Source organism: Festucalex cinctus, chromosome 18 (genome assembly GCF_051991245.1).
Source record: "Festucalex cinctus isolate MCC-2025b chromosome 18, RoL_Fcin_1.0, whole genome shotgun sequence".
Taxonomy (NCBI): Eukaryota; Metazoa; Chordata; class Actinopteri; order Syngnathiformes; family Syngnathidae; genus Festucalex; species Festucalex cinctus.
This window is the reverse complement of record NC_135428.1, coordinates 13,339,497-13,483,675: the sequence shown is the minus strand read 5'-3', so window position 1 is coordinate 13,483,675 and position 144,179 is coordinate 13,339,497. Positions and strand designations below refer to the sequence as shown.

Here is a 144,179-nt window from a genome sequence, read left to right as displayed (position 1 = left end):
AAACTAAACAAAAAAAAAATGCCTTACTATACATGTCCATTTGAAAAAATAAAAATAAAAATGCTGACTATACATGGTCGTTTAAAAAAATGCCTTACTATACATGGCCGTTAAAAAAAATGCCTTACTATACATGGTTGTTTAAAAAAAAAAATGCCTTACTATACATGGCCGTTTAAAAAAAATAAATAAATAAATGCCTGACTATACATGGTTGTTTAAAAAAATGCCTTACTATACATGGCTGTTTAAAAAAAATGCCTTACTATACATGGCCGTTAAAAAAAAATAATAATAAAAAAACGCCTTACTATACATGGTCTTTTAAAAAAAATAAATAAATAAAAAAAAATGCCTTACTATACATGGCCATTTAAAAAAGAAAAAAAACAAAAAAACAGAAACGCCTTTCTATACATGGTCGTTTAAAAAAAATGCCTTACTATACATGGCCATTGGAAAAAAAAAATGCCCTACTATACATGGCCATTTGAAAAAAAATAAATAAATAAATGCCTGACTATACATGGTTGTTTAAAAAAATGCCTTACTATACATGGCCGTTAAAAAATAAATAAAATAAAAAAACGCCTTACTATACATGGTCGTCTAAAAAAAAAATGCCTTACTTTACATGGCCATTTAAAAAAGAAAAAACTAAACAAAAAAAAAAGCCTTACTATACATGGTCGTTTAAAAAAATTGCCTTACTATACATGGTCGTTTAAAAAAAAAAAAAAAAACGCCTTACTATACATGGTCGTTTAAAAAAATTGCCTTACTATACATGGTCGTCTAAAAAAAAAATGCCTTACTATACATGGCCATTTAAAAAAGAAAAAAAACAAAAAAACAGAAACGCCTTACTATACATGGTCGTTTAAAAAAATGCCTTACTATACATGGCCATTGGAAAAAAAAAATGCCTTACTATACATGGCCATTTGAAAATAAATAAATAAATAAATGCCTGACTATACATGGTTGTTTAAAAAAATGCCTTACTATACATGGCCGTTAAAAAATAAATAAAATAAAAAAACGCCTTACTATACATGGTCTTTTAAAAAATAAAAAATAAAAAAATAAAAATAAAAACGCCTTACTATACATGGTCGTCTAAAAAAAAAATGCCTTACTTTACATGGCCATTTAAAAAAGAAAAAACTAAACAAAAAAAAAAGCCTTACTATACATGGCCATTGGAAAAAAAAATGCCTTACTATACATGGCCATTTGAAAAAATAAAAATAAAAATGCCTGACTATACATGGTTGTTTAAAAAAATGCCTTACTATACATGGCCGTTTAAAAAAAAAAAATGCCTTACTATACATGGCCGTTAAAAAAAAACAAAAAAAAAAAACGCCTTACTATACATGGTTGTTTAAAAAAAAAACGCCTTACTATACATGGTCGTTTAAAAAAAAATAAAAAAAAACGCCTCACTATACATGGTCTTTTTAAAAAAAAAAAAACGCCTTACTATACATGGTCGTTTAAAAAAAAAAAAAAAAAAACGCCTTACTATACATGGTCGTTTAAAAAAATGCCTTACTATACATGGTCGTTTTAAAAAAAAAAAAAAAACGCCTTACTATACATGGTCGTTTAAAAAAATTGCCTTACTATACATGGTCGTCTAAAAAAAAATGCCTTACTATACATGGCCATTTAAAAAAGAAAAAAAACAAAAAAACAAAAACGCCTTACTATACATGGTCGTTTAAAAAAAATGCCTTACTATACATGGCCATTTGAAAAAAAATAAATAAATAAATGCCTGACTATACATGGTTGTTTAAAAAAATGCCTTACTATAAATGGCTGTTTAAAAAAAATGCCTTACTATACATGGCCGTTAAAAAAAATAAATAAATAAAAAAACGCCTTACTATACATGGTCTTTAAAAAAAAAAAAAAAAAAAAAAAAAACGCCTTACTATACATGGTCGTTTAAAAAAAGTGCCTTACTATAGATGGTTGTCTAAAAAAAAAATGCCTTACTTTACATGGCCATTTAAAAAAGAAAAAACTAAACAAAAAAAAAATGCCTTACTATACATGTCCATTTGAAAAAATAAAAATAAAAATGCTGACTATACATGGTCGTTTAAAAAAATGCCTTACTATACATGGCCGTTAAAAAAAATGCCTTACTATACATGGTTGTTTAAAAAAAAAAATGCCTTACTATACATGGCCGTTTAAAAAAACAAACAAAAAAAAACGCCTTACTATACATGGTCATTTAAAAAAAAATGCCTTACTATACATGGTCGTTTAAAAAAATGCCTTACTATACATGGTCGTTTAAAAAAAAAACGCCTTACTATACATGGTCGTTTAGAAAAAAAAATGCCTTACTATACATGGTCGTTTAAAAAAATGCCTTACTATACATGGCCGTTAAAAAAAATGCCTCACTATACATGGTTGTTTAAAAAAAAAAATGCCTTACTATACATGGCCGTTTAAAAAAACAAACAAAAAAAAACGCCTTACTATACATGGTCATTTAAAAAAAAAAATGCCTTACTATACATGGTCGTTTAAAAAAATGCCTTACTATACATGGTCGTTTAAAAAAAAAACGCCTTACTATACATGGTCGTTTAAAAAAAAAAAAAAAACGCCTTACTATACATGGCCGTTAAAAAAAATGCCTTACTATACATGGTCGTTTAAAAAAAAAAAAAAAAAGCCTTATTATACATGGCCGTTTAAAAAAAAAAAAAAAAACACGCCTTACTATACATGGTCTTTTTTTAAAAAAAACGCCTTACTATACATGGTCGTTTAAAAAAACAAAACAAAAAGGCCTTACTATACATGGTCGTTTAAAAAAATGCCTTACTATACATGGTCATTTAAAAAAAAATTAAAAAAAACGCCTCACTATACATGGTCTTTTTTTAAAAAAAAACCGCCTTACTATACATGGTCGTTTAAAAAAAAAAAAAAAAAAACGCCTTACTATACATGGTTGTTTAAAAAAAACGCCTTACTATACATGGTTGTTTAAAAAAAAACAAAAAAAAAACGCCTTACTATACATGGTCTTTTAAAAAAAAAATGCCTTACTATACATGGTCGTTAAAAAAAACAAAAAAAACGGCTTACTATACATGGTCGTTTAAAAAAAAAAACGCCTTACTATACATGGCTGTTAAAAAAAATGCCTTACTATACATGCCCGTTTAAAAAAAAAAAAACGCCTTACTATACATGGTCGTTTAAAAAAAAAAAAAAAAAAAAAAAAAAGATGCCTTACTATACATGGCCGTTTAAAAAAAAAAAAAAAAAAACACGCCTTACTATACATGGTCTTTTTTTTTAAAAAACGCCTTACTAAACATGGTCGTTTAAAAAACAAAACAAAACGCCTTACTATACATGGTCGTTTAAAAAAATGCCTTACTATACAGGGTCGTTTAAAAAAAAAACAACAAAAAACGCCTCACTATACATGGTCGTTTAAAAAAAAAAAAAAAGCCTTACTATACATGGTTGTTTAAAAAAAAAACGCCTTACTATACATGGTCGTTTAAAAAAAATGCCTTACTATACATGGCCGTTAAAAAAAAAAAAAAAAAAAAAAAAAAATGCCTTACTATACATGGTCATTTTAAAAAAAAAACACAAAAAAAACACGCCTTACTATACATGGTCGTTTAAAAAAAATGCATTACTATACATGGACGTTTAAAAAAATGCCTTACTATACATGGTCGTTTAAAAAAAAAAAATGGCTTACTATACATAGTTGTTTAAAAAAAAACGCCTTACTTTACATGGTCGTTTAAAAAACAAAACAAAAAAAAACCGCCTTACTATACATGGTCGTTAAAAAAATAAAAAATAAAAAAATAAAACGCCTTACTATACATGGTCATTTAAAAAAAAAAAGTGCCTTACTATACATGGGCGTTTAAAAAAAAACAAAAAAAAACGCCTTACTATACATGGTCGTTTAAAAAAATGCCTTACTATACATGGTCGTTTAAAAAAAAAAAAAAAAACGCCTTACTATACATGGTCGTTTAAAAAAATTGCCTTACTATACATGGTCGTCTAAAAAAAAATGCCTTACTATACATGGCCATTTAAAAAAGAAAAAAAACAAAAAAACAAAAACGCCTTACTATACATGGTCGTTTAAAAAAAATGCCTTACTATACATGGCCATTTGAAAAAAAAAAAATAAATAAATGCCTGACTATACATGGTTGTTTAAAAAAATGCCTTACTATAAATGGCTGTTTAAAAAAAATGCCTTACTATACATGGCCGTTAAAAAAATAAATAAATAAAAAAACGCCTTACTATACATGGTCTTTAAAAAAAAAAAAACGCCTTACTATACATGGTCGTTTAAAAAAAGTGCCTTACTATAGATGGTTGTCTAAAAAAAAAATGCCTTACTTTACATGGCCATTTAAAAAAGAAAAAACTAAACAAAAAAAAAATGCCTTACTATACATGTCCATTTGAAAAAATAAAAATAAAAATGCTGACTATACATGGTCGTTTAAAAAAATGCCTTACTATACATGGCCGTTAAAAAAAATGCCTTACTATACATGGTTGTTTAAAAAAAAAAATGCCTTACTATACATGGCCGTTTAAAAAAACAAACAAAAAAAAACGCCTTACTATACATGGTCATTTAAAAAAAAATGCCTTACTAAACATGGTCGTTTAAAAAAATGCCTTACTATACATGGTCGTTTAAAAAAAAAACGCCTTACTATACATGGTCGTTTAGAAAAAAAAATGCCTTACTATACATGGTCGTTTAAAAAAATGCCTTACTATACATGGCCGTTAAAAAAAATGCCTCACTATACATGGTTGTTTAAAAAAAAAAATGCCTTACTATACATGGCCGTTTAAAAAAACAAACAAAAAAAAACGCCTTACTATACATGGTCATTTAAAAAAAAAATGCCTTACTATACATGGTCGTTTAAAAAAATGCCTTACTATACATGGTCGTTTAAAAAAAAAACGCCTTACTATACATGGTCGTTTAAAAAAAAAAAAAAAACGCCTTACTATACATGGTCGTTTAAAAAAAAAACGCCTTACTATACATGGCCGTTAAAAAAAATGCCTTACTATACATGGTCGTTTAAAAAAAAAAAAAAAAAGCCTTATTATACATGGCCGTTTAAAAAAAAAAAAAAAAAACACGCCTTACTATACATGGTCTTTTTTAAAAAAAAACGCCTTACTATACATGGTCGTTTAAAAAAACAAAACAAAAAGGCCTTACTATACATGGTCGTTTAAAAAAATGCCTTACTATACATGGTCATTTAAAAAAAAATAAAAAAAAACGCCTCACTATACATGGTCTTTTTTAAAAAAAAAACCGCCTTACTATACATGGTCGTTTAAAAAAAAAAAAAAAAAAACGCCTTACTATACATGGTTGTTTAAAAAAAACGCCTTACTATACATGGTTGTTTAAAAAAAAACAAAAAAAAAACGCCTTACTATACATGGTCTTTTAAAAAAAAAATGCCTTACTATACATGGCCATTTAAAAAAAAAAAAAAAAAGCCTTATTATACATGGCCATTTAAAAAAAAACAAAAAAAAAACGCCTTACTATACATGGTCGTTAAAAAAAACAAAAAAAACGGCTTACTATACATGGTCGTTTAAAAAAAAAAACGCCTTACTATACATGGCTGTTAAAAAAAATGCCTTACTATACATGCCCGTTTAAAAAAAAAAAAACGCCTTACTATACATGGTCGTTTAAAAAAAAAAAAAAAAAAAAAAAAAGATGCCTTACTATAGTAAGGCCGTTTAAAAAAAAAAAAAAAAAGATGCCTTACTATACATGGCCGTTTAAAAAAACAAAAAAAAAACACGCCTTACTATACATGGTCTTTTTTTTTAAAAAACGCCTTACTAAACATGGTCGTTTAAAAAACAAAACAAAACGCCTTACTATACATGGTCGTTTAAAAAAATGCCTTACTATACAGGGTCGTTTAAAAAAAAAACAACAAAAAACGCCTCACTATACATGGTCGTTTAAAAAAAAAAAAAAAAAGCCTTACTATACATGGTTGTTTAAAAAAAAAACGCCTTACTATACATGGTCGTTTAAAAAAAATGCCTTACTATACATGGCCGTTAAAAAAAAAAAAAAAAAAAAAAAAATGCCTTACTATACATGGTCATTTTAAAAAAAAAACACAAAAAAAACACGCCTTACTATACATGGTCGTTTAAAAAAAATGCATTACTATACATGGACGTTTAAAAAAATGCCTTACTATACATGGTCGTTTAAAAAAAAAAAATGGCTTACTATACATAGTTGTTTAAAAAAAAACGCCTTACTTTACATGGTCGTTTAAAAAACAAAACAAAAAAAAACCGCCTTACTATACATGGTCGTTAAAAAAATAAAAAATAAAAAAATAAAACGCCTTACTATACATGGTCATTTAAAAAAAAAAAGTGCCTTACTATACATGGCCGTTTAAAAAAAAAAAAAAAAACACGTCTTACTATACATGGTCGTTTAAAAAAATGCATTACTATACATGGTCGTTTAAAAAAATGCCTTACTATACATGGTCGTTTAAAAAAAAACAAAAAAAAACGCCTTACTATACATGGTCGTTTAAAAAAAATGCATTACTATACATGGTTGTTTAAAAAAATGCCTTACTATACATGGCCGTTTAAAAAAAAACGCCTTAATATACATGGTCGTTTAAAAAAAAAAAACGCCTTACTATACATGGTCGTTTAAAAAAACAAAACAAAAAGCCTTGCTATGCATGGTCGTTTAAAAAAGAAAAAAAGCCTTATTATACATGGTTGTTTAAAAAAAAAACAAAAAAAAACCGCCTTACTATACATGGTCATTTAAAAAAGAAAAAAAAGCCTTACTATACATGGTTGTTTAAAAAAAAACGCCTTACTATACATGGTCGTTTAAAAAAAAAAAAAACACCTTACTATACTTGGTCGTAAAAATGCCTTACTATACATGGTCGTTTAAAAAATTGCCTTACTATACATGGTCGTTTAAAAAAAAAAAAAAAAAAAAACGCCTCACTATACATGGTCTTTTAAAAAAAAAAAAAAAACCTTACTATACATGGTCGTTTAAAAAAAAAAAAAAAAACGCCTTACTATACATGGTCGTTTAAAAAAAACAAAAAACAAAAACGCCTTACTATACATGGTCGTTTAAAAAAAACAAAAAACAAAAACGCCTCACTATACATGGTCTTTTTAAAAAAAAAAAAAAAACCTTACTATACATGGTCGTATAAAATAAAAATAAAAAACGCCTTACTATACAGGGTCGTTTGAAAAAATGCCTTACTATACATGGTCGTTTAAAAAAAAAACAAAAAACGCCTTAATATACATGGTCGTTTAAAAAAAAAAACGCCTTACTATACATGGCCGTTAAAAAAAATGCCTTACTATACATGGCCGTTTAAAAAAAAACGCCTTACTATACATGGTCGTTAAACAAAAAAAAAAAAGCCTTATTATACATGGCCGATTAAAAAAACAAAAAAAAAAAAAAAAAAAAAAAACGCCTGACTATACATGGTCATTTAAAAAAAAAAATGCCTTACTATACATGGTCGTTTAAAAAAACGCCTTACTATACATGGTCGTTTAAAAAAAACAAAAAACAAAAACGCCTCACTATACATGGTCTTTTTAAAAAAAAAAAAAAAACCTTACTATACATGGTCGTTTAAAATAAAAATAAAAAACGCCTTACTATACAGGGTCGTTTAAAAAAATGCCTTACTATACATGGTCGTTTAAAAAAAAAAAAAAAAACGCCTTAATATACATGGTCGTTTAAAAAAAAAACGCCTTATTATACATGGCCGATTAAAAAAAAAAAAAAAAAAAAAAAAAAAAAAAACGCCTGACTATACATGGTCATTTAAAAAAAAAAATGCCTTACTATACATGGTCGTTTAAAAAAATGCCTTACTATACATGGTCGTTTAAAAAAAAAAAAAACACCTTACTATACTTGGTCGTTTAAAAAAATGCCTTACTATACATGGTCGTTTAAAAAAATGCCTTACTATACATGGTCGTTTAAAAAAAACAAAAAAAAAAAACGCCTCACTATACATGGTCTTTTTAAAAAAAAAAAAAAACCTTACTATACATGGTCGTTTAAAAAAAAACAAAAAAAACGCCTTACTATACATGGTCGTTTAAAAAAATGCCTCACTATACATGGTCTTTTTAAAAAAATGCATTACTATACATGGTCATTTAAAAAAAAAAATGCCTTACTATACATGGCCGTTTAAAAAAAAAAAAAAAAAAAACACGCCTCACTATACATGGTCTTTTTTAAAAAAAAAATGCCTTACTATACATGGCCGTTAAAAAAAAACAAAAAAAAAAACGCCTTACTATACATGGTCGTTTTAAAAAAATGCATTACTATACATGGTCATTTAAAAAAAAAAATGCCTTACTATACATGGCCGTTTAAAAAAAAAAAAAAAAAAAACACGCCTCACTATACATGGTCTTTTTTAAAAAAAAAAATGCCTTACTATACATGGCCGTTAAAAAAAAACAAAAAAAAAAACGCCTTACTATACATGGTTGTTTAAAAAAACAAAAACAAAAAACTCCTTACTATACATGGTCGTTTAAAAAAATGCCTTACTATACATGGTCGTTTTAAAAAAAAACAAAAAATGCCTTACTATACATGGTCGTTTTAAAAAAAAACAAAAAACGCCTTACTATACATGGTCGTCTAAAAAAAACAATGCCTTACTATACATGGCCATTTAAAAAAGAAAAAAAACAAAAAAACAAAAACGCCTTACTATACATGGTCGTTTAAAAAAAAAATGCCTTACTTTACATGGCCGTTTAAAAAAAAAAAAAAAAACACGCCTTACTATACATGATCTTTTTAAAAAAAAAAAAAAAACGCCTTACTATACATGGTCGTTTAAAAAAATGCCTTACTATACGTGGTCGTTTAAAAAAAAAAAAAAAAAAACGCCTCACTATACATGGTCTTTTTAAAAAAAAAAAAAACGCCTTACTATACATGGCCGTTTAAAAAAAAACACACAAAAAACACGCCTTACTATACATGGTCGTTTAAAAAAAAAAAAAAACGCCTTACTATACATGGTCGTTTAAAAAAAAAACGCCTTACTATACATGGTCGTTTAAAAAAAAAAAAAAGCCTTATTATACATGGCCGTTTAAAAAAAAAAAAAAAACACGCCTTACTATACATGGTCTTTTTTTTTAAAAACCGCCTTACTATACATGGTCGTTTAAAAAAAAACAAAAAACGCCTTACTATACATGGTCGTTTAAAAAAATCCCTTACTATACATGGTCGTTTAAAAAAAAACAAAAAATAACGCCTCACTATACATGGTCTTTTTAAAAAAAAAAAACGCCTTACTATACATGGTTGTTTAAAAAAAAACGCCTTACTATACATGGTCGTTTAAAAAACAAACAAAAAAAACGCCTTACTATACATGGTCATTTAAAAAAATGCCTTACTATACATGGCCGTTTAAAAAAAAAAAAAATGCCTTACTATACATGGCCGTTTAAAAAAAAACACAAAAAAAACACGCCTTACTATACATGGTCGTTTAAAAAAAAAAAAACGCCTTACTATACATGGTCGTTTAAAAAAAAAACGCCTTACTATACATGGTCGTTTAAAAAAAAAAAAAAGCCTTATTATACATGGCCGTTTAAAAAAAAAAAAAAACACGCCTTACTATACATGGTCTTTTTTTTAAAAAACCGCCTTACTATACATGGTCGTTTAAAAAAAAACAAAAAACGCCTTACTATACATGGTCGTTTAAAAAAATCCCTTACTATACATGGTCGTTTAAAAAAAAACAAAAAATAACGCCTCACTATACATGGTCTTTTTAAAAAAAAAAAACGCCTTACTATACATGGTTGATTAAAAAAAAACGCCTTACTATACATGGTCGTTTAAAAAACAAACAAAAAAACCGCCTTACTATACATGGTCATTTAAAAAAATGCCTTACTATACATGGCCGTTTAAAAAAAAAAAAAATGCCTTACTATACATGGCCGTTTAAAAAAAATGCATTACTATACATGGTCGTTTAAAAAAAAAAACGCCTTACTATACATGGTCGTTTAAAAAAAAAAAAAAACGCCTTACTATACATGGCCGTAAAAAAAAAAAAATGCCTTACTATACATGGTCGTTTAAAAAAAAAATGCCTTACTATACATGGCCGTTTAAAAAAAAAACGCCTTACTATACATGGTCATTTAAAAAAAAAAAGTGCCTTACTATACATGGCCGTTTAAAAAAAAACACAAAAAAAACACGCCTTACTATACATGGTCGTTTAAAAAAAATGCATTACTATACATGGTCGTTTAAAAAAAAACAAAAAAAAACGCCTTACTATACATGGTCGTTAAAAAAAAAAAACGCCTTACTATACATGGCCGTTTAAAAAAAAAAAAATGCCTTACTATACATGGCCGTTTAAAAAAAAAAAAAAAAACACGCCTTACTATACATGATCTTTTTTTTAAAAAAAAAAACGCCTTACTATACATGGTCGTTTAAAAAAATGCCTTACTATACGTGGTCGTTTAAAAAAAAAAAAAAAAAAAACGCCTCACTATACATGGTCTTTTTAAAAAAAAAAAAAACGCCTTACTATACATGGTCGTTTAAAAAAAAAAAAAAAAAAACGCCTTACTATACATGGTCGTTTAAAAAAAAACAAAAAATAACGCCTCACTATACATGGTCTTTTTAAAAAAAAAAAAAACGCCTTACTATACATGGTTGTTTAAAAAAAAACGCCTTACTATACATGGTCGTTTAAAAAACAAACAAAAAAAACGCCTTACTATACATGGTCATTTAAAAAAATGCCTTACTATACATGGCCGTTTAAAAAAAATAAAAATGCCTTACTATACATGGCCGTTTAAAAAAAATGCATTACTATACATGGTCGTTTAAAAAAAAAACGCCTTACTATACATGGTCGTTTAAAAAAAAAAAAAAAAACGCCTTACTATACATGGTCGTTTAAAAAAAAAAAAAAAACGCCTTACTATACATGGCCGTTAAAAAAAAAAAATGCCTTACTATACATGGTCGTTTAAAAAAAAAAATGCCTTACTATACATGGCCGTTTAAAAAAAAAAAAAAACGGCTTACTATATATGGTCGTTTAAAAAAAAAACGCCTTACTATACATGGCCGTTAAAAAAAATGCCTTACTATACATGGTCGTTTAAAAAAAAACACGCCTTACTATACATGGTCTTTTTTTTTCTTTTAAACGGCTTACTATACATGGTCGTTTAAAAAAAAAACAAAAAAAAACGCCTTACTATACATGGTCATTTAAAAAAAAAATGCCTTACTATACATGGCCGTTTAAAAAAAAAAAAAAAACACGCCTTACTATACATGGTCTTTTTTAAAAAAAACGCTGTCGTTTAAAAAAAAACAAAAAAACGCCTTACTATACATGGTCATTTAAAAAAAAAATGCCTTACTATACATGGCCGTTTAAAAAAAAAAAAAAAAACACGCCTTACTATACATGGTCTTTTTTAAAAAAACGCTGTCGTTTAAAAAAAAACAAAAAAACGCCTTACTATACATGGTCGTTTAAAAAAATGCCTTACTATACGTGGTCGTTTAAAAAAATGCCTTACTATGCATATTCGTTTAAAAAAAAAAAAAACGCCTCACTATACATGGTCTTTTTTTAAAAAAAAAACGTCTTACTATACATGGTCGTTTAAAAAAAAAAAACGTCTTACTATACATGGTTGTTTAAAAAAATGCCTTACTATACATGGCCGTTAAAAACAAAAAAACAAAAAAAAAACGCCTTACTATACATGGCTGTTAAAAAAAATGCCTTCCTATACATGGTCGTTTAAAAAAAAAAAAAAAAACGCCTTACTATACATGGTCGTTTAAAAAAAAAACGCCTTATTATACATGGCCGTTAAAAAAAAAGCCTTACTATACATGGTCTTTTTAAAATAAAAAAAAAAACGCCTTACTATACCTGGTTGTTTAAAGAAAAACGCCTTACTATACATGGTCGTTTTAAAAAAAAACAAAAAAACCCTTACTATACATGGTTGTTTAAAAAAATGCCTTACTATACATGGTCGTTTAAAAAAATGCCTTACTATACATGGCCGTTAAAAAAAAAAAAAAAAAAAAAAAAAAAAAAAAAAAACGCCTTACTATACATGGTCATTTAAAAAAAAAATGCATTACTATACATGGTCGTTTAAAAAAAAACAAAAAAAAACGCCTTACTATACATGGTCATTTAAAAAAAAAAACCCGCCTTACTATACATGGCCGTTTAAAAAAAAAAAAAAAAAAAACACGCCTTACTATACATGGTCGTTTAAAAAAAAAAACCGTCTTACTATACATGGTTGTTTAAAAAAATGCCTTACTATACATGGCCGTTAAAAACAAAAAAACAAAAAAAAAACGCCTTACTATACATGGCTGTTAAAAAAAATGCCTTCCTATACATGGTCGTTTAAAAAAAAAAAAAAAAACGCCTTACTATACATGGTCGTTTAAAAAAAAAAATGCATTACTATACATGGTCGTTTAAAAAAAAACAAAAAAAAACGCCTTACTATACATGGTCATTTAAAAAAAAAAACCCGCCTTACTATACATGGCCGTTTAAAAAAAAAAAAAAAAAAAACACGCCTTACTATACATGGTCGTTTAAAAAAAAAAACCGTCTTACTATACATGGTTGTTTAAAAAAATGCCTTACTATACATGGCCGTTAAAAACAAAAAAACAAAAAAAAAACGCCTTACTATACATGGCTGTTAAAAAAAATGCCTTCCTATACATGGTCGTTTAAAAAAAAAAAAAAAAACGCCTTACTATACATGGTCGTTTAAAAAAAAAAAACGCCTTACTATACATGGTCGTTTAAAAAAAAAAAAAACGCCTTACTACACATGGTCGTTTTAAAAAAAAACAAAAAAAACCCTTACTATACATGGTTGTTTAAAAAAATGCCTTACTATACATGGTCGTTTAAAAAAATGCCTTACTATACATGGCCGTTAAAAAAAAAAAAAAAAAAAAAAAAAAAAAAAAAAAAAAAACGCCTTACTATACATGGTCATTTAAAAAAAAAAGTGCCTTACGATACATGGCCGTTTAAAAAAAAAAAAAAAAAAAAACACGCCTTACTATACATGGTCGTTTAAAAAAAATGCATTACTATACATGGTCGTTTAAAAAAAAACAAAAAAAAACGCCTTACTATACATGGTCGTTTAAAAAAAAAAAAACGCCTTACTATACATGGTCATTTAAAAAAATGCCTTTCTATACATGGCCGTTAAAAAAAAAACAAAAAAAAAACGCCTTACTATACATTGTCATTTAAAAAAGAAAGTGCCTTACTGGCCGTTTAAAAAAAAACAAAAAAAAAACGCCTTACTATACATGGTCGTTTAAAAAAAATGCATTACTATACATGGTCGTTTAAAAAAAAACAAAAATAAACGCCTTACTATACATGGTCGTTAAAAAAAAAAAAAAAAAAAAAAAAAAGATGCCTTACTATACATGGCCGTTTAAAAAAAAAAAAAAAAAGATGCCTTACTATACATGGCCGTTTAAAAAAAACAAAAAAAAAACACGCCTTACTATACATGGTCTTTTTTTTTTAAAAACGCCTTACTAAACATGGTCGTTTAAAAAACAAAACAAAACGCCTTACTATACATGGTCGTTTAAAAAAATGCCTTACTATACAGGGTCGTTTAAAAAAAAAACAACAAAAAACGCCTCACTATACATGGTCGTTTAAAAAAAAAAAAAAAAGCCTTACTATACATGGTTGTTTAAAAAAAAACGCCTTACTATACATGGTCGTTTAAAAAAAAACAAAAAAAAAAACGCCTTACTATACATGGTCGTTTAAAAAAAAAAAAAAAGCCTTCCTATACATGGTTGTTTAAAAAAAAACGCCTTACTATACATGGTCGTTTAAAAAAAAACAAAAAAAAAAAACGCCTTACTATACATGGCCGTTAAAAAAAAAAAAAAAAAAAAAAAAAAAAAAAAAATGCCTTACTATACATGGTCATTTAAAAAAAAAACACAAAAAAAACACGCCTTACTATACATGGTCGTTTAAAAAAATGCATTACTATACATGGACGTTTAAAAAAATGCCTTACTATACATGGTCGTTTAAAAAAAAAAAAATGGCTTACTATACATAGTTGTTTAAAAAAAAACGCCTTACTTTACATGGTCGTTTAAAAAACAAAACAAAAAAAAACCGCCTTACTATACATGGTCGTTAAAAAAATAAAAAAAAAAAAAAAAAAGTGCCTTACTATACATGGCCGTTAAAAAAAAAAAAAAAAACACGTCTTACTATACATGGTCGTTTAAAAAAATGCATTACTATACATGGTCGTTTAAAAAAATGCCTTACTATACATGGTCGTTTAAAAAACCCCCAAAAAAAACGCCTTACTATACATGGTCGTTTAAAAAAAATGCATTACTATACATGGTTGTTTAAAAAAATGCCTTACTATACATGGTCGTTTAAAAAAAAACGCCTTAATATACATGGTCGTTTAAAAAAAAAAAAACGCCTTACTATACATGGTCGTTTAAAAAAACAAAACAAAAAGCCTTGCTATGCATGGTCGTTTAAAAAAGAAAAAAAGCCTTATTATACATGGTTGTTTAAAAAAAAATGCCTTACTATACATGGTCGTTTAAAAAAAAACAAAAAAAAAACGCCTAACTATACATGGTCATTTAAAAAAGAAAAAAAAGCCTTACTATACATGGTTGTTTAAAAAAAAACGCCTTACTATACATGGTCGTTTAAAAAAGAAAAAAAAAAAAAAACGCCTTACTATACATGGCTGTTTAAAAAAAAATGCCTTACTATACATGGCCGTTTAAAAAAAAACAAAAAAAAACGCCTTACTATACATGGTCGTTTAAAAAAACAAAAAAACACCTTACTATACTTGGTCGTAAAAATGCCTTACTATACATGGTCGTTTAAAAAATTGCCTTACTATACATGGTCGTTAAAAAAAAAAAAAAAAAAAAACGCCTCACTATACATGGTCTTTTAAAAAAAAAAAAAAAAACCTTACTATACATGGTCGTTTAAAAAAAAACAAAAACAAAAACGCCTTACTATACATGGTCGTTTAAAAAAAACAATAAACAAAAACGCCTCACTATACATGGTCTTTTTAAAAAAAAAAAAAAAACCTTACTATACATGGTCGTTTAAAATAAAAATAAATAACGCCTTACTATACATGGTCGTTTAAAAAAATGCCTTACTATACATGGTCGTTTAAAAAAAAAAAAAAAAACGCCTTAATATACATGGTCGTTTAAAAAAAAAAACGCCTTACTATACATGGCCGTTAAAAAAAATGCCTTACTATACATGGCCGTTTAAAAAAAAACGCCTTACTATACATGGTCGTTAAACAAAAAAAAAAAAGCCTTATTATACATGGCCGATTAAAAAAAAACAAAAAAAAAACAAAACCAAAAAAACGCCTGACTATACATGGCCGTTAAAAAAAATGCCTTACTATACATGGTCGTTTAAAAAAATGCCTTACTATACATGGTCGTTTAAAAAAAAAAAAAAACACCTTACTATACTTGGTCGTTTAAAAAAATGCCTTACTATACATGGCCGTTTAAAAAAAACAAAAAAAAAACACGCCTCACTATACATGGTCTTTTTAAAAAAAAAAACGCCTTACTATACATGGCCGTTTTAAAAAAAAAAAAATGCCTTACTATACATGGCCGTTAAAAAACAAAACAAAAAAAAACGCCTTACTATACATGGTTGTTTAAAAAAACAAAAACAAAAAACTCCTTACTATACATGGTCGTTTAAAAAAATGCCTTACTATACATGGTCGTTTTAAAAAAAAACAAAAAACGCCTTACTATACATGGTCGTTTAAAAAAATTGCCTTACTATACATGGTCGTCTAAGAAAAACAATGCCTTACTATACATGGCCATTTAAAAAAGAAAAAAAACAAAAAAACAAAAACGCCTTACTATACATGGTCGTTTAAAAAAAAAAAAAACGCCTTACTATACATGGTCGTTTAAAAAAAAAAACGCCTTACTATACATGGTCGTTTAAAAAAAAAAAAAAAGCCTTATTATACATGGCCGTTTAAAAAAAAAAAAAACACGCCTTACTATACATGGTCTTTTTTTTTAAAAACCGCCTTACTATACATGGTCGTTTAAAAAAAAACAAAAAACGCCTTACTATACATGGTCGTTTAAAAAAATCCCTTACTATACATGGTCGTTTAAAAAAAAACAAAAAATAACGCCTCACTATACATGGTCTTTTTAAAAAAAAAAACGCCTTACTATACATGGTTGTTTAAAAAAAAACGCCTTACTATACATGGTCGTTTAAAAAACAAACAAAAAATAACGCCTCACTATACATGGTCTTTTTAAAAAAAAAAACGCCTTACTATACATGGTTGTTTAAAAAAAAACGCCTTACTATACATGGTCATTTAAAAAAATGCCTTACTATACATGGCCGTTTAAAAAAAAATAAAAATGCCTTACTATACATGGCCGTTTAAAAAAAATGCATTACTATACATGGTCGTTTAAAAAAAAAAACGCCTTACTATACATGGTCGTTTAAAAAAAAAAAAAAAACGCCTTACTATACATGGTCGTTTAAAAAAAAAAAAAAAAACGCCTTACTATACATGGCCGTTAAAAAAAAAAAAAGCCTTACTATACATGGTCGTTTAAAAAAAAAAATGCCTTACTATACATGGCCGTTTAAAAAAAAAAACGCCTTACTATACATGGTCATTTAAAAAAAAAAAGTGCCTTACTATACATGGCCGTTTAAAAAAAAACACAAAAAAAACACGCCTTACTATACATGGTCGTTTAAAAAAAATGCATTACTATACATGGTCGTTTAAAAAAAAACAAAAAAAAACGCCTTACTATACATGGTCGTTAAAAAAAAAAAAAAAAAAAAAAAAAAAGAAAGATGCCTTACTATACATGGTCGTTTAAAAAAAATGCATTACTATACATGGTCGTTTAAAAAAAAAACAAAAAAAAACGCCTTACTATACATGGTTGTTTAAAAAAAAACGCCTTACTATACATGGTCGTTTAAAAAACAAACAAAAAAAAACGCCTTACTATACATGGTTGTTTAAAAAAAAAAAAAATGCCTTACTATACATGGCCGTTTAAAAAAATGCATTACTATACATGGTCGTTTAAAAAAAAAAACGCCTTACTATACATGGTCGTTTAAAAAAAAAAAAAAAACGCCTTACTATACATGGTCGTTTAAAAAAAACAAAAAAAACGCCTTACTATACATGGGCGTTAAAAAAAAAATGCCTTACTATACATGGTCGTTTAAAAAAAAAAATGCCTTACTATACATGGTCGTTTAAAAAAAAAACGCCTTACTATACATGGCCGTTAAAAAAAACTAAAAAAAACGGCTTACTATACATGGCCGTTAAAAAAAAAAAAAAAACGGCTTACTATATATGGTCGTTTAAAAAAAAAAAAACGCCTTACTATACATGGCCGTTAAAAAAAATGCCTTACTATACATGGTCGTTTAAAAAAAAATGCCTTACTATACATGGCCGTTTAAAAAAAAAAAAAAAAACACGCCTTACTATACATGGTCTTTTTTTTTTTTTTAAACGGCTTACTATACATGGTCGTTTAAAAAAAAAACAAAAAAAAACGCCTTACTATACATGGTCATTTAAAAAAAAAATGCCTTACTATACATGGCCGTTTAAAAAAAAAAAAAAAACACGCCTTACTATACATGGTCTTTTTTAAAAAAAACGCTGTCGTTTAAAAAAAAACAAAAAAACGCCTTACTATACATGGTCATTTTAAAAAAAAATGCCTTACTATACATGGCAGTTTAAAAAAAAAAAAAAAAACACGCCTTACTATACATGGTCTTTTTTAAAAAAACGCTGTCGTTTAAAAAAAAACAAAAAAACGCCTTACTATACATGGTCGTTTAAAAAAATGCCTTACTATACGTGGTCGTTTAAAAAAATGCCTTACTATGCATATTCGTTTAAAAAAAAAAAAAAACGCCTCACTATACATGGTCTTTTTTAAAAAAAAAAACGCCTTACTATACATGGTCGTTTAAAAAAAAAAAACGTCTTACTATACATGGTTGTTTAAAAAAATGCCTTACTATACATGGCCGTTAAAAACAAAAAAACAAAAAAAAAACGCCTTACTATACATGGCTGTTAAAAAAAATGCCTTCCTATACATGGTCGTTTAAAAAAAAAAAAAAAAACGCCTTACTATACATGGTCGTTTAAAAAAAAAAAAACGCCTTACTATACATGGTCGTTTAAAAAAAAAACGCCTTATTATACATGGCCGTTAAAAAAAAAGCCTTACTATACATGGTCTTTTTAAAAAAAAAAAAAAAAACGCCTTACTATACCTGGTTGTTTAAAGAAAAACGCCTTACTATACATGGTCGTTTAAAAAAAAAAAAAAAACGCCTTACTACACATGGTCGTTTAAAAAAAAAAAAAAAAAACCCTTACTATACATGGTTGTTTAAAAAAATGCCTTACTATACATGGTCGTTTAAAAAAATGCCTTACTATACATGGCCGTTAAAAAAAAAAAAAAAAAAAAAAAAAAAAAAAAAAAAAACGCCTTACTATACATGGTCATTTAAAAAAAAAAGTGCCTTACTATACATGGCCGTTTAAAAAAAAAAAAAAAAAAAAACACGCCTTACTATACATGGTCGTTTAAAAAAAATGCATTACTATACATGGTCGTTTAAAAAAAAACAAAAAAAAACGCCTTACTATACATGGTCGTTTAAAAAAAAAAACCCGCCTTACTATACATGGCCGTTTAAAAAAAAAAAAAAAAAAAACACGCCTTACTATACATGGTCGTTTAAAAAAAAAAAACGTCTTACTATACATGGTTGTTTAAAAAAATGCCTTATTATACATGGCCGTTAAAAACAAAAAAACAAAAAAAAAACGCCTTACTATACATGGCTGTTAAAAAAAATGCCTTCCTATACATGGTCGTTTAAAAAAAAAAAAAAAAACGCCTTACTATACATGGTCGTTTAAAAAAAAAAAAACGCCTTACTATACATGGTCGTTTAAAAAAAAAAAAAAAACGCCTTACTACACATGGTCGTTTTAAAAAAAAACAAAAAAAAACCTTACTATACATGGTTGTTTAAAAAAATGCCTTACTATACATGGTCGTTTAAAAAAATGCCTTACTATACATGGCCGTTAAAAAAAAAAAAAAAAAAAAAAAAAAAACGCCTTACTATACATGGTCATTTAAAAAAAAAAGTGCCTTACTATACATGGCCGTTTAAAAAAACAAACAAAAAAAAACACGCCTTACTATACATGGTCGTTTAAAAAAAATGCATTACTATACATGGTCGTTTAAAAAAAAACAAAAAAAAACGCCTTACTATACATGGTCGTTTAAAAAAAAAAACCCGCCTTACTATACATGGTCATTTAAAAAAATGCCTTTCTATACATGGCCGTTAAAAAAAAACAAAAAAAAAAAACGCCTTACTATACATTGTCATTTAAAAAAGAAAGTGCCTTACTGGCCGTTTAAAAAAAAACAAAAAAAAAAACGCCTTACTATACATGGTCGTTTAAAAAAAATGCATTACTATACATGGTCGTTTAAAAAAAAAAAAAAAAAACGCCTTCCTATACATGGTCGTTAAAACAAAAAAAAACAAAAAAAAAAAAGATGCCTTACTATACATGGCCGTTTAAAAAAAAAAAAAAAAAAGATGCCTTACTATACATGGCCGTTTAAAAAAAACAAAAAAAAAACACGCCTTACTATACATGGTCTTTTTTTTTTAAAAACGCCTTACTAAACATGGTCGTTTAAAAAACAAAACAAAACGCCTTACTATACATGGTCGTTTAAAAAAATGCCTTACTATACAGGGTCGTTTAAAAAAAAAAAAAAAAAAACGCCTCACTATACATGGTCGTTTAAAAAAAAAAAAAAAAGCCTTACTATACATGGTTGTTTAAAAAAAAACGCCTTACTATACATGGTCGTTTAAAAAAAAACAAAAAAAAAAACGCCTTACTATACATGGTCGTTTAAAAAAAATGCCTTACTATACATGGCCGTTAAAAAAAAAAAAAAAAAAAAAAAAAAAAAAAAATGCCTTACTATACATGGTCATTTAAAAAAAAAACACAAAAAAAACACGCCTTACTATACATGGTCGTTTAAAAAAAATGCATTACTATACATGGACGTTTAAAAAAATGCTTTACTATACATGGTCGTTTAAAAAAAAAAAAATGGCTTACTATACATAGTTGTTTAAAAAAAAACGCCTTACTTTACATGGTCGTTTAAAAAACAAAACAAAAAAAAACCGCCTTACTATACATGGTCGTTAAAAAAATAAAAAATAAAAAAATAAAACGCCTTACTATACATGGTCATTTAAAAAAAAAAAGTGCCTTACTATACATGGCCGTTTAAAAAAAAAAAAAAAAAACACGTCTTACTATACATGGTCGTTTAAAAAAATGCATTACTATACATGGTCGTTTAAAAAAATGCCTTACTATACATGGTCGTTTAAAAAAACCCAAAAAAAAACGCCTTACTATACATGGTCGTTTAAAAAAAATGCATTACTATACATGGTTGTTTAAAAAAATGCCTTACTATACATGGTCGTTTAAAAAAAAACGCCTTAATATACATGGTCGTTTAAAAAAAAAAAACGCCTTACTATACATGGTCGTTTAAAAAAACAAAACAAAAAGCCTTGCTATGCATGGTCGTTTAAAAAAGAAAAAAAGCCTTATTATACATGGTTGTTTAAAAAAAAATGCCTTACTATACATGGTCATTTAAAAAAGAAAAAAAAGCCTTACTATACATGGTTGTTTAAAAAAAACGCCTTACTATACATGGTCGTTTAAAAAAGAAAACAAAAAAAAAACGCCTTACTATACATGGCTGTTTAAAAAAAAATGCCTTACTATACATGGCCGTTTAAAAAAAAACAAAAAAAAACGCCTTACTATACATGGTCGTTTAAAAAAACAAAAAAACACCTTACTATACTTGGTCGTAAAAATGCCTTACTATACATGGTCGTTTAAAAAATTGCCTTACTATACATGGTCGTTTAAAAAAAAAAAAAAAAAACCTTACTATACATGGTCGTTTAAAAAAAAAAAAAAAAACGCCTTACTATACATGGTCGTTTAAAAAAAACAAAAAACAAAAACGCCTTACTATACATGGTCGTTTAAAAAAAACAATAAACAAAAACGCCTCACTATACATGGTCTTTTTAAAAAAAAAAAAAAAACCTTACTATACATGGTCGTTTAAAATAAAAATAAAAAACGCCTTACTATACATGTTCGTTTAAAAAAATGCCTTACTATACATGGTCGTTTAAAAAAAAAAAAAAAAACGCCTTAATATACATGGTCGTTTAAAAAAAAAAACGCCTTACTATACATGGCCGTTAAAAAAAATGCCTTACTATACATGGCCGTTTAAAAAAAAACGCCTTACTATACATGGTCGTTAAACAAAAAAAAAAAAGCCTTATTATACATGGCCGATTAAAAAAAAACAAAAAAAAAACAAAACAAAAAAAACGCCTGACTATACATGGTCGTTTAAAAAAAAAAAAAAACACCTTACTATACTTGGTCGTTTAAAAAAATGCCTTACTATACATGGTCGTTTAAAAAAATGCCTTACTATACATGGTCGTTTAAAAAAAAAAAAAAAAAAAAACGCCTCACTATACATGGTCTTTTTAAAAAAAAAAAAAAACCTTACTATACATGGTCGTTTAAAAAAAAACAAAAAAACGCCTTACTATACATGGTCGTTTAAAAAAATGCCTCACTATACATGGTCTTTTTAAAAAAATGCATTACTATACATGGTCGTTTAAAAAAAAACAAAAAAAAAACAAAAGAAAAACACGCCTTACTATACATGGTCGTTTTAAAAAAATGCATTACTATACATGGTCATTTAAAAAAAAAAAATGCCTTACTATACATGGCCGTTTAAAAAAAAAAAAAAAAAAACACGCCTCACTATACATGGTCTTTTTAAAAAAAAAAAACGCCTTACTATACATGGCCGTTTAAAAAAAAAAAATGCCTTACTATACATGGCCGTTAAAAAAAAAAAAAAAAAAAAACGCCTTACTATACATGGTTGTTTAAAAAAACAAAAACAAAAAACTCCTTACTATACATGGTCGTTTAAAAAAATGCCTTACTATACATGGTCGTTTTAAAAAAAAACAAAAAACGCCTTACTATACATGGTCGTTTAAAAAAATTGCCTTACTATACATGGTCGTCTAAAAAAAACAATGCCTTACTATACATGGCCATTTAAAAAAGAAAAAAAACAAAAAAACAAAAACGCCTTACTATACATGGTCGTTTAAAAAAAAAATGCCTTACTATACATGGCCGTTTAAAAAAAAAAAAAAAAACACGCCTTACTATACATGATCTTTTTTTTTTTTAAAAACGCCTTACTATACATGGTCGTTTAAAAAAATGCCTTACTATACGTGGTCGTTTAAAAAAAAAAAAAAAAAAACGCCTCACTATACATGGTCTTTTTAAAAAAAAAAAAAAAACGCCTTACTATACATGGTCGTTTAAAAAAAAAAAAAAAAAAAACGCCTTACTATACATGGTCATTTAAAAAAAAAAGTGCCTTACTATACATGGCCGTTTAAAAAAAAACACAAAAAAAACACGCCTTACTATACATGGTCGTTTAAAGAAAAAACGCCTTACTATACATGGTCGTTTAAAAAAAAAAAAAAGCCTTATTATACATGGCCGTTTAAAAAAAAAAAAAAAACACGCCTTACTATACATGGTCTTTTTTTTTAAAAAACGCCTTACTATACATGGTCGTTTAAAAAAAAACAAAAAATAACGCCTCACTATACATGGTCTTTATTAAAAAAAAAAAACGCCTTACTATACATGGTTGTTTAAAAAAAAACGCCTTACTATACATGGTCGTTTAAAAAACAAACAAAAAAAACGCCTTACTATACATGGTCATTTAAAAAAATGCCTTACTATACATGGCCGTTTAAAAAAAATGCATTACTATACATGGTCGTTTAAAAAAAAAAACGCCTTACTATACATGGTCGTTTAAAAAAAAAAAAAAACGCCTTACTATACATGGTCGTTTAAAAAAAAAAAAAAAAACGCCTTACTATACATGGCCGTTAAAAAAAAAAAAATGCCTTACTATACATGGTCGTTTAAAAAAAAAAATGCCTTACTATACATGGCCGTTTAAAAAAAAAACGCCTTACTATACATGGTCATTTAAAAAAAAAAAGTGCCTTACTATGCATGGCCGTTTAAAAAAAAACACAAAAAAAACACGCCTTACTATACATGGTCGTTTAAAAAAAATGCATTACTATACATGGTCGTTTAAAAAAAAAAAAAAAAAAAACGCCTTACTATACATGGTTGTTTAAAAAAAAACGCCTTACTATACATGGTCGTTTAAAAAACAAACAAAAAAAACGCCTTACTATACATGGTCATTTAAAAAAAATGCCTTACTATACATGGCCGTTTAAAAAAAAAAAAAATGCCTTACTATACATGGCCGTTTAAAAAAATGCATTACTATACATGGTCGTTTAAAAAAAAAAACGCCTTACTATACATGGTCGTTTAAAAAAAAACAAAAAACGCCTTACTATACATGGTCGTTTAAAAAAAACAAAAAAAACGCCGTACTATACATGGCCGTTAAAAAAAAAAATGCCTTACTATACATGGTCGTTTAAAAAAAAAAAAAACGCCTTACTATACATGGTCGTTTAAAAAAAAACAAAAAAAAAACGCCTTACTATACATGGTCATTTAAAAAAAAAAAGTGCCTTACTATAGATGGCCGTTTAAAAAAAAACACAAAAAAAACACGCCTTACTATACATGGTCGTTTAAAAAAAAAACGCCTTACTATACATGGTCGTTTAAAAAAAAAAAAAAGCCTTATTATACATGGCCGTTTAAAAAAAAAAAAAACACGCCTTACTATACATGGTCTTTTTTTAAAAAAAACGCCTTACTATACATGGTCGTTTAAAAAAAAACAAAAAACGCCTTACTATACATGGTCGTTTAAAAAAAATCCCTTACTATACATGGTCGTTTAAAAAAAAACAAAAAATAACGCCTCACTATACATGGTCTTTTTAAAAAAAAAAACACGCCTTACTATACATGGTTGTTTAAAAAAAAACGCCTTACTATACATGGTCGTTTAAAAAACAAACAAAAAAAACGCCTTACTATACATGGCCGTTAAAAAAAAAAAATGCCTTACTATACATGGTCGTTTAAAAAAAACAAAAAAAACGCCTTACTATACATGGCCGTTAAAAAAAAAAATGCCTTACTATACATGGTCGTTTAAAAAAAAAAATGCCTTACTATACATGGCCGTTTAAAAAAACACACAAAAAAACACGCCTTACTATACATGGTCGTTTAAAAAAAAACAAAAAACGCCTTACTATACATGGTTGTTTAAAAAAAAACGCCTTACTATACATGGTCGTTTAAAAAACAAACAAAAAAAACGCCTTACTATACATGGTCATTTAAAAAAATGCCTTACTATACATGGTCGTTTAAAAAAAAAAACGCCTTACTATACATGGTCGTTTAAAAAAAAAAAAAAAACGCCTTACTATACATGGTCGTTTAAAAAAAAAAAAAAAACGCCTTACTATACATGGCCGTTAAAAAAAAAAAATGCCTTACTATACATGGTCGTTTAAAAAAAAAAATGCCTTACTATACATGGCCGTTTAAAAAAAAAACGCCTTACTATACATGGTCATTTAAAAAAAAAAAGTGCCTTACTATACATGGCCGTTTAAAAAAAAACACAAAAAAAACACGCCTTACTATACATGGTCGTTTAAAAAAAATGCATTACTATACATGGTCGTTTTAAAAAAAAAAAAAAAAAAAAACGCCTTACTATACATGGTCGTTTAAAAAACAAACAAAAAAAACGCCTTACTATACATGGTCATTTAAAAAAATGCCTTACTATACATGGCCGTTTAAAAAAAAAAAAAAATGCCTTACTATACATGGCCGTTTAAAAAAATGCATTACTATACATGGTCGTTTAAAAAAAAAAAAAATGCCTTACTATACATGGCCGTTTAAAAAAATGCCTTACTATACATGGCCGTTTAAAAAAATGCCTTACTATACATGGCCGTTTAAAAAAATGCATTACTATACATGGTCGTTTAAAAAAAAAAAAAAAACGCCTTACTATACATGGTCGTTTAAAAAAAACAAAAAAAACGCCTTACTATACATGGCCGTTAAAAAAAAAAATGCCTTACTATACATGGTCGTTTAAAAAAAAAAAAGCCTTACTATACATGGCCGTTTAAAAAAACACACAAAAAAACACGCCTTACTATACATGGTCGTTTAAAAAAAACAAAAAAAACGCCTTACTATACATGGCCGTTAAAAAAAAAAACGGCTTACTATATATGGTCGTTTAAAAAAAAAACGCCTGACTATACATGGCCATTTAAAAAAAATAAAATAAAAAAATAAAGACCTTACTATACATGGTCGTTTAAAAAAAAATGCCTTACTATACATGGCCGTTTAAAAAAAAAAAAAAAAAACACGCCTTACTATACATGGTCTTTTTTTTTTTTTTTAAACGGCTTACTATACATGGTCGTTTAAAAAAAAAAAAAAAAAAACGCCTTACTATACATGGTCATTTAAAAAAAAAATGCCTTACTATACATGGCCGTTTAAAAAAAAAAAAAAAACACGCCTTACTATACATGGTCTTTTTTAAAAAAAACGCTGTCGTTTAAAAAAAAACAAAAAAACGCCTTACTATACATGGTCATTTAAAAAAAAAATGCCTTACTATACATGGCCGTTTAAAAAAAAAAAAAAAACACGCCTTACTATACATGGTCTTTTTTAAAAAAACGCTGTCGTTTAAAAAAAAACAAAAAAACGCCTTACTATACATGGTCGTTTAAAAAAATGCCTTACTATACGTGGTCGTTTAAAAAAATGCCTTACTATGCATATTCGTTAAAAAAAAAAAAAAAACGCCTCACTATACATGGTCTTTTTTTAAAAAAAAAACGCCTTACTATACATGGTCGTTTAAAAAAAAAAAACGTCTTACTATACATGGTTGTTTAAAAAAAATGCCTTACTATACATGGCCGTTAAAAAAAATGCCTTCCTATACATGGTCGTTTAAAAAAAAAAAAACGCCTTACTATACATGGTCGTTTAAAAAAAAAAAAACGCCTTACTATACATGGTCTTTTTAAAAAAAAAAAAAAAACGCCTTACTATACATGGTTGTTTAAAGAAAAACGCCTTACTATACATGGTCGTTTAAAAAAAAAAAAAAACGCCTTACTACACATGGTCGTTTTAAAAAAAAACAAAAAAAAACCTTACTATACATGGTTGTTTAAAAAAATGCCTTACTATACATGGTCGTTTAAAAAAATGCCTTACTATACATGGCCGTTTCAAAAAAAAAAAAAAAAAAACACGCTACTATACTTGGTCGTAAAAATGCCTTACTATACATGGTCGTTTAAAAAATTGCCTTACTATACATGGTCGTTTAAAAAAAAAACGCCTCACTATACATGGTCTTTTAAAAAAAAAAAAAAAACCTTACTATACATGGTCGTTTAAAATAAAAATAAAAAACGCCTTACTATACATGGTCGTTTAAAAAAATGCCTTACTATACATGGTCGTTTAAAAAAAAAAAAAAAAACGCCTTAATATACATGGTCGTTTAAAAAAAAAAACGCCTTACTATACATGGCCGTTAAAAAAAATGCCTTACTATACATGGCCGTTTAAAAAAAAACGCCTTACTATACATGGTCGTTAAACAAAAAAAAAAAAGCCTTATTATACATGGCCGATTAAAAAAAAACAAAAAAAAAACAAAACAAAAAAAACGCCTGACTATACATGGCCGTTAAAAAAAATGCCTTACTATACATGGTCGTTTAAAAAAATGCCTTACTATACATGGTCGTTTAAAAAAAAAAAAAATGCCTTACTATACATGGTCGTTTAAAAAAAAAAAAAACACCTTACTATACTTGGTCGTTTAAAAAAATGCCTTACTATACATGGTCGTTTAAAAAAATGCCTTACTATACATGGTCGTTTAAAAAAAAACAAAAAAAAAACGCCTCACTATACATGGTCTTTTTAAAAATAAAAAAAAACCTTACTATACATGGTCGTTTAAAAAAAAACAAAAAAACGCCTTACTATACATGGTCGTTTAAAAAAATGCCTCACTATACATGGTCTTTTTAAAAAAATGCATTACTATACATGGTCGTTTAAAAAAAAACAAAAAAAAAACAAAAAAAAAACACGCCTTACTATACATGGTCGTTTTAAAAAAATGCATTACTATACATGGTCATTTAAAAAAAAAAATGCCTTACTATACATGGCCGTTTAAAAAAAACAAAAAAAAAACACGCCTCACTATACATGGTCTTTTTAAAAAAAAAAACGCCTTACTATACATGGCCGTTTTAAAAAAAAAAAAATGCCTTACTATACATGGCCGTTAAAAAAAAAAACAAAAAAAAACGCCTTACTATACATGGTTGTTTAAAAAAACAAAAACAAAAAACTCCTTACTATACATGGTCGTTTAAAAAAATGCCTTACTATACATGGTCGTTTTAAAAAAAAACAAAAAACGCCTTACTATACATGGTCGTTTAAAAAAATTGCCTTACTATACATGGTCGTCTAAGAAAAACAATGCCTTACTATACATGGCCATTTAAAAAAAAAAAAAAACACGCCTTACTATACATGGTCTTTTTTTTTAAAAACCGCCTTACTATACATGGTCGTTTAAAAAAAAACAAAAAACGCCTTACTATACATGGTCGTTTAAAAAAATCCCTTACTATACATGGTCGTTTAAAAAAAAACAAAAAATAACGCCTCACTATACATGGTCTTTTTAAAAAAAAAAAACGCCTTACTATACATGGTTGTTTAAAAAAAAACGCCTTACTATACATGGTCGTTTAAAAAACAAACAAAAAATAACGCCTCACTATACATGGTCTTTTAAAAAAAAAAAAAACGCCTTACTATACATGGTTGTTTAAAAAAAAACGCCTTACTATACATGGTCATTTAAAAAAATGCCTTACTATACATGGCCGTTTAAAAAAAAATAAAAATGCCTTACTATACATGGCCGTTTAAAAAAAATGCATTACTATACATGGTCGTTTAAAAAAAAAAACGCCTTACTATACATGGTCGTTTAAAAAAAAAAAAAAAACGCCTTACTATACATGGTCGTTTAAAAAAAAAAAAAAAAACGCCTTACTATACATGGCCGTTAAAAAAAAAAAAAGCCTTACTATACATGGTCGTTTAAAAACAAAAATGCCTTACTATACATGGCCGTTTAAAGGTACACTCAGTATTATACAGTGGCATCTAGTGGTGAAATAATAAATCATTCGGAAAAAAAAAACAATTGTTTGTGTTAGTAGTATGTAAAAAGATATGTTGTATCGCATAAACGTACTTTTTTAAAATATAACGGTTAGTCTAGAAATCGCAAATTATCTTACATGTCCGCGCCTCGCCTGCTAGTGTCTGCCATGTTTCGCCGCCATCTTTCTGCTACGGGTGCCGTCAAAGACAAATTTCAGCGCTCCATTTCTTAACGCGTTTTTGGAACGCACTTCCGGTTTGTATGGCGACCGCATGTCCACGAAGAAGAAGAGTTTCCGGTCCCCGAAGAGAGCATTATCAAGCATCACACTTACTTTGGGAATTTATTTTATTTCAGCGCGACAAAACAAGAGTTTATATTGTAGCCGCATTTGCCAGATGGAGAGAAATGAGGAACAGACTAGGTTTGGGACGTGCCGGTGCCTTCGACTGCTTTCTACTTGACCGGTAAGTAAGAGTACATTTGTGTTTACGTTTTGAGAGCGAGAGAAAAAGTATACACTGTACTAATTAATACGATGTTCGTACCTTTGTTTTACGATCACTGTAGCTGTTGATTAGCAACTCCGCACCACTCGAACGATTTCGTTATGTAGCTACTTGCTTTGAAAAAAAAAAAAGATTCCCGCTGGCACGTTATATTTAGAGTAAATGCGCAAGTTATTGTGTAATGTAATGTAACTGTGATTTCGGAGGTATATTTGCCCATAACTTCAATAGAGAATCTAAAGCATACTGTATTAGTGGAGGAGTTGAAAATGATTTTCGTTGTGGTTGGTGAAAATAGGGTTCTCGAAATTAATTTTCGGCAGGGAATAACTTTCTGGACTTAAATGCTGGCTGTACCGTAAGCACTGCTAGAGTCTGAACTCTCTCACTCAAGTGTGTACTGGTCCATTGTGTAATTGGGTGCACAAGAATTTACAGGCTGCCACGTTTTCCACGGAAATTCGACAAGCAAGCAGCCTTTGCATATTCTATGCAGTATGCAGTCAAGTTACTTTTATCTAGCTAATACAATGTTTTGGGCCCAAAAACTAAAGATCTTACCTCTATTTTGGGGGCTTTGTTGGAAAGTTGGTGACATATAGTAGTATCATCAATTATTCTATTTTATTTTATAATTGTGTTTTTGTTTGTGTCACACTAGATCAACAGCCAAACTTGAGGGGTTCCAGAACCATATTCTGATGTATACAAGCATTCATGCACCGTTTAAATACATCACCGACCTGCAAGAAAAAAAAATATCAAGGGGAGAGTCAGCAGCCATATTGGAATGCCCCGAATGAGGACACTTGAATGGAGGACCCCAGAAGGCTTCGGTGTTGTACCACCAGTATCTCCACCTACCATATCTGAGCTGCAACAAACTGAAGTCAGCCGACGTCTTGGTATGTCATTTACATATGGACGGCATTGCACACTACATGAACTTTTTGTGTGAAGCAATACGGAATGGTCACATGTACAAGCACCACTTGTTTTACACAGGACCTGCTGACCAGGTGTCTGAAGCCATGGAGTGACTCCTCCCTCACTTTCCTCAGCAAGCCTTTGAAGAATATGATATCATCGTTGGTGGGAACATGCCCTCACTCCATAACATGTACTTGTGCAGTCAAGGAGCATGTCAAACTTAATAAAACCAGCAAACATTGAAGTGACTTCATTTTTACTGCAGTCTGTTCACACAATCAATGGACAAGCCTTCCTTAATTTTGCCCCAATAACATCATAGAGTAGGCGAAAAGTAGTGTTACAGATCATACTGTGTTCGGGAGAGTTTGAGGAATGTTGCAATGTTAATGGGGGGCAATGTCAGCACACACACACACACACACACACAAAAAAAACCATCATGGTATTGAGTTAATCAGATATTTTAGCTGTGTACAACACATACCTGCTCTGTAACACTACTTTTGGCCCAAACCTGTATGTCTATTTTCCATATTTTGAAATGCACAGCGTATTGGTAAAATTCTGGAACAACTGCAATTCATGTAGCTCATTATATTCTAACAGCATTTTTTTTTTTTTTTAGTTAATATGTTCATTTCATGTAGACTTTTATTTTACTTTATTTTATTCATTCATTTTCATGTACTGTACCTTACATTCATTGGCCAATGAAGAATTCCTTGTCATTGCAAGCATTTATAATAATTCTCCAGGCTTTTGATGTTTTACATTTCTGGTCATGTAAAATAGTGTTAGGTTAGGTGTCGAATGAACACTGCATGTTGACGCCAAAGGAAATAGTATTTTTTTAGTTATTCAAAATGTACAAATTAACACACAACAACAATATACAAGTTATACAAACTACAACAACAAGTGTCAGACATGGACTAATTATATGCCAGGTAAAAAACCTTTGTATTGTCCTCAAGGATCTGGGAAAGTGTCACTTATTTGCTACAAGTCCACCAAGGTGCTGCAGTCTGGGATCCAGGTACAGGAAATCATGGTGGTGCTGATGTGGGATCCAGGTACAGGAAATCATGGTGGTGCTGATGTGTCAAAAAGTATTTCTTGGTGTCAGTCTATCAGCTGGACTTGGATATCTTCATGTTCCTCCATGGTCATTTCCTGTACGAGTCTCTGCAAGAAGGTAACAATTGTATGTCAGATGAGGTACCAAACAATGAACTGAAAGTCACTGAGCCAATGAAGTACATTATTACATGAGCAAGACTATTTGTGAAAGCCATGTAAATTCCTGCACATCGAAGTACAAGGAAGCTGTTGTATCTTCAATCAAAACTAATTAAGTTGCTTAGTGATATTTATTAGGTAAAATTGTTCAACATGGTGACAAATCGATATCTGAGTAAAGGGTTTCAAATGTTTTTGTAAGCAGCACTTTTCTGAGTGGTTAGTAGCAACAAGACACGGGGGGGTTACGAGTCTGAGTTGCAGATGTGTCGTTCAGTTAACACCATTATTTTTGCACGATATACTAAACATATCAGCAAACTATGTAATCTAAATACCACATATTCCAAGCAAAGGTATGTTTTGAGCCATTCACATGCATGCTCGAATGGAATTATTTTTCCATGATGACATAATTGTACGTTACGAGGCACCGCGTTCTCTTCCTCGTCGTCTCTCTCGCCCCCTTTGAGATGGTCCACATGTCTATAAAACGTATAACATAACTGTGTGTTCTCTGTTGCATGGTTTAGTTACACTAACAAATATGAACATAGATAGCCATTATCATTAGCTGACGTACAGTATTTCCAAACAATGCCGACAAAAATATTAATTCTGAAATTAAATGACTAAATCACAATTATTAGGGATCTGTACAGTATGTCTAACAAATGCAATTCACTTACGTCATCACTCGAGGGAATACCAGAAGTTGTTTGCGTTCTGTTCCGGTGAAATTGGTGGTAGGCTGTTGAAGTAGGGTCTCTCTGGGACGCCGTAGTTCGTGTGCTTAAAATCATTGCATTATCTTGTTTGACCGATAGATGGCGGTCGTGAGCTACACACTGGGGCTTTAAAAAAAAAAACGCCTTACTATACATGGTCATTTAAAAAAAAAAAGTGCCTTACTATACATGGCCGTTTAAAAAAAAACACAAAAAAAACACGCCTTACTATACATGGTCGTTTAAAAAAAATGCATTACTATACATGGTCGTTTAAAAAAAAACAAAAAAAAACGCCTTACTATACATGGTCGTTAAAAAAAAAAAAAAAAAAAAAAAAAGAAAGATGCCTTACTATACATGGTCGTTTAAAAAAAATGCATTACTATACATGGTCGTTTAAAAAAAAAAAAAAAAAAACGCCTTACTATACATGGTTGTTTAAAAAAAAACGCCTTACTATACATGGTCATTTAAAAAAATGCCTTACTATACATGGCCGTTTAAAAAAAAAAAAAATGCCTTACTATACATGGCCGTTTAAAAAAATGCATTACTATACATGGTCGTTTAAAAAAAAAAACGCCTTACTATACATGGTCGTTTAAAAAAAAAAAAAAAACGCCTTACTATACATGGTCGTTTAAAAAAAAAACGCCTTACTATACATGGCCGTTAAAAAAAACTAAAAAAAACGCCTTACTATACATGGCCGTTAAAAAAAAAAAAAAAACGGCTTACTACATATGGTCGTTTAAAAAAAAAAAAACGCCTTACTATACATGGCCGTTAAAAAAAATGCCTTACTATACATGGCCGTTTAAAAAAAAAAAAAAAACACGCCTTACTATACATGGTCTTTTTTTTTTTTTTAAACGGCTTACTATACATGGTCGTTTAAAAAAAAAACAAAAAAAAACGCCTTACTATACATGGTCATTTAAAAAAAAAATGCCTTACTATACATGGCCGTTTAAAAAAAAAAAAAAAACACGCCTTACTATACATGGTCTTTTTTAAAAAAAACGCTGTCGTTTAAAAAAAAACAAAAAAACGCCTTACTATACATGGTCATTTAAAAAAAAAATGCCTTACTATACATGGCAGTTTAAAAAAAAAAAAAAAAACACGCCTTACTATACATGGTCTTTTTAAAAAAAACGCTGTCGTTTAAAAAAAAACAAAAAAACGCCTTACTATACATGGTCGTTTAAAAAAATGCCTTACTATACGTGGTCGTTTAAAAAAATGCCTTACTATGCATATTCGTTTAAAAAAAAAAAAAAAACGCCTCACTATACATGGTCTTTTTTAAAAAAAAAAACGCCTTACTATACATGGTCGTTTAAAAAAAAAAAACGTCTTACTATACATGGTTGTTTAAAAAAATGCCTTACTATACATGGCCGTTAAAAACAAAAAAACAAAAAAAAAACGCCTTACTATACATGGCTGTTAAAAAAAATGCCTTCCTATACATGGTCGTTTAAAAAAAAAAAAAAAAAACGCCTTACTATACATGGTCGTTTAAAAAAAAAAAAACGCCTTACTATACATGGTCGTTTAAAAAAAAAAACGCCTTATTATACATGGCCGTTAAAAAAAAAGCCTTACTATACATGGTCTTTTTAAAAAAAAAAAAAAAAACGCCTTACTATACCTGGTTGTTTAAAGAAAAACGCCTTACTATACATGGTCGTTTAAAAAAAAAAAAAAAACGCCTTACTACACATGGTCGTTTAAAAAAAAAAAAAAAAAAACCCTTACTATACATGGTTGTTTAAAAAAATGCCTTACTATACATGGTCGTTTAAAAAAATGCCTTACTATACATGGCCGTTAAAAAAAAAAAAAAAAAAAAAAAAAAAAAAAAAAACGCCTTACTATACATGGTCATTTAAAAAAAAAAGTGCCTTACTATACATGGCCGTTTAAAAAAAAAAAAAAAAAAAAACACGCCTTACTATACATGGTCGTTTAAAAAAAATGCATTACTATACATGGTCGTTTAAAAAAAAACAAAAAAAAACGCCTTACTATACATGGTCGTTTAAAAAAAAAAACCCGCCTTACTATACATGGCCGTTTAAAAAAAAAAAACGTCTTACTATACATGGTTGTTTAAAAAAAATGCCTTATTATACATGGCCGTTAAAAACAAAAAAACAAAAAAAAAACGCCTTACTATACATGGCTGTTAAAAAAAATGCCTTCCTATACATGGTCGTTTAAAAAAAAAAAAAAAAACGCCTTACTATACATGGTCGTTTAAAAAAAAAAAAACGCCTTACTATACATGGTCGTTTAAAAAAAAAAAAAAAACGCCTTACTACACATGGTCGTTTTAAAAAAAAACAAAAAAAAACCTTACTATACATGGTTGTTTAAAAAAAAACAAAAAAACGCCTTACTATACATGGTCGTTTAAAAAAATGCCTCACTATACATGGTCTTTTTAAAAAAATGCATTACTATACATGGTCGTTTAAAAAAAAAAAAAAAAAAAAAAAAAAAAAACACGCCTTACTATACATGGTCGTTTTAAAAAAATGCATTACTATACATGGTCATTTAAAAAAAAAAAATGCCTTACTATACATGGCCGTTTAAAAAAAACAAAAAAAAAACACGCCTCACTATACATGGTCTTTTTAAAAAAAAAAACGCCTTACTATACATGGCCGTTTTAAAAAAAAAAAAATGCCTTACTATACATGGCCGTTAAAAAAAAAAAAAAAAAAAAAACGCCTTACTATACATGGTTGTTTAAAAAAACAAAAACAAAAAACTCCTTACTATACATGGTCGTTTAAAAAAATGCCTTACTATACATGGTCGTTTTAAAAAAAAACAAAAAACGCCTTACTATACATGGTCGTTTAAAAAAATTGCCTTACTATACATGGTCGTCTAAGAAAAACAATGCCTTACTATACATGGCCATTTAAAAAAGAAAAAAAACAAAAAAACAAAAACGCCTTACTATACATGGTCGTTTAAAAAAAAAATGCCTTACTATACATGGCCGTTTAAAAAAAACACAAAAAAAACACGCCTTACTATACATGGTCGTTTAAAAAAAAAAAAAACGCCTTACTATACATGGTCGTTTAAAAAAAAAAACGCCTTACTATACATGGTCGTTTAAAAAAAAAAAAAAAGCCTTATTATACATGGCCGTTTAAAAAAAAAAAAAAACACGCCTTACTATACATGGTCTTTTTTTTTAAAAACCGCCTTACTATACATGGTCTTTTTTAAAAAAAACGCTGTCGTTTAAAAAAAAACAAAAAAACGCCTTACTATACATGGTCATTTAAAAAAAAAATGCCTTACTATACATGGCAGTTTAAAAAAAAAAAAAAAACACGCCTTACTATACATGGTCTTTTTTAAAAAAACGCTGTCGTTTAAAAAAAAACAAAAAAACGCCTTACTATACATGGTCGTTTAAAAAAATGCCTTACTATACGTGGTCGTTTAAAAAAATGCCTTACTATGCATATTCGTTTAAAAAAAAAAAAAAAACGCCTCACTATACATGGTCTTTTTTAAAAAAAAAAACGCCTTACTATACATGGTCGTTTAAAAAAAAAAAACGTCTTACTATACATGGTTGTTTAAAAAAATGCCTTACTATACATGGCCGTTAAAAACAAAAAAACAAAAAAAAAACGCCTTACTATACATGGCTGTTAAAAAAAATGCCTTCCTATACATGGTCGTTTAAAAAAAAAAAAAAAAACGCCTTACTATACATGGTCGTTTAAAAAAAAAAAAACGCCTTACTATACATGGTCGTTTAAAAAAAAAACGCCTTATTATACATGGCCGTTAAAAAAAAAGCCTTACTATACATGGTCTTTTTTAAAAAAAAAAAAAAAACGCCTTACTATACCTGGTTGTTTAAAGAAAAACGCCTTACTATACATGGTCGTTTAAAAAAAAAAAAAAAACGCCTTACTACACATGGTCGTTTTAAAAAAAAACAAAAAAAAACCTTACTATACATGGTTGTTTAAAAAAATGCCTTACTATACATGGTCGTTTAAAAAAATGCCTTACTATACATGGCCGTTAAAAAAAAAAAAAAAAAAAAAAAAAAAACCGCCTTACTATACATGGTCATTTAAAAAAAAAAGTGCCTTACTATACATGGCCGTTTAAAAAAAAAAAAAAAAAAAAACACGCCTTACTATACATGGTCGTTTAAAAAAAATGCATTACTATACATGGTCGTTTAAAAAAAAACAAAAAAAAACGCCTTACTATACATGGTCGTTTAAAAAAAAAAACCCGCCTTACTATACATGGTCATTTAAAAAAATGCCTTTCTATACATGGCCGTTAAAAAAAAAAAAAAAAAAAACGCCTTACTATACATGGTCGTTTAAAAAAAATGCATTACTATACATGGTCGTTTAAAAAAAAACAAAAAAAAACGCCTTACTATACATGGTCGTTAAAAAAAAAAAAAAAAAAAAAAAAAAAAGATGCCTTACTATACATGGCCGTTTAAAAAAAAAAAAAAAAAAGATGCCTTACTATACATGGCCGTTTAAAAAAAACAAAAAAAAAACACGCCTTACTATACATGGTCTTTTTTTTTTAAAAACGCCTTACTAAACATGGTCGTTTAAAAAACAAAACAAAACGCCTTACTATACATGGTCGTTTAAAAAAATGCCTTACTATACAGGGTCGTTTAAAAAAAAAAACAAAAAACGCCTCACTATACATGGTCGTTTAAAAAAAAAAAAAAAAGCCTTACTATACATGGTTGTTTAAAAAAAAACGCCTTACTATACATGGTCGTTTAAAAAAAAACAAAAAAAAAACGCCTAACTATACATGGTCGTTTAAAAAAAATGCCTTACTATACATGGCCGTTAAAAAAAAAAAAAAAAAAAAAAAAAAAAAAAAAAATGCCTTACTATACATGGTCATTTAAAAAAAAAAACACAAAAAAAACACGCCTTACTATACATGGTCGTTTAAAAAAAATGCATTACTATACATGGACGTTTAAAAAAATGCTTTACTATACATGGTCGTTTAAAAAAAAAAAAATGGCTTACTATACATAGTTGTTTAAAAAAAAACGCCTTACTTTACATGGTCGTTTAAAAAACAAAACAAAAAAAAACCGCCTTACTATACATGGTCGTTAAAAAAATAAAAAACAAAAAAATAAAACGCCTTACTATACATGGTCATTTAAAAAAAAAAAAGTGCCTTACTATACATGGCCGTTTAAAAAAAAAAAAAAAAAACACGTCTTACTATACATGGTCGTTTAAAAAAATGCATTACTATACATGGTCGTTTAAAAAAATGCCTTACTATACATGGTCGTTTAAAAAAAAACAAAAAAAAACGCCTTACTATACATGGTCGTTTAAAAAAAATGCATTACTATACATGGTTGTTTAAAAAAATGCCTTACTATACATGGTCGTTTAAAAAAAAACGCCTTAATATACATGGTCGTTTAAAAAAAAAAAACGCCTTACTATACATGGTCGTTTAAAAAAACAAAACAAAAAGCCTTGCTATGCATGGTCGTTTAAAAAAGAAAAAAAGCCTTATTATACATGGTTGTTTAAAAAAAAATGCCTTACTATACATGGTCATTTACAAAAGAAAAAAAAGCCTTACTATACATGGTTGTTTAAAAAAAAACGCCTTACTATACATGGTCGTTTAAAAAAGAAAACAAAAAAAAACGCCTTACTATACATGGCTGTTTAAAAAAAAATGCCTTACTATACATGGCCGTTTAAAAAAAAACAAAAAAAAACGCCTTACTATACATGGTCGTTTAAAAAAACAAAAAAACACCTTACTATACTTGGTCGTAAAAATGCCTTACTATACATGGTCGTTTAAAAAATTGCCTTACTATACATGGTCGTTTAAAAAAAAAAAAAAAAAACCTTACTATACATGGTCGTTTAAAAAAAAAAAAAAAAACGCCTTACTATACATGGTCGTTTAAAAAAAACAAAAAACAAAAACGCCTTACTATACATGGTCGTTTAAAAAAAACAATAAACAAAAACGCCTCACTATACATGGTCTTTTTAAAAAAAAAAAAAAAACCTTACTATACATGGTCGTTTAAAATAAAAATAAAAAACGCCTTACTATACATGTTCGTTTAAAAAAATGCCTTACTATACATGGTCGTTTAAAAAAAAAAAAAAAAACGCCTTAATATACATGGTCGTTTAAAAAAAAAAACGCCTTACTATACATGGCCGTTAAAAAAAATGCCTTACTATACATGGCCGTTTAAAAAAAAACGCCTTACTATACATGGTCGTTAAACAAAAAAAAAAAAGCCTTATTATACATGGCCGATTAAAAAAAAACAAAAAAAAAACAAAACAAAAAAAACGCCTGACTATACATGGTCATTTAAAAAAAAAAATGCCTTACTATACATGGTCGTTTAAAAAAAAAAAAAACACCTTACTATACTTGGTCGTTTAAAAAAATGCCTTACTATACATGGTCGTTTAAAAAAATGCCTTACTATACATGGTCGTTTAAAAAAAAAAAAAAAAAAAAACGCCTCACTATACATGGTCTTTTTAAAAAAAAAAAAAAAACCTTACTATACATGGTCGTTTAAAAAAAAACAAAAAAACGCCTTACTATACATGGTCGTTTAAAAAAATGCCTCACTATACATGGTCTTTTTAAAAAAATGCATTACTATACATGGTCGTTTAAAAAAAAACAAAAAAAAACCAAAAGAAAAACACGCCTTACTATACATGGTCGTTTTAAAAAAATGCATTACTATACATGGTCATTTAAAAAAAAAAAATGCCTTACTATACATGGCCGTTTAAAAAAAAAAAAAAAAAAACACGCCTCACTATACATGGTCTTTTTAAAAAAAAAAAACGCCTTACTATACATGGCCGTTTAAAAAAAAAAAATGCCTTACTATACATGGCCGTTAAAAAAAAAAAAAAAAAAAAACGCCTTACTATACATGGTTGTTTAAAAAAACAAAAACAAAAAACTCCTTACTATACATGGTCGTTTAAAAAAATGCCTTACTATACATGGTCGTTTTAAAAAAAAACAAAAAACGCCTTACTATACATGGTCGTTTAAAAAAATTGCCTTACTATACATGGTCGTCTAAAAAAAACAATGCCTTACTATACATGGCCATTTAAAAAAGAAAAAAAACAAAAAAACAAAAACGCCTTACTATACATGGTCGTTTAAAAAAAAAATGCCTTACTATACATGGCCGTTTAAAAAAAAAAAAAAAAACACGCCTTACTATACATGATCTTTTTTTTTTAAAAAAACGCCTTACTATACATGGTCGTTTAAAAAAAAAAAAAAAAAAAACGCCTCACTATACATGGTCTTTTTAAAAAAAAAAAAAAAACGCCTTACTATACATGGTCGTTTAAAAAAAAACAAAAAAAAAACGCCTTACTATACATGGTCATTTAAAAAAAAAAGTGCCTTACTATACATGGCCGTTTAAAAAAAAACACAAAAAAAACACGCCTTACTATACATGGTCGTTTAAAGAAAAAACGCCTTACTATACATGGTCGTTTAAAAAAAAAAAAAAAGCCTTATTATACATGGCCGTTTAAAAAAAAAAAAAAACACGCCTTACTATACATGGTCTTTTTTTTAAAAAAACGCCTTACTATACATGGTCGTTTAAAAAAAAACAAAAAATAACGCCTCACTATACATGGTCTTTATTAAAAAAAAAAAACGCCTTACTATACATGGTTGTTTAAAAAAAAACGCCTTACTATACATGGTCGTTTAAAAAACAAACAAAAAAAACGCCTTACTATACATGGTCATTTAAAAAAATGCCTTACTATACATGGCCGTTTAAAAAAAATGCATTACTATACATGGTCGTTTAAAAAAAAAAAAAAAACGCCTTACTATACATGGTCGTTTAAAAAAAAAAAAAAAAAACGCCTTACTATACATGGCCGTTAAAAAAAAAAAAATGCCTTACTATACATGGTCGTTTAAAAAAAAAAATGCCTTACTATACATGGCCGTTTAAAAAAAAAAACGCCTTACTATACATGGTCATTTAAAAAAAAAAAGTGCCTTACTATACATGGCCGTTTAAAAAAAAACACAAAAAAAACACGCCTTACTATACATGGTCGTTTAAAAAAAATGCATTACTATACATGGTCGTTTAAAAAAAAAAAAAAAAAAAACGCCTTACTATACATGGTTGTTTAAAAAAAAACGCCTTACTATACATGGTCGTTTAAAAAACAAACAAAAAAAACGCCTTACTATACATGGTCATTTAAAAAAATGCCTTACTATACATGGCCGTTTAAAAAAAAAAAAAATGCCTTACTATACATGGCCGTTTAAAAAAATGCATTACTATACATGGTCGTTTAAAAAAAAAAAACGCCTTACTATACATGGTCGTTTAAAAAAAAACAAAAAACGCCTTACTATACATGGTCGTTTAAAAAAAACAAAAAAAACGCCGTACTATACATGGCCGTTAAAAAAAAAAATGCCTTACTATACATGGTCGTTTAAAAAAAAAAAAAACGCCTTACTATACATGGTCGTTTAAAAAAAAACAAAAAAAAAACGCCTTACTATACATGGTCATTTAAAAAAAAAAAGTGCCTTACTATAGATGGCCGTTTAAAAAAAAACACAAAAAAAACACGCCTTACTATACATGGTCGTTTAAAAAAAAAACGCCTTACTATACATGGTCGTTTAAAAAAAAAAAAAAGCCTTATTATACATGGCCGTTTAAAAAAAAAAAAAACACGCCTTACTATACATGGTCTTTTTTTTAAAAAAACGCCTTACTATACATGGTCGTTTAAAAAAAAAAAAAAAACGCCTTACTATACATGGTCGTTTAAAAAAAATCCCTTACTATACATGGTCGTTTAAAAAAAAACAAAAAATAACGCCTCACTATACATGGTCTTTTTAAAAAAAAAAAACGCCTTACTATACATGGTTGTTTAAAAAAAAACGCCTTACTATACATGGTCGTTTAAAAAACAAACAAAAAAAACGCCTTACTATACATGGTCATTTAAAAAAATGCCTTACTATACATGGTCGTTTAAAAAAAAAAACGCCTTACTATACATGGTCGTTTAAAAAAAAAAAAAAACGCCTTACTATACATGGTCGTTTAAAAAAAAAAAAAAAAACGCCTTACTATACATGGCCGTTAAAAAAAAAAAATGCCTTACTATACATGGTCGTTTAAAAAAAAAAATGCCTTACTATACATGGCCGTTTAAAAAAAAAACGCCTTACTATACATGGTCATTTAAAAAAAAAAAGTGCCTTACTATACATGGCCGTTTAAAAAAAAACACAAAAAAAACACGCCTTACTATACATGGTCGTTTAAAAAAAATGCATTACTATACATGGTCGTTTAAAAAAAAAAAAAAAAAAAAAACGCCTTACTATACATGGTTGTTTAAAAAAAAACGCCTTACTATACATGGTCGTTTAAAAAACAAACAAAAAAAACGCCTTACTATACATGGTCATTTAAAAAAATGCCTTACTATACATGGCCGTTTAAAAAAAAAAAAAATGCCTTACTATACATGGCCGTTTAAAAAAATGCATTACTATACATGGTCGTTTAAAAAAAAAAAAAATGCCTTACTATACATGGCCGTTTAAAAAAATGCCTTACTATACATGGCCGTTTAAAAAAATGCATTACTATACATGGTCGTTTAAAAAAAAAAAAAAAACGCCTTACAAAACATGGTCGTTTAAAAAAAACAAAAAAAACGCCTTACTATACATGGCCGTTAAAAAAAAAAATGCCTTACTATACATGGTCGTTTAAAAAAAAAAATGCCTTACTATACATGGCCGTTTAAAAAAACACACAAAAAAACACGCCTTACTATACATGGTCGTTTAAAAAAAACAAAAAAAACGCCTTACTATACATGGCCGTTAAAAAAAAAAACGGCTTACTATATATGGTCGTTTAAAAAAAAAACGCCTGACTATACATGGCCATTTAAAAAAAATAAAATAAAAAAATAAAGACCTTACTATACATGGTCGTTTAAAAAAAAATGCCTTACTATACATGGCCGTTTAAAAAAAAAAAAAAAAAACACGCCTTACTATACATGGTCTTTTTTTTTTTTTTTAAACGGCTTACTATACATGGTCGTTTAAAAAAAAAAAAAAAAAAAACGCCTTACTATACATGGTCATTTAAAAAAAAAATGCCTTACTATACATGGCCGTTTAAAAAAAAAAAAAAAACACGCCTTACTATACATGGTCTTTTTTTAAAAAAACGCTGTCGTTTAAAAAAAAACAAAAAAACGCCTTACTATACATGGTCATTTAAAAAAAAAATGCCTTACTATACATGGCCGTTTAAAAAAAAAAAAAAAACACGCCTTACTATACATGGTCTTTTTTAAAAAAACGCTGTCGTTTAAAAAAAAACAAAAAAACGCCTTACTATACATGGTCGTTTAAAAAAATGCCTTACTATACGTGGTCGTTTAAAAAAATGCCTTACTATGCATATTCGTTTAAAAAAAAAAAAAAACGCCTCACTATACATGGTCTTTTTTTTAAAAAAAAACGCCTTACTATACATGGTCGTTTAAAAAAAAAAAACGTCTTACTATACATGGTTGTTTAAAAAAAATGCCTTACTATACATGGCCGTTAAAAAAAATGCCTTCCTATATATGGTCGTTTAAAAAAAAAAAAACGCCTTACTATACATGGTCGTTTAAAAAAAAAAAAACGCCTTACTATACATGGTCTTTTTTAAAAAAAAAAAAAAAAACGCCTTACTATACATGGTTGTTTAAAGAAAAACGCCTTACTATACATGGTCGTTTAAAAAAAAAAAAAAACGCCTTACTACACATGGTCGTTTTAAAAAAAAACAAAAAAAACCCTTACTATACATGGTTGTTTAAAAAAATGCCTTACTATACATGGTCGTTTAAAAAAATGCCTTACTATACATGGCCGTTTCAAAAAAAAAAAAAAAACACGCCTTACTATACATGGTCGTTTAAAAAAAATGCATTACTATACATGGTCGTTTTAAAAAAAAACAAAAAAAAACGCCTTACTATACATGGTCGTTTAAAAAAAAAAACCCGCCTTACTATACATGGTCATTTAAAAAAATGCCTTTCTATACATGGCCGTTTAAAAAAAATGCCTTACTATACATGGCCGTTAAAAAAAAAAAAAAAAAAAACGCCTTACTATACATTGTCATTTAAAAAAGAAAGTGCCTTACTGGCCGTTTAAAAAAAAACAAAAAAAAAACGCCTTACTATACATGGTCGTTTAAAAAAAATGCATTACTATACATGGTCGTTTAAAAAAAAAAAACGTCTTACTATACATGGTTGTTTAAAAAAATGCCTTACTATACATGGCCGTTAAAAACAAAAAAACAAAAAAAAAACGCCTTACTATACATGGCTGTTAAAAAAAATGCCTTCCTATACATGGTCGTTTAAAAAAAAAAAAAAAAACGCCTTACTATACATGGTCGTTTAAAAAAAAAAAAACGCCTTACTATACATGGTCGTTTAAAAAAAAAACGCCTTATTATACATGGCCGTTAAAAAAAAAGCCTTACTATACATGGTCTTTTTAAAAAAAAAAAAAAAACGCCTTACTATACATGGTTGTTTAAAGAAAAACGCCTTACTATACATGGTCGTTTAAAAAAAAAAAAAAAACGCCTTACTACACATGGTCGTTTTAAAAAAAAACAAAAAAAACCCTTACTATACATGGTTGTTTAAAAAAATGCCTTACTATACATGGTCGTTTAAAAAAACGCCTTACTATACATGGTCGTTTAAAAAAAAAAAAAAAACGCCTTACTACACATGGTCGTTTTAAAAAAAAACAAAAAAAAACCCTTACTATACATGGTTGTTTAAAAAAATGCCTTACTATACATGGTCGTTTAAAAAAATGCCTTACTATACATGGCCGTTAAAAAAAAAAAAAAAAAAAAAAAAAAAAAAAAAAAAAACGCCTTACTATACATGGTCATTTAAAAAAAAAAAGTGCCTTACTATACATGGCCGTTAAAAAAAAACAAAAAAAAACACGCCTTACTATACATGGTCGTTTAAAAAAAATGCATTACTATACATGGTCGTTTAAAAAAAAACAAAAAAAAACGCCTTACTATACATGGTCGTTTAAAAAAAAAAACCCGCCTTACTATACATGGTCATTTAAAAAAATGCCTTTCTATACATGGCCGTTTAAAAAAAATGCCTTACTATACATGGCCGTTAAAAAAAAACAAAAAAAAAACGCCTTACTATACATTGTCATTTAAAAAAGAAAGTGCCTTACTGGCCGTTTAAAAAAAAACAAAAAAAAAACGCCTTACTATACATGGTCGTTTAAAAAAAATGCATTACTATACATGGTCGTTTAAAAAAAAACAAAAAAAAAACGCCTTACTATACATGGTCGTTTAAAAAAATGCCTTACTATACATGGTCGTTTAAAAAAAAAAAAAAAAAAAAATACTACACATGGTCGTTTATAAAAACAAACAAAGAAATAAAAAACGCCTTACTATATATATAGTCGTTTAAAAAAAAAAAAATCCTGACTATACATGGCCGTTTAAAAAAAAACATACTATGCATGGTTGTTTAAAAAAATAAAAATAAACACCTCACTATACATGGTCATTTTAAAAAAATGCCTTACTATACATGGTCGTTTAAAAAAAAAAAAAAAAAAAAATACTACACATGGTCGTTTATAAAAACAAACAAAGAAATAAAAAACGCCTTACTATATATATATAGTCGTTTAAAAAAAAAAAAATCCTGACTATACATGGCCGTTTAAAAAAAAACATACTATGCATGATTGTTTAAAAAAAATGAACACCTTCCTATACATGGTCATTCAAAAGAAATGCCTTACTATACATGGTCGTTTTAAAAAAACAAAAAACAAAAACACACTATACATGGTCGTTTATAAAATAATAATAATAATAATAAACACCTTACTATATATAGTCGTTTAAAAACAACAACAACAAAAAGCTTTATTATACATGGCCGTTTAAAAAACACATATACTATTATCCATGGTCGTTTATAAAAAACAAAAAAACTATAAAAGCCTTACTATATATAGTCATTTAAAAAAGAACACACACATACTATCCATTGTCGCTTAAAAAAAAAAAACAGAAAAAAAACATACACTTAAGGGACAATTTGGAGCACCCAATTAACCTGTCATGCATGTCTTTGGAATGTGGGAGGAGACCAGAGAACCCAGAGAAGACCCACACAGGCAGGGGGAGAACATGCAAACTCCACCCAGAAAGGCCGGAGCCTGGACTCGAACCCAAGTCCTCAGAACTGGGAGGCGAACGTGCTCACTCACCCACCCACTATGGCCCACATGCTAATTAGAAAAATTTTTACTGTCCATGGTCGTTTAAAAAAAATGTATTACTGTACATGGCCGTTAAAAAAAAAATAAAAATGCCTTACTATACTTGATCGTTATTTATTTATTTATTTATTTATTTATTTATTCATTCATTCATTTAAAACAAACAAACAAACAAAAACACCTCACTATACATGGTTGTTTTAAAAAACCAAACAAAAAAAAAACAAAAAAAAACAAAACAAACAAACAAACAAACAAGCCTTACTGTACTGTTTTTTTTTTTAAACACCTTACTATATATGGTCATTTAAAAAAATTTAAACACCTTACTATATATGGTCATTTAAAAAATTGCCTTATCCTTTTTTTAAAAATGCCTTTCTATACATGGCCCTTTAAAAAAAAAAAAGACGCCTTACTATAGTTGGTTACTTAAAAAAATACTTTACTATACATGGCTATCTTTGAATAAATGTTTTAATATACATGGTAACATTTTTTTAAAGAAATAATAAAAGCATTACTATATATGGTCATTTACTTATTTTTTTATAATAAACATCTTAGTATACATGATTTTCTTTTTCTATAAATGCCTTATAACAAGGTCATGCTTTTAAAAATGCTTTACTACATGTGGTCATTAAAAAAGCCATAAAAAACCTTAAATCATTATGTTTTTTTAAACATACTGGTATACATTATTTAAAAAGAAAAAAAAAACACCTAACATGGTCATTTTTTTTTAATAATAATAGCCTTAATATACTTTGTCTTTTTTGTGAGAGAAAAAAAAGCCTTACTATAAATTATTTTTAAATAAATAAATAAGTAAATAAATAAATAAATAAATATATTAATTAAAAATAAATTAGTGCATGGTCGTTATTTATTTTATTATTTTTTTTAATAAAAGCTGTACTACTGTTCATGACCACCTACAAAAAAAAAGAAAAAATAATCAGCCTTACTATATACATGGTTGTTTTTTTGTTTTTGTTTTCAAGAAAAAAACAAAACAAAACACCTGACTCAGGGAATTTGACACTGTCATTGCTGCACTGCTGACGTTGAAGGCTATGCGGTTTGTGTCAAATCTGTTGGCCCTTTGGCAATTGCCTGCCTTGTATCGTGATGGTATAAGCTACGCCTCTGGCATTGACTGGATTACCAAAATTTAATGGAGTGTCCACTTAAATCATTTATGCTGGACCCGAGTGATTAGAAGCGTAAAAGAAGACGCGTTTGATGGTGGTGATGGTTCATCTTGACGCCCTCTGAGTGGTAACAAAACACACGCACACACACAAGTGCCCTCCCGAAAGGTCAAATGTCCACGGGTGCTTTCATCCCGAGATAAATGCACGCTCGTTTGTATACAGCGAGGGACACATAAAAGGTGTGATAGCGTAAACAGCACTCAATCCTCTGCCGAGGCCTTCAGCAACTTTTTGGTGAGGGTCAAAGTCAAAGCAGGACCACCGCCCGGCGTATCTCCATTTCTTTCTTTCTATTTTTTTCTTTTTTTTGGCCTAATTAGCATGCTAATGTTAGCATTCTGTTAAGTTTTGAGTGCAAAAGAAGTTGTACGAAATATATTTGTTTCAAATGATTTTGACTTCAAACAAGCTAATGTGTATCTCCATTTCATTTCTTTTTTTCTCCTAATTAGCATGCTAATGTTAGCATTCTGTTAAGTTTTGAGTGCAAAAGAAGTTGTACTAAATATATTTGTTTCAAATGTTTTTGCCTCAAAACAAGCTAATGCTAATGTGTCATTCATCTCCTTTTTCGGCCTCTCAATGTCAAGCAAGAGTTTCTTCGTTTTCCATCTTTGCGGTTGAGTTGCAGACTAATGATGGTCTCCTCATTTCCAGCGACATTAATAAGCAAAGTCGGACAAGATAAATGACGTCCACGTTGGCATGTTTGACATTTGTCAGCAACCACCTGCTCCTTTCATCCCTCCTTTAGCGTTGCGGATGATCAGATGGGATCTATCGGCAATGATGACCCCCCTCGCAGGGTCACACGAGGGTCTCATCAACATTTGTTGCTGCTCGTCACTTTTGTCGCGTTCAACGTTTATTTGGTCTTCGGCGCCAAACACATCCGAATTTCCTGGTTTGATGAGACAATAAAAAAATACGGTTAAAAAAAAAAAATGATAACAAAAGTTGCAAGAATCGTCAATACAGGCGTGAACCCGAGTAAAATAATAATTTGAAGTGGAAAAAAGTTTCACAAATAGAATTAATTTGTATAAATATGTCATCATGTGTTTGTTGTGTTGCCGTGGCGGCGTAACGCCGGCGTTGGTTAAGGTCGTCACGCTGGCTGCGCTCGGGTTTCCGATTGATTGTCTTTGGGAGGATTAGCGGTAGCAGCCGCTCTGTCTCCACCGCCGACTCGTCTCCAGTTACGCCGCATGCGCCCCGTCGTTCGAGGATGCGCTCGCTCGCTGCGTTCAGGGATGCTAACGGTGCATGCTAACTTTAGTATTTATTTTTTTATTTTTTTAAACTTTTATGGTCACATATTGAAGCACAGTTTTAATGTTTAAACCAAATAATTTTCCGACTGAAAACATTTAATTTGAAATTTAAAAAAAGTTTCAAGGGAAAAAAAAATATAAAAAAGTAAATCATCATGAGAATAAAGTAAAAAAAAAAAAAAAAAAAAAAAAAAGTTGTGATTTGACATCTATTTTTAAAATCTTTTTTATTCAATTTTTCATATAGCACCGATTTAAAAAAACAAAGCAAAACAATGGCGACATCTTGACCCGGTTTTCACGCCTATGTGGGCCACACGTCCATCTTTTGTGCCGTGTGTTTTGGGTGCCTGGCTCTTCAAGAGTTAAGCAGTCGCCCTTGATACATTCAGGAAGACGGGACCTCCAGCCCGGACCTGTCGCTCACACGCACAAACATACAGAGTGAGGGCGTGCGGTGTCATCCGTCCTCCATTTGGAGTTCAAAGTCCATGAGGACAATGCGGTGCAATTAGGAGCTTACAGGAGGATTTTGGGCTTTTCGCTGCCACCTTCTCGCACGTTAACACGCACAATTTGTGTGTGTGCACGTTTGTGTGTGTTTGTCTCTCTTTTGTAGAAATAAATCCCAAGGAAGTTGACATATATATTCATTTCATAAACATGTATGTATCACCAACTGTGTTTTAATTTTACACCAAATTGATGTAATTTCAGTTCGTTGATTTGAAGGAGCAAAAAAATAAAAATAAATTGAGTTGAGAGCTCGGTGCCCGACTTCAACTTGTAAGTCAAGGTACAACCGTCTTTCGGGAGTCCTCGACACTGTTGCCACGGAGACGGCTTCAAAAGCCTCATGTCATGTGACACTAAGCCTGGGAGGAAGTCAGCCGGCGTCAGTCGGGCTCAAAGGCCCCCCCGCCCGACTCACCAAAGCACATCCTTGTGAAAAGTCAAAATAATCGGCGTCAAGGAAGTGTGATTTAATGACATTTTTTGTGAGAAACGCTGATTCAGCAGGTCCACGTTTGCACGTAAGGTGGCCAACAAAAGAAGACGACTTGAAAGACGACTTGAGTCACCAAAGCTCGCCCTTGGGGTGAGCCTTCATCTTGGGTGGGTGCGTTGAGGCTGCTGGGGGGGTCACCTCTGTCTGTGGTGACATCAAAAAGCTTGAAGCTGCGCGCCCCTTTAAGAAGGTTGGGATCCAAAACAGCCGCAGGCCGATTGGGGAGGTGTGGACTGACAGGTGGTCAGCAGCCCCCACCCACTCCAGAAAACAGGAGGGGGCATTTAGTTGAGGTCATTTTTGGTCTATCAATTGATTTGTGATTTTTTTTTTCTTCTAAGAACTCAAATCTAAAAGCTTTGTTTTTCTGAGGGTAAAAAAAAGAAGGAATTTATTTGAGGTGAGGCATTTATTTATCATGAGAAAAATTTAGCTTATACACGTTTATACGGTCAAATATTCATACGCCGTCCTAACCGTTGTTTTTATCTTGAGTCCAATAAAGGTGGTGTCTATTTGAGGTGACGCATTTAATTATGATCAAGTTTGTTTTTGTTTTGTTTTCAACACGTTTAAATAGAGCACAAAAATGGCACCACCTGTTTTTATATTGCGCCCAAAAAAAAGGACGTGCCTATTTGAGGTGAGGCATTTAATTATGCTTAACTGATGTGTTTTTGGTTTCGACAGGACAATAATGGCAACACTTGTTTTTTTTAATTGGGAAAAAAGGGTGTGTCTATTTGAGATTAGGCGTTTAATTGTGATAATTTAATTTCAACCTAGTTGGCGCTTTCCTAAGAGGAAAAAAACGGTATCGATTTGAGATGAGGCATTTATTTGTGGTCTTTTATTTGATTTTTTTTTAACAGTCTGCCATAGATGTCAAATGCTTTCTTGAAGGCAGAAAAGGCTTCTTTTTTTTTTTTATCCTTACACAATTCTATCATAAAAGTTCATTACAATAATCTAAAAGCACCACCTGTTGTTTTTATTATTAAAGACTCGCCTATTTTCTGGGTTTGCTCATGTGACGTTCGCAAGTTGAGCCCGCCCAGCAATGTGATGTCATTTTCAGGTGACAGCAAAGTGACAAAATGGCCGCCCCAAGACGGATAAAAACAGTTGGATGTAGCTGATTAACTTATATCCCATTATTCAAGTGGGGGCTCATACAGCATATTATTGGAAAGAACATTTTTGATTGACTTCCCATGCAGTTGAAAAGAGGCCACCATTCAGTAACTTCCCTGTCATACAGTTTTCCAAAGCAGCTGAGCAAATACACGTTTATCCTTTTTGAATCGTTTTCTTTTTTGACTGTCGTCATGCTTTGATGCTCGTCACTTAAGCGTGTTTTCAAACACTGTCTAGGTTCCAACTCAAGCAGGGACAAGTTCTGTTTTCTTCCCACTTCTGGATTTTGACACACAAAAAAACCTGACGGCGGGTTCGAATGCGTGGGGGAGGATCTTTATGATTTGCATGGAGATCCCCGCCTGTCACCACCGAGGTCTCTTTTATCTTTAGAGGTGCCTTGAGTGGCTCTCCTGAGCTACTACAGAGGGTGGGTGTAGGGGGATCGGGGTGCTTTCCCTCCCGGACGCGGCCCACAATCCTCTGGGGCAAAGCCGCCGTGAATCACCTTGAGCTTAATGATTTGCAGATCCGCCGAGAGGCTTGGAACCTGCAGGGCCGGAGTTTATCTGCCGGGCTTGACCCCGTCGGATCTGGCCCTCAGATTAACCCGCGCGTGTGCAGTGTGTGCGCGGCCTTGGATAACCTCACAATAACCCCCGTTGAGACCGGCCAACACCAATAAAAGGCAATTTACAGCTGCGCCGATGCGTTCAAGGACCGTCAGTTGGCGTGGGTCTTCTCATAAAATGGCCGCCTTGCGCCCACAGGACACTTCATTAGGGACACCGCAAGGCAACAGTTGCTGCTTAAAAGGTTGCGACGCCGCAATTTGGATGCTAGTTTCTTGAGCCCGTCTATGGTGTTTTGCATTGTTTGTTAGCATTAAGCTAACAGTTGTGTGGTTGTTTTTAATGCAAAATCTGCTAAGTCACTAGGGATGTAACGATATATTATCACGATATGAAGCTCACAACACGATAATTATCATGATATTGTGGGGAGGTTGGCGATATTTAAAAAAGGTCACAATATTATTTTTATTTTTTTAAAGAAAGAGCATAATATCGTGCTCTTGTACATAACACCAATGCATAAAAACAACCTACAATATCTAATAACACTTCATATTGAGGCACTTACTTGCTAATGCTAGCACAAATTGAGTTCCTACACATATTGACTCGCTTCACAAACATATTATTCATCTGACCATTAACATGGATTTTAAACATAGAAGGCCAAAACATCCCAAATGAATGAAATGAGTTCTCGCCACCAGAGGGTGCTAGAACTGCACAAATGGAAATCAACCTGACATTTTGAACAGATGTGCTGCTTTTAAATATCGTGAACATGACGACGACGATATTGTGGCAGTTTTAATATCACGATATCACGATATTGCCCTTAAGTCACACCCCAAATTTTGGCTCACAAGTTAAAACGAAACAACAGGTCTTAGCTCTTATCTCAAAACATTAAGTCAGTCACATCTCAAGGCGCCGATGCAGTTGAATCTACGAGTGGCAATCATGAAGCCTTGCGCTTTTGGTGGTGGATCTGACACACGCATCAGCATTCACGTTGGATGGGGGGGGCTCAGCTCAAAGCTCTTCACACCGACAACGCGGGATCAGGACAGAATATTTGACGGCTTGATCCACCCTTTGTTTGATTGACAGTCGCAGCGGCCTTCCATTAGGGGCATATTTGATCAAAATATATACAGCGCCCCCCGAAAGAGGCGGAAGGAAGGAGGGAGGGCAGGGGGGGAAGGAGACAAGCGAGGGACTCAAAAGCTCCCATTCCAGATGAAAATCCTAAATCAGCAGCCGCGGTGCGCTGGGAGGAGAGGATTGCTTTTAATTTATTCTCCTAAGCTGGGGAATCAGGCCATCAAAAGGTGGCCGGCTATCGAGTTGCCGGCGCTAAGTGTGAGGAGGCCGGCCCGGGGGAGGGATTTAACCCTTTTGGGGTGTCACGGAGAGCAGCAGAAGCTGACATGAAGGAGTGTGGGGGAGGAGGGAAGGATAGTGGCTGTCTGTCTGTCCTCATGTTGGAGAGTCCTCCTTCAGTCCACTTTAATGGCCGAGGATCATGGAGGATTATTCAAGGGACGCCGGCCCGGCTCCTTGTTAGCATCGCAGAAAAAAACAAAAACAAAAACTGCCGACTAGGCTGTTTTTGATTAAGTTGCCTAATCAGTACATCATAAATAATAAACAGGAGATGCCCTACAATCGCGCCCTGAGGAACACCAGTGTTGATAGTGGACAGGGAAATAAACCAATTAGCCTATAATCACATGTATCAGGTTGATTTAAGACTCTAATTTGTCCAGTGGTGTGAACGCAAGCTGAAATATTTGTTTGTCCTGCAACTGACTGGCGACCAATCCAGGGTACACCCCATTTTCTCTACAAAATCATCTTACCCAAAACACAGACTTGGACACAGGCACCAGAGAATGGATGAGAGAAAATGAACCGTGCTAAAGTGCCTTGCCACTGCCTTGCAGTTGTAAGGTTCTGGGTTAGAATCTTCTCCCACATTTTCTCCCACATCCTAAAAAGTTGCCTTGAAGGCCAAAAAATGTAGGTCCTCTAGAAATCTAGAAATTGCCATTGGGGGGGGAAAAAAATGCATTGCATATCCTGGTTAATAGAACCACAAACACAAAAAATACATATACATTTTAAACAAATATTTAAAATGAGTTGATGAGTTGAATTTTACTTCCAAACAAATGTCTAAAATTTTTCTAAAAGTTAGTGTGCCAAAAGGCTACCGTGGCTTTTAAAGGGTTAATTTTGTCCACTATCAACACTAGTGTTCCTCAGGGCTCCAATGTAGGGAATCTCCTCATTTTGTTAAAATGCACAATTTAGTCTAAATTGTCCATTATGTGAGGATTACTCCTTCAATTGACTGGCGACCAGTCCAGGGTGGACACTACACATCTTGAGCTGTCAAATGGAGAATTCAGTGTTTTTCCCAGGAAAACGTTATCACTTTATTACCGTCCTGGGAAAATCGTATCTGGAGATCAGAGACACGATCACGCTCATAAGAAACTCCCCCCCCCACAAGCATTGACCCTCTTCTCCTCCTTGATCTTCTCTCCAATGTTTGCTTTATTTTATTCCATGTTTTCCCTCCACCCTCGCTCAATTTTTCGTGCAAAGAATAAAATTTCATCAGGCCGGGCTCTGGGAAACGTAGCCCTCGGATTGGCCCTTGCCCGGGACACATGCTTTGAATTTACGGAGCTTTTTCTTTTTTTGTTTTTTTCTCGGGACAGTTGGATGTTGGGATGGATGTGGGCTGGACGGGAATGGGGGAATAGCGGCTGAAACCTGGCTGTATTTCCTGGGGATTAGGCCTCAGATGGGCTGCCCTCAGAGGGGGTCTCAGGTCCCGGCCTCCCCGGATGGCTGGGAAAATGACCCCCATCTGACTCCGCCGAAACGCCAGCCTGCCCGCCCTTTGGAGTTTTTTTGCGATATGAGCCGCCGATTGAGCAATTTTTACTGTTGACTCATGTTTGGCAAATATTCAAACTATTTGATGCCACTCTCATCTGGAGTTCACTTTAAATCTAAACATAAAACAAAGGCAATTACCCATTGAGCACTTAACCACGTTACTTTGATTTGGGAAAGTCTGCTTAGATTAATGCCAACAAACAAACGTAAAATGACATGCTAAGAGTTAGCATCAATAGTTGGGATTTTAGAAGCAATGGATAATTGAAGGCAAATGTTAAAGCAACACATGGAGGCAGATATTCTTTATCTTCTATGAAAATTTACTAATTTTACCGCATTTTAATCAACTGGATTGAAGAAATAAATATTGATGCACAAAGCGCTCAATTCTTTACGTTCTATTTAAATTAATGACGCTATGTTTTCCAATTTTATAGAATGCAATTTTGTTCATTAAAAAACACTTTTACCACAAGTGTGTTACGTAGCGAGCTACCTCATCAGAAAAATGGATCTTCCGTGGACGCAACAATTTACAAAACAGGTCAGTGTTATTTAAAGTCCCAAGTGGGGAGATGACACCATGGAAGCCTGCTAGCGCTTGAGCGGCTAGCGCCTCTCGGTGGGATAGATTCCAGCCACCGGAGGCTTTAATTGGATATATTTTAGCGGCTTCAACATGTAGAGATGTGTAGCATGCTAAAGATGCAGGCGTGGCGGTATTTGAGTGACAGTTTAGCCGGTGTCGTTCCAGGATTGTGAAGCCTTATCTATCTATGCCAATATATATTTTTTTAATCATTCATGTTTGGGAGGGTTGTGGTGTCAAACTAATGACGTTCATTGTCACTTTACAGGGACTTTAATTTGCTAAAAAACGCTAAATGCAACCCATCAAGCAATTCCATATTGTTTAGATATGACAGTTACTCATGCTGGTTTCTTCCCAAATTGAAAATGTACGGATTTTGCATCTTTAGCACATTTTAAAGAGAAAAAAATGTATTGTATTGTTGGTGAATTCTGTCAGCTACGCACTAACTTCAACGGACGGCTTTAAATCAATAACCTGGCCAATTCCCAGCCACCGAAAGTTCACCAGGGGTGAAGTGAAGTCTGCTGTCATTGATTGACAGGCTTTGCATACACACACTCAAACACACCTTCGCAATTCACAAAAGGCTTCAAAAGACTTCAATATTGTGTCCAGGCGGGAAAAAAAAAATTCTTAGAGAACACTACAATGGAGTGACACTAAAATTAAATTTCAATTGGAAAAAAAAAAAAAAACTTGAAATGAAACATAAAACCCTGTTTTCCTCTTCTTCTTTTTTTTTTAATAGGTAATAACACAATATTTTGTGTGAGTTTTCAAAGATAGTTTATTATCCGAGTGCGTACAATTTGTTTATTTTTTTGCGTAGTCAGCAAATGTACATAGTAATTCTTTAGAAAATTTCCCCTCAATAATCATAAGAAAGTTGAAAATTCTTCTGTTTACATCCATCAAAACCAAATTCCAAGCGAGGAGGACCTGACCATTCCTTATCGCAGTGCGCCACCTAGCGGCCACAGCAGTTACAACACCTCCCACTTCTAAGTTCTTTTGATGCATTTGTTTTGTTTTGTTATTTGTACGGCTAAATGAGGACAAAAGACACACACACACACACACACACACAAAGAACAACGTGCGCCACGGCTAGCTTCCAAATTAAACAGTGCCTTTTTAAGATGTGCAAATTCAATATACAACATAATCAGCTATGTAATTTTCAACAAGAACTTTTCCACAAATACTCCATCTAGAAACATCGATAGAAACACGCCTTGAGAAAACAGCACTGCCCTGCAAAAAAGAAAAAACAAACAAAAAAAACAAAAACAAAACTCACCTCTCTAAATGGCAATAATGTTGATTAGGGCCAGTCAGAGTTTATATTAAATTTGACTCTTTTGGAGTGAAACTAAAAAAAAAAATTATCTACAGGGGTAAAAAGTAAACAAACACGACACGCAGCACACAAAAAAGCAAAATTAGGAATTTCCTCGACAGAAAAAAATGGCGACACGTAAAAACACAATTACGAGTGCTACATAGATGAAAACTAAGGTGAAAAGAGCTTTTTGTTTGTTTTGTTTTTTTAACCATCAATACTGCTGTTAACATGCATATACCCGTTTCAGAAAATTAAACTCTCTTTTCTTATCTACTCGACACTGCTTGCGTTAAAAAGGTCAGCTCAGTGCGAGACAATGTCTGGAAAACAAACTTTTAGGAAAAATTAAGAACCAGATAGGAAAGAATACAAACGTAATGCAAAAAACAAGTTCCCGGCCGTTTAGAAAGATTTGTCTCGTCTCGCTAGGAAACAAAAGGATTTTAGCAAAGCTTCTAACTGGCCTCCAGTTTGGCCATTTCCTGCACGTAGATGCCGATGCTCTCGCTGTCGAAGAGCACAAAGTAAACCGTCTTGATGGTGGACGACATGGTGGCCACAAAGTAGCTGGAGATGGCCTTCAGGATCACCTGGGCCGCCGTCTGCTTCGGAAAGCCGTTCCTGGAAGAACCGGCGTCAAATTAGCGCCAGGTAACTGCAACCATGGCATGGCAAAATGGAAGACATTTTTTTCGTGTGTGTGGGTCTACTCATGATAGACACGCGTACCAAATTCACGTAGAGCGAAATTGGCTTTGGCCGGGGGCAAATTTTCAAGAGCTTTGATCAATTACCCTAAAATGGCCGCTTGGAATCAATATGCCAAACTTCCTGTGTCTTTTCGGACAGAGTTTCTTGAGACTTTTTTGTGAGTCTATTCATGACACACACGCCTACCAAATTTCATGCTCTGCAGTAAAACGAGTGTTGGGGGCTCAATTTTTAGAAACTTGATGGTTGTCAGGCAAAATACAGTACAGTTCATTTTTGAAGGTCCACCGCAGACTTCCTTTAACTTTTGAGGCATGGCTTGATGAGACTTTTTTTGTGGGTCCACTCAAGATAGGCATGTCTACCAAATTTCATTTTGCTCACTGAAACTTCAGGGGCTTCATACCAAAATGGAAGACTTTTTTTTTTTTTGACCATGGCTTCTGGAGACTTTTTGTAGCTCTCCTTGCGATACCAACTGGTTAAGAAAGCGCTGAAAATGCTGATTTATTCAGCAAGGAATGTTTTTTTTTTAATTCTCTTACCTTCCGCTGCCGATAGACGGAAAGGCCACCGACTTGAGTTTCTTCTCGTCGGCCAGCGCCAGGCAGTTCTTCACCGTCTTGTCCAGCATCTCCTCGCACTTGTCGGAGCCCCATGCCGGACTGTTGCAGTGGATGACGTACTTGGCGGGAAGGCCGTAGCCGGCGGTCAACACCGCTGAGGAGCGGAGGAGGGGACAAAAGAAAATAAGACCTCTGCCAAGGTTCATTTGACAACCCTCCTAAGCCCCCAATGAAAGCAGACACTCTTGTCCTTATCTAGGATGTAGGGGAGAGCATGAGCCTTTCCTAGGCTGGACTGGTCGCCAGAGAACATATAGACAGATGACCATTCATACTATCACCCATAGACAATTTAGAATCTTGCATGCCACGATTCTAGGAGCAAGCTCTGTCCACTATCAACAATGGTGTTCCTCAGGGCGCCATTCAAGGGCATCTTTTTTTTTTTTTTTTTTTTTTTTAAACGATATATTCAAACATTTAAAAGGTTAAAATTGTGACTTGACTTACCTCCTGCCACATCCAGAGGCCCGTTCTTTTTCTTCATCTCCAGTACCGCTTCAGCTAACTCCTTGCCACCCTTCTTTTCCAGTGCAGAACCTGCGAAGGAACGCACACACACGCGGGAGTGTCACATACGGGCGGAAAAGACAGAACAAGGAATAGGAGACGACGGCGGCAGCGGCGGAGGCCATGCAAGCGGGCGGGCGTTCAGATTCCCAAGCAGGATGCTGTTAAATCATCTGACATCGTCTCTCTCGAGATCTGTGAGCTCCTGTTTGTTTCTTGCAAGAAGGGCTCTTATTTCGTTAGAGAGGCTCAGGACAAGTTCAACGTGCGACATTGAATTTGGAGCTCATGTGTACGATCAGAGAGAGATGCCACATGGGATGACATCAATATGGAATCAACACAAGATGTCACAATCTGGCGAAGCAGACAAAATGAAGCGACTGGAGCAGTGAGCACTAAAAGAAGCAAGCGGATTGGCATCAAAATTGGCATTAAATTAAAACAGAAGCCTGCACGCTCTAAGGCTGGATTTAAACTTTGCGGTTCAAGTGGCTATGGTGAAATAAATACATAAATAAACAAATAAATAAAGAATAGCCCGCAGGGTCCCTCTTGTGGTATATAAAAGAATCACGACCCAAGTACAGTTCTGTTGTAATTAACTTTTTACTGTGCGACAATATAATTGCAACGAACCATTAAGAATCTTTTGTTTTCAAACTTTTATCAATCATTTCAGATGAATTGTCAAATACGTAGTTTTTCCCCCCCCCATTTTTAGAGCTATTAGCATAGGCAATTAATTATGGTCTAAATATGCAAAATTAGAGATGTTTCAATTCGTAAATAGGCAAAATAATATAATCTGTTTGATTTGATAAAGCGGCAATTGTTTGAAGGTACTGTAACAACTATGCTAGTTATGTTAGACTGTCCCACACTATAGGTCAGCATTAAGCTATCATTAATGTTCGTATGATGCAATAATATGGTTAAAAATGTTGGTGTTGATACAGTGTATCAACAATGTTGAATAATGTTCACTTATTGCCATATATTGACCAATTCTGGAAAGTATCTTCCATGGTAAAACGTCTTCCCTGAATGGACATTAATTAAACTAGAATCGGACACTTGGACCAGCAGTGTAAATTCAGCCTCAGATTCCAATTTCCGTACGCACTTTGTGACCGCTAAGGGTGTTTGAAAGCACGATATAAATAAAGATGACTTGACTTGATCTGAATCCGGATAATTGAATTAGTGTCAAAAGGAGGAGCATTTAGCAGCAGAAGCAGCAGCAGCTTTCTGGAAGACCGCTGGGCAGCCTGGTTTTCCTTTACCTACTTCACCGCCCGTATAGAGGGCCGAGTTGGTCGGGTGAATGACAGCATCGCTCTCCACTATGGAAATGTCGGCTTGGACAACTTGCAACTACGGATGAACCACAAACAACAACACGGCGGTCAAACAACACGGCGAGCACGTCACACCACCTGGCTGATGACATCACAGGGAAACAACATGGTGGATAACCGCCTCGTTTAGTCAGAATGCCAAAATAAAAAAAATAAAAAATTCTATTCAATTTCGATTGTTGAGTGAATATTTATGTCGGTAAATTTGACATTGCAGATTCTGACTAAGCGAGGCATCCGAGTTTCTCGTCGGCAGCAGGCAGTCAACTTCCTGTCAGGCAGGAAGTTCGGATCAAGTGAGAAGATGGCCGCCTGACAGGAAGTCACCCGAAAGGTGGAGGTGCAAACATGGTTGGCGTAAAGTTTCAAAGTCCTGCTGTGGCCGCAGGAAGAAGGTGGGCGGGGTCAGGTGGGGGTGGAAGGGGTGGTGGGGGGAATCTCACCTAGGTCGTCTTTTAGCTCAAGTTCAGCATTGGTGGGGTTGATGACCCCTTCCACGTCAAAGCCAGCCAAGTTACTGACCTCGCTGTGGATGAGGTTGAGCTGCGGGGGCGAGGAGGAGGGGTGAGAGGGATGGGCCATGCCGAGGAAGAGCAAGAAGGAAGGAGGAAGGAAGCAAAGCCGTTAAAAACAAATTCACACCACCTGGGCCTCAAACGACACCTTGACTTTGACTTTTTCTAAAAAAAAAAAAAAAAAAAGATTTTACATCTAACTCATCTAACTCATCACCTGCTAATTTAATTTAATTTTGTTTTGTTTTTTGACCACATTGAATTTTTTTTAATTTGCCAATGAACCGAATTAAAAAAATATATATATTCTTTCTAAAATTTTTAAAATTAATATTTAGTACTAGTTGTGAGTAAATATTTAAACGCAACATATACAGTATGTACATTTTCATTATTATTTTTAAAAAATGGCTGTTAATTTTGTTGTTTTACATACTCCGTTCATTTGAAAATATTTTGTTAAATTGCTTAATTGTTTTGCATCATAAACTTTATTTTGCACGTCAGTCTACTGAAAAAAAAATATTGAATTGCCTTCAGATTCAACAAAATGGCGGCCAAAAACTTCTTTTCTATTTGATGAGGCAAACTACCTGACACTTCAACATAGAGACACATGATGGCACAAAAGCTCTATTTTTATATTTTACATGGCTTTGGCACAAAAACAGTGAATAGGTGAGTTTTTCAGTGAAAAAAAAACAAAAACGTGACGAATAAATGAGTACACACTGACCCTCTTGAGTTGAACCATAAACTCAGCAGTGTCCTGAGCTACCACAAGATGGAGCCAAAGCCCTGACTAACAGGCTGTTAGAAATGGCTGTCAAGGAAGTATGCTGAAGAGATACATCTCCATTGAAAGACTGAAAAAGGGCTTAGCCTGGGTCGTCATGATCTTTGCACTTTCGTTCAATTTTCCCCAAATCAAATCTATCGTTGATATAAAGTAATTCAAATGGAAAAAGTCAAGGTGTCTGTTGAACTGTTCTGTTTTTTTTGTAGCTTTGGCCACATCCTGTTGGGATATCAGGTTAATCTTGACATGCTTTTAATTTGAGATGCACTGACAGTGACGACCAATTATTACTTCTTTTTTTTTTAATTAACAATTTGAGATTTTAAAATCTAACTAGAGTGGATGCACAAAGAGCACGTGCTTTTTTGTGATGAAAAAAAATAAATAAATAAAACTTGAAAATTATTTAAATAAATGTATCTTGTATCTGCACAATGAAAAACAAATCTATTTAAAAAAAAATTAATGCATAACAGTTTGTACTTACAAAATGTATAAAAATAATCAAGTGTCTAACTTGTGTTATGTTGACAGGAATTGCACAGGTTATTGCTTATTCAAAGACAAAATGGGTTTTAATTAAAATTCTATCAATCTATTGTGTCAGCGCATCCCCAGTCATGAAAAGAGCGAGCACGTTTGTGAGGACTTCAAGTTGGCACCAAAGCAGATTATTGCACACAGCGTTGTGAAAAGAGCAATGAAATCAGTCGCTCCCCGTTGTGTCCTAATTAAAAGAAATCAAATTGCAAATGAATGATCATGCTTCAGCAGCGCAAAGGAGAAAGGGACAAATGACATCATCATCATTGCTGGAGGGTTGTGTTGTGTGGTGACTGACTTTTTGACCCAGGAAGAGGCTCTTGGTGGACAGAACGGTGAAGCTGTCCGCCGGAGAGCCCTCGGTGGTGCTGTCCGCCGACGCCGTCTTGCTGGCCTCGCCCTGTTTCTGGAAAATGGGGAAAAAAATTGTCAGCCAGAGGGCGTAGGTGGCGGGACTGGGATCCACCAGGTGGTACCTTGGCCTTGCCGGCGCCCTTCTTGCCGGCCATCTTCTTGCTGGGCGTCTTCTTGGCCGGCTTGGCTTTCTTCTCCGGGGCAGGCGAAAGGGGTGTTTCCAGCTTGCCCTTGGCGCCCCGCTTCTTGGCCAGGAGCTCGGGGTGGATGTTGGGCAGGACGCCGCCCGCCGCGATGGTCACGCCCTTCAGGAGCTGGTTTGAGAGACGGGGAAAAACGTTCATGACCATTTTTGTTACAGAACCTCAAAACCAGAATTATTAATATGACAAGAAAAAAAGGCTTGACCTATTTCAATCCGCGTGTAATGATTCTACGAGTTTAACATTTAGAAACGATATATTATTATTATTTCTAAAGATGTACCTGTATGTAGAATAATATCAGTCATTCTTGGTGGGAGATAAAGGATATATGCCTGTATTGTTATATGATTCATTGAACAATTTTCAGTAGTGAAAAGTTATTTTGTCCAGAATGAATTTCATAACTTCATTATTTTTTATGTACAATTAATACCTTGAAAAAGTAATTTTTCTACTTGCTGTCGACTGATGATATCACCTGTGCTGAGGAAGTAGGAAACGGCCAATCATGACTCACCTGTTTTCTGGGTTGGGTCAGTAAACTGAGCCATGATTGGTCATTACCTACTTCCTTAGCACAGATGATGTCATCATCAGTTGATAGCAAGTACAAAAATTACTTTTAAAAGGTATTAATTGTACATGAAAAATAATAAAGTTACCACATTAATTATAAAAATATTAACTTTTTACTTCTGAAAATGGCTCAATGAGTCAATTATCCCTTTAAGTATCACACTGTTTAAAAAAAAAAAAAAAAAAACAGGACACACATGCTATTCGTTAGCCCATCTATGCTATACAATGCTATGTCTTGCTAAGCTAGGCTATGTTTTGTACTGTTATTTTATTTTATGGCTAAACATAATGTGAAGACAAAAGCTATGTGACCGTTTCTAATACACAAGATGTAATTCTCTGCTTTACGTTTAGCTTCTTATTAAAATGTTTAACATTTTGTTCACTTAAAAAAAAAATCTGGCATATCTTTACACCCCAACTATTTTATATTAGATTAGACTAATTAGGAGTTACGATACAGACAAAAGTCTTGGGACACATTCCACTTACAGAAAGCATAAATAAATGTGGTGTATATCACACGTTTCAGTTCCTAATTATATAATAAATTAGTATTGGAATGCATTAATGATGGAAATGTGATACCTGGTTGAGTTCCTCATCATTGGCGATGGCGAGCAGGATGTGCCGCGGCGTGACGCGACCCTTCTTGTTGTCTCGGGCCGCGTTGCCCGCCAGTTCCAGAATCTCGGCTGCGTCCGAGGAAAGTCATCAATAAACAAACTGACATCAGAGTACGTCATAATTTGATCAAACCAGACAACTTTGAGAAAACTATTTAGTTGCAAACCAATCAGTTGTACCGCATCTGGCGCGTCTTGATCAATAAGAAGCTTTTTAATGCCTCCTGTATGGCATTCCTTCTTATTCGGGACTCACCGGTCAGGTACTCGAGCACAGCGGCCAGGTAGACGGGCGCGCCCACCCCGATGCGGTACTTGGGCAGGCCACGCTTGATGTAGCGCAGCATGCGGCCCACCGGGAAGATGACGCCCGCCTTGGTGGAGCGCGACGTCTTGGTCAGCTTCTTCTTGCCTCCTCGGCTCGACATGTTTCACAGCGGGTCCAGTGACGCGACTGGGGGCCTCCTGCAAAGGGGGGAGGGAACAGCGTTCAAGCAATGGAGTGCACACAAAGACTGGAAGAGTCACAGAAAGGCAAAGAAGTGAAGAGCAAAAGGTCGAGTGTTAAAGTGACTCATACAGAGTCAATTTCAATACGTTTTCTGGGATTAAATAGCTCCACGCTATACAGAGTTGAATTAACACTTTCTAAATAGTTTAACATTTTATTTGCACTGTAGCAGAGTTACTAAACAACAATATGGGAATAGAGAGGTAACACTGCTGAGATGCATTTAACAACCTGGTTAGTTTCACTCCCAGAGTGTTAAAATAATTCAATAATTGCAACAACACGCACTACATATATTAGCGTATATTATAGGTTTGATTTACTTTGATTAACTCTCTGCAGGGTTGGTTTAACACCAAATCAACTATCAAATGACGCCAACACTGACCTCCATTTAACCCAGACAGTGTTAAAAAATACACTTTTGGAATTGAGATCAACTCTGAAACGTTTAACACCAAAATTTAAACACTCCAATTTTTGCTATGTAGACTTCCATGAAAGTCTTCACAAAAAAATCCCTTTAGCGCTTTGTTAGACAACAACTTTTAACTTTTAAAGGGCCATATGATACCAAAATATGTTGTGAAGGTAGATATCCCCCCCTTAAAGCTCTTGTATCTGACAGGCAGAAATCATCAGGCTTGCCAAAGGAAATATTTCAATTTTTCTTAATTGGTGTATATATATTAGTATTTATTTACTACTGGCTAATGCCAGCAACACAGAATCACAGGCAAAAGGCACAATTTCCACCTGTCGCTATTCATACAACAGAATGTCTGTGTGAATAAAACTAAATGAGTACATTTGTGACAGTATCAACTTGAGACAACGTAATTAGTATATATATGGTTAATCAGAAATCACTATTGACAAACACGTGATGAGTAACTGACCCCCTAAAAGGTTTGCAATTGCTTCTAGATGCCACAAGAGTGGCAAAGTACTATTTATATCGTTGAAACTCCTCAACTCATTTCCTTGACATCAAGACGCCTCCAGGTGGCGCCATTTCTGAATGCAAACAATAAATAGGTGACTTTCTCAGCCAGATATATGAAGGTTCATTCATTGGTTATGTCATTCAATGGCACCTTCATGAATATTACACACGTGTCTTTATATTCGCTTTCATTTAAATAGCCAGGCTGGATGTCATCGTTCCAGTAACCCCCATGGACTTGTCATATTCTGCTACCATTCATATTCATTAGGCGTGTTGATGCAGTAATTAGCTAATATTCAAATGAAGTCTCAATGTCATCACAGTCACAAGTTTACTCATAAATATGGGAATATGCTTTGTCTTATGACTCTTAAATAAGAACAATATGGCATAATGTGCTAATAACGTGTTCTTTTCTGGCCATAAAGAGATGTTATGGCACACGTAATCGTGTGTGAACGCTCATGAAGGCTCCATTTTGGAGCGGGGAAAGCAGAGTGGAATGAAGGCAAAGGTTAGCAAGACGCTTGCTTGCATGTCCTCCAGGCGTCGTTCGGCGCCAGGTGGAGGTGGCGGTGGCCTGATTACGGCCCGCCGCGTTCGGAGAGTCGGGACGGACGCTCGGCTAGGCCGCTTCCGAACCGGGTACTGACATTCTGACACACGCGCGGTCCCATCCAAGCATTTCCGCAACATGTCAGTCGAAGCGGCGGGTACGGTTGTTGTTGTGGCCGCGGCGGCGGCGTCTCGCCGGCCCTCGTTCCCCGTGCGAGAGCTCGCCACCTCGGCCTTCGTTTGGCTTCCGCTCGGTTAAAAAAAATAAAAATAAAGAGGGAAAAATACACAACCAACCACGACGACTTATAACCACGGCTTACTTACGTGAAATAAAATAAAAAAAACAACGACAAGGGCGTCAAATGTCTCCCGGTGTGTGAAGGAAGGCTCGGCTGATTCGCTGTTGCTGGTTCCGTCGACTCCCACAATCCACAGCGAGACGAGCTGAAAGCTGCCGGCCGCACAACGACGCCACTCAGCGGGGGAGCAGCCGGCTCAACCTGCCCTATGGCACCCATGGCTTCAGTTTACTTCTTGAACCAACGCCAAAAAACAACAACCGCAAAACAAGAATAGGACACCACAAATACATTAATTGCAATGGAATTATCAAAATGTACATACAGTACTGGGGAAAATAATATGACGCATGATGCATTTTTTTTCCCCCAGTTAATCTCGAGACTGTTTCTGGTGAATTTCCATGGGAAGTTAAGATGGGGAATTTTAAACATATTTTTGTATTCACTTTTAAATAAAGTCACATTTGGTTTGTGTTAATAATTGTAACAATATCCAAACATCACAATACGATATCACAATATGAAGCTCACGATACGATAATTATCACAATACTGTGGGAAGGTTGGCGAGACAAAAAAAATAAAATAATTCACAATATTGTTTTTTTTTTAAAAAGAAGAAAAAAAAGAGCTCATCCTAAAAAAAAAAGCACAATTTGTGATTTTGTACATATCAGCAATGCATATAACAAACTGTTGAGGCACTTGAGGCACCATTAGTGTTGATTTGAAACGTAGAGGGCCAAAACATGACTTGTAAAAATTAAACTGCACTAAAAAACTAGCCACCACAGGGTGCTAAAACTGCACAAATGGAAATCAACCTTTTTTAACAGCTGCTTTTAACCCCTTGACAAATACGATATTGTGGCAGTTTTAATATCACAATATTGCCGTTATCGTGACATCCCTATAGATAATAAACAAAAACTGAATTGTACTGACATTTCCACAAAAAAAGATTGCACACCTCTCCCCCACCCACCTATATATATATATATATATATATATATATATATATATATATATATATATATATATATATATATATATATATATATATATATAACTATTAAAAGAAATATGGAAAAAAATCCACAAATCTGTAGGTGTCGAACTGTGGTTATGCAGGATTATTGCTTTGGAGGAATACAAATTAAACTTTCGTCAATTTTTATCCATCTCAGGGAGCCGCCATTTGACCAATACTGCCCTCTGCTGTTGACTGAAGTTAACTCATTCACTCCCAAAGACGTATTTATACGTTTTTTAGGTTTTTGCTTGCTAGAGTTTTTGTATGAAGGCTTTGATGCAGTTTTTGACCTGAAGTGGAAGATTAAAGCGATGGTAGTTATTAAAAAAAAAAAAAAAAGTGTGCTTCATCTGTTTCATTAATGAAAAAAACTTTAAAAAAAAGTGTAAATACGTCTTTGGGAGTGTGATGAGTTAATGTCAGAAGTAACCTCGATTGCGATCGTCACGTGACCAAACCCAGCAAATATTTTAGCGGACATTCTAGCGTAGTACGGGTTAATGACGTGATGGTTTTCCCATTTTGGTTTCATAGCATCATGTCATCAACCTTCACAATAGTCATCGCAGCATAGACGCTGTTCCGTTAACCGGTTAGCCAGGTTAGTGACAAAAGTGGCTGATTTGTCAACACTGATCAGTGGCTCACCTTTTTTTCTTTTTTTTCCCCCCAGTGGCTCACTTGGTCGCAGTGCCTTATAGCTCTACCCTCGGTTGTCATGGCAACAAAGCCAAGTGACAAATAGATATAAAGAGAAGCATGCTTGAAATCCCTATTCTTTGTGGAATAATGACAAAGGGGTTTCATTAGAACACCTGGGAACTGTTTAAAATTTCGAAAAATGACAATGTTTTATATTGGGGGGAAAAAAAACAAGTCCAAGAATGACTGCAGTGCCAGCATATGACCACTGTGGGTCACACCTGAGCAGTTGACGACAGTGGCTGAATGTTGCCTTCAGCCAATAGACTTCTTCAGGATTGTTTTGGTCGTGCAATTGCAAATATACTCATATAATCACAAATAGAAATAGAATTAACAAATAATAATAATACAGTTGATTATTAGCCCGCGACCCTTGTGAGGAATAAGCAGTCAAGAAAATGGATGGTTGGATGGATTATTAGATTTTTTTGAAATCCATAACAGTACATTTGTTCAGTACAGTTCACTTGTATTTTTACATTTGCATGTAGTCTTTTGGAACTCTTTGTCTTTTTTTTTAACGTTTATGTGCAATACATTATAATTTAATTATTAGACATTATAAGTACTTTTTTTTCCCCATTTAAAGGCAGAAAGTACATGATGTTCAGTTCAGTCTATTCCGTGTATGTCGTCACATGATAGCACACATGCAAGCAGAAAATGTCATGACCTCATATGATTGAAATTTCTTCACATTTGGCGTGTTCAGAAGCGTGTTGCCGTTAACTCGCCTTTCCTGTGCGTCACTGTGACACATCTTTCTTTTCCCATGGCACACAACATGCATGATTAATTTGCTTTGACGCAAACCATACAAATCCATTCCTTTGCACTTCGTCACAAAAATGAGTCAGGACTTTTTTTTTTTTCTTTACATAATGATAATGCATGATATAACATGATATGACAGATTGTACTCCGCCCATGTTTTTTTTCTAATTAGCACAGGTGGCAAAAGTACACATGGTCCAAGTATAGATACAGTGAATATAAAAAAAAAAAAAAAAAAGTCTACACACCCCTTAAAATATTTGTTTTTTGTGATGCCCATTTCAGATTTACACCCCCCCCCCCCCAAAAAAAAATAAAAAATAAAAAATAAATAAATAAATAAATAATCGGAGGGATGTCAAAGTAAATAACTGAGATAATGTTGTAATAGCGTGCACACCTTCTTATAAGTGAGGATGAGTCAAGAGTTAGCTAGCTTTCTCTCTTTTTTTTATTTTTTGATGACTGCTATCTTATGTTTTATGTACACTATTACCACATTATAAAATACTGTCTGGATTTGTGTCAGATATCGACAAATACCAATTATGATAACGTGTCACAGTAGAGGAACACGAGTTTCCCTCTTTTATTAACTTGCATAATTAAGATCCGTACCAACAGAATAACAGAACAAAGTATTTGTATTTCGTTACGTTCCACCACAAGTTACCTTAATTTTCATAAATTATTTAAACCAACGTAAACTACACGTCCAGTGATAAACGTGTAATGTATTGTTTGTTGGTGGCTTCGTTTCTTCAAACACATCGAGGGGAGGAAAACAAACCCGATTTGAAGATTACTAGACAGGCGCCCTTTACTTCCGGGTACCATACTGGTCAGCTGACCCGCAAGGAGCCAATCAGTGTCGCTCATCTGTCTGACAACAAAGCGCGTTTAAAGCAAGCTGGAAGCTGCCCCGACCCAGAACAACACGGCAGCCGAGCAGCACGCACGGAAGGTGAGCTACTTCAAAGCATGCAATGTCGTTTTTTAAAGAGAGTAAATATCATTAATATAGTCGTACTGTGTGTGTGTAAGTCACCTGCACTTTTGTATGTAAATTGGCGAAATATACAAGTTTGAGCTTGTTGATAGTGTCAATTTTTTATTATTATTTTTTTTTAAAGGAAAGGTGACAGTAATTTCATATCCATTTTAATCTAAACATGTACTCTAAATGCAGTCTATATATGTAAATTTTTGTGCCACTTATACAGTATATAAAGTATGCACCTTGACTTACAAGTGTAATTTCAACTGAATTTGTGTCATGTTAAACCAATTTTCCCCTCAAAAATGGTTTTATAAAATATGAGTTAGATGTGTGATGCCAACAAATTGCAATATATTTACAGTAATGTGTTATTTTTTTAGTATGACTATAACTGTACAGTATTTATTGAGTGGTATGTGTAAATATAAATGTGACTGATTGAATTCTCCACGCAAAATATTACAAACAGCTCTTGGCGGAAACTCCATCCCAATTAATGAACATATTAAAATTTCTCTGAGTATGTATGTTACGTAGTACGTCACAGTAGTGGATTCTAACATAAATGTTTAATTTTTTTTTTTCTTTTTTTTTTTTTTAAGAGCTCAGAATTGTTCATTCGGTAGTCTTACCGATTCAACGTCTTATCATCATTGCTCTTTTTTTTGTTTTTTGTTTTTTTGTTTAATATTTTTAATGTTTAATATTTTTAATGAGCTGCAATGTGCAGCGAAACACAAAAAGCAAGTGGTGATATTAAGCCTTGTCTTTCAGAATGGCCAAAACAGACCATTGTTATTTATTTATTTGTTTGCAGACATGAGGGGATCACAAACAAGCAGCAGGCAGGTAAGCACTTGTTCACATGCTCTGCCAACGTGTTGCACGCAAACACGCACGCGCACACGTGGTCTATTGTGTGTCACGCTTCTTGTCTGGACTGTCAGGTTTGTTGGGTTTCAATCGGCACTTTTTATTCTCATTGTGGAAGGGGAAAAAATACCATATGCTATTTAAAAAAAAAAAAAAAAAAAGGAAGAGAAGCGGCAATAAAACAGGCTAATATCCAGATGTCAGGGGAGTCAAGTAGGGCAAGAAACTAGTAGCATATGATTTGTGTAACCAAATGTGAGAACTAAGTCTTAATTGGAGGTTTAAGTGATTTAAGCAGTTCATTCTACAGCAATGTTTTTTGTTTTTTTTTTGGTCCCTGCAGGATGCCTCGGGAGGACTGTGGGATTCCGTGAAGAAAGCAGCAGTTGTCATCGGATCCGGAATCCTGTTCTTGGCGGCGTTCGGTAATTCGCTGACATGGTGCGACCTACTTACTTAATATCACGCTGCTCTGTTTGTTTCTAACCATGTGAGAGAGAAGAGAGAGACTTTTTAGTGTACACTGCGTGGACAAAAATATCGGGACACATTGCTGTTACATGTACTTGTATACGCTGCAGAATTGTGACCAACGCGGTATAACAGATTCCACAATATGTACGTCTACATTTCCTCTGCCCTTTTTCTAAGAACAGCAACAGACCCTTTTCCTAAGGGGGTCTCATCCATCACTGGTTAAGTCATTACTAACTGATAGTGACCCTTTCTTTTTTTCTGTTCCAGGCATCTTCAAAAATTTTGGGGAGCTTCGGGAGACTTTTGGCAAAACTTGTGGACCAAACTCTACGTGATGTTTGAGGGTCACAACGAGGCCTTATTCTACATGGGTAAGCTGCATTGGGTGGAAGAACTGGCAGGGAAAAGTATCCTTTAATCAGATGTTATCTATGGAGGAGGAGATTATCAGCATTATAAAACTAATTATGTCATGTTTGTGCGGATCATAAATTGAATTGCCCTTGATGGTATTGCGTAATAGATTAAAATTTGATACTGGCGTGTTTGAATCAACTGAAATGAACCACAGGCCTTTTTATATTGAAAATGTATGTGGTTGCTTAAGTTTTAATACAATCTAATCTCTAATTATCTAATGGGTTTTTAAAGATACATATAAATCACATAAGTCACACGGGATTTATCATAAAACGTCACCAGTGTAGTCTAATTTTAACTATCCAGCTAGAAGCAGTGCCGTCAACCAATGAAATGACTCGGACTACTTGTTGCTAAGCAGAATTGAGAAAGCTCAATATTAAATTCAGTACTAATCACATTCATAACAATAAGAGCACAATGGAGATGATCATATACATGAAATGTCGCTCTGATTTCAACGTAAACACTTCATGAATGGATTGAGACGAGCACAGCTACGTTGACCAGTGGAATGTCTCGGACCGCTTGTTGCTAGGCGGAATTCAGAAGGCTTCAGCCTAAATCCAATACAAATCACTCCAAATAAATAACCGTATAGTGGGGATTATATATATTTATGAAGCATCTGTTTTTGCACTAATTCAAAAATTTTTTTCAATTGTTTTATGTCCGCAGGCACGATGCTCGTTCCCACGGTGGTGTTCTGGTCGTTCAACGGTCTGCTGCTATTGGTGGACACCACCGGGAGGCCATCCTTCATCACCCGCTACCGCATCCAAGCCGACAAGAACAACCCGGTAGGCCGGCGGGGGCCAATTAATTTTGCAAAAAGGCCACATGAGAAACCTCAACTTTGTTGATATTATTTTTTTAATGTATTTAGAAAAGGCATATTGTTTTGTTACAATTAGTTGTTATACCGGTAATCATCATTAAATCAAAATTTTAAAAACAATAAGTCATTAAAAAAAAAAAAAAGGAGTGCACCAACTGACAACTAATATGAACTGTTCGATTAATAAGGATACACAAAACAAACATATAGTACTGTTGTCAATTTTGCTAGTGTTTTTTTTTTTTTTTGGAATAGTTGCTAGAAGGGTCAGAAAAGTTGCTAAATATTACATGCCGCTCAGTAGGCAGGGCAGATGTCGTAGGCTTTCAATGTCTCATGTCAAGCTATTTACGGCGAATCCGATGCAACGGTCTCTCCGTTATCGGCGCTTTTTATCACTTTGAATCAGATGGAGAAAAGATACGGCAAACGTTGTGGACGGTACACTTTATGAGCACTCCTGATAAGCGCACTCAGTCACTGATGAGTCACTCTGGTTAGAAAGTTGCATGTGTAGTTTATTTTTAGCCAGCATTACAGTTATGCAACATGCTATAGTGTACATATATTGTACTTTAAGGGTATTTAAAAAAAAAAAAGGAGAGATTTTTGTAGTTAACATCGCTGGTTTATGAAGTCAGTAAATACAGGCATAAATGTGAAATTATTGTATTCAATATTTATAAATTATACTTTTGTCATAAAAGTGAAAAAATAATTTAAAGTAGAGCTGTCAGATTAATCACATCTTAGAATTTTGATGAATCACGATTAATAGCTTAATTAAAAAAGGCTTTTTTAATCACCCTTTTTTGTCTGACAAAATTAAAGTTAATTTTTCGACATTTAATGTTGAGGACTGCACACGCTCATCCTCTTTTTCTAATCAGTTAATTATAATTACTTGCATAAATTTAAAGTGGAAAAAATGACCACAATAGTTTGACATGACACAAATATTCTAAATGGCATACGCAAACATTTATTAAATGCTTTACTTTAATGTATGTAGTTATGTTTAATGCTTAAGCAAAACCTTTTGACAACCTTTAACATGCGGTCATAATTAATAGTGTGATTAATTTGCGTTAATACAGGATTAACGTGCTGATTTTTTTGTGATTAATTACTCAACGCTTTAACTTTGACAGCGCTAATTTAAACAGGTAGAAATGCATGGATCTTTAAATGAAATATTTTGTTGTAAAATGAAAATGAATTTTATAATACAAAATTCAATTTTAACTAATTTTGTTGTGCGTACTGAATGTTACTGCAAAAAAATAATTTGAAAAAAATAAAACGAGTGAAAATCAAAGAAAAATGAATACAAAATGTACATATACAAAAATATAGTATTTAAATGTTATATGAAAATATTTGATGAACATTTAAAGGCAAATTTGCACTACATTTAAATACATTAAAAAAAACAATACTAAAAAGAACTACTTTCCCTGTTGTGTGTGCATGCGTGTCAAAGTCCTGTTTGTCTCTCTAATGTTTGATTATTGCAGCTGCTGCTGCTGTTGAACATGCAGGCGAGATAACGGACAACCTCTATGATAGATGGATAACGCATGCTAGAGGTTAATCTCTAGTGTTATCAGAGTAGAGTTTACATTTATTTTCTTGCCAACACTGTGCATGTTGAACCCGCTTATCAAATCAAAACAAGTTATTTTTCTTCTCTAAATGAAGCAATATCATCACAGGATACTGTCTTGAAAGGGGGAAAACAAAAACAAAGCACACAGCCGGTGCGATAACAGTAGTGACACTCCCATTCCTACAGGGGGCGACGCGTTACTGTGGAGTTGACGTTTACGCCTTGCGAGGAAAATAAACCGGAAATGCGAGCCTTGTTTCCGACGTTACTTTCCACCCACAGCCGCAAAATCACTGGGTTACCTGTAAAGTTGAGACTCAGTCGGGTATAAACGAGAAAACAAGGGTCAATGAGTATATGTTGAGTTATGACACTGGGTGGGGGGGAAACGTCCATCGCCAGATTACTTTGTTTACATAATTTCCAGACAAAAGCAATCAATCGTTATTTTACTTTCTAGCTACCGGACGTCAAATTTACCGCATCTAAAATTCCTAAACAGCGTTCTGGTTACAAAACATTCGTGTATTCTTAAATATGCAAGAGTTCACACACGATTGTGACATGTCCTATCATGTGTTTACACTTAGTTTACACTTAGGCTTAAGCACATTGAGTTGCCTTGTGTATGAAATGTGCTATACAAATAAACTTGCCTTGCCTTGCCTTAGTCCAAAGGTAAAAGGTCAAGTCCATTTTTTTCACAGAAAAAATAAGTCCATCCATCTATTCTTTTATAACGCTAATTCTCACAAGGAAAACATGTTAATTACACACGTTTTTTTATTTATTTTTATTGTATGAACAATTTAGAAATATAGTTTTTCCAATTAGTTTAATATTAGATTACTTAAATCCGTTTCAAATGGCGTACTGAATTAAAAGACGATTGGCTGTGGGCAGGTGGAGCCGGAGAAGCTGCGTCAAGCTTTGAAGACGGTGCTGTTCAACCAGTTGTTCATTTCTGCGCCCGCCGTGGTGGTCGCCTACCACCTGACCCGCTGGAGAAGAGACCCATGCGGACCCGAGCTGCCCACCTTCCACTGGGCCCTCGCCGAGCTGACCATCTTCTCCATCTTGGAGGAAGTTCTCTTTTACTACTCGCACAGGTAGGAAATGACACCCGAGTTCCGATCGCTCCCCTGACATCTAGAAAATTCATTTATTCCTTTTTATCTCAGATTGTTCCATCATCCCAACCTCTACAAGCGCTTCCACAAGCAGCACCACGAGTGGACCGCCCCCATCGGTGTGGTCGCCACCTACGCTCATCCGCTGGAACATACAGTAAATGCGCATTTTATTCACGTCCACCGCTACGCCTTTCTGTGACTCCTCCGGTCTTCTCTTTCATTATAAGTGTCACCAGCAGGAGATTGAAGGATTTACTAAAACGTTCTTGTTGTTTTTGTGCCATCAGCTCTCCAACCTGCTCCCGGTGGTGATCGGGCCGGTTCTGCTAGCCTCGCACGTTTCCAGTACGTGCATGTGGTACTGCCTGGCGCTGGTCAGTACCACCATCTCCCACTGCGGGTACCACCTGCCCTTCCTGCCCTCGCCAGAGTTCCATGACTTTCACCACCTCAGGTCAGGAAAAGGAAAACAATCCGGATAGTCGTGATGTTATCGAAAGGTGACAGAAAAAGTGATGCCAATTCCGTTTTTTCAAGGTTCAACCAGTGTTTCGGCGTGTTCGGCGTGCTGGACCGCCTGCACGGCACCGACGCCAAGTTCCGGCAGAGCAAGCAGTACGAACGGCACGCCTTGCTCACCGGACTCACCCCGCTCACCGAGAGCATCCCCGACGTCCCCAAGAAGGGCCAGTGACCGCCCGACATCACTTCAACGTCTTGATTCACACTTTTTTTTTTTTTGTAAAACCTGTTGATCAGTTTTAAGACTTTTTTTTTTTTTTTTTTTTTTTACTTAATTGTTCTGCACTATGATTATTTTTACTGACTGACGTCCATTCACAGTTTGGTTCTGGCAACTCTGTGAAATCTGCCTACTAATGTTCACCTTTTTACATTAGTAACCTGTAAGAAGCACTACATGAGGAAAAAAATTGCACTTATGTGATACAGCACACCACAAATGCAAGTCTGCCCTCCGAACCAAAGAACAGAAAAAGCTTATCGTAGCTATTGAACAAGTATAACATTTACGATTGTCAGGCCCAGAACTTTTCAGAGACAGCTGACAATCAGATGGCTGCTAGGCGTTTACTATAAATACTGAACCAACATTCATGATTATCGGGCCTAACTTTTCTTTTTTTTTTTTAAATCTGATCTAGGGAGGAAAAATCTCAACATACTCCACACCAGTGGATAATTCCCAAACACATCACATAATGAGTTAAATTTGGTCAGATGGGAAGGAAAATTGTGGCATGTACGCACTTTAATATTTACGATTGACTTCCCCATTGTTTTCCAAGCATTTCAGGGAGAACTAATCACACACCACAGGATAATTGCTTTCGATGATCAGAATAACCGATTTTGATTACAAGGTAAAGTTCTCCAGCTGAGCCATATATATTGCTGAAACAATTACAATTGCTGGCCCTGACCATTTTCCCAACAGATTAGGTAGGCAAAATACTCTGCACCACAAGATAATCGCTCGAGACAATCTTCCAGAGACATTGAGGACTTTGTTGATTTTGGATTGCAAGGAATCAAAATTGTTCAAAGTCACTGGTCAAAGGAAAACAATCACACACGCCGCCATAATATTTTAGAGACATCTGATAATCGTAACGTTTGTCGACTTTGATCGGAAGAGGTGGAAAAAAAGACTTGTGTACCATTTCATGTTTGTAAACATGTAGGAATTGTAATTATAATGAACCATTTGTGTATTTATGTCCACTTGCTGCTCCAGTTGTTTGTCGTGACGAAATCTCAAAATAAATCTGTACATTTTTGACACCATGTTTGCAAATGACGACTCGGCAGGAAAGCTTTTTGAAGGTTTTTTTTGTCCGTTTTGTGTTTTTTTTTCTTTATTAAAGGAAAAAGCATAATTACTACAAATTACAAATAACACTAATAATAGCCAATCACATCAGCCTACAAAGCGGATAGTGAATATTAAATGTTATGATACAAGATCTCATTCAAGTAGTTTACATTTTTTCCATTTTGTACTTTTTTTTCAGGCGTTTTCACATTTTTTTTCCTCATGACAAGCCTAAAGATATTTTTGAGTGATGCAGTGAACAATTCATCGCTTCATATAGTTTTTTTTTTGTTATATTTCATATGGCTTTATGACATTTTTTTTGTACTTTTCAGTCTGCAGACATCATAAGCAGCCATAGTCCTCACACGCTGCTGCGCTCTTTTTTTTTTTTCTTTTCCCCCTCCACCATTTTGCGGCCAGTTCGTGTGGAGGGTGCAGCGCCCCCTAGAGTTTGTTTGAGGGGGTGGCCAGCTCCGACAAGGCCCCGAAATCCTCCGAATGTTCCAACAAGTGGAGAAGGAGTGAGCGCAATTGCAGCCAAGCACACCGTTTCCTCTCATAATATATCCATCTTTCTTTTTTGTCGCTCTTCCGGCTCTCATTTGCAGTCAAGCCGCCACAAAACATTGACGCGTCCATCGTGAACCTCCATAAACTGATCCAAATCTCCCTGAAGAAGAAGGGGGGGGGGGGGGGGGGGAACCAAAAAGTCCAGCTCTGCTTGCATTAGAAGATAAAATTAGGGCGACGTCCACACAAGAACACAAAAAACAGAAGGCAAATAAATGCAGCTGTCTTTTTTTTTTTTTGAACGTGAGACAGGAAGACTTGCAAAAAAGGGCAGATTTGTTTTAAGACTGTGCATCCCCCCACCAAAAAAAAATTGAATCCAACTGTGGAAGCGGTGGCAATCGATGAAAGTGAGAAAAAAAAAGGAAGGGGGAGATGTAACAAATTTCAACATGAAACAAGATTCACTTCAGCTTTTTTTTTTTTTTTTATGGTTCCCTTTTGTCGCTTTAAATACACATTCGATGTTCCAGATGTCAAAAAGGGAAAAAGAACAGAAAAAAAAACAAAAAATCCTGCCCATGTCACTAAAACGATACCGCAAAAAAAAAAGCAAAAAAAAAAGCGTTAGCATGTTAACAAGTACGTACACATCTAAGGCAAAAAATACATCCGCCGAAAAGTTATCTTCTTCATCGGTGGAGTTCACATTTATATCTGGATGGGAGGACGCCCACGAGGAGCCAACTTGGCCACGGATATGGAGCTGCATGTTTGTATGTGTTTGGGGGGGGTCAAACAGGAAGAGGAGGACCCCCACCTTTTCTCAAAACCCAAAAACATCCGCTTAGAGCACCTGCACCACTTCCTGCTTCTTCAAGTAATCCAGATGATTGATTCTTCCAGTCGTCAACGGATGGATGAAACAGGATGGATGGGACGCACGAAAGCAAACGTCAGGAAGCCACGCCCCCTTCCCCTCAAAGTTCCCGCCGACGGAGCGTGGCTATGCTTAAGCACGAACAAAGCGAGGGTGGCACTCGTAACAGGACCCCGAACGACACTTGGAAGACGGTTCAAGCAGTTTGGCAAGACGTGCTCCGAAAAAAACAAAACAGCAACAATAAGGCAACTCGCAACCAAGTCTGTTTCTCATCCTCTTCCATTCTGTTTGAAGCATTTGGTGTTTTTTCATCCTCTCCTCCTCGTCAACAAAAATAAAAAAAAATCCAGCAAATCACTTTTTTTTTTTTTTGAAGGCGCTTTGGTCCGCTCGGATGTCAGCAGGGCCGTCGTCGTTGCACGTGCTCATCGGTAAATTGCCTACGGATGCCACCACACCAAAAAAAAAAAAAAAAAAAAAAAAAATCTCCACTAGGAAAGAACATAGTGGATGGTTAAATAACCGTAAAAAAAAAAATTAATCCACCTGGTGGACTGGCAACGATCTGCAAAGAAAAAACGTGTTTGACACCTCATTGCTTGCTTGCCTTCTTATGGAAAAAAAAAAAAAAAAAAAAAATCTCCAAAACATAAAACTCGTACGTCAAGAACATCAATTTTCTTCCTCATTCCTCAAGCTTTTTAAAAAAAAAAAAAAAAAAAAAAAAAAAAAAAAAAAGGATCGTGATGCTTCAAAGGAGAGTTTATGGGTCGGCAGAACCCGGCGGCATGTGACTGGATATCCGTGTGTGGGCCCCGGTTGCGTGTTTTTTTACTTGAGCGTCTTGGCGTCGGGTTTGGCGTCGTCCTTGGCGATGGCGGCGGTGGCGCCAACGGGGCTGGACCCGGAGCTGTTCTGGCTGTGGGGCCGACTGGAGGGATGGGAGGGGTGGCGGCGCCGGCCGTCCCCGCTGGATGAGTGTCTCCGGCGGCCTCCTTCCTCCATTGGTGGCTGCGTGAGAGACGACGGACATGTTACAAACATTGTGAGGTTATATCGATATTTAACTATCTAATGAAAGAATTACATTTTTTCATGCGGCAAAATAATCAAACTCGGTGTATTCTTCGTTAATTAATTGTAAATACCTCTCGATAATGTTTAACTATTGGATGGCAGTGCACATTTTCGTTAAGTACACTGTGTTCCAATTATGTTTTGCATTTGCATTATTAGGGTTGGAACTACGTGGAAACCAAATAAAAAGAAGGTGAGGAGGGGATTTTTTTCAGAGAGTGCAGTAGTGAATAGTATCAGTCAGTTCCTCTCCTCTTTCCGAGTGAGCTTGAACTGTCTTCTCTCCTTTTTTTGTCATGTTTAATAAATGTCAAACAAGTAAACCTGACAGTCTGGCTTGTCAAATTCAGATAAAATCATAAAATTCCAAATCAAAGTTATTGCATGTCTTTGCGATATGCATATTGCATAGGCCAATATCGCGATATCGATATTTTTTTTATATATTGTGCAGCCCGAGTTCCGGCCGATACTCATTTTCAAGAAAAGGGACAATATTGGCATCAAAACTTACAAAAAACAAAAAAACTTACAAAAAAACAAACAAAAAACAAACAACTCCAACTTGTAACTTTGCACGTTTTTTTGACCAACTTTTAAAATGTGAATATTTTTTTTCCCCTTCTAGTCTTTGTCATTAGACTTCATTGTTTTAAAACTCAAAATTTTAAAAATAAATACCTCCCTGTTGTTTTGAGAGTAAAAGTTTTCCAAAACAAATGTCTGAAACATGACATTTTTACTGAACTAAGTTCAAACAAGAAAAGAAAGTGCAGAAAGGTCCCAGGGTCAGCAGCAACTCTTAATATTTCACTCAAGTTAAGTTTTAAATTCACCTAATATCGGCCATAAGATTATTCAAAAAGGCTGATGCCGATATTAGTGATAGACTGATAAAAAAATTTTTCAAGCCTGATACTGATTATTAGTAGTCAAGGAGACCGATACCAGATGTTTCAAGCTGATATGCATTTGCAGTAAAAGAGAAAATATTACTGTAAACAAAATATAATGCATAAATAATAATAATAATAATAATAATAATAATAATAATAATAATTATTATTATTATAATAATTTGAAACAAATTGACAGCTTGGTCTAAAAATTATAACAAAAATTACAGGGAGCTTCCAGGGTCATCAGCATGTTGAGATAAATTAAAAACTAAGCAAGTAAATAAGTTCTCTAAAGCCTTCTACTGTAACTTAATTTTTTTTTTTTTAATAAAGACTCAGGTTTTCCCAGTGTCCACATCATTTATTTATTTTATTTTATTTTTAATAAAGTGGAATTTTCAATAAATCCAGAAATTAAAGTGCCCTGTATCTTACTGAGCGACAAATGTATGCGAATGTAGCTCATTTGGGATTTTCGTCAGTGTTCGTAAAAAGGTTTCAAAAGATCTTCGCAGGCAGCGAAAAATTGAATATGTTCGAATTGTTCTTGTGACAAGTAATAACTGTGTGGAAACCCCAAAATTCGCTACGTTCGCAAGCATTCGCCAGCTTTATCGGCTTTCAGATTAGTGAAAAGGCAAATGCTGATATTTGTCAAAATACCAAACATCTGCAACGGTAATCAGCCTGGCTGATAATCAGTCTATCCCTAGACGGTATTTGCCAAAATGCTTAATATGTGTACCGATAATCGGTCTGTCACTCGAGGGACATTTGACTCACGTCAATTCTAAAGTCCTCCAGACGCTTGAACTTGCTGAGACACTCCTGCAGCTTGGGGTCGATCTCCAAGGCTTTGGCTTTGGAATATTTGAGGAAGGCCCAGAATTTCTCCAGTCCGTACAGTTGACCTGTCAATCCACAAACGCAGCCCAAGTTAACATGATTCAAACCAAGACTTTCCACCCGTCATCTACAATAGATCACATTTGTTAATTTTGTGATCTGCCGTAGTGTCGTAAAAAACAGCTACATTGTTCCTGAAAATTAAGCACGGCTCGTTTGTTAAATAATCTACAGCTGTCAAAATTGGTGCTGGATTTCGCTTTGTTTCGTCTTTCTTTCCTTTGATCCTTCCTCTGGTCTCCTGACCTTCTGAAATACTTGACTCTGAAGTATCCGGTTAAGGTGAAGGGTATGGGATTTTTATTAGGTTTCAGAGTGAATTAATGAGCACAAACTCGCACACACACAAAAAAAAATCAAAAAAAAAAATCAAATTAATCTACAATTATTTTGATAATTGAGCAATCGTTTGGAGCCATTTTCTAATTTAAAATGGTCCACATTAGCAGAGTGATATAACGATACTTTGTGATAGATTATCAATACGTCTACGCAAGTATCGCAATATTTGTAGTTAATAACCAGTTACTATATAACGGCTCCATTCTTCATGACTTATTGAGCAACTACTTGGTGGGCCACCAGGGGGAGCGAGTCATAAGACTGGCGGGAAAATGGATGCAAGTCTTCAGACGAAGAAGACTCATGAGCTTAATTTTATTATTGTTATTATTATATATATTATTTATTTTTATTATTATATTTTTTTATATTTTATATAATAGATATTTATGTTTTTATTATTTATTGATATTAATAATAATAAATACAAATTAATTATTATTATTAGTAGTATTATTAGTAGTAATAAGAATAATAATAGTAATAATAATAATAATAATAGTAGTAATAGTAATAATAATAATAATAATTATTATTATTATAATAATAGTAATAATAATAATAATATTATTATTATTACTTTCTGATTAGTTTTAGCGTAGATTATCGTGGATTTATTACCTGAGCAATACATCGATAATCGTATCGTATGGTAGCCAGAGGTTCCCATCCCTAGTCCAAATCCTCGGATTTCAACATCTCAACAGTAACAGTTGTCGTCCATGAAAGAAGACTGATTATCTTCTGTGTTTAATCAAAATATGACATTTGCAAACATCTGTTTAACCGGAAACATGGTACATCAATCCTCTTAAATCACTTTACGAATTATGAAGTACGAACCGAAATAACCACCAATCACTGGTTAACAAACAGTAATCAGGGAAAAAACTGTTTTTGTAATACACTGTAATGCAAAATTCTAATGAATCTGATGAGTCGACTATTCGATTGAATAATTGATTTAAAAAATATTCGATTCATATTCCAGTTTTTCCACCTTCTTTTGTTGGTGACATCGCAAATTCTCTCACCTGCGTCGTAGTCTTTCATGGTCTCCTCCTGGAAGTCCTTGAAGATATCCGGCCGGAATTTCTTCTCCAAACCGTAGCTGTAGTACCTGAACAGGCACTCCAAACCGTACCTGGAACACCCGCAGTCCAATATCAATGTCATCCAAGCACGTATTTATCATCCTGGTCCCTGCGCCGCCTCTCACCTGTATCCTTCTTTGCCATCTTCCACCACCAGCTGTCGGAATTCCTCGTACATCTTCCTGTTGAAGTGATCCCGCAGGAAAAAGGACCAGAAGCGGAACAGCGTGTTCATCTCCTGGGACTGGCCGATCCCCAGCCGCTTCCGCTCTACGATTTATTCCCCGGGTTAGTTTTTTTTTTTTTTCCCCCTCGCCCGCGACGCGGCAGACGGCCGCCCACAACGAGTCGCGTTTACCGTTCAGGCAGCGCCGGCGGTACTTGTGGTAGACGTGCTGCGTGAAGCCGTTCTCCTTCAGCAGCTCGTGGGATGGATGCTGGAACTTGGGGAGGGACTGCGGCGTGCAGCCCACGTTGCCCAGGGCGGGGGTGCCCTCCGACGGGCTGGCGTTGGAGCTGAGGTGGCGGACAGTGACGAGAGTTAGCGTCAAGTTTGGGGCGCAAACCGGCGATTGAGTTGTGTGTCACCTGACGGAGGCGGTTCTGGATCGATGCTCCCTGGAATCCATCACCCAGCCCACGTGGCACTCCATCGGTGGGTTGGAGCTGTGCCGGGTCTTGCGCTTCCTCGGGGTCTAGAATGGACACAATGAAAAGAAAAATGCAAATAAAAAATAATACATACATAAATAAATATAGATACAGAAATAAATACATACATAAATAAACAAGAATATATAAATAATAAATAAATAAATAAATGAGCGGCCATTTTAGCAGGTGCCATTCTCACCTTGGCGTCGACGGGCCGACTTTCCTTGACCACCGGGTAGAAGCGCGGCGTGGTGGTGGCGTCCTTGCGGTGAGGGGTGCGCGGCGTACGGGGCGTGCGGCTAGTGCGGTGTTTGGGCGACTCGGGCACGGTCGTCGGGAGCGAGCGCGCTATCGACGAGGGCTCGGGGGCGCCGAAGAGTTTGTTCGCCAAGGCGTCTGTCGGGACTGGGGGCAAAAAAAAGTCGAGTGAAGACGGTGCACAAAAATACTGACGATCGTTCGGGCCACAATAAAGCAATTTCTCTCCTGTTTGATAAAAGTCAGGAAAGATGTGATTTTTTTGTAAAAAGATTATATAGTGCTGTCACTATTTAATCACATTTCGTACTCGTATAGTGATTTAAAAAAAAAAATGGGTATTGATGTTGTACTACGTTACCGGTTGGGTCATTGTTTTCCAACGTAAAAACAAATGTTTGAAAATGTTCTATTTTGACACAGAAGATGAATAAATCGGTCTTCTTTCATGGAAACAGAAAAATAGTTATAGTAAAATCAGAGGATTTGGACAATTTTAAATTAAAAAATGGCTCCAAACAATTACTAAATTATTAAAATAGTTGATTAATTTGATAGTTGATTTCTTGTCGATTAATTTTGACTGCTGTAAAATATTACCACAAGGTGTGTGTGTGGTGCGCTAAGACTGATTTATTTATTTATTTATTTTTTGCGCACACTCCCAATCTGTCCCCCTTACAATTAAAGTCATCAAAGGCCCGATTGTCTGTAAAAGATGTGATTATCCTGGAGTGTAGTGCGTGTTTAGAGTCATTTTTCCAACCCGATCTTTAAGGGGAATCATCAAGGTCAACTATCGTAAATATTAGGGGTGTGAATTGTCTAGTACCTGACGATTCAATCCGTATCACGATTCGATTCGATACCGATTAATCCCGATACAAATTTACAAGTCGATTGTTGCGATATTTTTACTCAAATTTAGAAAATACCATTCAGTAAACTTATACATGTACACTGTAAGATTTGTATGAAAATATATTATCTTATAACTGTGAGCCACTGTATGGAACAGGTTTAACAACATTTTTCATGTTTGAACAGCATTGAAATAAAATATTAAGGCTAAATGTTCCATTAATATAACATTCTTCCATGCTTAAGGTGTGAAAGTTAGACGTTTTGTTGAATATTTTTCCATCAAAAATGGATGTTAAAAAATCGATTCGGCTGCCTATTGAATCGATTCGAGAATTGCGTGCTTTAGTATCGCGATATATTGCCGAATCGATTTTTTTTAACACCCCTAGTAAATATTAAACCTATTCGTTTGTTTAGATCAAAAATCCTTATGTAGATTATCGTGCATAAACTACAACTGATGTTTTTAGGGTTCTGTCACATTTAAAAAAATAAAATAAAAAAATAAAAAAAATCTGAAAAAAAAATCAGCTGACTGATCTGAATTTGTATAAAATTGGTATGCATCTACCCTGCTTTGGATCAGAATGTGAATATGATAATATATAATCAATATAGTGAAAGGAATCCTTACTTTGTTGGGGCTGCGGGGGCCCGGGGGGCACTTCCTGGTTGGGGTCAACGGGGGGTTCGGGGGTCAGGCAGTCAAATTGTTCGCGGCTGATCAGGTGAACCTTCTTGAAGTTCTCCACCTCTTGCTGCAGGAGATGAAAAAAAAAATGTGTAAAGAAAAAAAAAGAAAGAAAAGAAAACACATTGCAGTATCCAGCTTTTATTTGAAGCTTAGTGTAAAATGTTTTTAATAACTCAGCAGTGCTGCTTTTTGTTTTTCTCACAATCTCACTTTTTTTCCTGTAAATATTTACTCACTGTACAACCTAAATGGACTTTTCTATTATAACGCAGGCCGTAATACCAAATTGCAACAAAAGTGAGCAAAACCCTAAACGAAAATGTCCCAATCATCCCTTTACCTACTTTTTCCCCAACACTGAGATCACAACTCCCAAATTCCAGGTTGGTGAATAAATGACTAGTACGCGTCATTTATTCCCCAATTTCGGTCTCCGTTACGTGTCAGCAAAAAGAAAAGAAAAGCGCAGACGAACGCGCCGACACAAACCTGATCTGCTGCAGTTTGGAGATAGAGACGCAGCAAAACAACAGAGCTGCCAGAAAGGCTCGCTTCACCTTCATGTTGTTGCCTCTGCGGTCCTGGCGCAAACTGGAGTGATGAGCGGCCGGCGCGCATCAAAACACAAACATGAACCTTCCATAACGACGACAAGAACACAAAACAAGCCCGGCTTGACAAACATCACGAAAAACTCACGCCTGTTGCTCTCCCGCAAGCCGTTTCGGGTTGTTGAGCGTCCATCTTTGGCTGAACCCCCGGCGGCGACCGGTCCGCTCACACACTCGGCCGTGCGCTTTATTTAGTCAAACTGTTCCACACGGCACTGGACGAGCACGTGAAGGCCTCACAAAAGAGGCCGACAACAAAAGCGGAGCGGGCCAAAACAAAAGCATCCAGAAAGTGTTCAAAACCAGGAAGAACCTTTCTGCTCCGGTGTTGGACTTTGGCAGAAACATCTCCAATGTGGCGGCGACAACATGGAAGCGCTCAGAAGCTGCCTTGACCCGGTTTTGCTTTGTTTGGGTTTGCCTCGAACCCAGCATAGAAATAGAAAAAGCGAGCAAAAACTTGTTGTCCAACTAGAATAAAACTAGAAGCATCTACTGAACGCCAGAATCAGGCCTGGTGCCTTGAGAGACGAGCTTAAATGGGACGTCAACCAAAAAATAAAAAAGTAAAAAAAAATATATAAAAAATCTTGACAGTAATATGTTTGTATGCAGCCCCACTAGTCTAAATTCTGGTTAATATTGTGTTAGTTGAATGTGTTAAGCAGCAAAATTGAGTCATTTTTAGCCATCTCAGGGGGCGGCCATTTTGTCACTTGCTGTTGAGTGAAAATGACATCACAGTTACTCATGTCTCAGGCAAGGCAACAACCAATCAAAGCTCAGCTTCAGAAAAGAGGTGAGCTGTGATTGGTCATTGCCTGAGCTCTGAGTGAATGTCATGTCATCTTCAGACAGCAAGTGGCAAAATGGCCGCCCCCTGATATGGTTTAAAAAAAAAAGGCTCAATTTTGCTTCATAACTCATATTACACAAATGTAATATTTATCAGAATGTCAGGTTAGTGAGGTCAAATATAACATGTTATTGCCAAGAAATGTTTAAGGTTGACTTCCCCCTTTCATTCATTCCATGACCATGCTTTAACTCGTAACATTTTTATCTGAAATCATCTCTTCCCATTGAATAGCTCCATGCAGAATTTAAATCTGCTAAATTTAATTAGATGATAACAGCAAAACCACCACAATATTGTCGTCATGCACGATAAGCAGCATATCTGTTCAAAAGGTGAGGTTGATTTCTATATGTGCAGTTCTAGCACTCCCTAGTGGTTAGTTTGTGAGTGCAGATTAATTTTCGCTAGGCATGTTTTGGCCAGCTACATTTAAGAGCCCCATTAATCGCCAGATGAAAGGGAGCGTAACAAGTTTGAGTTCCTCGACTTGACTCGATTTCACAATGTGTGCACACATTATTAGCAAGTGCCGCAATATTATTAGTGATATTTATGTGCATTGAGGTATTTGAACTATAATGTATAATTATGATCTCAGCTAACTAGCCTTGTTAAGATAAAATGACAGGCCAAGCCTATTTCTTTGTCATTGTTATGTAGAAAAACAATATTCTTACTCCCTCAATATTTATTTTTTTTTTTTTTTTTAAACAGGATTGTGAGCTTTCTCATATCGCCAACCTCTCCACAACATTGTGATAATTATTGTATCGTGAGGTTTGGATATCGTGACATCCTTACTACCAGCCATGAAAGATTTTAACCTAAGCCGCCACTTTTAAAAGTAAACAAAGTTACCTTTTTTGTTCTTCACAAGAACCGTTGACAGTTCATTTGAAGTGCATGAGGCGTTACTAAATTTGTGCCTGCCAAAAACCAAGCATTTATTAAGCTGTTGTGATGGATTGCGCAACGATGCATAGGGGACATATTTTACTGCAGTGCGCCTATTAATTTGGGCATTTTGAATGACATGCGGGACAAACATAGGCAAGTATAATTGACTTTTTCATCTTTTTTTTTTTTTTTTTTTTTTTTTTTTTTTTTTTTTTTTAAAAGGTTCTATAATAATTCCAATCTCACCTTGATGGTGGCGTACTCGGGCTCGTACGTGTCGTCCCACAGGTCCTGCTCGTAGTAGAAGAGGCCGTCGTTGATCACCTTGACCAGCTCGCTGGAAAGCTTGGCGCGCGACGTGTGGTGGCCCGTGCGGTCGCCGCCGGGGTGCTTGCGCAGGTAGGGCGGCGTCTGCGTCACGATCAGGATCTTGTTGACGTCGCGGTCGTCGATCTCGCCGTCCGTGTCCTCGTCCGACCAGTCGGTGAAGGTGTTGCGTCGCCCGTCCATCTGCTCCATCTCCTCGTCAAACATGAAGTCCAGCTCCTCGGGTTCGTCCAGCTCGCCGCCCTCCTACGTTCGGTACGTGAGCACAAAAAGTCTGATGCTACATTTTCGGGTAGCGGCACACAGCTCAAACCTAGATTCGGGTTTTACATCTTCACCTTGTTTCCGGGGAAGGCGGGAGTGGGCGAAGAGCCAGACTGAGGCAGTGGCGAACGGATGGCGTCGTCTTTTTCCCTCTGCTGCTGCGAGGAGGGCGCCTGCGTTAGTGCGCGTTCGCGATCGAGCAGGAAGAGGAAGATGAGGATGAGGTGGCAGGATGATGGAATGTTAAGCAATGTTTAAAAATAAACCAGATGGGCATCATGGTCCATGTAAAGCAAAATATGAATGAAAGAATGATGATGTCACCTTCTCTGGGCTGACCTTGGGTCTCGCCGGCGAAGGTCTGGGCCTCTTCTTGACCTCGATCCAGGACTCGGAGTCCAGGTCGGGGAGGCTGGCGGAGAGGCCCTTTGGCATCGTCTTAAGGTTGGAGGGTGTGTCGGATTCGGGCTTGGGAGGGTGTTGCGTTGGGGTCGAGGCCCTGAGAGACCCTGAAAGACGGCGTGATTTAATGATTTTGATCACGTTTACTGCATACAATTTAAAAAAAAAAAAAAAAAAAAAAGGGACCATCTAACACAGGAGTCTGCAACCTGGAGCTGCATGAGGCTCTTTAGTCCCTCTCCTGTGGATTGCTATAAAAATCAGGAGAAATCAACGTTTGACATTTTTATTTTTAAGATAAAATACTCTTTAAGTGAATTCATGATTTAGAAAAAATATATATATACAAAAATTGTCAGAGTAAGATGTCAGAAAAAGAGAGACAAAAGGTAGATGAAAAAGTTTTTTTTTTTTTTTTTTTAATTACCGGTAACTAAATATGTAAAAAAAATTACCATAAAACGTCCAAAAAGGAAGAGGATAAATTAGATCATTAAATTGCCAAAAAGGTCAAAGAATTGAGAAAAAAAAAAGTCAGAAAAGAAAATGTTCAAGAAGTAACCATAAAATGTACCCCCAAAAAGGCAGAATATTACCATAAAATCTGTTAAGAATAGCCACAAAAAAGTCACATGTATTTAAAAAATGTATTTAAAAAAAAAGGCAGAAAACATTCAAAAAGTAAGTATAAAATGTCTAAAAACAAAAGAACAAATCCCGAAAATTACCCCAAAATGTCCACAAAATTGCTCGCACAAAAGTCAGGGGGGGGGATTACTAACACTATTTTGTCATCACAATGTTCAAACATTTTGCGCCTCCAGACAGATTTTTTTTGTTATTTATTGGGCCTAAAATGGCTCTTGACAGTAAAGGTTGCTGACCCCTGATCCAACATAAACTAGATGCCAACGTAACAACGATAGCGTTTAAGTGAAGACTGAGCAATTAATGGATACTTGCAGACATCCTCACCTGCAGGCTCCTCGGTGGGCTGCCTGGGGACGAACTCGGGGCAGTTGATAAGCTGGGAGAAGTCGGTGTGGTTGGGCACAGTCAGGCCCGGCAGGGGCCACTTTTCGGGCTCCACCTTGCGACGGACTTTCATGTCCATCACTTCCACTTCCTTGCTCTCCTTCAGAGCCTGCCAAATAAATAACCATTGGAGAGCTCTCACACTCTAAAACTTGTATTATTCTGTCCCCAAAGCCAGCTTCACTTATGACTAAAAAGGAAAAAAAAAAAAAAAAAAGAAGAAGGAAAAAAAGTCAAGTACCCATGTAAAAAAAAATAAAAAATCGTTGAAATGACATCTCAGGCTTATAAAACTAACTATACATTATTAGAAAAATATTTTTGTCTTTGTTAAGAAATATCAAGGTCCAAAAAGATACAGGAAGTCAGCCATTTTGGAATCAAGTGGCCCTTTTTCACAACTTCCAGCAGAAATTACTCATATATAATTGCTATGAATGATCCATGGCAGTTTGCCATTTTTGTTTCCATGCTGAGATCAGAGTTGTGAAAGCTCTCTCCAGTGAGGTCAGAGAAGAGACATGAAGATCTCATCCGTTCTTCAGCGTGTAAAATTGACAACTGTGCAACACCAAAAATCCACCTTTGCCATTCAAACTAATTTAAAGTCTTCATATCCAACTGAGAGAAACGAAAGAGAATTGAGAGGAGGCAAAGCGTCCGTACTTCCAGAATGATGTTGACGTCGGTGGTGAGGGCCTGCACCCTGTGGAAGCTGGCAATGAGTCCGATAGGCAGGAAGCCTTCCTGATCCATCTTTCGGCGCAGGAAGAAGTCGCGCTCCAAGTTGTCCAGGCTGAAGTAGTACTCACTGCCGCAAAAAAAATAAAATACAATTTACAAAACTACTTACAGCCCAGAGGAAATTACTCAAAGCTGAAATTCTGACGCTTGTGTCAAGCTGAGATCAGAGATAAACAAGTTCTCTCCATTGAGTTTTTTCATCAGAGAAGAGACATGAAAAGCTCATCAATTCTGCAGTTGATAAGTGTTGATTGGCCCAAACTCACATCTGCCTCTTGATGTGGTCCTTGAGCAGGTCCCGGTCCAGCGAGTACAGGTCGCTGCTGCTTATGTTGTCGTAGTAGTAGGTAACCGAGTTGCTGAACTTGTGTCCGTAGGGTCCGTCTTTCAAGTCGTACGACTTGTAGCCTTGGTGGTACTCGTAGTGGCCTGTGGCGGAAACAAAAAGGGTGCTTCGAACCACATTCTCTGGCTTTGTAACAAAAAGTCAAATTACATGGAGAAAAAAACAACAACAAACAAACAGAATTTCTGACTTAAGAGCCAGCATGTGTCTGTTTTAGAGTGCCTTGTTGTTGCTGTCTTTGCAATTTGAAATTTGCATTCCACTACATTTCGAAGTGGATTTAAATTTGATTGTTCAGCCCCAACCTAAGTGCTCAAATTTTGTGCTCTGCTATCAAAGTTTGGCTCCGTTTTATGTTGACATTTCAATGCTGCGATCAGAGTTGTAAAAGTCTCTCCATTATTTATTTTTAGTCAGAGAAGAGACATGAACATCTCATCATGTCCACAGCACGTAAATGTATTAAAAAAAAATATAAAAAAATAAAAAAAAATAAAAAAAGAGTTTTGTCCATTGTGTAGCCTGGTACATCCAAATTCATTATAACCTATTGTTAAAGTTGCTGTTGCAAGAGACCATTCCAGCACTGAACCCTCGTTTCCAAGAATAAAAATGAGGTATGAAGAGGGGAAAAAAAAAAGTTATTTGTTTTAGACGACATAAACCACACAAGAGAAGCTAAGAAAAGAGCAAAAATGTTGGAGGTCAGCAAACTGCTTGTTATGAAAGCTATTTATATCTTTGGCTCTGTGTTTGTTGTACCTCGGCCTCGTCCTCGCCCCCGGCCTCTTCCTCGGCCGCGCCCACGCCCCCTGAAGCCGCCGCGGAACGGCGCCCCCTCGCTCTTGACACTCGACACTTCGTCGTGGTCGTCGCGCCACTCCCGCTCGTACTTCTGACTGTGCCAGTCTGCATCAAAGCAATCAATGGGGGGGATGAAGATCATCGAGTGCTAAACTTTCTTACGAGTTCAGTTTCACGGCCAAGCGCTTACCTCGGAGGTCGTTCCTGGCGTTGTGCGGCAGGCGAGGGTTTTCGTTCTGCCTGCTGTTATTCCGGGAGGCCGAGCGCTCCCGGGGCCCTTCGATCATCAGGGGAACCCACTTCTGCTTGTTTCCTATTTGTGATGACAGAGGTGAATGACAAATTGACAATTATTGGGTTGAAATGCAATTTATTTGTATATCAAATCAATTTATACCATTAAAATGAATCAAAAAGCCATTAATCTGTCTTACTTAGTGCAACTAACACAAATGTCTTTCACACAGTATTTCATCCTGATAGTTCAGAATTAAGCATCTTCCCCCACGCTCCTTGTCAGTGTTTTCATTTTGCATTTTGTTCCGTTCAATAAATGGCTGAAAGTGCATTGGTGACTGTGGCTATCCTTTTTCCCCTGACATTTGGAACGGTGGCATATCTGAAGCCCACTTCAAAGTCCAATTTTGGCTCACAAGACAAAGCAAAAAACAAAAACAAAAAAAAAGAAGGCTGGGAGCTCAAAAATGTCACAATGTCAGTGAACAAAGAACAGTTTTGCATCTGTTGCTGTTTTAAGTTCTTTGAACAGTAGTTTTAGAGCTTGCTTGACATTTTTAAAGATAATTAAAGCCTTTATTTGGGAGAAAACCAAATTGAAGACAAATAATTGGAAACAGCATTCAGGTAGCTGCAATTGCCTGTGCTGGCCAGCAGGGAGCATGCGTGATCTATGCTGATGAATGTCTTTGTGCGGTGAGCATGAGGACAACCAAGTCAACGACAGTGAATGGGGAAATGACACAGCTACTTTCAAGTGACGTGGCGATCCGGTTTACTACAAATCTAGCCGGCAAGTGAATGAAGTGAAAGATGGACGACCTAACGGAACAGGAAGTTGGCCTCAAAGTCTGTGGCTAACCACGTGACGACAGAAAAGTGAAACCCGGCCTGAGAGAATGATGTCATTATTACACAATCTTGATTATGGGATCACCTTCCACATTTGGACCCCGTACAAAAACTGTGACCAATTTGGTCGTACCTTTTTTCTTCTGTCCGTTCTTTTGGGAGTCGTCGTCTCCGTTCTTCTCCTCTCCAGAGTCATCCGACTTATTGGTCTTCAGGTTCTCCTTGCTCTCCTCGTTGCTCTCGCGCTTCTCCTTTGTTTCCTTCTTGGTGGTTGTCCTCCTGTGGGCCTAATGTGGTGATTCATTGACATTAGGAGAGACGCACTTTAGCCTCCTAGCACGCTAGTCAGCAAACATTTGCATGTTCTGCTGCGTTAGTAAGTTGACAGTATCACCAGAGCAAACACCAAAATAGTTTAACACTCCTGTTTACTTTAAAAAAAAATGTAGAAATACATTTTTGGGGGGAATACGCTGAATCCCACCAGGGCTGCAGCTATCAAATATTTAAAGGATCTATTATTCTACTGATTATCCAATTGGCTAATTGGATGAGAAGTGATTTTGCAATATTTCACAAGAAAATGTGCATGTGTGATATTTTTCCACATAGGGTTACCGAATGCACCTTCATCACTGCAGTATCTGTGGTTGGGGCCTGGTGAGTGACGTGGGTGCCAGCAAATGAACGTAGCGATGTTTACGTTATCTTATGCCAGTGTTCGTATACATGCTATTGTGTAAAACAATTCTGCTTTGCAGCATTTTTTTTAATTGTGAATTGATCCCAAACTTTCAATATTCTCTCTCTTATGCACTCTTTCTTCCTGGCTCACCGCCATCTCACCAAATTATTTCTATACAAGGCCATGTGTGTATGTTAGAACGTATGGAAAAATTCTCGTTTGCTGTGGAATTATTTAAGTTATTCAACTAATTGTGGCAGCCCTATCACCCAATATATTCCAAACAAGGCTTATCTCACACAAAGTGAAGAAAAACATTTCTGCTCTAATTTTTATAATTGTTTTCTAATGTAAAAATGACATGCAACATGAACATTTTGCAGCAACAGAAGCGTTAAGTCATAAAAAAAAAAAAAAAAGAAAGTAGATTGATGCAAGTAACATGACACTGAGTTGTTTGCATAGGAAAACCATGCAAAGAGTTCTCACCAAGTGGAATCCATGCCAATAAACGCACACAAAACTCAGACTCAGATTAAAAGATCTCAACTCAAAGCCACCTCCAAAAATGATATACCGTGTGACAAGTTAAATTCAAGCAAAATTTGAAACCACTTCCCCTTTCGCATCCACAACTACCTACAAACAAAAAGTTGATTTTATAACTAAGTCTCGTCAAACAACATTTACACTGAAAAATGGAGGCCTCAAGTGAAAACGGCGTAGCAGGATCAGCACTCTACCACGCTAATTTCCAAACGAAACACAGATTAACTTCAGCACGAGTCCACTATACGTAATCCACTTAACCCTGCTGTAACTGTCCAGGCTTTGAATATCGTGCAGTAAATACAAGTAATGATGGTGAGGAGAAACAGTGAATGGGTTTTATGACTACAAATGCTGCTGAAAGATTTGAGTAGGAGAGGGATGACTATTCAACGATTCAGCACTGCTAACAAGCTAGCTATGCTAACTGACTTTCATGTTCAAAAAGCAAAAAGTACAATGAAAGGTGCTGGTGTAATGTTGCATTTACTAGCTAGGACTTTATAAAAGTATTCTGTTTAGTTTTTAACAATGTTCAACAATGCAACATCCTAATAGCCAACATTACCTATTGGCTAATAGATGCTTTCTTTACAAAATTTATCTCAAGTATTAAATCAAATAGTACATTGCTTGCCTGCACCATTTTAAAACAACGCATACTTTGCAGAATATGAGCAGCAGTTTCTCTTGATACATTTTGTTATCTACTACTACTGCACGTATTTCGGAATTGTTGCGCCTATGAACTGGCGTACTAATCGTACACAGCGAGTGGCTGTCAACAGGCAGGCAGCTTGCAGGCAGATTACGAGGCTGCCGGTTGAAACTTACAGTGGATCTCCACGAGTCTTTGACCTGCCTGACAGTCGGTGGGCAGGACACGGTCCGTGTCACTGCCTCGATCTGAACAAAGGGAGGGAGGGAAGAACAGTTTAGAGGAGACAATGACGTGGACAGAGATGACAAAACACAAAAAACAAAACTTCACAGACAAATGAGATGGGGGAGAATAAACCTAAGCCTGCCTGTTGGGAGACATCGTTTGAATTGGGCGCATTCGAAAAATTACTGAGGATTACTTAAGGTCTGTATTGGTAAGTATACAAGTATGGTGCTATTTTAGGTAACGGGTGGGATGGCGGGGAAACTGTCAACAGAAAAACAAAAAGGAGTGGCATCCTGAATTCTTTGGTGGTTGTGAAACAATACGAACTTGGTGCAACTATCCAATAACAAACAACTTCAGTCAATGAACTTCGACAATCCCGACAAAGACAACACACAGTCCAAAAGCCAAAGCGCTCAAAACACGAGTCAAGATCTACTCCTAAGATCAACCTTTGAATGACACAAAGTGTCAGCAAGCACACACTCCTATTACATGATGCTGGTTGTACAGTCCCCCAAAATAGCAACAGCAGCATCACCACCGATCCAGGGGCCGATTACCAACAGGGAATCCCTAAAAGGACATCCCTTCCCAGGCGTTGGCCACGGCGCACACAAGTCCAGCCCCCCCCATGCAGTGCCATTTATTCCAGGCTCCAAATGACGTTGACCCACATTTTCCTGCTGAGCAACGCGTGCACTCCGTCGGAGCCGGTTGTCTAAATTCGGGGGCCACGCTGCCGGCGACACACTAGTCAATCCAGGGATCAGAAATAGCTAAAAAGCTCCAAGGCCCGCCGCTGCTTGGGTAACGGTGAGGGGAGGTCACTGTGTCGGGACGAGAGGTTGACCTCGCCGAGCAGCTTGAAGTGACAGGTGTTTGGTGCTGAGAGGGCTATTCAGGTCGGCCTTTTTATGCTCTCATTATGCAACAGAAGCACTTGGTGAATGTAGCTGCTACCTTAAGCTGCTTCTGGCTCTTTTGTGAGCAATCAGACACAGAACTCAACATTTTTCATAGTAGACTATAATGTTGTGAAAGTCAAGTCAAAGTCGATGAATCGATGCCATTGAGACATTTTCAGCAAAGTAAAGCGTTGCCAGACTCCCAACATTTTTGTAGCACCACGGACTGACTGGGTTTTAAAGAAAAGACATTTTGAAGAGCTGTCAATCGTACAACCCGTCTGGACTCATTTTGCGTTCCATAGCATAGCATAGCATAGCATAGCATAGCATAGCATAGCATAGCATAGCATAGCATAGCATAGCATATTCTAAGAACATGGAAGGCAGGCTTAAAAAAAATAAAAATAAAAATCTGTTTCAAGTTAACTTGTGCCATTATTGTATTTGCCAACCCAGTTGCTACTGGTTAATTTGTGACACAGTCTCGTACACTTGTTGCATTCTTATGGCCGTATACACTTATTAGTAGAGTGTCCAATTTTGAAATTTTGGTGTGTGCTGTGATGAAAAAAGCTGGTGTTATCACACAGATATGGCCGGAGCATTATTAGACAAGTTCTGCCTGAAGTTGGAGCTTCATTTCACAAGGTCGCACTCCCAATGGTATGAACCTTTCAAGACATAGTGACAATAAGATTAGCCAAAGCTATCTAGGCTAACTATTTCTGTAAAAACCTCTGTAAATTAACTGTTTGGAAGATGAGATTCCACGAGTCACGTGATTAACCCTTAGTCAACTTCAAGCGCATTAAATGTTGATGCAGAGTTGTAAAGAGAAGTAGAAAACTGAATAAGTTGTTAGGATCACCTCCACCAACGTTTTGGCAAGGACAATAAAACCCGTCAGACACAAGCCAGTCTAATAGTCGACGCCCCCACGATCTCGTTGACAAATTCACGTTTCCGCAACACCGCGTTCAAGCAAAAAACAAAATCAAAAACCTACCTGCATGTCTTTTGTTGCGATTTCCCCTGGGGTGGGCCAGCTATTGGTGTCACCAAAGTCCCCAACCTGAACAAATACAACAGAGCAAGGTCTGAGTAAGTCATAAAACAAAGATTGCACCTTATTAAATTCTAACACGTGACGTTTCACTTCCTGTTGTGTAATTTGGTACAGTTTCACTTTTGTGTTTACAGATCAACACCTATCCAACTTTTAGTGAAATCTGAAATGGGGTAGAAACCGCAATGATGATTTGACCTTTCTGTCATCAATTCTTGCGTTGCCATTTAACAGCACGAATTGGAATCGTGCTTCAAGAAAACCATTAGAAACATTCATTTCATATTTTGGGGCTGATACCTTGCTAAATGCTAACAGTTAGCGAGTTCTAAGATGAATATTGACAGGTTTTTGACAGGACATTTACCTTTCCTCCACGCCTGGCCTTGGGAGGGTTGCCTGCTCTCACCACCTTGGCGGGACCAGTAGACTCTGAGGAGACAAGAGACTTGCGTCAAGACCAGAAAGCAGCTTGATAACGCAGGAGAACACACAATACTTTTACGTTTTGACCCAAGAAATGATCTGGCCTTTTTCTTAAGCCACAAGCGCCAACGAAAACACCTGAATACTACGGCTTTCAGTTTCAATAAAGTTCATACCGAAATACATTAATGCGGTTGCCAGTTTTGAGGAATTTCAAACAAGTTCGTCTAAATATAACCAAATCCAATTAAATATGGGGAATACAATAAACAGTACATGTACAGTTCCAGGAACTGAGTTCTTTGCACTTGTAGGTCCCCAAATTAAACTGTTCCAATCATGTGTTGAGCAATGAAGATCCTAGTTCTCGTTCCTCTCTCAAGCTCAAACTCCCTTGGAGGATGATCTTTCTGAACTGGCAAATGTTTCATGATACAAATACACAAACGTCGTGCAAAGGTTGTAGACTTGTCATTTAGGGAAATCCCTGAAATATAAAAAAAAAAAAAATCTATCACCCTCCATCTTTGTACTTGATTATAAAAAATCAAGAGCAGCTCAGTTCATGGTGATGTACTAGTTTCATGCATAAAGTCTGTTCTGGTTTCGGAGAAAATGTACAAATATGCTCTTTGCCCTCAAATACTACAGGCAGATCTCAGCTGAGATTTGTTGGAAATTAGATTTGCGCTGATGACGGGGTAACTGACAGAACCCTAATAGCTCTCAAAACATGATTTACAAAGAAAAGCGCTCATTCTTTGGGCAGCCGATGCACACAAACACATTCAGCTGCCTCGGTGTCCTTCCTACATGTCTGTACTGTTGCAGTCTTATTAAGTGGAATCTGGAGCAGAGATGTTTCGTCATCAGCTTATCGGGCGCAATCATTCCTCACATTCCAGGATAAAATACGAAATAAAGGGCAGGCCGGTTAAAGATGCTGCGGCTGCCGTTTCAATAATCCGGAGGGGAATAACAGGAAACTCATTTTCCTTGACACGGAAAATGAGTCATGGGCAGAGAGGCTTTACATGAAGTGTTTACTTTTGACAACTTCAAACATTTGCAGGTTCTCAGAGTACATGAGTCTTGTTTTTGGATTTCCATACGGAACTACAAGACAAATGTGCATGGAAAGCCAAGCAGCAAGAAACACTAAATGAAGAGGGTGTGACAGCGAAAACCAAACGTGGTAGAACGCACATTAAAATTGCAAAAAGGTGTTTGTTTGCAACACAAGGAGAAACACAGGTCACATGAGCATCGCTCAATGTCTATTGTGGTTGAAATCACAGGAGATTAAGCATCTGTGAAGCACTGGGTCAAAGGTCACGAGTTCATCCCTGTGGATTCCTGAAAGGTGTCGCACCTCTGAGCCACTAATGACATCACAAACATCAATTGAAAGACAATTCAAAACCAGTTTTCGATGGAGTCCCGCCCTGACAGATGGAATGAAGTTAGTTTCTCCATCGTTTTGTTTTTTACAAAACACTACAACTACAATACACACTTCATGGGCAAAATATAATCTGCCTGCATAGTTCTTAAACCACTAGGACAAATTATCAGTTTAATGGACCCCGGGTTTACACCGGTTGCGGTTGCGGTGCGGTTGCGGTGCGTTCCGGCGACGCAAGCAATTAGATTCCATTCATTCGAATGGTGCAGTTTACACCGCTTGCGGGTGCGTTGCGTGTCGACTGCGTCTCAGCTGCGGCGTGCCCTTCCGCAAGGATAGACCTATTTTCTATTTTTGCCGGACGCCGCAGCGGTAGGCCTCCGGCAAATGGCAAGCTAGCACAAAAAACATCGAGCGGGACAGGAAGACCGACGCAGTTTCAAAATAAATTTCCGGTTACCTTTCAAGATAAAACACTCGCCAGCTCCTATTTCGCAAGCATGCTAGCAAAACGTGACGGGCGTAGACGGGCCTGGAGTTAACGTGCGAGGTGCTCATTCACGGTTTAGACACCAGCGAACATGGACGAGGAGAGGTTTATATTGGAGGTAGAAAGCCACAAAATAATAAAAGTCCACCTCTCTTTCTGCTTCTCTGTTGAGCACAGACTTTCTGTCTGTTTGTCGTTGTTTTTAATGCCACATGATCACGCGCAGTCACGCGAGACACGGCGGGAAGTGGTCGGCGACGGAGCTGCCGGATCGCAGCTGTGCGGAGCCGGTGTGGATTGGCCAAAAAATTGACCCGTCCGGAGCACGCAGTCAAGACGCACCGCACCGCAGCCGCACCGCAACCGGTGTAAACCCGGGGTCAATCGACTCATACGAACAACAAAGGACAACTGCTTACAGACATTAGCAGGATGTAGCTGCGCCATATGGACACAATAGGTCATTTTGTATCCCAATAATAACTACAATTCTGCAGATATTTAATTATTATCTTTTCATGGGACAACAGTAAAGGAGACTCACTGACAATTAGAGCTGTCAAAATTATTAAATCGATCAATCGACAAGTAATCGATCATCAAATTAATCAGAAACTACGCTAATAATCGAGTAATCGTTTGGAACCATTTTTTAATTTAAAATTAAGTACGAAATAAACACCAATCACTGGTTAATAAACAGTAATCGGAGGGAAAATGGCTGCGTAATACATTTAATGCAAAATTAAAATGAATCACATTAATCAATTGACCGATCTAAAAATATTTGATAGTGACAGCACGAGACACAAGGAAAACGGAAAAGTAGTCAGTGTAGATCTTATATAACAGTGTAAATTTATTGTTCCCTAAAAATAATACGACTGCTTGCAACAAAAGTGAGTACACACCTAAGTGAAACTGCCCAAATTGAGCACAACTGCTACGCCAATGTAACAGCTGCATTAAGCGTGGATTAACGGTTGTTGCTGTGTTACTGTCATGGATGCTACAATAGTATAGCAACACAATACCTCACCAATAAAAAAAATTAAAAAAAACAGAAACGATTGAGGGTTATATTTAACGGTATACGAAATACATATTTTATGACACACAGCTCTAGCAGGACGTATATGACAAATCAAGCAATCTGAGGGAAGTCCACAAAGCAGATTATTTTGAAAATGAGGCTGAATGCATCGTCATCATGACTCAGAACTGTTAAAACACCTCTGGAGACTCCACAAGCTTTTTTTAAGCACCATTCACTTCGTTTCAAAGACAAGTCAGCTGAATAATTAATCCGTTGCCGTTACAAGTAAATAGGTTCGAACCTAACTACACCTGAACAGCGTTTTGAGCGAGCCGCAATATGAATTATGTATACAGCCCTGTTGACCGTCTGCATCATTAAACTAATCTTGACGAGCTGGAGGGCGACGGAACTCGGGCTGACGTCAGCCAGTCGGATCGAATGATAGCCGGCGTTTAAGGTCAGACGGGTCAAGACGTCGAACAAACTCGAACTGCGCGATAGCCTGCCTCTCGGGGACTTGAGGGATTCCTTGCGCATTCAGCGGAGTACACACAAAGTAGAGGGGAATCAAATTATTGTCCGACTACACAACCAAATGTGACGCGAGCACGCTCTTGTCGCTGGTTCAACAGAACAGCAACAGGTGACATGAGAGAAGTACGGGGCGATGCTGCTCGAAAACGTCGACGTCACAGCTGCGTTTTAAACGCCGGCTGTGCTGGCAGCAAACGCACATTCCGCAACACGGCGGCTAACAAACGAGTGCTTTGTCTCGCCGAATCCCTGCATGTCTCGGCTTAGAAACACTGGAATGATCTTTTTCATAACCCCAACAAATACTCGCCCCGCTATTATGCACAACTCTCTTGGGCCTTTGCCCGAACGTCAAATTAAAAGGGCCGCTGGGTTTAAAAATGGTTCACTAATGAAATGCTTATTTTTAGTCGCACACTTGGGCTGCGCTACGAGTCTAATTTGTTTCCTCACAACCCGGCAAGTTCCGCTTCTCTTTCTTATTTTTTTTTTTTTTTTTTTTTTACGAGCAATACGATGATGGGCTGTTAATAAGCTGTGAGGTCTGGGTTGATTCGTCCGACCCAACCACGTTGTAAACATTGACTATTTTAAACAAACAGATGTGCCACTTGCATTACCTGCAGCACATCTTTCTGTCATGCAAAGCAAGGCTAAATATTGACGAAACAAAAATGGTGACAAAGTTGCCAGAATAAAAACCTCTCACAATTGCACAGTTGTGTCTATAATTAGGAGGAGGGAAAAAATAACTTTTTTTTCCTGTTTTATAGTTTGAGGGAGAGCTACGTCGAATTAATTCAAATAATTGTCATTTTTTTTTAATTTAATCATTGAAAAATTGCTAAAGTGTGAAATTGAGTTTTGTCTTCCGGATTATTAAAAGCTGTTTTGTTCTATGTTCTATTAAATCAAAATGTTATTTTGAGTTGTAATTTTGGCAGAATGCTTGATGGGTGGTTTACAAACCTGTTCAAATAGCTACCAACTACTTCATTGTGGCATTTAAATACAAACTGTGAATGCTAAATTTGTTGTAACTGATTCAGAATCAGTATGCATTAGTGTTGTCTGAACATTTTGCACAGGAATTATTTTTGAATAAAGGACGCCTTTAAATAAATGTTTCTTGGGTTTATTGGAGTAAAATCGATTAAAATTGTAATCGTCCTGAATTACTTAAGATTTTATTTTTTTGGCCATAACCGCCCAGCTCTAGTTTGAGGTGTCAACAAAATCAAAAATAGTAGCTAGCATCAAAATGACTGTTTTACTTGACATGTTTCTTTAGGCTAAAACCTCATTTATTCTACTTTTTAGACAGAATTTTTTGATAAACCAACACATGTTCTAATACAGATTACTAAAGAAAAGAAAATGCTACAAACAACCTTTTTCTGGTACATAGCCTAGAGGATCTTTGAAGGAGCAGTCAAAATGCTGGCAACATGGTGGAAAAACTGACAGTGATTGAGCTCTTACCATTTCAATGGGGGAAAGAAAGCAATTTGATATACATGCAAATTAAGTTAATTCAATAAAACCTGTAAATCAAGGTACCAAATATTCTCGTCTGACCAAAGCTTTTAATGCAGCTCTTACTGGATCTCATGAGATGATGTGGGTACATTTTAACTACTCCACTACAATCCAACAAGCTACTTTTCTAATCACACACGAGCATTGTGCTGCCTCACTCTCTCCCCTCCTCTTTCTCACGCTGCCTTTAACTGGACCTGGGCTGTCTTGACTGCACACAAAGACAGAGCCAGTTGTCAGCAGCCAGAGGCGAACATTAACATTTGTTCAGACCAACCCCCGCCAGTTCAATTCAGCTTCTCTCTCTCTCTCTCTCTCAATATTCCATTCATTATCTACTTCGTATTATCTCTGGCTTGTCTACACTGCCCAGGTGACCTCCAAAGTGTCCCTCTTTGCTGGAAATTACTCCCAGGGCCACGTGGGTAAATCGCTGGTGCCACGTCGCCGTTGCAGTCTTCGATAAACAGTGTTGGGAAAGCAGCCCAAATAGTCGATAGCTGCAGTCCTGCACTAAATGTCGAATAAGCGTACAGCACAAAAACACAAGAAAAGCACTGTGTCATTGTATTTTCATTTGTGACGTACTCACGGCATGTCTACACGGAACACTTTGGGAACGCTTATGTTTTGGGGCTCCTAAAAGGTGATTGTCATGGCCAAAACATCAATTTGGGAGAAAAAGGCTGCGACATGACTGGACTGGAAACATGTCAAGACACATTAGCCATGTTTACACCAACCTTATGTTATCTGTTAGCATGCCATTATGTCAGACTGCATTCAAGTGAGCAGGCAGCGTCATGACAGACCACATAGTTAGCTGTAGCGCTGAGTGACGACGTTGGCTCGCTCGACCCAAATATGGAGGAAAGAGTCAATGAGCTACTGCAGACCGTTTCGCCAGAGTCACAGTACCACGTGACGCCGCCGCCCCATCACTTCTCGTCTCCCTTTTGTGTACAAATGTGGCGCAAACGGGTTGTGGAAGGTGTGGGGGGTGGGGGGTGAGACGCGGTTGCGCAAGACAAATCCCACCTGGCTATAATGACGAGGGCTTGAGTTGCAGGGCGCCCACCGTGAACCGTGACACAACGCCAACGGCAACAGTAGCCATTCAAGTCATTTCCAAATAGAGTATGCGGCGACAACGTACCGACCAAAACGGATATTTGTTTTCAGCACGTCTCACATCTAAAATGACCCGTTTATTCTGGAATACTTTCCAAACACACCAACGATAGGTTAAAAGCAATGCTTTGCCATTTTCAAACGTTGAAAACAAACGCACAGACATTTGTTGTAGGCAGACCATGTTCAAATTCAAAAGATGCCTCTTTAAATGAGTTATCAATAGATTAATCAAAAAGATTGATTTGTGACAGCTCTAGTTCTTTCGCAACTTTTTCACTTTTCAGACAAGAAACGGGAGACCACCGCGAAACATTACTTTGAGGAAATATATAATACTTGAACACCAATTTATTCAACCAAACTAAATAAATCCACATCCATGAGAAAAAAAAATGTCTGCTACTACTAGGAAGCCCTACTCTGTCTTTCAAGCTTCAGCTAAAAATGCCCACTAATAAGGTTGTACTAGACAAAATTCCAAGGGGTTCCACAAGTGGACCTGCCAAAATGGCGGTGACATTTCAAACGACATCAACTGCCCAAAAACACTCGGCTTAAATAGCACAAATGGCGTGGTATTTGTCAGAAGAGCAATGGGGGTAATAGAATATGACATGTACTTCATTGTTTTCTAATGACTTTATGGGTAATGGAGGATTTTAGATGTATTTGAAGTGCAAATTTACGCATTTTAGAAAATTCCACTAAGATGGCAGCCATTCGTCACATTTCCATATACAGTAAAAAACAAAACAAAACAAAAAAAACAACATTGTCTTAACAATTGGTGCTGTAGCCAGGGCACCCAAGAATCTGCAACCTAGCACTTGTTCAGTGTAATGACAATGACTAATATGCTAATCCAATCAGCTTGCAGGTCGGTCAAAAAGGACAAACTCCTGCTGTTGCAAAGTTTGGGCTTCTGGCCCTTCACAATCACAAGCAAATACAAAGGTTTTGGATGCAAGGTCTTCTGAGTGAGCTCTGGACTCTCCTCGAAACTGACACAGCGGCAACTGGACACGCCGTCGGTGTGTGAATGGTCCACACCCTGCCCAGCTCTATCACCGAGCGCAGACTCAGTCAGCCTGCGGCAGATAAAGCAGCCCAGGCTGGATCGCTTGAGACAAGAGCTCAGCTCAAACAGCTGATAGTAAGAACGTGTGTGCATGTGTGTGTGCGGAGTGGGTGTGTAGGCATAAGTAGAGTCAAATGACATTTTTAAAATGGTATTATAATGTGTTTGGCTTTGGAGTAGTTAACACATGAGCTAAAGTGGGATTCACACTGTTGACTAATTCCAGTTTAGAGCCAATATTAGTCTGCACATTTACTAGGTTTTACACCATCGGTGTTTTATAAAAAATAAATAAAAAAAGATTACCAATCATCGATCCAATTAAACAGACCAAATTTAATTGACACCCACTGAAATGCCATGGGAAAAGAAAATACAGAAATAACAATTCATCCGATCTGAACCATCTGATCAGATCTACATAGAGTCCAGTAAATCCAATCCACAGCTCAAAATCTTATCTCCATTTGGAAAAAGTCTGATTCCTATCTGCTGCCTTGACACGAGTCTGCACTGTGCCACTTGGCAGCCGCAAACTATGAATTGCAACACTTCAACTATGACAAAGGTAACAGTAGAAAGTGGATATGGGGGGAGCGCTCCAAATATGGGTCAACGTCTAATTCGCAACTTGCCAACAGCTGACCAATCAGCTGAGCGCATCTGCGCAATCATTTGGCTACAGCTGCTTTTATTTTTTGCCCAGTCACATGTCCACGCAGCTTCGCAGTTCACGACCCTTGTAAAAAGCCACCCTGGGGTGTGTTGATGAAGATGATGGCAGGATGAAGAGGCGGGGGAAGACTCACAGAGTAGACACAAACGGGGGGGGACGAATCAGTCAGGTGTGACCATGCTCATTTTCTACCTTTCTAATTTATGTTCATATGCGGATGGGGAAAGATGGAATTCACACAGAATAACATTCTTGAGTAAATAATTTTGGGTATAACATTGATACTTCCAAATTTTAGTACAGTAGTACGTTATCTGTTACGAGGGCAGCGATAATAAATGAATGCGTTATTTATTGGGGTCTTATCAGCATTTCATCACCATGTGAATCTTTGTCAGCATTGCCTGCGATGGCTGTCACAGATGACGGAAAAACAAATCTCCCCTTTGTGACGACACTCTACGGGTCCGCACTTCAAGTCTCACGTACTACAAGACGGAGAATTTTTGCCCCGGGCTGCTTGGTCTCACAGTCAAGTATTTTTATTTCATTCCAACCCATTTATTTAGGAGACTTTTGACAAGTAGAGGCCGCAAGAGCTCACGAGTTTACTGCCACTTCACTGGGTCACATTTTGATCACAAGCCACTCTTAATGCTACACGTTTCTCAAGAGATAGTCACTTTCCTCAAACGACTGCAACTACGGCGGCTTATGATACACGCCCGTCACGTAAAAAAGAGAAGGCGACGCAAGTGGTGGTCACAGACTGCAAGCTATCACCACCACAATTCTTAAAAACAGGCCACCTGGGATGTTGAAATGTGTTTCCACACTTTAGACTGCTCTTATCCAGGACTGGATTTCATCCAAGGACACGCTATGTACACACATAAAACCGATAGAGATAAATTCAACCTTTTGCAACGTCAAAACCCCCCAAACTTACTTTGGAAGTAGCAGAGAGACAGGAAAAGTTTGGCAGCCTTTGGTTGCTCATTTCATCTATTTGTAGTTAAATTTGCAGTCCAAAATGACTCGCTGAGTACAGTATGGTATTATTTTTTTACTGAACCATAAAAACATGGCACGATTGTCAGGGAAGAAGCAAACGGGCACAAATGATTAAGTGTGGCTGGCAGCATCTCCTTATTACACAATGATCAATATCAACATTTTCAGAGGGGTCAAGCTGTGTGACACCTGAAGCAATCAGATTGGACGCCTGCCTTACGCTTTGATGCAACATTGCCACATCATCGCCTTTATGCACGTCACTTTTTTTGTTTTTTTAATGCACGGTTAATTCTTACAAGCAAAAAACTTTTTTTTTTCTTTTTTTTTTTTTAACTAGTGTTGTTCCGATACCGATTCCGATACCCAGCTTTGCAGTATGGGCCGATACCTAAGGTTTTTTTTCCTCAACATGAAAAAGCTGTCCTGCCATTGGTTCAGAGCATTCAAGGGCCAATAGGATTTCTTAGATAGGCATGCAGTTAACATGTCACACATCAGTGAATGTCGTGCACAAGCAAGACACAAGATGCTGCATCCAAAGTCCTGTATTAGTGTCGGAAATAATGGTATCCGAATGTTACTTCTTAGTACTCACCGATACCGATACCACTGTTTTAATGCAGTATCGGGGCCTCTGCCGATACCAGTATCGGTATTGGAAGAACAATAATTTTAACAACAATGCATTCACACAATAACCTAAGACCCACATTTCTCCACTATTGTAAACTTACTCTAAAGAAAATATACCATTCAACAATAGCATCCTTTAAAAATGCCTATATTTTAAACACTATGCTGTTTTGTTTTGTTTTTTAAAGTCAACTCTGAACACATTAAGAACCGGACCACACCTACAACTGCATGTGTAAAATTAAACACAGCACCAAGAAATTTTGCACTGATCTTTTCTTTTCAGGACAGTGCAACGTCAATAGGACATGAATAATGTAGACAGTGCAACAATAACAGTTTGATTAGCCCAATTGATTATGCTATAAAAGGATCAATTCAAATTGTTAGTGCTTTGGCTCCATCTGACAAGCCCAGGTCAAGGAAAGACTTCATATGCCGCTGCACCTCGTTTCGTTCGCACCGTGCTACTTTTCGTTCGTGCTCTAAGACATCGCTTCAAATGAGTTCAGTATTGCATCAAAAGCATATCGCTCTAGCCATTCTTGCTTGATATAAATCCAATTTTAAAGACTTTCGTGGCTACTAAAACTTGCCAAAAAATTGACCTCAATAGACTCGACTTACTGGTATACTAGGTATGCTATGACGCGGAGTGCAGTGGCTGGTGGTTTTAGAACAGTTTAAAAACGCCCATTGTAATTTGTTAGTACTGTACAGCTAACTTACTCACGCAGATAATGAGCCCAAGGTTGTGAATGTGCAAATACATGTGACCAATTTAAGACTTGACTTGCTTGAAATTGGATTTGGTCGAATCGATATTGGCGCTTCCCAATCATTGGCTGCGGCAGAACATGCAGATGTACAGACACTACCTGACATATGAACAAGGCTCAACCTCGGCTTTGCCACGCCCAGAAGCATCTCACCTTCGGTTTGTGACTACAATACTGTACAACAACATTTTAACATACTGCAATCTAATCCAATGCCCAAATATTTGGGAGTGTGTTTGCGAGCAAAATTTGACCTAAGGACAGTGTGTCTGGAACGTTTTGGGTCCCCAGTGACCAGTTAAGAAATCAGTGGCCAAAGAAAAGAGGGGGTTGCAGGTGTCAAAACATAACAGTCAGCAAACACTGTAGCTGTTTATAACAGTAGAATATACTATGTGACTAGTCTGATTTACTTGCTGATGCATCAGCTGCGATTTAACATTTTAAAAGTACACCAGCCTGCCAGAAGCTTCGTCAAACAGCTGTGCAATTTAAATACAAGCGGCTGCATGGCAGTGTGGGGGGTGGACAAATAGATGAGAGACACGTTGTCTTTTCACTGACCAGGCCATGTTGGGAGGTTTAAAAACGTCTGGTCTGGACAAGCCGATCATTTTTGTCTTAATGTTACACCTAATGACCCCCCCCCAAAAAAAAGAAACAAAAAACAAAACAAAAAAAAACACCACGTTACTAATCACAATGTCGCGCATTCATGAGCAAAATCACGATGACTTGCACAGCCTTGTTAGCTTCCGCGGCTAACTAGCGGCCTAGGAGAGATTGACGATGCACGGGTGACATGACAACCGTCTAAATAAATAAATTAGGGCAACAACCAACGCCACAAGCGAGAAAACAAGAGCGCGATGCCACCAGAGTTACGATTAGCCGGTTAGCTCACGTCGGCTAGCAGAGCTTACCATGCCTTCTACACGTGGAGTGAACACGTGACGTCTCATAACAAACCTTCTCGTTTTTTATTTTAAAGCGATTAAACATGCACAGAAAAAAATCTATTAACACCCGACATATTGAGTTCGTTTAAGGCGAGGCAGATGTTTTTAAAGGTAGAGAGTGCAACTGAAAGCAAATGGTCGGGGCGGCTGAGCTAGGCCCGTGCTATTGTTAGCCGGGGCGGGCGTCTCCTCATTTATTTTTCCTCTTTTAAAGGACTAACAGCACTAACACCCTCTTTAGTACACTCGGCGTGTCAGATACTTAATACTCGTGGGATTAAAAAATGTTGTTGTTTTTTAAAGTCACGTGCCGCGTGCGTTAAACATCCAAAATGTCCAGTTTTCACAATCGAGTCTGCATTTTATCGATTTTCCGTTGCACAGTTTATGACGTTGCACTTTAATGCATCGCAACTTTTGAGGCAAAAAAAAAAAAGAAATCACATTTCAAAGCTACCCGTGCTAGTGTGTGATGGCGAACCTTGTGCAATGAGACACCCCGTGGCTCCACTTTTGCCACCCTGGATTCCAGGAATAGAATCCCCGAGTGGAGGAGGGGTGCATGCACGGACTCCAAATATATCCAGCAGGGCTTGACATTTGGACAACATCAACGTTACCTGGCCCACCTTGACAGACAGCTGCTGGACGGACGCACCGACACGCGAGTGACAGGGAGGGAGACAATTATGATAGGGAAGGGGGAGGAAGGGTACCCACCGTGATGTGCTTGTCCGTTCACGCTGACCACGGTGACCGCGTTCATTTTCCTAGTCCACGGGTTCACCTTGGGAGGGGGAGCCTCGGTAAACTCCTTCCGGCTTTTACCGCCCTCCTCGTCGGCCTTGACTTCACTGTCACAGCCCCCTTCGTCCAACGTAGGGTACCCAGAGCTTTCCCCGTGACCGGGGCTGCTGCCGTTGCCGGGCTCCAGCTCCGCCTCCTCGGCGACACCCGCCGCCTGGCCCCGCTTGGCCCCGTCGACCTCCGGCTCCGGCTCCGGCTCGCCGCGGATCACTTTGCCGTGCTCCTCCGCTTTGATAAGAGGGTTACCCGGCAGGAGAGCCTCCACCTGAGTGGCCATTTGCAACCGCCGTCGTTCTCCCACCCCCTTCGGGATTACCAGTCCTCCTCCTCCTCCCCCCCGGTCCGAAATCGCTCGTAGGGGAAAAGTGAAGTTGTTCGGCGAGAGTGTGCCGCTCCTCTGTCGCTCTCAGACGAACCGAGCTTCAGTCCAAGACGCGGAGACGTCCACGGTTACCTAAAACATGCAAAACTGCAAAGAGAACCGCGTCCGATAGGCCTTTACGGGGGAGAACAACCCTATCTCCGCCACTAGCAGCAATATGGTCGCTCTCCACCACGCGATAGCAGGGGGCGCGCACGTACGCAGTCGAGGGGGTGTAGGCACGTACAGTCGGGAGCGCGCATCCGCGTCACGTCAAAACAATGTTGCGTTCCCTGTTTTTGGTAAAAAGCCAATGCGTATTTTCCATTTCGAACATCAAAGCCCTTTTAATACCGAATTGCGATTCCAGTTTGAATCAATTGTATTGCTTTCGTGTCTTTCTTTTCTAAGTGCAATTTGCGCAATATAATTGCTGCCACGTAATCGTGTTGAACCAATCGTAGTTTATTTGAAAATTGATTTTCAGATAGCTTGAATGCGCCACCAAAGCTTCCGGGCCCGTCATCGTAATGCTACATTCAGGTTCCTCAGGTAAAAAGAACGTATTCTCAGTTCGAATGTCGGCGTTTTTTTTTTGTTTTTTTTTACAAAGCGTTTCGATTCTAATTTGAAACACTACTTACGTCCATACTGTCTATAATTTTACATAAGTTTTCAACTGTTTTTTAATTATTGCACATACTTCCATGAGCGTGATGACACATAATCGTGTTAAACAAATTGTGGTTCATTGGAATGTTCCCTGGTGACATAAACGCAGCACCAAATCTTCGTTTTCAACCTCTTGTCGCGTCTTTAAATCACTTTAACTACTTAAACTTGACCACAGAAAGTCAACCGACACAACAGAGTGGGAACATGGGAAACTTTCGTTGATCGCTGACTCAATAAACAAGTACGGCGTTGACATGTCTGAAGTCGTGTGTCCTTGTACGCCACTTTGGCCCACCCCCATGGACGTGTCCACGCCGTGTGCGCATGTCTCTCAAAGTAGTTGTGTTTTTGTTGTCTTGATGTTAGTTTTGATGCCATATGATGACAAAGCACTCTGTCATGCTCTGTTGTATGCAGTCGAGGACCGTCTAAAGCATAATTTCGTGAGTAGTGGGATTATGTAATAGTGTGTAACGTAATCTGTACACAGGGTAGCAGTCTGACATGCATGCAGGAAAAAGTGGATAGTATTAAGTTGAGTCACTTGCATAATGCATGCCGCACTCGGACTGGGAGGTGTTCGCACTGGAACTGGGTGGGGTGCATGAATGCATCATGTAGCGCATGTTTTGTCGTGACTGCAAATGATCATAAAGCAGCAAAGAAGCAGTGGTATAAGGACTACAGTGGTCCAAGAGTTGAGTTCACCCAGGGGCGAGCAAAGGAGGGTTGGTGGACATGCACCTGAGAGGCAGTCCCCCCCCAACACACACAAAGCATATGTCAATCCTCCACAGTCCTTTCTTTCAAAGAAATTGAAGTCACATGATGATGCATTCAGGCACCGGCAGCATTTTCTCCTTTGCTGGCAATTTCGATTGCATTTTAAAAGTCAATTGTCCTTTCTTTACAAACACAATGCATGTACATGTGCAGTGATTTGTTGATACCTGGTATCATTGTTCTGTCCCATTACAAATGACCTATTGAGGACAACAAAGACAGCCCGCCAATGGTAGATAATCAATAATCACTCTTAGGTTGCAGGCACGCTTCATCTCCAGTTTGTTTCTTCCCCCGCCGAGGCCCCCGAACGGTAAACAGGTCGCTCTCTGCTCTTTGTGTGCGAACGCTCGGGGGATACATAAAGCTCGATGCCATTGTCCGCTCCACCGAGCCCTTTTTGGCGCCGTAATCGCCAGTGAAAACACAACAAGTCAGCAGCTGGTCAGCAAGTCACAGTTGAAAGCAGCTAAATGGCACTTTTGCCCCGTAAGCAGGACCAGTTGGGGGGGGTTACGTACATGAGCCCCCCCCCCCCCCCCCCCCCCCAACACACACACACACCCAAGCCCACCATTCAGTTCATAAAGCATTGATGGTTGAAAGGTCACTTTGTTTCCCGCCATAATTTTTTAGCTACAAAATAACCCAAGGCCAGGCTGAGTCTTTTTCTCAGTTTCAACATTCACGTCTCATTCCAATTTATGTTTTCAGTCCGATGTTGAATTTATAGTATGTTGACGTGGAAAATGATTCAGTGAAAACATTCCCGTACAAGCATTTCAGTAAAGATTTGGAGGCATTGTTGGGATTTTTTTGCGGTTCTCAATCAACTAGGTAAAACACCTTGAACTAATTATTGCAGTATTAAATGCCAAGTCATCAAAATATCACAAGTTGGTGACCTGTCCTATTGGAGTTGTACCTAAAATTTGGCCGTGGCTCCAAACTGTTACGGTGGCGGCGCGGCGAGTGACTTGTGTGGTCTTGACTAGCTTGTTTCAACCTGCGGAAAACGCGACCTCGGCACACTTCAGGGGAAAGCATGTGGGGGTGTGTGTGTGCATTACTTTGCTGCCAGGGTGTGTCTTCCCTGATAGAAGCTGATAGGAGTTCAGGTCCAGCACCCCCCCCCACACACACACACGCTCACAAATGTATGCAAATAAGCACACAGAAGCCCTGACGTGACCTCACTGCAATAAATGTAGTTTTAGTACCACCATTACTAAGTTCAAATGTACCACATTGTTAATACTACAATGATTGATTGAAGACAATGGCCACCCTAGTGAGGGTAATAAAGTGGATGAATGCAAAGGCCAGTGTTGCTCAAAAGTGTGGTCCTCTAGTGGTATGATAAAGAATCACATCCCAAGTACAGTACAGTTCTGTTACATTTCACTTTGAATTCAATACATTTTCATTTCATCTTGTAGATGTTGGGTGTTTGTTTTTAAAGATTCATAATGGTACAATTTTTATTCAATTTGTGCAATGGTGCCTTGAGATGTGCCTTGTTTTGTTTTTTTAGGGGCGTCATATGCCCTGGTCATGTTTGCACGCCACTGAGGGCAGTGCGGTGCAGCCCAGCATGATGCAGAGTAGTTTAGCGGCGCTCTAGCACCCTCTAGGGGCCACCTCATGGAACAGCACGAGCTGAGCTCACGGGTCGAACCATATTTCATTTTAAAAATTACGTTTTTTGACGTTGTACGCCACTTGGCTCTATAATATTACACTATTTTAAAATATTTCACAGCTGTCAAAATTCTCCCAAGATTCGGCTTTATTAAAACCAGTCAAATTTAAGACGCTTAGCATGTAATTCATGAGGAGGGGGCGGGGGGTATTTCCGATTGAGCAATCTTCCTGCCAACATGTTTTGCCTTGTGGGTGGTGCCTGGCGTGCCCACTATATCTCTGCGCGCACACACCTTGAGGCAGACAAGACATCCAGTCTTTCAACCAGAAGCGCCCAGAATGTCACTGCAAGGAAAAGTCGCTGTGGTGACGGGAGCTGCAGCAGGAATTGGTAAAGCCTTCAGCGAGATTCTCTTCAGGAATGGAGCAAAGGTAAACAAGCACTCAAAAATGAACTTTTTCAACTGCTCTGTTAGAGAATGGAGACGCTCGAGCAAGACTTTAGAGCTGGGTAACTTCAACACTATAGCTTCTCTGTAAATACAAAAACATGGCATTTCTTTAGTGAATTTTTTAAGACAACAAACAAAAAATGCAATCCCCCTTCCCCGCAGTTACTTGTTAACAAGCCATTTAGACAAGGTCAACTAAATAATTAAATACGGGTTTAGTTTGTTTTTTGTTTTTGTTTTTTCTTTTTTTTTTCTTTGTAAAACCTGAAGACACTAAAGCATTTTCCCCATCTGACAACAGTTCTCAGTTGTATTTATTCAGTCAGAATTCATACAAAGGATTCATAATTAAAATGCATCTAGAAAATATCGGAGCTCTTTATTTTTCCCAAATTTTGTCCTAATTTTTTTTTTTTTTTTTTTTTTTTTTTTTTTTAAATGTAATGCATTCTTTAAAAAAAATAAAAAAAATAACTCAGCATTCCATCATGTCAATAATCAGGTTCTGTTGTAAATTATTTTTTTCCCCTTCTAAAGTATTCAGTAAAAATTTCCAAAGTATTCACAGCGTTTGCCTTGAAGTGCTTGGGTGCATCCAGTTTCCACTAATCAGCCTTGAGATTTGTCGACAGCCTAATTAGTCCACTTGTGGTTGGTTGGTTAGTTAGTTAGTTAGTTGATTGTTTGGATATAAGTTGCATACTTAGTCACTCATTTACACCACGAGACACTGTTGGCTACCAAGAAAAATGGTCAAAACGGAGTAAAGGTGTGCCTAGCTTGTACTATTATTACAAAAACAAAACAAAAAAACTAGAGACTGCCAAAGGTGATTCAACAAAGTATTGAGCTAAGGCTGTGAATACTTGTATGCAAGATGATTGATTAAACTTACTTTGGATTAAGGCTTGTTTAAAAAAAAAAAAAAAATGGATAAAGTGAAATGCGGGGACTTTCATAGTTGCACATTGATTAAATGTAATTTCTTAGTTGTATTTGATTTGCACAATGTCAAACTTTTTCATTTAACGGATGGCGTATATAGAAATTTAGGGTGTGATGTTGTTGACATGAGTTTTTGATTATTTGATCAATTTGAATTTTGCCGTGATGGAGGATAAACTCGGCTTGGCACAGGAAGACCAGTTTTAACAACTTTTTTTTTTTTTTCTTTTCTCTTCTTCCCCCTTCCCTGTTGAACCCAAATCAGCTAGTTTGTACATTTTCCACTGCATTTGTTGAAGGGCTAAAAAATAGACAGTATGGGGAAACTTTGGCAGTGGTTGCAAAGACACGACACTGGCAATTTGGCTGTCATAAACAACTACTGTATACGATCCTAATAACCATCTAACCCTTTGCCAACATGAGTGGAAATAAAACGGACTGTTTCACTTAATGACCCAGAATAGATGACAGCTTGGCGGCTGAAGTGAAAACGGCTCTTCTGATTCATTAAAACCACATTCTGCCACTTCATTGAAATAATTCCATGAATCAGTCTCCACTTGCTCTAAATAAACAATGCATGACATCATGGGCAAACTCTTGATAGTCCAACCACATTTCCCCCCTCCAGGTTGTTCTGCTGGATGTGAACGAAAGCGCAGGAAAGAGTTTGATGGAAGCTCTCAACAAGGAGGACGGGCAAAACCGAGCTCTTTTCCTCAGCTGCGACGTTCAATCGGAAGAGCAGCTGAAAGGTAACGTCCGCTCACTTTGAATTACAAGAAACGAGCAGAAGGAAGTAGCGCAATGAAGCATGAAAAATGACTAGCACTAGGATGTATACATGTCAATGCTCTATTGTGTTGTTAGAATGGAATGAAAAGCGGCAGTTTCATTGCTTTGCATTCTTCCCCCTGTTCAAACCTGCCTGCCACATAACCTGTAGTGCACCTAAACTGACAACCACACAACCTAAGTGTCCCTTGTGAGTGAATAATTAGCAATGGACAATAAAACACTGAAGGCATGTATACAATGTTGTTTTTCACTTTCTTGTAAATGCAGCATTCTTTATGCGTCACGGTTTTTGAAAAGGTCCAACACGTGTCTAAAAGCTAGCTTTGGTAAGCCTCGTTGAACTTGTCCTGTTTTGATTGGGTGGTCAGATTTCATGCAAATGAGCCAGTACTCACCCCTCACCCTCTACTGTGTTTACAAACACACCTAGGATTATGTTTACGTTTAACAGATTCTAATGATTTAGCTTCCGTACAGACAGTGTGGGCCGGCCAGTCCTTTGCATATAATAAACAGAGATGAATTAAGGTTTTACAACTTGCAATAAAACAGAGCGCCGTGATGTGCTGAGTGTAAATGTGTGACCAAGTGACAGATGCATTCCAGTCCAAAAGGTCAACATAATAAAGTACAAAAATAAAACTGGAACCTGGGGTGTATTTCACAAAGCAGGTTTAGTGAGAACTCTGGGTCAAGAAACCCTGCGTCTTCCGTTTCAGAAAGGGAGGTAACTCTAGCCCAGGGGTGGCAAACTGCGGTCCTCGAGGGCCGGTGTCCTGCAGGTTTTGCAGATTTCCCTACTCGAAGTGCAGCTGATTCCAATTAACAGGCTCGTTATCAGGTTTCTGCAGAGCTTGCTGATGAGCTGATCATGAATCAGCTGTGTTGAAGAAGGGAAATATCCAAAACCAGCAGGACTGCGGCCCTCGAGGACCGGATCTCGCCACCCCTGCTCTAGCCTGTTTCATAAAAAGAGGTAATTTAAGCGCTCGTTCAGTTACCGTAGTAACATGGTCCATAAACCTAACCTGGTTGGTAGCAGGTTTTTCACAATGAACCTAGAATGAATAGATATGCTGGCATTTATGCACAGTTATCTTTTTGAGCAGGACCGTTTCACATCAGAGTCCATCATCTACATACACAACTGTAGTTGCTGTAATCTGTCCTTACATTTGCAACATTACCAGATGTAGTCATATGCGCTCACATCGCAGCATATTTTGCGCTCCTTTTTTTTTTTTTTTTTTTTTTTTTTTTTTTTTTCTTATGCCCATTTGAATAATGTTTTTATATTTCATCTTAAGGCAAGTGCGCTTCTCCCTCACAGAATTGCACCTAAATTAAATGAATTAATGAGCCATCGTTCAACAGGTTTCCCCTGTAATATTATTGTGATTACAAAGGACTACATTTAAGCATTGAACCGAGCAGCATTCCTCTACGGCAGGGGAGGCAAATTGTGGTCCTCGAGGGCCGGAGTCCTGCAGGTTTTATAGCTTTCCCTACTCAAAGTGCAGCTGATTCCAATTAACAGGCTCGTTATCAGACTTCCGCAGATCTTGCTGATGAGCTGATAATGAATCAGCTGTGTTGAAGAAAGTAAGTATGCAAAACCTGCAGGACTGCGGCCCTCGAGGACCGGATCTCGCCACCTGTGCTCTATGGGGAGCCGCTGCGGTGTTATCCTTCCATCCATTTTCTTAACTTAAAAAAAATAAATAAATAAAAAAAAGGCATGTTCAAATTCGCCATATGATCGCATTTAGATTTTCTGTTGAGGGGTAAAAAAAAAAAAAACGCAGAAGCAAAGGGCAGCGCTGCGCTCGGCTTCACTGTTGCCATGGTGACTCGGGGTTCCATTGAGGCGGTCTTAAGTCTGATGGTAACTCCAGGTGAAACTACTAAGCGTTGATATAACTCACTGGAATCGGCTGTGCTGAAACCGAAAACAGTTTCCTATTTGAGGGTATGTCAATTTGTTCAGGGATAGTCTGTCTGTTGAACCTGATTTGTGAAAAACACCCCTAAGTTTTTATTTTTATTTGAGGTCAGAAAACATGACTTCTGGGCGGGGGCAAATTTAAACAATTTTTTATTTATTTTTTTTCCCCAAGATAAATAACATGTTTTAAAAGATGAAATGATCAAGCCAAACACTGAGATACTTGCAGCATGAGACAAACTAATTTATTCTTCTCAGTAGAAATCTTTGGAGAATTCATGAGCCTCTACAGCATGAGAGAAGCAACAACTTTTTGCTTTGGTAGCATTTTATAATCAACTTCAGCTGGTTTTGAAAAATACCGAAACACCCTTGTTGGGAAAGAGCTTCTGAGGAGGAGACCAGCACAATAACCTACGTTTTTTTTGTTTTTTTTTGTTTTTTAAAAAAAGGTCCCAACATAATGTACCGGTAATATGCAGTATACAGAAAATCGTAGTGAGTTAAAGATTGAGCCCTGGGGAACTCATTATTTATGTTTTTTATTAAATGTGCAGCACAACTCTCTGTATACGCCCAATATATCATTGATCACTTTTATAGTAGCTGTGATTGTGCTATGATGCCCTCTGAAACCAGATTGATGCATTGATCAAACTTAATCAGGACTGATAGCTTGCAAGCTTTTCTGGGATCTTTGCTAGAAGTGATAACTTTGAAATGGGCCTCTAGTTATTCAGCGAAGATTTTCGATTGATTTCGAAAAAAAACACAAACGTGGGCATTTTTTTAAAAAATTAATTAATTTATTTATTTATTTTAATTTTGTCTCTTTGCTCCTCATGGCCAAAGCTGCCTTCAAGACCGCTGCCGACATCTTCGGAGGAATCGACATCCTGTGTAACAACGCCGGCATCCTGAATGAGGACGACTGGGAGCTAACGGTGGCAATCAACCTTGTAAGAATGTTGACGAGATGTGTTCTTGCCTTCATTTGTAACTTGTCATTATGAGCCAACAACTTGTCACGCTTCCTCTTTTTATTCTGTCTCAATGTAAACAAAAAGTCCTCGTAATCAAAACTGCTGTTTTACCTTTTATGGCTCTGTTGCGATAGGTGGGCGTTGTCAAGGGGACCTACGCTGCCTTGGAGCACATGAGCAAGTTGAACGGCGGTCGAGGAGGCGTCATTGTCAACACTGCGTCCATGGCAGGTGAAGGCCTCCATCTGACTTTTTTTTTTTTTTTTTTTGTGGCAAAGCCCTACTTTTATCTAAATGAACCTCTCTAATTACCTCAACATGGCTCCTTGGCAGCAAAAAATGACAATGGCGACAAAGCCCTACTTTTGTCCTACTCAAGTGCCTCTGCTCCCTCATGTGACTCAATATTAAGACTGCAACAATTTGGTTTAATATTTTTTTACCGAAAAATATTTCCTTGAAAAAAAAAAAAAAAATACATCTGTGTTGCCATCTGTCGTAGGTATCAAACCTCTCCTGAGCTGCCCGGTCTACAGCGCCACGAAGAGCGCTGTGATCGGTTTTTCCAGAGCCATGGCAGTGAGTGCGTCTCAATGACACAAAACGCTGTACAAAAAATATGTAGTTTTTAATTTGTGTATATGTTTGTGTGTGTGCTAGAGTGCCTCCACCACGGCAGGTTTTGGTATTCGCTTTAATTCCCTTTGCCCAGCTTTGGTCCAGACTGAGCTGCTTGCCAGTTTAACCAGCAAATTGGGACGATTCACCATACTGGAGCCTCCCACCCGACAACTAATGAACAAGCATGGTGTGTTAAGGTGGGTGACTAGAGTATGATTTTTATTTTTTTTTAAAAAGCTGCCCATTTCCAAAAACAGAATCTGGGAGTGAAGTGTGACACCCTTGTTTGGGGGAAAAACTTGCATAATATTGCCAGTCTCTGCCCATGACTTGGCGGCTAGGCTGGGTGAAGTTCCACCATTTTTCATGCAACTACATGGAAACAAAGACAAAAATTAAACTGAGCTTTTATATTTCTGAAAATAAGTCTGTTGGCAAGCTGTTCTCAATTTTGCTAGCAGTATGACTAATTTACCTGAAAAATGTTCTGTAGTTGACACCAAAATCACCATTTTCCACAATGGAATTCCATTTTCAGTGCATCAGAAGTCGCAGAGTGCCTTCTGGAGCTGGTGACAGATGAGAGCAAGAACGGAGAAGCCCTGATGGTGTCCTCCAGAGGAAAGATGTACACCACATTCCCTTCTATCGAAATGGAGCCCAAATAATGTTTTCTTGTCTGCCTTGCCTTTTCAATGTATAATTAAGTAATGTACAGTATATCCACATGTGGCATTCCAGTTGAATGGACATTAAATGTATTCAAATGCTGTAATAATTAAATATCAAGACTTAACTGAAGAAGCTTTATCATTGGATTTCATTACAATACAATTTTTTTCCCCCCACTTCTATCCTGCTCAAATATGACTAATAATGAGAATAGTTTGACAAGGAATAGGTAAAGTTAGTTGTGCGAGTAGTCACAATGCTTTCACACACTTGAACAAAATGGCAGTGCTAGAAGTTACACTTTTTTTTTTTTTTTTTTTTTTTTTAGCATAACACATATCTATATGTTTTTAATGTGCATATGAAAAGAACAAAAGTGGCTGAAAGTATCTGTCTTGCTAATCCCTTCTAGTTTCTGAATTGTGCTTGCCGGAGGTCTTGTCACTCCATTTCTTTGGCGAGGCTCACACAGTTGTCAAACAAGGAATGGGTGTTTTTTTGTGTGTTTTTTTGTGTTTTTTTTTAATTATTTATTTTTAATTCCAGATATTAATGCTCCAGGTCAGAGCAAAGCGTCAGTGACATGCACTTCTGTCTCTAATGCAGGGCTCGGCAAACTCAGTCCTCAAGGTTCGGAGTCCTGAAGGTTTTGGATGTTTCCCTTCTCCAACACAGCTGATAGATGATCATCTTGTCAGCAAGCTCTGCACAATGTACCCACAGGGGTACGTGTACCCTGATTTGAGAAACATTGATATAGGGAATTGTTTCAGTAATTGTATAATTAATCCAGTTGGCAAAGATTGTTATGCCAGACTGCAATGTTAAAGAAACGTTAACCGCAAGTTATTGTAAATAATATAGCCCAAACTTATATGATGTAGTTTAATTTTACAGTAGATAACATTGTTTACCTCACAATACATTTTACATTACAAACTGCTCCTAATTCATTCATGATCATTTTATTATTGTGCATAATTACAAATGATGGCTTGTCACTCACGTCACCCTTTCTAAAACAGGGCGTTTTTCTAGGAGAAAAAAAAAAAAGTAGAATGAATATATTTACTTAGAGAGTTGACTTACAGTGGGCACCCCTAAAATTTCAGGTTAGGTGCCACTGTGCTCCTAGTGCAAAAATAATATAATAGTTTGGAGCCCTGTATGATGACAAACTTCCATTTATAGAGTACTTTTACACTCCCAGGGGAAGAAAAAAAAAAAACTCTTTCCAGAAATTGACTATGTTGAAATCAAATGTTATTCACCACTAAACATATCATACTTTCACATTTAAACAGGAAATTAACACACAATTGTAATATTCATGTTTAAAAACACAATTGTATGAGCGTTTCATAAAAATAAAAAATTACAAAAAAATCAAGATTTTAAATACTGTATTATAATACTGTACTGTATAAGTAAATGTGTACTCTTACTCTATTACAGTACAGCCCCTATCTATTATCATTCAAATGTCATGAGATAGTTAGAAATGAAAGTTATTCCAGTTGCATCATAATAGACAAATGATATAAGCATTTAAGCACATGAATACAACGCAAATACGCAATTTTCAAACCACCTCAGAATTGACGATTTGCATCAGTTTGAGTTTAAAATAGCTCATAAACGACGTAACGACAAAAACAATTTAACAAATCTTACCATCAAATGAGAAATGAGAAATGAGATTCAATTAGATGTTTTGTTTTACCTGTCTTTACTTCACAACAGTTTTTTTTACTCCATGTACAGCACTTTGTATGCACCTTGTATAATCGTTTTTGAAATGCTATATAAATGAAGTTGCTATATTTTTTAATTAGTCTTGTCAAGAATTTATACATTTAAGAGGGGAAAAAAAAAAAAAAAAAACTGTTTCCGCCCGGTTTCGAACCGGGGACCTTTCGCGTGTTAGGCGAACGTGATAACCACTACACTACGGAAACTGATTTATATGTTGAAAACTTTTATGTATTTAAAATAAACAGGTACATACATTCCGTAATATAGGCTCCCATGTAGCACGCTTATGATTGTATATTTCATTTTCAAATACCAATATGAGCAATGTGTTGTATTTACATTAACTGCAGCTACGTGTGGCGAGTCTGGCGACATCTACAGGTAAAATTTTTGCACTGCAGTTGGCTGCATGCGCAAAGGATTGTGGGTATTTTTGCAGAGCATTTATCGTCCGCAAAACATGATGTATTGTCCATTCAGAAAAACACACAAAAGTAGTCTCACTTGGGGAAAAAAAAAAAAAAAAAAAGTTCAGCTAAATCGTAATAATAATACAAAATTTTTGTTTTGTTTAAATACATGATAAAAGCAAAACAAATGAAAAACTATGAACAATAAGAAACAAACTAACAAATTAGAAAATAATTATGAATTAAAAATGATTTCCTGTACAATTTAAACTAACGATAATCTAATCTAAAATAGATGAAAGACTTACGGATGTGTTTTGTTTTACCTGTCTTTACTGCACAACTGATTATTTTTTTTCACTCCATGTATAGCAGTTTGTATGCAGTGATGGTAGTTTTTAAGTCCGACATGAATAAAGCTGGGATTTTTTAATTTGTGTTGTAAAGTATTTATCTATACATATAAGAGAGAAAAAGAAAAGTAAAGTGTGCTTTGAACTGGCGACCTCCATCCTAGAGTGCCAGGGATGGCTACACGCAATTCCTACCTTTACTCCATTTATATAGATAATGATGCAAGCTAATTAACACATCAAATATGTAGAAAACAAAATAATACAATACATTTTATCACACAAAAACAATTCTTACCACTTAGGAAGTGGTTAGCTTGGTTAGCCTCCATTTCGAACCATCCAGTTCCACTCTTTCACTGCTTTTACACATTTTCAGGGTCTATGGTAAAAACAAGGAATAATTAAGTTTCCATCATGTTGTGGTTGGAACATCCAATCGCACAACCACTTTTAGACACAATTTTCTGACAGTTCTGTTCTGTATGTTAGTCACAGGCAAAGACAATCATTGTTTGGTTTCACTGAGGGAGCGTTACATTCCGGATGTTCGAAATTATCATGCATAAAAATTGTCTGCATCAAAATTACATTTCAAGGACAGCACTAAACTTGATCAGCAACACAAAAATAAGGCCTAGAATTAATTTTGTGTATCCCCCCCCCCCCCCCCCCCCCCCCCACAAAATCACTTGTACTGATGCTCAGTGTAATGGCATAAGCACCCACTAAGTGGCGCCGGTGCACTACATTGGAAGTGGAGAGTGTGCATGCGGAGAAGTGTGTATGTTGGCTGGAGTAAAAGCAAAAGAGTCATGACGAAGCCTTCCGTGACTGTTGTGTTTTATAAATTAAAAAAACACTTACAACATGGTGTCAGAATGCGGCCAACCTACTGTGAGTATAAAGTATACAATGAGTCCACAAGGGTAAAGGAAAGGTACTATCTATGTTTGCCTCTGCATGCCATTCATACCAACGCCTCGGAACAAAAAAATGCATAGAATGGGAAGGACCGTACTGACACGGTTCGATGGACGAAAGCCTGCTTCAGTCGGTGCTCAGTCCATATACACACACACACACATATATATATATATATATATATATATATATATATATATATATATATATATATATATATATATAGGCTTTGTGTCATAAAGCACTCGCTGACAAAGTGGGCACTTCGTCGAAAAAAGATTGGCATCAGTCAACGACGGAGAGATGGAAGTGCTCACCTCTGGGCCTATGTAGGATATCATCTTGTGGTGAATGGTAATATTACAACTTAAAACTGTACAGTGGAACCCCGCTAATCATGGGGTATATGGAACTGCAGCCAGCCTATGAATCGCGAAAATTTGCACATAATTGCCAGCTATTGAAATTAATTTGAGTTTTTGTTTTTAAATCTATATATATTTTGTAACAGCCCCTTAAAAAAGCTGACAAACGAAAACAAACAAACAAACAAAATAAATAAATAAATCAAAAAGAATAGAATAGAATTGGTGAATGCTGGTACATGTTCACCCTCACATTTTTTTAAATTTATTTTTATTAATAATTAATTCATCAAGGGGCCACTCGGGCTGCGGGCTTCCAGTTGCCTATCTTGAGCTCTTCCAAGGTCTGCCCCTCTTTTCGAATTTCTCCGGGCGCTGCCAACCAAACGTTAGCGCATGCGCTGTTTTGCTCACTGCAAGACTGTTGCGAGACCTCAAGTAATGATGGCGGTCGCGATGGGGACTGATTTGTTCCCTTACTTGCCTTCGGGGCCGGAGCAAGGTACACACTTTCTTAGCTACGACGAAACAAATAAAAACAACGGCTTCTACTGCGACTCTGTTTTATTGTCCGCTTCTTAACGACCGCGCGTCGCTTGTTGCCGAAGTCGGAATGAATAAAGCTAACTTAGGCTAGGCTAGGCTAGACTGAGCTAACCGCTGCCGCTTTGTCGCCAAGGTCGACGAGGGCTCGTCACGATGGGATGTTTCCGCACCATGACGACGAATCATGGCGTTGAGCGGCTGCGGTTCGGCGTAGACTGACGTTGGCGTTTTTTTTGTTTTTTCTTTTTTTGGATTTGGCCCCGCTTTCTGACGATTTTTTTTGGACCAATTGCGCGGCCTAGCTCCTCGCACGTTGAACTGATTAGCTCGTGGCTAAAAGGCACGCTGCAATTAGCCTTCATTAGTTTGATATGACACCGTTTGCAAGCACATAAGCGCATTATAGAGTCTTGAGTGAAGATGGCATTTTTTTTCTTTTTCTTTTTTTTTCTTTGAATGCGTCGGGGTTATGTGTGTAAAATTTCAGAGATGTCATGGGATTGAATGAGAATTGCGTTATGGAGGTATGTTACACAGTTTCAAACCACCTGTATAGCAAAATACAAGAATATTTTGGCTCTAGATTTGAAACACAAATAAAATGAGCAGTAGTTTGTAAGATTCGGCTAAGGCTTGAAGCTATTCTACTTTTTATGTTGTGAATCAGTCTTTCAACCAACTTTGCCAGTGGCAACTTTGTCAGTCACGATGAGTTTACTCTTGTGCCAGACACAGATGATATAGATTTACTGCCACAAATCTGAATTAAAAAAAAAAAAAAAAGACTTTGGAAAAAATGTGCCTTTGCTTGCTCACTGAAATGATAAATTGTCCTTTTTGTGTATTTTGACCTTGGCTGTCTCTCTCTTGTCCTCCCTGTCGCAGTCAATAAGATGATCATGGAGCACGGCGACCTGTTCACAGACAGCCTGTGCAGCGTCTGCAATGCTGTCCTCATCTCCGAGTCGCAGAAGCTGGCTCACTATCAGGTTGGCGTCGGGTTTTTGACGGATGGATTCCTGATGGTGGTGTTTCATTTGTATTTGTATCTGTTTCTTTTTAGAGTAAGAAACACGGCAACAAGGTGCGCCGTTACCTTTCCTTACAAAATGAGAAGGAGCCAGAGTCGAAAAAGTTCAAGTCTTCATCCGCTGTCAGCGTAAGTAAAGTCGCCCTGAGCTTTTATTTTTATATGTACCCAATTGCCTTTTTAAAACTCCGCTGTGGTTCAGCTGAGACCAGGATTGACAAGATTGGAAAATTCCTGCTAAATTTCTATTGAATGCTAAGAATGTTTTAGCTATTCCAAATGGGAAATTTTCCTTGGGAATAACAGGGAACTATTAGCTAGGCTAGCATACTAGCCTAATTGTCACTGTAAAACCAACTCAGGTGACATTAAACACGGGCAAACAAATATTCACATTAGCAATGCTGGCAATTTCAGGAATTTTGCAACCCTATTTTGAGTGTTGGGACACCTAAAAGCCAGCTCACCTTCCTCCTGTCCTTGGTCTGTTTGCATTTCACTTCACTGTATCGGAATAGGCTGACTTAGCTGAGTGTTTGTGTTCATCTTTCAGTACGACACCAACAACGGCGAGTCGGACCCGATGAAGATTTGCGACATGTGTAACATGACCTTCACGTCCCCCGTGATGGCGCACTCTCACTACCAGGGCAAGATCCACGCTAAGAACCTGAAACTGAAATCGGTGGACCCTCTGAGCCGTACGTACACTAGTGGGGGTCCCCATTTTCACTTTATAATACTTTATTTTATAGCATATAGTAGCGGTGGGCGATATGACGATATTATATCGTTAATCGAAACGCGGGGCTCACGATCTGTCATTTCTGTGGAAACGTCTGATCGTGACGCAAAGCATTTCAGCAGAAATTTGACCGTCAGCTCATTTGTTTTGCCACTGACTGAAGGACAGCGATGTATCTGCTGTCTCCATTGTCTCCGGAGTACCTACTGTATGTGACGACCTTTCAGTGGTCAACTGTAGCCCACACACTTCGCCCCCGCCCCGCCCCGCGTCTTCCCACCCTAAAAATATGCGGGCTCGTGGTGGAGGAGGCTGAAAGAGAGTTTGTTCTGAAGAGAAATTAATCATCCGTATTATGGAACGGTTTTGGCTTCACAACAGATGACAAAGACCAGGCGTAAATCGTTTGCAAAGTGTGCAAGGATCACGTGAAGGCAAGTTACGGCGATACTGCGAACGTGTTTAGCCACCTGAAATAGCAGCACACACCACACAATGTGGCCCAAAAACTCCAAAGCGGAGACGACAGCTCAATACATGCATGTGCCTCCAAAACAGCAGAGTATCACAGAAGCGTTCACCAAAATCACGCCGTATGATATGGATCCGTGTTACGAGCTGCCAAGTCGTAAGTTTTTACCCCCAACACCGCCATTCCTTGCATGGACGCAGATTGCAGAGAAATAGTGGCGCAAAACAAAAGTGCATTTTTTTTCCCCAACAAGCGACCAGCGTCCAGCCATAAGTCATATTGTCGCGTTTGTGAAATGATCAAGCTAACCAAGCAAGAAAACAACACGCTAACACACAAAAAAAAAAAAGTGTGTTGCATTCATGGACCATGCGAAACTAGAAAACCCGCCACCCACAATGGTTGCTAAAAAATTGTGATCTTTGCTTATAAAAAGTTGCTTTTTTAAGTACCCACTAGCAGCAGATTTTTTCAACTTTGTTTACATGCTGCTTTGTTTTTCTTTAATCATTACTAGCAGCCAAATTGTGTGCAACAGATTCACTATTTTGATTAGACTACAATACGTGAAAACAGAAATGTAACTTTTGTTAATGCTTTACTCAGGTGTTTTGCAGCTTTATAATTTATATTTTTCTTTACAAAAGGTGTTTATTTCATGTGTAATTTGTATTTCTTATTAATAAAAAAAAAAGTTGTGATAAAATCGAAATTGTGAATTTATAATTAAAAAATTGTGATATTCTATTTTTGCAAGATTGTCCACCCCTAGCATATAGTAATATAATAACTGAAATGATCAAAGACTTTGGAAATAAACAGTTTGAACATATGACAGTCGCACATTGCTGCTCCTGATGGTGTGCATGTGTAAGATGCAAACTGTAAACTGGACTGGGAATGTCTTGAAGACTCTCTTTCGGTTTTACCGTTTTTCTTCAACAGTAACCCAACAGGCTGCACCGGCCCCATCCAAGAAGAAAGTGGCGGAGCAGGCGGCGGCTGCAGTTGGCAACGCCGGTCAGGGCGGCGACAAAGACCCCGAGCGCTTCTGCTCCATCTGCCAGGCGTCCTTCAACAATGCGCTGATGGCCCAGCAGCACTACTCGGGCAAGAAGCACAAGAAGCACCTGGCCAAGCAGGACCTGATGAAGATCTACGGCAATCCCGCCACAGCGGGTGAGCACCTCAACACAATCCTCACGCAAGCATTTCCTCTTCAAATCGCTTCGGATAACCTTTTTTTTTTTTCTTTCTCTTTCTTTCAAACAGCATCCACAGCAAAGAGTTTGCCGTGTACACTCTGCAACATTGAGCTCAACTCTGTGGATCAGTACCAGTCTCACATCAGCGGGGCCAAACATAAGAACCAGTACGTGCACCGCAGCATTTCTATTTTCAGCTTGCAGCTGTGTAAGAAAGAAAAGTGGACATAGTGTACAGCAATGATTCTCAAACTTAAAAAAATACTTTATAGTGCTTCCTAACGGGTATTTTTAATATTTATTGTAAGCCGCTGTAAGGATATGCAAGTTTCAACATTAATGCTAAGTTTAAAGAAAGAAGAGAAAAAAACTACTCAATTTAATGGTTGCAATATTTCCCAAATTTGCCGTCTTAAATTCCCACGGAAATTTACCAGGGAATTTTCCAGGCTAACATTGTGTCAACATTGTGGATGGCATCCATCCTTCTAACTTGATTACAGAATGAAAAAAGCTGGCCAGAGCTCGTCCGACAACCAGCAGGCGCCCGCTCCGGAAAACAAAGGCGCCAACACACACAACCAGTCTGCCAGAAACGACGACAACTTCCAGCCCGGCAATGGCGCTTATCAGTTCTCTTCGTCGGGCATGCAGGTGGCATCGGGGGAGGACCAGGATTTTGTGACGGAAGACAACCTTTTCGAGACGGAAGATAACTTCTTTGGGATGGGAGGTGACATTTTGCCTGCTGCAGACGACCAATACAATGAAGACAGCTAGTACGCCAATACTAACCAGTACTAGACACACCAGACTGGGTTTGGCGCCGGACTATGGAGGATTCAGTCAGGACCCGGAACAATAACAAAACCTAACCCTACCACCATCACACTCCTCCCCGCCCCCACAAAAAAAACAAACACATTTTCTTACTCTAGGAGCCCGAACCCCAATGTGAAGTTTCAGTGTGTTTTATTCCAAATTGTTTGAACCTTTCTTCTCTATTCTAGAAGCAAACGCTTGTGACAGTCTCTCAGCATGTGATAAATTTAGCAACATTCCCCTTGAAAAATCCCAATAGTTTCAGTGGAGAACCTGAAAATCCGCATATCAAATGATAAACTTGCGGGATATTGTTACTTTTACCAAAACACCTCCTGTTGTCATGTCACAGCATAGCTTCCATTTGATTTATGGTTGTGTGCAATGGTTTTATTTATCCTTTACTTTGTTTTTTTTAAGTCCTTGAGAATCTTTGTGTGCTAAAAATGCAAAAATCTCCTGCTTGTTTTTTTATTTTTTATTTTGAACTATATGGCAATTTTGTTAAGAACAAAAAACAGTTTAGGTCTTCCCCACCACGACTCCGCAAATACCGGTATATTATAAACAAATGCCGCTTTTCCACTGCATGTTACAAGCGAGGCTTTTTTTCATTTGGCTTGTGGGAAACTGAAAAACGCACCACTGAAGGTGTACTCATGGTGCATTCGAGGAAAGTGGGAAGTCGGACTTTTCCGATTTCAACCCCGCCCCCTCGAATTAGCAAGTGGGATTTCTGAGTTCAAGGGTGCGTTGCCGTACGTATTTTCTGGTTTGAAGTCCGACTTCTCACTTTACTTGAATGCAGCATAGCAAACAATGGTGGAGTACAAGGGTCTTGTATTTAAAGTGAGAAACACACATAGCGATTTTTAAATATCTTTGTGGATTTTTTAAAATGTGAGAAACCCCGCCCATGAGGAAACATTTGCTATTATTTAACCTTAACTTTTCAAGTAGCTCATTCGTGATACAGACTTGGCAGCAGATGATAAAGCGAAAAGATGTCTGTTGGCATACCAAGAGTGACCTGTGTGAGGTGGCGTAGTGCAAAGGTGTAAATTACAAAAAGAATTGGAAGAACCGAGGCGGCAGCTAAGATTATTCGGTAGTCATGTTGGGGTTGCAAATTCTTTTTGTCGTTTGTATTTTTGTGAATGATGTGAGTCAAAAACTTAAGACCATCCGTAACGCCACACCATAGGATAATCTTTCAGAGAGACCCGATAATTGGGCCTTTGTTGACTTTAATTGAGAGGGGAATCCTCAAATTTGAACCTTTTTTTATGGCTTTGAGTGTAACCCACTTTACAATTTCAAATTGTTGCCTGCCTGAAATCACTTCGCACCCCATACATACCACAGGATAATTTTTCCGAGTCATCCAAATAATTGGCCGTTTGCTGTTGTTGGCCTCAGACTGTGAGCAGATTAGAGATGACAAATCCTTCTGCAACCTACAACATGCCACACAATAATGGCTCAAATTCTCGGTATGTGTGTACCCCATTTCGAGACACGTTTAATCTGACAGTGGGCTGTGGGCCGCGAGAACATCTCGTAGGAAAAGCGTAAATGGTGATTGGAGCAATGGAAAAGCGGCAATAAACGGCATTGGTGCACTCGCACCTTATAATAACCAAAAGATGTCAGGTGGACGAGATCATGCTGCGGCCTGCAGTCAATCGTAATCTAACACTGGAACTATCGTCACTGAAAAAGAAAAAGTTTCAAGCCGCTCCTCTTCTACCTTAAGTTCTTCTTGTATGGCTGACTTGTTTTTATTCCGCTTTTGCAGTAAATGCCGATCAATAACAAATGAGTCCCTCCATTTCACAGCGTCTTCAAGTGATGTCAAATAGACAAGTGATGTCAGTGAGTATCATCAAGTAAGTCTTACCTGTCCTCGACTGGGTGGATATTTTATTACCAAATGTTTGCTTTATAGAAAAACTGGGGGGGGGGGGGGGTCTTTTCTGCTGTACAGCTTGTTGTCATCCTCACTGGTTGTAGTGATGTTTTTGTCATCTTACTTTCTAGCCAAGTTACAAGTTGTGCATCTGTTACATAAAAAAGATTACATCGTTTCTCACAGATTGCTGGGGTTCCTTAATTTCTTTCAAATAGATGTTGCTCCTTGTAACAAGAACAACAGAATACTGATCTCGTACTCATTCACTGCCATAGAACATTTTAAAATTTTCAATACCGACATGATCTTGTGTTCAATAATTATAGATAAACCAAATCTAGCTGACGTTTACAGTGGAGTGTTATATTAGGGCTCTTCATGGCTAGATAGATGACTTGAGCTAGGCCGTTGTGTCGCTGTTATTTGTCCTTGCTTGGCGCCTTTCTATCTGTCTGCATTCTGACATAAGTATCCAGTAGAAACCAGTTAAGGCCATCAGGCCACACATTCTCACATGGGGAGGCTGAGCCGTTCGCCCATGTGTGCGGGCGGCCTAGACAGTATAAGTGCAGGGACGATTCTGAATAGATCAGTTCCTCTTCCGCATACTAGGGGAAGAGGGCTCCGCAGCTGTGTACTCGATCTTTCTGGCATCCAGTAAACAGTTCAACTAAGAAAATGCAGCCGTCTGGTTATTACTGTTAGTATAATATCGTGAGCATTAAGATACAAGAACCAGTGGAAGTTCCCACCCAGAACTTTACAGGAGCATCATCAGTTTCTCCCCCATTCAGCCCCGTTCAAAAATATATAACTGACAAGTATACAGTGAATGAGTTTTAAGCACTATATATCTACAGGCATGTCAGAATATGGAAGGGAAAAAAAATTATGAATTGTGTTCAAAACAAAACTTGTATTACACAGATTCATTTAACATAGGAGTAGAGCAGAGCATACAGCAGTTACAAGTAGCGCCACCTGTTAGTAATACAATGCAGGTTGACACCATAACAAGCACACGGTGGCGCCCGTGCTCCCCCCCAGAAGTAGTTGATGACCATTGTAGTTCTGCTTGACGCTTGTTGTGGACACTTAATAAAACAGCAGTCATGAATGCATCGCAACTGAACTTCTAACTAAATGGCAGCAAGAGGAATGATTTTATTTATGTATTTATTTATTTATTTTTAAATAAAGTAACACCAATCGTGAATGTATGCCCAACTCAGTCAGCGTTGAACTCAGGTTCACGTCAGTGGCAATAAATTGACTGGCTGAGGTTTTGCGTCTCTTGCCCTTTAAGTCAAGCTTTAAGTCTCCCAGGCTGACCCGCGAAATGGAAAGCTTTGGGCTAAATTCTACACAAGGCACACACTCACAGATACGCACAATGGTTACTCTATGCTGTCCTGTGGAGGAGACAGGATGGGAAGTGACTTGGATAGAAAGGTGGTTTGTTCCCTTTCTTATCACCCCCACCAACCGAGGACACAAGCTGCTCCTAAAAAGTCAGTCATAAAGTCCGAAATGAGTGTTTGTCGTCCTCCTGCTTAAATGTGTGCAATGACTTATTTGTGCAAAATCATCTTCACCCTTCTGGTAAGAGTACATTGCGGGCCAAATTGACCCGTTTTAAAGCTAAGAAAGTGAAATATTTGCTTGGCTGCATAATTAACTGTACTTGGTTAAGAAACAATACTTCAATACAAATCCTGATGATTTTAAGTCAGTGGGTCAAATTGACCCAGGGATATGTAGCTTTTCCCAAGAAGTAAAGGTACAGGTGGGTTAATAACTGAATGAATATAATCAAAGTTTATTGAGGGTTCAGATTTCAGTCAGATTGGCCCAGTAACACTGTTATTGCTGAGAAATAAACTTAACTGGGCAGAGAACATTATTTCTGTTGTTTCGAAACAAACGTAATGGGCGGGTTCATAAATAGATACAGTATAATCAATATACTTGTTGGAATTTTATTACGTTTTTGATTAAATTAATATACTCGGGTCAGATTGACCCAGAAACAGTATTGCTATTCCTGACACACTAGTGCTGATAATTATTTAGATAGATGATGTTGATTAGGATTTTATTTCCTGTTTGTGACGATTTTGACACAAATATGCCCTGGGTCAAATTGACCCGTAAGCATTATTGGTGCTCCAAAATAAGTGTTAAGGGAATGAAACTTTTTGACCATTATTCGTCTTTCTAAAGGCACAAGTTTTCATACTCCTTATGTGTTGGATGTGGCATACTTAATTTTAAGATATTGCATATAATTACTCTTATTTAACCTTTCTGTTGGTGTCAATGTGCTTTAAGTAGTAGGAGATGTAATGCGAACAGACCACTTTGGTGTCCTCCCTTCATGCCGAACGGTCTTCACTGTTGTTTGGCCTTAATCAAAAACGACAGTAGCCATGCTGTACACACCAACGCACCTGCAACAAATAAATTCTTTCACTGTCACATCCAATTATAAGAGTTTTGTCTCCAAACGGCTCTTCACTTGCCAGAATGGATTTTCATGCAAAGAGCCTCACTTTCTATTTAAAAACAAGCCATGAGTCATAAGGAGATAAATGAAACATTTTGCCTGGAATTTATTTATTCATTCCCACAAATGTAAACTGTCAAAACAATAAGACACCAAAGCAAGCAAGCAAACACAAATCATAATGCTATATACTGAAGTTTTAATTAAACTTCTTGAACGTCATCCATGGTTAGTAGTAAAATGTCAAAACAATAAGACACCTAAGGGCAAATGAAGGTGTCTGTTTTTTTGTTTTTTTGTTTTTCCATTTTAATGTTAACGTGTGATACTACAGTTTATAGTGTAATGTCTAAGAAACAATATGACACTTTAGTGGTAATTAGGTGCAATGTGACATTTATTTTTTTACATTCTAAACTGTTGTACAATCGTACGAAGTTTAAGTATGGTTAAAATGTCAAGACAGTCCCACACATTGTGTAAACACTTGGCATCCCTGTGGATAACAACACCCAAACACCTGATCAACATTTATTGACAGATGTCAAATAAATGTGTGCTGTAAATTTAATTTTAGCATTTTTATCTGTCATTTAAATAAAAACACTAAGACACTTAGTGGCAAATGATGACGGTGTAATGTTACTTTTCTTCTTGACTGCACTACAAGTTGAATGCTTTAACCATTGCAATAGTAACTAATGTACAAAGTAGAAAGAGTCCCTTGTTATATAGTAGATTAGGCGAGCTGTCAGCAAACAGATTAAGATGGCGGAGATGTGTCGGGAATCAAAAGCAAAAGCGTTAAATTGCCGTTTGACTGCTTATGACACACGCATGCAACTGGAAACGTGTCCGTCACTCGCCACATTGCTTTGCCACACATGGCAGTGCGCGTGCGCGTGTGTGTACGTGCGTGTTGCAGGTGGCTGACGAGTCAGATTACAATTCCAGTAAAAGTATACACAAGCCAATCCATGACAAGTGAAAATTCTCATGGATTATGGAGAACTTCTTGGAACAGATGGACAAATTTGTTGCTCCCTGTGTTTTTTTTTTTGTGTTTTTTTAAATCACATCATAGACTATTTTCTGTGTTTTTGTTGTTGTTTTTTTACTACTATCACTGTGGGACCACGTGTCCTTGTGGGACATTTTGGTGGTCCCCATTAGTCCAGACTTCTTCTTGAGGGTCAAGACTTGGTTTTAGAGTTTAGGTTTGAATTGGGTTTTAGTTAGGGTTAAGATGAGTGTTAGGATTAGGCAGTCAGTTGTGATGGTTAGGGTAAGGGGCTAGGAAATTCATTATGTGAATGAGATGTCCCCACTAGAAATGTAGACCCGACGTGTGTGTACATATGCGAGACCAAGCAGAATCCTGACCAAGCAGCTCTGCTGGACTTGTCAGACACCTGTTGGCCTGCACCCCCACCATCCAGCCCACCCTCGTCCGATACACCCCCCATCCCTCCACTCTTCTCACCCCCTTCGGACACTCGATACGCAGGGAGGGGGGGTCCGAGGAGGAAGGCGCGAGAGGGAGAAAACAGCTGGATCAACTGAACGCTTCCTCTTCGGGTTTCCGCTCCCGGCCGGACTTGCCAGGGCCGTCCTCCCCAGCCAGTGAGGGGGTGATGACTAAACCCTATGCTGGGGGAATCAGGGGTGTTGCACAGTGGAATGCTTTGCAAATACCTCGTCGTCGTCGTCTTGGCCCCGAGGGACACCGTTCGTTCACTTGTGTGCCAAAATCAGCATCGCCACTCCATCCGTTTTCTATCGTGCTTATCCTGTTCAGTCGCGGGTGAGCTGCAAGTCCATCTCAGCTGACTTTGGCTAGCGACAACTACAGGTGGCGCGGTGGAACTGCAACAACCAGAGCGCATATTTGTGTCGAGTTGTCATTTTGATCCGAAGGCAAAATACACACATTCACTGCCTTTGACAAGTATACTTGTCAATTGTATTTTTTAGAGCGGTGCTAAATGGGGGCGAATCTGAGCATGCTCCACTGTAAATATCAAACTTGGAAACAACTTTACTGATGCCCAACCACCGGTAGATGACATCATTGCCCCATTTTATAGGAAATAAACACAGTTTCAGAGTCCATGGGAGAAATGGCTGTATTTTGGCAAACCTACATTTTTCTGCTGTCAATTATAAAAGAACGGGACGGGACAAAAAGTAGGGAGTCTATTCTGTTATTTGGTAGATTCGGTTTATATATAATTATTGAATGGAATATCACGTGAGTATTGGAAATGTAAAAATGTTCTATAATGACTGGCAGTGAATGAGTTTTAAAGACGGTTTTGTCCCGATTTTCTTTTTCTCTTCGATTGACCGACAAGATGACCCCCAAAAGTCATAAAAACCTTGTGTGGGGTCTGTAACAGATAATCAATCTTTAAGATGTGAAGTCCTAATATGTGTACCAGGCCTCAGGGTGAAAGTGCAACATTGTTATGTCAGTAATACTTCACAAACTTCTGTCTTGCTGTCTACACTTGGGTGTTTTCAAAGGGCACTGCTGATTTAGTGAGTCTAAATTGTCATCATTGTGATGAATTTTTGGGGAACAAGCGAGTCGGCTTGTGAGGAAGGCCCCCCCCACCACCAGAAGCTGCAGCTGGGACGACAGGTGAGCCGTTCCGCTTTCGATCACGTCTCATTGATATTCTAACCTATGCACTTTCCCACACAGACACCACTCGTCTTCCGTGGACATGTTGCCACGCCCCCCCCCAGGGCCCAATCGCTACTACGCCACCCACCATAGTGAAAAGTGGGACAGTGTGACAGAAAAATGCTTTTATAAATCAAAGGTAAAAAAAAAAAAAAATACATCAAGAAAAAATGTCAATGTTTATTTTTGTACCTAATTACTAATGCTTGAACTTGCATCCAAATCTGCGTTTAACAACTTCTAGCATCCTTTGTCATACCCTGGCCAAGGGTAGACTTCAGGGTGATTTTCTTATTGTTCCTTTTGAACAAACACACACAAAGAAAAATTGGACAAAAAAAAACTCGAATTTTGCCCTGCTATTGGCTGGCAACCAGTTCAGGGTGTCCCCTGCCTACTGCCCAAAGCCGGCTGGGATAGGCTCCAACACCCCCGCGACCCTTGTGAGGAGTAAGCGGTATAGAAAATGGATGGAGGGTTTGTCATATTTGATACATCTGTTCCCAATGCTTTAAATTCCCCAAATTTATAACTGTCAAAAATATATTAATAAAGCGACATATTAGTATTTCCAAAAATCAGAAAGAACATTTCCTACTTTTAATAAGTATAGTTGTCTCTCATTTTTCATTCAATTGGCATGATCTTGCGAGGTCGCTGGAAAAGCCATCAGATGGGGGATACTGCCCTCTAATGGATTATGCGTGCAATGCATGTGTCACATCATATACGTCAGGGTTTTAATGGGAAAATAATTATACTCGTGAAATAGAGGGCTCGAAATGTCTTGTAATTAACTCATTCACTGCCAATGACGACTATAGACGTCAAAATCCAAGCAAACAGCCAGTTTTAATTTTGAAAAAAAAGAAAATTTAAAATTAAAATTTTAATTAAAAAAAATAATTTAGTTTTAGTTATAGTCTTCTGACTAAATTTAATTAAAGCCTTAGTCATAACTCAGTCACCTGATTGTATTTTAGTTTTAATCCAACTTTAGTCAACAAAAATAAAGAGCAATTTTAGTCGAATAAAATTGGGCTTTTGAGGCCGAGACCCAGTATGTGGTCTCAGTAAGACCAAGACCGATCGCAAGAACGTCAACGCCCGTGTTGTAGGGTAACAGGAATCCGTTCTACGCACAATGGTAGCACTTAGCAATGAAATTGTTGTCATCGTCGTTATTCATAACAACAATGATTAATAACTATGAATGAAAACAATGAATAACTAAAACTTCAATTCAAATTTCTTGTCAAAATTTGCACTGGCTGTTTGCTTGGATTTTTGACGTCTATAGTCGTCATTGGCAGTGAATGAGTTAATATGATACGTTTGACTTTATAGGTTAATGAAAGCTCCCCCTCACCCCCAATTTGTGAGGCATCAGTTTGCTAAGAGGCTTATGAGTCCCCCCACAATAACGAGGAGGACAACAGGAAGGATGAAGGAATCCATGATGCTCACCTCCTCGGTCTGCAAGCGAGAATCAAAAGGTGAGAGGAACAGACTTCTTATTTTGTGCATGGTGAGGCGGTGGTTTGCCTCACAGCGAAAAACTTCCGGGTTTGAACTGCGCTGCGAGATCTTGCATCATGGAATTATAATTAAATAATGTTTAATCGTTGATGATATAAATAGAAATAAAGAAAGCTCAGAATGAAGTGGTGCAAGCCCGATTGACTTGCGGCTGTTTCAGGGTTTATAAAAAAGCCGGACAAACCAGAACAGGATTGACCCCACTTTTCTTGTCAAAAGTCCGCGCACTCGCAACCCGAATGAGTCCAGAATGTACCCGTTCTCTCAGAGGGTCACTGGGATTGACTCCAATTACATGACACACATAAGGACCACATTGGCATAAATAACTTCCCTCCCTCTTGATTTGTTTTGACAGTCGACAGCAGTTTGAATCGCACGTGTCACAGGGGTCGACAGACAGACAGACGGAGGCCGTAGGTGGCAGACAGACAGACAGTTGGCTGGTGAAATGTGCAGACGGGCTGACGGTGCGCCTTCCCTCTTAACGAGGCCTGACACTTTCTATGAGGCTCCTGTTGACGACGGTGTCACCACTTAGGTTATGTCGTTGACTATTTTTATTTATTTATTAAAAACATAAAAAGTACACATGAGCACTATCAATTCTAAGATCAAGACAAATTACAATGGTATTTTTTTCCCCCAATTTTAATGAAACTACCTTGAAGATTGAAACGCTTCACTTTATTTTGTTCTAATTACTTTTTTCCCCAGGCAACTATGGCCATACAAACTATAGCGCCACCTGCTGCCTTGGCATGCATATGACAACCTAGAAGTAGGTTTGAGATGTGCATAATAGGGTGGTTTTTATTAACACTACAAATATTTGTGTCGCCAGAAAACAGGACCTGTGATAAGTTGAGAAAGTGCTTCATTTTATACGTAGCCCGAATTTGAAATATAAATATCACCAACGATCAGGTTCATTAATTGTGGCAGTCAAAATTGGGAATTGTCAAATCGCCTCATATTGTCAACGGGATGTAGTAGTGGTGTGCGATACAGCAAATTTTGATATCGAACCGATATCAAGTAAATACAGGGCGAGTACTGCCGATACTGATATTGTTACTTTGTGAAAATTACAGGATGTATTTTTATGTATTTTTTTAAATTAAGGTAGCTGTATTATTGATTTGCTTATTCACAACTAAATTTCAACCCTTAAGTGGTTTTGTGTGTCCTGTTAGGACAAACTTTATTGATAAATAAAAAATAAAAAATATTTTATCAATGTCTTTTCCCCAGAAATATTCCAACCCTAACAAAATATTTGTAAACATTCTTAAAGTGCACAAAGTGATCATAGGAAAATAAATTTAAACAAATACTTTATCATATACTGATCAGAAACTACAAATACAAAAAATAACTAAAAATGCTGCCTTCATCACTTTATCAACCGAAATAAACAAAACGATATGCCTGTTAATCTGTTTGATCAAGCTGCAGCAGTGCGTAAAGGAGCCAAACTGAAACTAAACTACTAGATCGATATTTTAATGCCTGTATCGATCCGATATCGATATTGACTTGGTATCGATAATATCGATATTTGGATCGCGCCGCCCACCACTCGGATGTAGAAAGGCTAAAAAAAAAAAAAAAAAAAGCACACTGTGTTTGCTTCCTATGTGCTTCCTGCGTGCAAACGCCCCACAGCCCACCTCCCCTTCCTGCCTCCTTGTGTTGGCTGGAGCTGCATGTTTTCATGGAGCATTTCCCCTCATCCACGGCGGACGTTGTGCAGCGCTTAGCACCAGCAGATTAGCATAACAGTCTCCACAGGAACCTTGTCAGCATTAAAACTCCACTTCCTCTGCAAGCGCTTTAACGGCATAATCTACCCCTACAACCGCCCCCCAACCACCACACCCTCAACTAACCCTCCCCGACTCCCTCCTGACGCGCCGGTGCTGACAGTATCGCTAATGATGCAGGCCGATGGTCGAATGTGGCCCGCCTTGCCTTCCAGTCCCTCCCGCTGCAAAATCATTCAAATGCAAGATGGAAAGTTAGGAAAACAACCATTTCTCCTAAATATTGTGTGCTAATTTCCTTATCAAAAAAACGCTGTTGTTGTTTGGTAGGCTGGAACGGATCAATGGTATTTCCATTAATTCCAATGGTTAAAGATGATTCAAGATGCGAGTGTTCATTTAAAAAATACAGTAAAAGAGGCAAAAATATCTTCAAAAATCAAACAAGGACTGAAGGTTGATGCTGTTTGTGTTTTTTGCTGTTCAAGCAATAATGAAAACCAGTGTTCAACCACAATGTTTGCAGTTGCGCAACCACAAAGGAAGGATTTTGTATTTTTTTTGAAGGCCCACCAAGCACGAATTCCAAAACCCGCCATTTAATGCGAGAAGCTGAACGAGCCAAGCAAAACGCAATCTATTCTGTTTCCGGCATATTTGAGGCACACCGAGGTTTGCGTCGCTGCCACGTCTGGCCGCAAAAACTCCATCCGGAGGCTTATTAAGACAAGCTCGTCAGATTGCTACAAAACAAAAGGCTCTTGTTTCCCCTTTTTCGGAGTCATCCGTATTCCCAAGTTCCCACATCCGGACCGGGAAGCAGCTCTGAGGACAGGGAACAGGTGGATCTACAAACTCTGTCAGCTGGAGCCTGGGACTGGAACTTTCTCTTCTCTCAGCTGTGCTCTCGGTTGCTCTACCACAGATGGCTAAAGTACTTTCACTCACAAGTACTTGTATAAACAAAAAATACATAAATAGTGTAGCCAGCTAGCCGGTTTCGAGCATTTTGGCAGATCTTGGCAGGTCTTCTGTGACAGTTATGTGATTCTTTATCATTGCTTGTGGTTGTTTTGATAAAAGCATGTCACAGAAATGTAAAAAAAAGAAAAACACACCAGAGAACTGTATTGAGTTGTGAAATGTGTCCCTTTGAGACTTGGTTAGTTTTTACACATCCTGTTAAAATGTGTTTGAGCAAGAATTGACGATAGTTTGGGACTAGGAATGGGGTCTGCAACCTATGGCTCTTGACCCACACGTGGCTCTTCAGTCCCTCTCCTGTGGCTTCCTGTGGATCTGGAAAAGAAAAAAATAAATAAATAAATTATTTTATTATATTTTTTTTTTTACATATATTTTTTTTTAGATAAAAAATTATTTGAATTAATTAACAATTTAAATTAAAATGAATAATTAAATATTCAAAAAATTTATAAGTTTTCAGAAAGAGATAAAAGGTAGATGGAAAAGTTGTTGTTTTTTTTTAATACCTAAAAATGTCCATAAAGTGACCATAAAATGAGAAGAAAAACGTAAAATTACCATAAAATGCACACAAAATTGCAAAAAAAAGTCAGAAAATATATATTAAAAAGGCAGAAAAGAGCACATTCAAAAATTTACTATAAAATGTCCAAAAATAACAGAAATCCCAAAAATTACCTTAAAAAGTTGTTTTTTTTTAATACCTAAAAATGTCCATAAAGTGACCATAAAATGAGAAGAAAAACGTAAAATTACCATATAATGCACACAAAACTGCAAAAAAAAAGTCAGAAAATATATATTAAAAAGGCAGAAAAGAGCACATTCAAAAATTTACTATAAAATGTCCAAAAATAACAGAAATCCCCAAAATTACCTTAAAAAGTTTTTTTTTTTTAATACCTAAAAATGTCCATAAAGTGACCATAAAATGAGAAGAAAAACGTAAAATTACCATAAAATGCACACAAAACTGCAAAAAAAAGTCAGAAAATATATATTAAAAAGGCAGAAAAGAGCACATTCAAAAATTTACTATAAAATGTCCAAAAATAACAGAAATCCCAAAAATTACCTTAAAAAGTTTTTTTTTTAATACCTAAAAATGTCCATAAAGTGACCATAAAATGAGAAGAAAAACGTAAAATTACCATATAATGCACACAAAACTGCAAAAAAAGTCAGAAAATATATATTAAAAAGGCAGAAAAGAGCACATTCAAAAATTTACTATAAAATGTCCAAAAATAACAGAAATCCCAAAAATTACCTTAAAAAGTTTTTTTTTTTAATACCTAAAAATGTCCATAAAGTGACCATAAAATGAGAAGAAAAACGCAAAATTACCATATAATGCACACAAAACTGCAAAAAAAAGGCAGAAAATATATATTTAAAAGGCAGAAAAGAGCACATTCAAAAATTTACTATAAAATGTCCAAAAATAACAGAAATCCCCAAAATTACCTTAAAAAGTTTTTTTTTTTAATACCTAAAAATGTCCATAAAGTGACCATAAAATGAGAAGAAAAACGCAAAATTACCATATAATGCACACAAAACTGCAAAAAAAAAGTCAGAAAATATATATTTAAAAGGCAGAAAAGAGCACATTCAAAAATTTACTATAAAATGTCCAAAAATAACAGAAATCCCAAAAATTACCTTAAAAAGTTTTTTTTTTTTTTAATACCTAAAAATGTCCATAAAGTGACCATAAAATGAGAAGAAAAACGCAAAATTACCATATAATGCACACAAAACTGCAAAAAAAAAGTCAGAAAATATATATTTAAAAGGCAGAAAAGAGCACATTCAAAAATTTACTATAAAATGTCCAAAAATAACAGAAATCCCCAAAATCACCTTAAAAAGTTTTTTTTTTTTAATACCTAAAAATGTCCATAAAGTGACCATAAAATGAGAAGAAAAACGCAAAATTACCATATAATGCACACAAAACTGCAAAAGAAAAAGTCAGAAAATATATATTAAAAAGGCAGAAAAGAGCACATTCAAAAATTTACTATAAAATGTCCAAAAATAACAGAAATCCCCAAAATTACCTTAAAAAGTTGTTTTTTTAATACCTAAAAATGTCCATAAAGTGACCATAAAATGAGAAGAAAAACGTAAAATTACCATATAATGCACACAAAACTGCAAAAAAAGTCAGAAAATATATATTAAAAAGGCAGAAAAGAGCACATTCAAGAATGTACTATAAAATGTCCAAAAATAACAGAAATCCCCAAAATTACCTTAAAAAGTTTGTTTTTTTTAATACCTAAAAATGTCCATAAAGTGACCATAAAATGAGAAGAAAAACGCAAAATTACCATATAATGCACACAAAAATGCAAAAAAAAAGTCAGAAAATATATATTAAAAAGGCAGAAAAGAGCACATTCAAAAATTTACTATAAAATGTCCAAAAATAACAGAAATCCCAAAGATTACCTTAAAAAGTTGTTTGTTTTTTTTAATACCTAAAAATGTCCATAAAGTGACCATAAAATGAGAAGAAAAACGCAAAATTACCATATAATGCACACAAAACTGCAAAAAAAAAAGTCAGAAAATATATATTTAAAAGGCAGAAAAGAGCACATTCAAAAATTTACTTTAAAATGTCCAAAAATAACAAAAATCCCCAAAATTACCATAATGTCCACAAAATTGCAGAAAATTGATAGCAAAAAACACACACAAAAAAAGTCATAAAATGGCTTAAAAATACCATAATGGGTGCACAAAATTGCTAAAAATGTCATCAACTTTACAGAAAGGCCAAAAAGTCTAAAAATGTCAAAAACAAAGTCTGATAAATTACAAAAAAAAGAAATGTAGAAGAAAATGAATGTCAACTATTTGATGTTGCATATTTTCTGTTTTTGTGCAGCTCTAATTAGCTCTTGGGCCTGCCTCAGTGCATTAGACGAACGCAGTGTTTCATTCATCACCATGTTCAAAGTTTTTGTGGCTCCAGACAGATTTGTGGTTATTTATTTGGCCTAAAATGGCTCTTTTGACAAGAAAGGTTGCTGACCCCTAGACTAGGAAATTTTGCCAACTTGTATAATTGTTGCGTAGATAGATGTTGCTCAAGATAATGAATGAACGTTTCCTGTTTTTACTTACCCCTAGCCCCGAAGCTCTGATAAATACACACACCCACACCTACACACACACACATAATGGGCAGAGGGTCGTGTGTGACAATCCAAGAGAGGAAACAGACCGGAGAAAACGACCAAGTGCATATTTTGGACTGGAGATCGGGTTTCGCCCCTGAGCCGCAGCGCACCGGATAGATTTGATTATGGCAACCGCCGCGGGCCAAATTTAATTAGCACGTTATTCATGGCAGGATGTCCGCCTCGTGTTTCAGCGTCGGCGTCTCGGCTCTTTCTCGGCATGCCGAGACAGTCCGAGTGTGATTTCTGTTGGCTAAAAATGAGAGAAAGCAACGGGACCAACTTGAGATATACGGTACATGAGGAACTTGGAAAAACCTCAAGATAAAGACTTCACAAAAATGTGCTGTCAAAATCAAATGATCAATATCGATTTTCCTTTTTGAGTGTGATATTGATTCATAAAACCATGAATCGATTATTTTAACCCCCCCCTCATAAATTAATACGAAAATAGAATTTAGGCCAAAGGATTTTTGATCATACTGTTTTCTTGAAAAGTTATTTAACAGTAATTTTACATTTATAAAAGACCTGACTTATGACAATTCAGATTCTTTTGAATTTCTATTTACAATAATAAAAAAAATAATTTAGCCAGTTACTGCCTCTGCAAAATTTAATCTGGAATTTAATGTTTGTGGATTATTTATTTTTTTATCATTTCCTTGATATTCAAGAAGAATTGATGTACCAAAATTAATATCGTATTGAACTGAAGTGATGAATCAAATCAAATCCGGAAAAAAAATCGAACTGAACTGTTGTGAATCGAAATCGAATCGGATGAGCAAATTAGAATCGATAGCCAGCCCCACTGTTTTGTCCCGCGATGCATGTAAATGGAAAGACAGGAGATGGTTCGTAATTAATAATTTTACTTTTTACATATTATTTTTTTAGATAAAATATTATTTGAATGAATTAACAATTTAGATTAAAAATGAATTAAATATTAAAAAAATTTCAGCCTCCAAATGTATAAGTTGTCAGAAAGAGACAAAATGTAGATGGAAAAGTAAAAAAATAAAATAAAAATAAAAACTAAAAATGTCCAAAAAGGAAGAAGAAAAACATAAAATTACCATATAATATACACAAAATTGCAAAAAAAAAAAAAGTCAGAAAATGTATATTAAAAAGGCAGAAAAGAACACATTTAAAAATAACTATAAAATGTAAAATAAATGAATAAATTAAATCCCAATAAATGAATCAATAAATGGAAAGACAGGTTTGAAAATGAGAAAACTCTTGCATGTGGCAAAACACAATCCTGGCACATGATTGGCTGAAACATAGATGGACCTGGAAAACACAGATGATGAGTGGTGGGAGACATGTAGGACAACACAAGGCCATACAGAAATCCGTCTATCTGAAACACCTGCGGATGAGGAGAAGACGGATGGGGCTAATACAAGTTTAGGGATAATACAAGTGAGTGCAGGGATCTGATTGGCTGAGATCCAGATTGTATCAGGACAAGACAGATGAGGTTCGATTGGCTGAAACGCACTAAAGGACCCACACCCCCCTGACCACAAGTGCATGAATGGAGCTTAACTCAGTGGGCACAGCGTCTTGACTTTCCTGCTTGAGTGGGCCTCGTCCGGCCTCCGAATGCCAGCGTGGGGTGGGGGAAACGAGCTTACATCACAAAAAAGGCCAACCATGGCGGGGACCCACGAGGCTTTCTGTTCAGTAGTGCACTTTGAGTCCCGCAGCGTCTGAGCTGTTCATTTAGCGTCCGGCCGCTTCCTGCCGGTGACGGCGGGACCACCCGCGCCTCCGATTAGTTCTGCTGAATGACTCGCGCCGCACGTCACGTCTGGTCTCCGTGGACGTGAGAACAAAGTGGAGCTGACGACGTGAATTAAGTTGGATTGAATGGCGGCGGACTAACACTTGTACTTACTGAGAACGCAGCTGCAATCTATACGAGTTATTTTATTTAAATGAAGACGTAATGAGGTCCGAACAGAAGCGGCAAAATTATTTACATTCTGTATAGAAGTTGAAGTACAGAGAAAATATGACAATGAAGATAACTGAAACACGATACACCTTGATTTGTGAGTTTAATTAGATCAATTAGTTTCAAATCTCCGGTCCGGTTACATCATCAATTAAAGGGTGTTAGGCGATTAGAAATTATTAATCGTAATTAACTGAAGCAACCTGTTTCACTCCCAGCTGTTTTACTGAATTTTGTCTGATTTTTGCAAGGCCTACAGAATATTGTGTTTGATTGCAATAAAACCACGGAACCTACCAAAAGAAAAATTAGCATCACTTCTTTCATCAGGAAAAAAAAATATTTGTATCTGTTTCCATTTAACAGCAATTAACATTAGAATACAGTTAAGTTTCATCAATAGTCCTTCACATTTACAAAAAGAGCTTATTGCAACATGATCCTCTGCTGCCACCTGATGGTCTTTTTTTGTAATAACTACCGTTGCTTTAAGTCACCTCTTCATATCAAAGCCTTCTGTATGCTCTTGCATAAAAAAACAAACAAAGAAACAAACAAACATATAAATACGTTTTTGGGAATGAAGGACAGTGTTAAAAAACATATTTACATGTTTTTGGGTTTGAATGAGTTAATTGCATGATTTCAATAGTTAACTCACGATTAATGGCAAATTTTGTATCTGTTCTAAATGTGCAATAAAATGTTTTTTTTCTAAGTTTTAGTACTCTTAACATAAAAGTGAGAAACAATGTTACACTAATAGAAATATAGCTGCATCTTTCAGTCATTGATACAGCAATTTCATAATAATTCATAAAATTGAGGTAAAATTAAAAAGATGTACTACACTGTAGTTTGTATTGAGGTCATTTTTCTTCCACTAGACGGCATAATTTCATTTGTAAGACGTTGGTGACAGCTCAGTGCATTTTTCTTTTCATATTAAGAACTATCTAATCTTTAACATGAAGTAACTTCTGCACATTTTCCAAATTATAAAATACAACTTGAATCCAGTCTCCACAAATATAGGCATTATTATTACTACATTAATTACTGCTAAATTTGGACGTGAACATGTCTGCTGCATTGCGACTGGAATTCCTCCAGTACAGGCTTTCCAAGTAAGGTTAAATAAATAATTGTTGCACTAATTTTGACACCTTTTAAAATAAATAAATTCTCCCCATGGTCGAATGTTTGCCGGTCTTTTTGCATTGCGTAAACCCAAACGCCTGAAGCCGATTTTAGCTTAAGGAGACATGTGACTTGTAATCTGTGAGTGGAGGGGTTGAAGGTTAAAGTTTAGATGCCT

At 36.3% G+C, this 144,179-nt stretch overlaps 5 protein-coding genes, 1 long non-coding RNA gene and 1 other non-coding gene across 15 annotated transcripts; 4 read left to right on the top strand and 3 right to left on the bottom strand.

Moving 5' to 3' along the window:
• The first annotated feature begins 28,770 nt into the window (after window positions 1-28,770).
• Window positions 28,771-32,325, top strand: LOC144006796 (uncharacterized). The gene is made up of 3 exons (XR_013279945.1): window positions 28,771-29,259; window positions 29,963-30,206; window positions 30,307-32,325. It is a non-coding gene; the product is annotated as an uncharacterized LOC144006796 (long non-coding RNA).
• Window positions 32,326-55,517: 23,192 nt separating this feature from the next.
• Window positions 55,518-65,242, bottom strand: macroh2a1 (macroH2A.1 histone). 2 transcript variants are annotated; one of them, XM_077505940.1, is made up of 9 exons: window positions 64,927-65,242; window positions 62,841-63,049; window positions 62,547-62,653; window positions 61,296-61,487; window positions 61,118-61,225; window positions 58,888-58,978; window positions 57,542-57,631; window positions 57,011-57,185; window positions 55,518-56,375 (listed from the first exon to the last, which is right to left on the bottom strand). In XM_077505940.1, the coding sequence occupies exons 2-9, from the start codon at window positions 63,010-63,012 to the stop codon at window positions 56,210-56,212; spliced, it is 1,101 nt and encodes a 366-aa protein (XP_077362066.1). In that variant the 5' UTR covers window positions 63,013-63,049; window positions 64,927-65,242; the 3' UTR covers window positions 55,518-56,209. The 2 variants fall into 2 exon arrangements, with proteins under 2 accessions (XP_077362066.1, XP_077362065.1); XM_077505939.1 differs by lacking the exon at window positions 58,888-58,978 and adding an exon at window positions 59,406-59,505 and having other exon boundaries at window positions 64,927-65,240.
• Window positions 64,547-75,572, top strand: faxdc2 (fatty acid hydroxylase domain containing 2). 2 transcript variants are annotated; one of them, XM_077505937.1, is made up of 9 exons: window positions 68,134-68,380; window positions 69,234-69,265; window positions 69,633-69,730; window positions 70,034-70,137; window positions 70,865-70,986; window positions 73,537-73,742; window positions 73,815-73,920; window positions 74,054-74,220; window positions 74,304-75,572. In XM_077505937.1, exons 1-9 carry the CDS (start codon window positions 68,149-68,151, stop codon window positions 74,458-74,460), a joined length of 1,224 nt encoding a protein of 407 aa, XP_077362063.1. In that variant the 5' UTR covers window positions 68,134-68,148; the 3' UTR covers window positions 74,461-75,572. The 2 variants fall into 2 exon arrangements, with proteins under 2 accessions (XP_077362064.1, XP_077362063.1); XM_077505938.1 differs by lacking the exons at window positions 68,134-68,380; window positions 69,234-69,265 and adding an exon at window positions 64,547-64,601 and having other exon boundaries at window positions 69,628-69,730.
• A 1,938-nt stretch (window positions 75,573-77,510) lies between these two features.
• Window positions 77,511-108,604, bottom strand: larp1 (La ribonucleoprotein 1, translational regulator). Of its 6 annotated transcripts, none has more exons than XM_077505931.1 (21): window positions 107,692-108,604; window positions 95,630-95,694; window positions 95,203-95,268; window positions 93,231-93,302; window positions 91,296-91,449; window positions 90,264-90,386; window positions 90,032-90,178; window positions 89,190-89,352; window positions 88,846-88,990; window positions 88,120-88,288; window positions 87,082-87,251; window positions 86,817-86,915; window positions 86,398-86,724; window positions 83,725-83,848; window positions 82,168-82,373; window positions 81,903-82,009; window positions 81,673-81,830; window positions 81,440-81,584; window positions 81,255-81,364; window positions 79,756-79,883; window positions 77,511-78,007 (listed from the first exon to the last, which is right to left on the bottom strand). In XM_077505931.1, the coding sequence occupies exons 1-21, from the start codon at window positions 108,053-108,055 to the stop codon at window positions 77,828-77,830; spliced, it is 3,222 nt and encodes a 1,073-aa protein (XP_077362057.1). In that variant the 5' UTR covers window positions 108,056-108,604; the 3' UTR covers window positions 77,511-77,827. The 6 variants fall into 6 exon arrangements, with proteins under 6 accessions (XP_077362057.1, XP_077362059.1, XP_077362058.1 ...); XM_077505933.1 differs by having other exon boundaries at window positions 86,817-86,897; XM_077505932.1 differs by having other exon boundaries at window positions 86,817-86,897; window positions 87,067-87,251; window positions 107,692-108,603.
• Window positions 108,605-111,493: 2,889 nt separating this feature from the next.
• Window positions 111,494-117,792, top strand: LOC144006218 (15-hydroxyprostaglandin dehydrogenase [NAD(+)]-like). 2 transcript variants are annotated; one of them, XM_077504958.1, is made up of 7 exons: window positions 111,494-111,673; window positions 113,273-113,396; window positions 116,237-116,343; window positions 116,502-116,598; window positions 116,870-116,946; window positions 117,028-117,185; window positions 117,527-117,792. In XM_077504958.1, exons 1-7 carry the CDS (start codon window positions 111,581-111,583, stop codon window positions 117,654-117,656), a joined length of 786 nt encoding a protein of 261 aa, XP_077361084.1. In that variant the 5' UTR covers window positions 111,494-111,580; the 3' UTR covers window positions 117,657-117,792. The 2 variants fall into 2 exon arrangements, with proteins under 2 accessions (XP_077361084.1, XP_077361083.1); XM_077504957.1 differs by lacking the exon at window positions 111,494-111,673 and adding an exon at window positions 112,321-112,462.
• Window positions 117,793-119,545: 1,753 nt separating this feature from the next.
• trnav-aac (transfer RNA valine (anticodon AAC)) lies at window positions 119,546-119,618 on the bottom strand. The gene has a single exon. It is a non-coding gene; the product is annotated as a tRNA-Val (tRNA).
• Window positions 119,619-121,803: 2,185 nt separating this feature from the next.
• On the top strand, window positions 121,804-128,444 carry znf346 (zinc finger protein 346). Its single transcript, XM_077505341.1, has 7 exons — window positions 121,804-121,969; window positions 122,899-123,002; window positions 123,077-123,172; window positions 123,597-123,744; window positions 125,206-125,439; window positions 125,533-125,632; window positions 125,969-128,444. Exons 1-7 carry the CDS (start codon window positions 121,864-121,866, stop codon window positions 126,243-126,245), a joined length of 1,065 nt encoding a protein of 354 aa, XP_077361467.1. The 5' UTR covers window positions 121,804-121,863; the 3' UTR covers window positions 126,246-128,444.
• Window positions 128,445-144,179: the final 15,735 nt, after the last annotated feature.

Coding starts and splice junctions, on each gene's coding strand:
- LOC144006218 (XM_077504958.1), top strand. CDS start 111,581: ATGTCACTGCAAGGAAAAGTCGCTGTGGTGACGGGAGCTGCAGCAGGA. Junction 113,397..116,236: donor ATCGGAAGAGCAGCTGAAAG/GTAACGTCCGCT, acceptor TCATGGCCAAAG/CTGCCTTCAAGACCGCTGCC. Junction 116,947..117,027: donor GTTTTTCCAGAGCCATGGCA/GTGAGTGCGTCT, acceptor TGTGTGTGCTAG/AGTGCCTCCACCACGGCAGG.
- znf346 (XM_077505341.1), top strand. CDS start 121,864: ATGCGCTGTTTTGCTCACTGCAAGACTGTTGCGAGACCTCAAGTAATG. Junction 123,003..123,076: donor AGAAGCTGGCTCACTATCAG/GTTGGCGTCGGG, acceptor GTTTCTTTTTAG/AGTAAGAAACACGGCAACAA. Junction 125,633..125,968: donor GGGGCCAAACATAAGAACCA/GTACGTGCACCG, acceptor ACTTGATTACAG/AATGAAAAAAGCTGGCCAGA.
- macroh2a1 (XM_077505939.1), bottom strand. CDS start 63,012: ATGTCGAGCCGAGGAGGCAAGAAGAAGCTGACCAAGACGTCGCGCTCC. Junction 62,654..62,840: donor TGTGCTCGAGTACCTGACCG/GTGAGTCCCGAA, acceptor CCTCGGACGCAG/CCGAGATTCTGGAACTGGCG. Junction 61,226..61,295: donor AGGGCGCCGGCAAGGCCAAG/GTACCACCTGGT, acceptor CCCATTTTCCAG/AAACAGGGCGAGGCCAGCAA.
- larp1 (XM_077505930.1), bottom strand. CDS start 108,055: ATGGCCACTCAGGTGGAGGCTCTCCTGCCGGGTAACCCTCTTATCAAA. Junction 88,991..89,189: donor GACCACATCAAGAGGCAGAT/GTGAGTTTGGGC, acceptor TTTTTGCGGCAG/TGAGTACTACTTCAGCCTGG. Junction 86,725..86,816: donor CCGCCTTCCCCGGAAACAAG/GTGAAGATGTAA, acceptor TACCGAACGTAG/GAGGGCGGCGAGCTGGACGA.
- faxdc2 (XM_077505937.1), top strand. CDS start 68,149: ATGTATTGTTTGTTGGTGGCTTCGTTTCTTCAAACACATCGAGGGGAG. Junction 69,731..70,033: donor TTCGGTAATTCGCTGACATG/GTGCGACCTACT, acceptor TTTCTGTTCCAG/GCATCTTCAAAAATTTTGGG. Junction 74,221..74,303: donor CATGACTTTCACCACCTCAG/GTCAGGAAAAGG, acceptor CGTTTTTTCAAG/GTTCAACCAGTGTTTCGGCG.